Source organism: Pongo pygmaeus, chromosome 9 (genome assembly GCF_028885625.2).
Source record: "Pongo pygmaeus isolate AG05252 chromosome 9, NHGRI_mPonPyg2-v2.0_pri, whole genome shotgun sequence".
Taxonomy (NCBI): Eukaryota; Metazoa; Chordata; class Mammalia; order Primates; family Hominidae; genus Pongo; species Pongo pygmaeus.
In genome coordinates, this window is record NC_072382.2 from 20,805,746 (window position 1) to 20,943,332 (window position 137,587).

General features: G+C 54.6%; 5 protein-coding genes across 34 annotated transcripts in view; 2 read left to right on the top strand and 3 right to left on the bottom strand.

Moving 5' to 3' along the window:
* The window catches only part of AMBRA1 (autophagy and beclin 1 regulator 1), a 198,378-nt gene extending 196,107 nt beyond the window's left edge, over window positions 1-2,271 (top strand). For all 15 annotated transcript variants that reach the window (XM_054439737.2, XM_054439746.2, XM_054439747.2 and 12 more), the window contains one exon: window positions 715-2,271. In XM_054439737.2, the coding sequence (XP_054295712.2) occupies window positions 715-1,208 (494 nt within the window). In that variant the 3' untranslated portion in view covers window positions 1,209-2,271. The remainder of the gene's footprint in view (window positions 1-714) is intronic.
* A 4,683-nt stretch (window positions 2,272-6,954) lies between these two features.
* On the top strand, window positions 6,955-15,072 carry CHRM4 (cholinergic receptor muscarinic 4). Of its 2 annotated transcripts, none has more exons than XM_054439763.2 (2): window positions 6,955-7,200; window positions 12,155-15,072. In XM_054439763.2, the coding sequence occupies exon 2, from the start codon at window positions 12,184-12,186 to the stop codon at window positions 13,621-13,623; it is 1,440 nt and encodes a 479-aa protein (XP_054295738.1). In that variant the 5' UTR covers window positions 6,955-7,200; window positions 12,155-12,183; the 3' UTR covers window positions 13,624-15,072. The 2 variants fall into 2 exon arrangements, with proteins under 2 accessions (XP_054295738.1, XP_054295740.1); XM_054439765.2 differs by having other exon boundaries at window positions 6,955-7,112.
* Window positions 14,940-18,164, bottom strand: MDK (midkine). Of its 5 annotated transcripts, none has more exons than XM_054439766.2 (5): window positions 17,550-18,164; window positions 16,601-16,677; window positions 16,273-16,440; window positions 15,991-16,152; window positions 14,940-15,280 (listed from the first exon to the last, which is right to left on the bottom strand). In XM_054439766.2, exons 1-5 carry the CDS (start codon window positions 17,819-17,821, stop codon window positions 15,255-15,257), a joined length of 705 nt encoding a protein of 234 aa, XP_054295741.1. In that variant the 5' UTR covers window positions 17,822-18,164; the 3' UTR covers window positions 14,940-15,254. The 5 variants fall into 5 exon arrangements, with proteins under 5 accessions (XP_054295741.1, XP_063527988.1, XP_054295743.1 ...); XM_063671918.1 differs by having other exon boundaries at window positions 17,405-17,876; XM_054439768.2 differs by having other exon boundaries at window positions 17,445-17,566.
* A 13-nt stretch (window positions 18,165-18,177) lies between these two features.
* Window positions 18,178-65,514, bottom strand: DGKZ (diacylglycerol kinase zeta). 11 transcript variants are annotated; one of them, XM_063671917.1, is made up of 32 exons: window positions 50,760-51,122; window positions 31,660-32,403; window positions 31,247-31,355; window positions 30,899-30,994; window positions 30,567-30,668; window positions 29,124-29,180; window positions 28,663-28,731; window positions 27,288-27,359; window positions 27,069-27,185; window positions 26,897-26,968; window positions 26,502-26,597; window positions 26,162-26,244; window positions 25,995-26,055; window positions 25,788-25,901; window positions 25,571-25,711; window positions 24,486-24,564; window positions 24,267-24,322; window positions 24,055-24,117; window positions 23,882-23,955; window positions 23,675-23,786; window positions 23,089-23,288; window positions 22,771-22,871; window positions 22,577-22,656; window positions 22,325-22,394; window positions 22,158-22,198; window positions 21,510-21,649; window positions 20,498-20,529; window positions 20,227-20,270; window positions 19,617-19,737; window positions 19,492-19,525; window positions 19,160-19,259; window positions 18,178-18,899 (listed from the first exon to the last, which is right to left on the bottom strand). In XM_063671917.1, the coding sequence occupies exons 1-32, from the start codon at window positions 50,918-50,920 to the stop codon at window positions 18,783-18,785; spliced, it is 3,558 nt and encodes a 1,185-aa protein (XP_063527987.1). In that variant the 5' UTR covers window positions 50,921-51,122; the 3' UTR covers window positions 18,178-18,782. The 11 variants fall into 11 exon arrangements, with proteins under 11 accessions (XP_063527987.1, XP_054295727.1, XP_054295728.1 ...); XM_054439752.2 differs by lacking the exon at window positions 50,760-51,122 and adding an exon at window positions 36,839-37,034 and having other exon boundaries at window positions 30,567-30,644; XM_054439753.2 differs by lacking the exon at window positions 50,760-51,122 and adding an exon at window positions 36,839-36,985 and having other exon boundaries at window positions 30,567-30,641.
* Window positions 65,515-77,118: 11,604 nt separating this feature from the next.
* Window positions 77,119-121,644, bottom strand: CREB3L1 (cAMP responsive element binding protein 3 like 1). The gene is made up of 12 exons (XM_054439769.2): window positions 121,026-121,644; window positions 98,916-99,144; window positions 90,572-90,756; window positions 88,496-88,574; window positions 87,386-87,543; window positions 86,067-86,216; window positions 85,871-85,929; window positions 85,622-85,690; window positions 82,161-82,260; window positions 81,059-81,185; window positions 78,015-78,279; window positions 77,119-77,832 (listed from the first exon to the last, which is right to left on the bottom strand). The coding sequence occupies exons 1-12, from the start codon at window positions 121,125-121,127 to the stop codon at window positions 77,796-77,798; spliced, it is 1,560 nt and encodes a 519-aa protein (XP_054295744.2). The 5' UTR covers window positions 121,128-121,644; the 3' UTR covers window positions 77,119-77,795.
* Window positions 121,645-137,587: the final 15,943 nt, after the last annotated feature.

A 137,587-nucleotide genomic window follows, 5' to 3' on the forward strand; every position in this document is an offset into this window, starting at 1 on the left:
TAAAAATTAGCTGGGTGTGGTGGCAGGCACTTGTAGTTACTCAGGAGGCTGAGGCAGGAGAATGGTGTGAACCCAGGAGGCAGAGCTTGCAGTGAGCCAAGATCGCACCACTGCACTCCAGCCTGGGTGAAAGAGTGAGACTCCATCAATCAATCTATATATATATATATAAATAAAAACTCTCAGCTTCCTCAGGGGCTTTGAGGAGGTAACACAAAACTACGTTGAAGGAAGACAGCGTTGTAATGAAGCAGAGCAGACTGTTTCCCTTTGGACCACACCCATAGAGTACCTACTCTCTTTGCAGAGAAAGGGTGGCATACCCCAGCTCAGCCCTAGGTCTGCTGAGTTTCCACAACAGGGAGCAAGCAGACAAAACCAGCTGTCTGAACCTGCCTCCTTGCATGCTAAGCTGCCACTGGTGCTGAGAGAACTCATTGAGGCCAACCTGCTGCCTTCTGGGCCAGTGCTGCCTCTTAACTGGCCATCCTAGGCCTCAGTTTCCCCACCAGTAAAACAGAAGTATGGATTGTGATCATTCTGGGGGTTTTGTCTAGCTTTCAAGACTCCGATTGGTTTTCACAGTGATGGAGCGAGTCTTCTCTATCCTGCGTTTAGTCAAGAATCCCCCAGCTGCTACCAGTGGCTGCCCACCTGCCTCAGAGGCCCAGGCCAGCAGCCAATTCGCTCTTTCTTCTGCTTTGTATCTGCCAGGTGAGGGTTCAGAGTATGGTGCCAGTGGAGAAGATGCGCTCAGCAGGATCCAGAGGCTGATGGCGGAGGGCGGCATGACGGCCGTGGTGCAGCGGGAGCAGAGCACCACCATGGCCTCCATGGGCGGCTTCGGCAACAACATCATCGTCAGCCACCGCATTCACCGCAGCTCTCAGACGGGCACTGAACCTGGTGCCGCCCACACCTCCTTACCCCAGCCCTCCACCTCTCGGGGACTGCTCCCAGAGGCCGGGCAACTGGCAGAGCGAGGCCTAAGCCCCCGGACAGCTTCCTGGGACCAGCCTGGTACCCCTGGGCGGGAGCCAACCCAGCCAACCCTGCCCTCTTCCTCCCCTGTCCCCATTCCTGTTTCCCTTCCCAGCGCTGAGGGACCAACCCTCCACTGCGACTTGACCAATAACAACCACCTTCTGGATGGTGGCAGCAGCAGGGGGGACACTGCAGGCCCTAGGGGAGAGCCACGGAACAGGTAGAGACAAACGTTGCACTGGTGCCTCCCCTCGAACCGCCAAGCAGAAACCGGACCTCACAGCTGACTGGGAACTGGACACGTGGAAGAGCTGCTGGCTGCATCAGGGAACAGGAGAAGGAGGGTCGGGGTGGAGAGGAAGATCAGTCAATGGGCACGAGACAGTCGAATGGGCAAGGCATGCCTCGGGGAACTAGAACCTTCCAGGATCTGGAGCCCGGGAGAGCCACACTGTGGGCTTAATGTGAATAGAGGAGCAAGTGGGTATCTCTGCCAGGCACCCCACTTTCTCCTAGTAACATGGGCTCAGGGGACTCATCCCTGGACAGAGCCTTCAGAGAGTGAACAGTCTTCCAGATCTGGGCCAATCATCCTGGACAGAGGCCCGCGAGGCAGCTTTGCCCTGTCCACCTGTTGGGTGGGCAGAGCCACCAGGAACCCAGAAACAGGAGGAGTGGCCTGGCCCCCAGAAACCACCTCCAACTCTGAGCCTTCCAGAGCTTCAGCCTCTCTTCGTCGTCTTACCCCACTGAAACCAACAGGGGGTCGGGCCAGGCTCCCAGATTCTTGAGGACAGGGACTTTGGCATTTACTAATGGGGGACTACTGTGGGGTAAGGGGGCAGCCTGCTTGCCTGATACAGGATGGGGTCAAGGGACAGTGGGCAGGTCCTCACTCAGGAGTGGGGGGTGTAGGCTGGCCGGCCCCCAGGGCTTGTCCACCCATCTTCTCCTCCCCCCAAGGCCCTCGGAGCAGCGCCTGTGGGTGTCAGTATTACCTGAGCCTAGGCCAAAGCTAGCCCAAGGCTGGGGAAGGGGAGGAGACTCCAGGTCAGAATGTGAGGTCTCAGTCTGTGATTTAAGGTGTTGCATGTGGACTCTTAACTGTACGTGTAGTTTCTAGTGGAGAAATCAAGGCTCTGATCATTTTGTTTTTAGTATGAAAATGTGATTTCCTTTCTGTTTGTAACTCATCATAGAAACATTGTGGTGGGAGGAGAGGGGATAATCTACAGCTAATGAGGGAAACACCAAAGATCACATCATTAAAATGATGACATGCCCCTCGCCAGGCTCCTCTCTCTTATTTCCACGGAGGATGGGGGAGGGGTGGGGATTGGGAAGTGAGGGACATTGAACTGGGCCAGGCCCAGGTTCTCCCGGCACTGTTTCTGGTGCTCTCCTAGTGGGGTGCAGTGGACCCATCTGACCCCTTCGCCAGAGCTGGTCAGGTGAGGGCTGCCACCTCTGCTTCATACCACTTCTCTGTACGCCACCACTTCCTGCTTCCCCAGGGCCTGCTATAGACTGCAGCCACCTTCCAGTGCCGGGGTGAGTATGTAGGAAGGAATGATGGAAGGCTGTTCATCCTAATAGCTTCCCACCCAGGACTACAGGCCTGAAGTGATGTAACTGGCCAGAAAGCTGGATCCCCTCCAGTCCTGGGAAAGCGCGCACAGCAGGTGTCCAGCCTGCTAGGCAGGTGGAGGGGCTTGGTCCTATTTGCAGGCAAGGTGCCAGTTGCTAGCTGCTCAGGTTTCCCTTGACTGTGTCTTCCCTACAGTGGCCGAAAGGCCTGCTCTATTCGTGGGCTTTGGCTGCTTGAAAGCTTCCAGCTGGCCGGGCATGGTGGCTCACGCCTGTAATCCCAGCACTTTGGGAGACTGAGACAGGCGGATCACTTGAGGTCAGGAATTTGAGACCAGCCTAGCCAACATGGTGAAACCCCGTCTCTACTAAAAATACAAAAAAAAATTAGCCAGGTGTGGCTCGCACCTGTAATCCTAGCTACTGGGGAGGCTGAGGCACAAGAATCACTTAAACCCTGGAGGCAGAGGTTGCGGTGAGCCAAGATCACGCCACTGCACTCTGGCCTGGGCAACAGAGTGAGACTCCGTCTCAAGTGGGAAAAGTATATTTGCCCCAACTCTTCAAGAGCTCTAATGGAAAATCCAAGCAATACCAGGGCTTTTTGCCAGCAGCACGTACTTTTGAGTGTGTGTGTGTGTGTATGTGTGTGTGTGTGTGTGTGTGTGTGTGCGCGCGCACCCAAATCTGTCCCTGATGCCATGGGGCACTCAGAATTCCAGGTTCTGCTCCAACAGAGACAAAACCAAAAGATAAGTTGGCAAGCAAGAAATACAAAACCATAGCAAGAGTTAGGAAGACTCTTATTTTCTAGAAAATTATGTATTAGTAAACTCTGGACTGAAAGACACATCACTTAGCTGTGTAACTTTGGGCAAGCCATTTGCCTTTTCTGGGCTTCACTTTCCCTTGTTAGGATGCAGGGCTTGTACTACACAACCTCAAAGTTACTTCTAGTTCTGTATTTTGGAATCATTGAAGCCCAGAGAGCACACAAGTGGTTAGGGCAGGCTTCCTTTCAGAGGTGGGATTTAGACACCTGTCGTCCCTAAGTACCTGGGAGGCTGAGGCAGGAGGATCACTTGAGCCTAGGAGTCCAAGTCCAGCCTGGGCAACAAAGTGAGACCGTATCTCTATTTTTTTTTTTTGAGACGGATTTTCCCTTTTGTTGCCCAGGCGAGTGCAATGGTGCCATCTCAGTTCACTGCAACCTCTATCTCCCAGGTTCAAGCGATTCTCCTGCCTCAGCCTCCCTAGTAGCTGGGATTACAGGCATGAGCCACCACGCCTGGCTAATTTTGTATTTTTAGTAGAGACGGGGTTTCTCCATGTTGGTCAGGCTGGTTTCGAACTCCTGACCTCAGGTGATCTGCCCTCCTTGGCCTCCCAAAGTGCTGGGATTACAGGCATGAGCCACCGTGCCCGGCTGACCCTATCTCTTTTAAAAAAAAAAAAAGTGGATTTGAGCTAAGCATTGAAGGATGGAAGGAGAAGGGAGCCCACTGCCCCACATCCTCTCCCCACCACCCATTGAAGGAAGAATTCCTTGGTCTGATAGTGGGTCCTGTTAATTTGTTTAATGTAAACCACGTGCCAGGAGTCAATGTGCGTTCTCTCTGTCAATCCTCACAAAAACTCTCTGAGGTCATTACTGCTGTTACCCCCAGAGCACACAATTAACTGGCAGAGCCAGAGTTTGAACCAAGTAGTGTATGATTCCAGAGTGCACACCTCCGCCAGTCATTTCTACAGAAGGAAGACAAGGTGTAGGAGAAACAATGGAACCCTGACTTGTTCTGTTGCTTTGGGGAAAAGGGTATGGGGAGGCCCCTAGAGATGAAGTGGTCCAAATTTGTTTTTTGGGTTTTTTGTGTGTTTGTTTTTTGTTGTTTTTGTTTTGTTTTGTTTTGTTTTTGAGATGGAGTCTCACTCTGTCACCCAGGCTGGAATGCAATGGCACAATCTCAGCTCACTGCAACCTCCACCTCCCAGGTTCAAGCGATTCTCCTGCCTCAGCCTCCTGAGCAGCTGGGATTACAGGTGTGCATCACCACACCCAGCTAATTTTGTTTGTATTTTTAGTAGAGATGGGGTGTCACCATGTTGACCAGGCTGGTCTCAAACTCCTGACCTCAAGTGATCTGCCTGTCTCGGCCTCCCAAAGTGCTGGGATTGTGGGCGTGAGCCACCACCCGGCCAAGGTGGTCCAAATTTGGACCTGCCAGGCCTTGTCTCTGCTGTCTCTGGATGGTGCCAGCCACCCTCCCCAACCTCCCCGCCCCCCATTGGAGGCTCTTGTCAACACCTCCCTGTCCCCACACCAGCTCCTTTCCTTAGAAAGCCCTTGCCCAATGACAGAGCCTCTCTGATGGTAAAACCTTTGCTGGCCCCTTACACATCACAAGGTTGTGGCGTCACCAGGGCAAAGATATAGGGGCAGTCCCTTTTGGAGATGAGGAAATAGGTTCAGAGAAATTCTGTTACTTGTCTGCTGACCTAGTGGCATCAAAAGCAGAGCAGAGAAACCACCAGGTCCCCTTGTTCCCAATTCAGCTCTCCAGGGTTCCACCGTGGGTTCTTGGGGTTGGGAGATTGAGAGAGGTCAAAAGCCCTTCATAACAGGGATTGTGGAGAAATTAAAGTGATTTTGCCTGCCAGCTTCTGGAAGAGCTGGGGTCAGTAGCTGGAGGCGTGTCTGGTATCTGCAGCCTCCCGCCCTTGGCCTTGCTTGTTTTCTCATCTGACTGTTTTAAGGATCTGCCTTCCTCCTCCACAACCCCCACCTCCTCCTAGGAGTACCACACTCTTCTGGGCCCTGGGAAGGATATGGCAAAGTGGAAGAAGTGCAGGAGTGCCGTCTTAGGGTCTTATGAACCAACTTTCCTTATTTGTGAAGTGGGGCAAAAACAGTAGTGCTTCTTTCACCCCCAGTTATGAGGTCTTGGGAGACCGATCATTCATTTAACAACAGAAGATGGCTTCCTACTCTAGCCAACCAACCCCAGCCCTGAAGTTCCCAATTCCGACCAACCCGAGCCATCGCGCTCGCGAGCTCTGGGGACCCGACCTCCACTTCCGGGTTCCGCGCGGAGAACCCCACACCAAGAGCCCCACAGCGCTGGCTTCTACTCGAGTTCCCTCCCCTTCTCTGCCAAGAGGCTCCTGCCTCTCCTCCACCGCCGCCCCGCAATCGCCCTCACCGCCTCCGGCCCTCGGGGGAGGGTCTTGAGTTGTTTCCCCGAGAGAAGAAACCAGACGTCTTAAGCTTAATCAAATGTTTGCGATCAGAATTTGGGGTTACAGGCCTCGGTCCTGGGCGCAGTGGGGAGCGTCCGACCCCGGCGGTCCCCCGGAAGGGCGCTCTCGGAGGGAGACAAGCGCTGGAGCGGGATCAGGCAGGCGAGGCTGCTGGACCAGGGCGCGGGGAGCTCTCCGAGGTGCTGAAGCTGCCCCAATGTCCGCCCAGCCTGGGCGAGGCCCCGAGTCCTGAGGCTACGGCCCGTGCGGTTCCCAGCGACCTCTGAGATTGGCTGCCCGCTCTCCCGGATCTTGTCCCGGGCTCCGGCCCCGGCGACCTTGGGCAACCGACTGTCCCTCACAGGCGGCGGTGAACTCGCGGTCCAGGCTGCGGCTGGACTGGCGGCGCGTCCCATCCTGGGGCTGGGAGAGCAGGGGCGCGCCCCTTCCCCGGCCCGGAACGCCGAGCAGGGAGCCAAGCGGGTGCGGGCGAGTGGTCAGCGGTGGGCTCTTTTCTCCCCGGCCGAACCTCTCCAGTCCACCCGCTCCTGCGCTTCCCCAGGCCCCGACGGCGCCCCTCCTAGCGAGCGGCCCGGCCGGCACGCAGCGGCGCGGCTGGAGCTCCCGGCCCTCGACCCCGACGGATCCCTGGCGGCGCAGCCCGCCCCACCCACCCGCAGCCTCCCGCTGGGGTCAGACTCCCGCGCCTCGCGGCCAAACCGCGAGCGGGGCAACGCAGGGCGCTGAGGTCCCGGAGAGGCGCGAAAATAGCTCAGGGTCCCGGGAGTATGGTCAGGGCGGAGGCGGGAGCGCGGCCGGACCCGGCTGCCAGCTCCTTCCCCAGCCCGCGAGGGGGCGCCGCGTCCCCATGACAACGCGGACACCCCCACCCCCCGGAGGGCAGCGCCCCCTGCTCCCCTGCGTCGCTGGCCGTGGGCGGCGCCCTCTGTGCCCAGGCGGGGAGCTGCCGGCCCGCCCCCGAGAGGGGCGCGGGCCGCCGGGGTCTCCGACGCCTCGGGTGTTGACCCCCGCGCGTCGCCGCCGGGTGACCGGCCCGGGGCGGGCGGTGCGGCCCCGCCACGATTGGCTGCTTCCTCGTGACATCACGCGGCTCGGGGAAAAGTGCGAGCGTGAGCGCGAGTCGGAGCCACAGCGCCGGGAGCTGCGGGCGGAGCAGGGGCCGCCCCTCAACACCCCGTCCCCGCCCCCGGGCCTCGGCCCGGCCGCCCGCCCCGCCGGCCCGCGGGGCCGCGCGTCCGTCCCGCCGTCTGTCTGGCGCGAGGGGAGCTGGGCAGAGGCGGCGGGTAAGTGGCTCCGCGGCGGCGTGGGGGCGGGGGGCTCGCCGGGAAGAGCAGGAAGCAGGTCCCCGGGACGCTCTGAGGCTCCCCAGAGGTGGGTTCGACTGGGACAGGGCGCCAGACCCCCTCCGGGGCGAGCGCGGTGCCGGGAGCGGCAGTGGGCCGGGGCTGGGGGACCCCGCTGGAAGCAAGGCCGGGGGCTCTCGGAGGCTTCTCCAGGTGCGCCCGGGTGCGCCCGTGGGAAGGGGTGGGCATCCAGGATGTCGGGGGCGGGGGACTGCCCGCCCACAGACCCCACGGAGCCAGGGGCAGCCGTCGGGGGTGGGACCCGGTACTCCAGCCCTCCCACTGGCGGCTCTGCAGGGCGCCGGGCGCTGAAGCCCCAAAGAGCCCTTTTCCCGCCGTCTCCCCGCCCTCCCTCTCCCTCCACCCCTTTGCCCCCACGCTGCCAGCCCACTCCGTCCCCTGGAGTCCTCCATCTACGACCTTGAGCCCCGACGGAAAACACCCCTACCCTCCCCGACATCCCTCCCCCGCTCCGGTACTACCCCCCGTTGCTGCCCAGCCTACGAGCCGGGGTCCTCCAGCTCCAGGCCCCCTCCTCCGGCCCCGCAACGGAAGTGTTGGGCACAATGTCGGTGCCAAATCTTCGCCTCTCCCTCCCTTGGACTCTGGAGTCTCCTCTCCCGCCCCAGGGACAGATCCAGGGGCCACAGCCTTCCCAGAGCCATGGAGTGAATGCCCAAGAACCGAAGACCTACACCCCAAACCACCCCACGGGCGTGCGGAGCACCCCCTCCGGTGTCGCCCGGGGAAGAAGGGTGTCGAGGACTCGGGAAAGCACAGTGCCCACGCCCAGAGGCTGCAGGAACTGCGTGCTAGGGGCTTGGAGGGAGGGCGGGGCACCCGAGAGCCAGGGCTCCTTCGACCACGGCGGAGACATGGAGGAGCCTCCAGATGGCCTAGGAAAACCCGGCCCTCGAGGCCCGCCCGACCCTAGCGTGAGAAACTGGGTCCCCACTTTGGTCACAGGGGCTAGACAGTGCCTCTGGGGTAGGGTGCAGGGTGAGGAGAGAAGGAGGACAAGAGTCTTGCACTCGCCTGACCCGAGCTCCGTCCGGGCCTCCGCCTTGTGGGTGCACTGCCGGTGCCCTCTCGCCGCGAGAATGGGCAGCTTTTGGCAATAACGCCTCTTAGGGGAGTTATTAGAGCTGAGCGTGCCTGGTGTCTCTCAAGGCCGGGTTGGGCGACTCTCGCAGAGGCCCCTCGACAGATGTCAGTCAGAGGCTGGGACTCTGCCACATCTTTAAGGACTTGGACACCTCTGGGCACCGGGCTAAGACGGCGTCCCAAAGTTAGGTGGCCCGTCGCACGCATCCCCTAGTAGTCTGGCCTCCTCGCCCACACAACCCTTCACCCACAGGCCAGGTGCAATCGCGATGCAGGCTCCTGGCCCGACCCCTCTCCGCGCTCAGGCGGACAGCTAAGGTCTGGCTGAATCTCCGGCAGGGGTGTTTGGAATGTGACCGGTCACCCACTCTCGGCCCTGCATTTGCTTGTGCATGCAAGTCCACAGGTGTAGAGGCACCCGAACCGTGTGCATCCTCCCGGCCACAGCACCCTAGGCACGCACACGCATGCACATGCACGTGTCCACACGGCGCGGCATGCTCACGCGCTCTCACGGGCGCACTGGTATCCAGGCGTGGCCGTGCGCACACACACGCACATGCAGACAGCTACTAGCGTCTACTCGCGCTCCCCCGTAGGCACACACAAACAGAACTCGCACTCGCGCTCCCGCCCACACGTTCCTCGCAGGGTGCCGGGTGGAATCCGGGCTCCCTCAACTTTCCCACCCGAGAACCCCGCGCGGAGCCGAGGGCAGCTCTGGGGCGGCGTCCCACGGGGCCTGGCGGAGGGGACCCCACGTCTCTTCCCCGGGAGGCTCTGCCTGAGGGCTCCTCTGGGTTCGCAGTCGCATTGGAGTTGGGGGCGGTGGCCAACGGCGGCCGCACGGTCTAGGTCCGGAGCGGGCACCAGGGACCTACATTGCCATCTAGCGGTGCGCACAGCCCCGGCGGCGGCGGCTCGCTCCCCAGATGCCAGGCGTATCTGGATTCCAGGGAAAGGCGCCAGAGGGGGTCGGAATGTCTGCGGGTGACCCCGAGGTGTCCAAAACGACGACAGCTGGGGCGGGGCGGAGTCGGGGAGACCCTGAGCCTCGCCCTGTCAGCACCTGGCAGCTCCCTCACGCGGGCCAAGAGCAGGACTTAATCACCGGCCATCCAGTGGTCCCGGCTCAGCCCAGCCGCCAGGATCTGGGAGAAGACAAGACATCGCTTGTCTTCTGGGAAAGCTAAGTCGAGAAGCCAGCAGGAATGTGAGGGGACCCTACCCAAGCCTCACCTGGACAGTCCCTCAGTTGTGTGGTTTTCGGGTCGAGGGGAGCGGAGGCAGGAGGTCAACTCTGAGCAGTAGCACCTTGGACTTAAGAAGGAGCTTCCCGGGTTCTCCTGCCCCCACCCCTACTTCCTAACCTGGTGACTTTGGGCCAGTTGATTAACATTATCCTCGTCTATAAGAGGATATTTACATCTGTAAGATGAGGACACTAATAATATCTGCCTTTTCAGGCTGTTGTAAGGATTAAACCAGATAATCTATATTAAAAGCTCAGAGGGGTTCCTGACGCACAGTTAACACTCAATAAACAAGAGCTATTATGTTTTCACATTCTGCACTTCTAGCCCCGTTTGTTATCATCCTGCTGGCCTGTATCCTGCCCTGGGAGGCTGAAGTGAGTTTCCTTGGGGCTGGCTGACTGATTACTCCTGCCTGCCCTGTCCCCTCCTGCACGTGAGTGACTGGGGGAGGGCAGCCTCCCGGTGCTGGAGGGGACAGCTCAGAGAGTGACACCTGAGCTTCTATTTCAGAGGCTCTCAGAGCCAAATGGGGTTGTCAGGGACCCCAAAAGAGGGCAGTATCTGGTCTTTGCCCTTGACTCGTTGTGTGACCTTGGGGGTGACAACACTTGCTCTCAGCCTCTCCTCCTACGAACCAAGGATTTAGAACAGGAGAACTTGAACCATCAGGCTAGGAGGCTGGGTCTGTATCTGCGATGGCGGAATAGAAGGGGTGGGGTCAGACTTGGGGCAGTTACCCTGGCCCTTGGCCCCAGCCTGCAGTGCATTTTTGTGTTTATGTATAGAGATCAAGTTTAGGTGCTAATCCCTATAGCTGCTGGGGAGGATCTCCCAGGACAGGATCCTCTCTATTCTGCAAATGAGAAAGAGGCGCAGGAAGGGGCAGTGGATTGTCTCAGGCCACAGAGCCGGAGCCCAGGCTGCGGGTTAGTGCTCCTTCCTCCACAGCCGGCTGCGCGCCCTCTCTTCCTCTCACACACAGACGCACAGAACTGCGTATCCGACCATGCCTGCTGGGCTGGCGTGGCTGTGATGGGCCCGCGTGCGTCTGTGGAGCGGTGTGTGTGTTGGCGGGTGTGAAGGAGGCTGGGCTGAGCGGCTGCCCTGGCACTCAGAGCTGGCGTGGGCCTCCCTCACATGGAGGGAAGAGGAAGAGGGGGAGGAGAGCTAAGAGGAGCCTGGTGGGAGGGAGGCCAGGCTCAGGGAAGGGCCTGTGGTGGGGACTCCAGCTAGGGCGCCGCCCGGTGTGGGGAGTGGACTGCGGAGGGAAGAGGCGGCCCTGGCAGCCCTTCTCTTCCCTCTGGGACAATCCTTTCACCTCATGGGTCCCCAGTTGCGCCTCAGGGTTCTCTGATAACCTAGTGACCCCTGCACTGCCTCCCTCCCAGCAGCATGCCCTGTGGCTGGAGCTGAGGACTCCTTGAAGGGGATGTGACAGTGGCAAGTACCTCCCGAAGCCCCTTCTGCAGGGACTCTCCTCCTCTCTGGGGTGCCCAGCTCCATGCGCTGCCTCTGGTCCCCTGCAAAGCTTTCTGGCTCCTGAAGCTCTTTGGCCTCCCTCAGCCAGAGCTCTTAGTTACGGGACTGCCTTCCTCTCACCACCTCACCCCGCACTTATCCCCACCAGCAACGTAATGCAAGAAGCTGTGAAACCTTGGTCAGGCTTTTAACATCTCCGTGCCTCAGTTTCCCCATCTGTAAGTAGTAGAGAAAAAATGGTATCTACCTCATAGGTTTGTTATGAGGATGAAATGAGTTAACACTATAAAAAGTGTTGCCAGGCATGGTGGCGCCTGGAGTCCCAGCTACTCAGGAGGTGAGAGGATGGCTTGAGCTCAAGAGTTCTAGACCAGCCTGCACAACATACCAAGACCCTGTCTCTACAAATAAATAGATAAATAAATAAACACTTTTTTTAAGTGTCAAAAGTGCTTGGCACTTAGTAGACCATCAGTGTTAGGTGCTCATACATACCCCTATTATTGCCTTTGTCCCAGTGCCTTCTACAGGGGTTGGAGAGCAGGTGTTAAGAAATGACCGAGTGGGTAAATGGATGAACAGAACACCTCCCTCCAGAGCCCACATGCTGGTGGGCCTCTGGGACCACTCTCCTCCTCCTCTTGCTTCCCTGAGCTCCCCCAGCACCGGCCTCTGTCCAGGCCTTGCGCTGCCTCCAGGCCTTTGCTGCGCCTACTGCCCCTGGCAGGGCCACTCTCCACAGCTCCTCCTGTGGCTGGCTCCTCATCACCCAGATGACCTGGTGGGTGAGGCCTTCCCTGATCACCTAGCAAGGAGTCATGCCTGTCCTGCCTTCTGACTCACTCTCTCGTCACCCTGCCTTTTTTTTCTTTTGTGGCTCACGTGTTTGCATGTCTCCCCCCATGAGGCAGGGGGCCATGTGTGTCTTATTCACTTCTGTAGCCACAGCACTGAGCAATGCTTGGCACATAGTAGGTGCTCAATTAATGTTGAATGAATGGGCAAATGCGGCATGGCAGGACAGAGTTCTCTCAAGACATTCTGCCAGAGAATGTCCCTCTGTCACCTTGACGCCAGTGTACCTCCAGATGACTCCCCCATTCCCTCCTGTAGTTCATGCTTTTCTCTCCCCTTCCTCCCCAGACACGGCCTACCCACCCCTGGCAACCAACATGGCCAACTTCACACCTGTCAATGGCAGCTCGGGCAATCAGTCCGTGCGCCTGGTCACGTCATCATCCCACAATCGCTATGAGACGGTGGAAATGGTCTTCATTGCCACAGTGACAGGCTCCCTGAGCCTGGTGACTGTCGTGGGCAACATCCTGGTGATGCTGTCCATCAAGGTTAACAGGCAGCTGCAGACAGTCAACAACTACTTCCTCTTCAGCCTGGCGTGTGCTGATCTCATCATAGGCGCCTTCTCCATGAACCTCTACACCGTGTACATCATCAAGGGCTACTGGCCCCTAGGTGCCGTGGTCTGCGACCTGTGGCTGGCCCTGGACTACGTGGTGAGCAATGCCTCCGTCATGAACCTTCTCATCATCAGCTTTGACCGCTACTTCTGCGTCACCAAGCCCCTCACCTACCCTGCCCGGCGCACCACCAAGATGGCAGGCCTCATGATTGCCGCTGCCTGGGTACTGTCCTTCGTGCTCTGGGCGCCTGCCATCTTGTTCTGGCAGTTTGTGGTGGGCAAGCGGACGGTGCCCGACAACCAGTGCTTCATCCAGTTCCTGTCCAACCCAGCAGTGACCTTTGGCACAGCCATTGCTGCCTTCTACCTGCCTGTGGTCATCATGACGGTGCTGTACATCCACATCTCCCTGGCCAGTCGCAGCCGAGTCCACAAGCACCGGCCCGAGGGCCCAAAGGAGAAGAAAGCCAAGACGCTGGCCTTCCTCAAGAGCCCACTAATGAAGCAGAGCATCAAGAAGCCCCCGCCCGGGGAGGCCGCCCGGGAGGAGCTGCGCAATGGCAAGCTGGAGGAGGCCCCCCCTCCGGCGCTGCCACCACCACCGCGCCCCGTGGCTGATAAGGACACTTCCAATGAGTCCAGCTCAGGCAGTGCCACCCAGAACACCAAGGAACGCCCAGCCACAGAGCTGTCCACCACAGAGGCCACCACGCCCGCCATGCCCGCCCCTCCCCTGCAGCCGCGGGCCCTCAACCCAGCCTCCAAATGGTCCAAGATCCAGATTGTGACGAAGCAGACAGGCAACGAGTGTGTAACAGCCATTGAGATTGTGCCTGCCACGCCGGCTGGCATGCGCCCTGCGGCCAACGTGGCCCGCAAGTTCGCCAGCATCGCTCGCAACCAGGTGCGCAAGAAGCGGCAGATGGCGGCCCGGGAGCGCAAAGTGACACGAACGATCTTTGCCATTCTGCTAGCTTTCATCCTCACCTGGACGCCCTACAATGTCATGGTCCTGGTGAACACCTTCTGCCAGAGCTGCATCCCTGACACGGTGTGGTCCATTGGCTACTGGCTCTGCTACGTCAACAGCACCATCAACCCTGCCTGCTATGCTCTGTGCAACGCCACCTTTAAAAAGACCTTCCGGCACCTGCTGCTGTGCCAGTATCGGAACATCGGCACTGCCAGGTAGGCAGGCAGGAGTGCCCTAGGAGGTGCTGGTGTTGCGTGCGTGTGCTGGGGGACCACACGGCTCACCTGCTGTGGGGAAGAGTTGCAGGCACCATTCCGTGTTCACGTTTGCTGAGGAGGAAGCTCAGAAGAGGCTCTGTGGCTGCATTCAGAGACCGGATCTCTGCTCAGGCTGAGGAGGCTCACCCCAGGGAGTGTCTGAACTGGGGCCGCCTGGCCCACCTCTGTGGCCCTGCTTCGGCGAGCTGCGGGGCACTGGCCTGGGTAGACACCTGCCCCACTGTGACCAACCATCAGCAGTGCTGGAAGAATGGACATCTGGATGGGGGCTGAAGCCCAGGGCCCCCTCAGGAAGAACAAAGGGGCCAGTGCTTGGAAAAGGAGGCTTGGGAAGGGAGTAGAAGGGTGGGGTCCCCCATTCTGCTGTAATCGGTGCTTTCTGCCCCCCTGCACCCCGCATGTAGGCTCAGCCCCCTCTCCCCAAATCCCACTCCAGGGGCAGAAATCTCTGGCTGCAGCTACTTAGCCAGGTTCTGGGTGGGTATGATGGAGGCCAGGTCCCCCCAACCCCAGCAGCACTGCCCTTGTCACATTAAGATGGGGCAGCTGGGAGGTCAGGGGTTCTGTCTCAGGAACTGAGGTCTGGCCTCTTGCAATCCCAGGCTGAGCCGTGAATGGTCCACTTATTCAGAAGACAGCCCCCTGCGGCCCCAGCCTTAGAAGGCTATCCCAGGTCACACATCGAGTCAGGGTGAGGCGGTGGTGGGTGGCATTCCCATCTGCCCTCTTCAAACCACTCACCCCCTGGCTTCTGCAGGGTGGAGGCCTGGGTCACGCAGGCAAGAGGAAAGGGGTCAACCTGGTGGCTCACTTGGGCTTCCGTGACAGTGGGAAGGGGGGAGGCGGGCAGTGAGGTAGGCACACAGCCCCCGCATCTGCTCTCCCCCATGGGTAGAACTTTCCTGATTGGCTATGGGTTGTATCAAAAGACCTTTGACTGGGTGAGGCTGAGATGGGAGTGGTGGTTCCAGTGAGTCAGTCAGGTTCCCTTCCCCAGCCCTGGTCCCTGGGGGAGATGAGGACCGAAAAGGCTTAGGCGACTTGATGGGGGGCACCCTTTCAGGGGCCCTGGAAGAAATGTTTGTAATTGTTCTGCTTTTTCCATGAGCTCTGGAGAGCACCCACCACCAAGCCCCCAAGTCTCCTGAAACCCACCAGTCCCTACAGCCTGGTCTTTCTCCCCACCTTCCCACTCCCAAACACATTTCCACAGCAAACTCCTTGGGAAGGGGCTTTTATATATTAAAAAAGAAAAGCTTTTATTGGGGGGGAAAAAAAGTCAGTTTATTTGATGTGTTTCTTAGTAATGGAATTGTGGGGAAGAACAAAAGCGGGCTCTGGGACTCACATTGCTTTGGGGGAGGCTCAAGCTTCCCAGAATCCCTTGTCCCTCCCCACTTTGGGCACTTAGGGGTGGGGCTGGGGAGTGAGAGGGACAAGGCAGGGCATGATTGATTAAAGCTAACGAGCAGACAGAAGGCACTGGTGGGTCATATCTTGGGCCTGGGAGAGGGAGGGCGTGGGCCAGGCCCCATGTGACACCAGGGGCTCCTTGGCATCCAGGCTTGGCGTTTAGTCCTTTCCCTTCCCTTTCTTGGCTGTAAAACAAGAAAGAAATATTAATACCATATCAGCAGTTAGGCTGACCCATTGCAGACTGCCGGCTCCACAAACACCCGGGTATCAGGGAAGAAGATTCTGCCCCCTAGTGGTTTCCAATCGGCTGACCCGGAAGCAGGGGGATGGGGCAGCCATTGTGATGTGGACATCGGACACCCCCAGCTTCCTATTTCCACTTGGGATCAGAAAACCTTCAAGTTTCCAGTCCCGGTCCTGGTCACGACAGCCCTGGGCAGCCTCAGTCTCCTCACCCGAGAAGCCGGCAGATTCACCCCTGCCCTGTTGGCCTCGCTGGGCTGAGTCAGGAGTGAGCTGAGAGGCCCAGGGTGGGCCTTGACCTCCTCCCAACACTAGAAAGGGCAGAGCTGACCAAATGCTGCCCGTGGCTGGAGAGCTGACAAAGGCAAGCCGTTCCAGGACACTCTCCCTGGGTCCTAAGCCAGATGCTCCAATGAAGTAGTTTGAGTTGGTCCCTATTTGGGCCAGGGAGGATTTATGTCCCCAGCATCACCTGCGGCCTCTCTTGTAGTGCCCATCTTCAGACTTTTCCAGGCAGGGAAGCCAAGTGAGGCGATGTCAGGAAGCCACTGGCCAGGACTCAAAACTTAAGGTTTAACTTGGAATGGTCCCCTCACAGGTGAGGGGGCAGCCCCCCGCGACAGCCCCACCCCCTTCTCCTTTCGCTGACCTTTGGCCTTTGCTTTGGTCTTGGGGGTGCAGGGCTTGGTGACGCGGATGGTCTCCTGGCACTGAGCATTGTAGCGCGCCTTCTTCAGGGTGCCTTGGCGGACTTTGGTGCCTGTGCCCCCATCACACGCACCCCAGTTCTCAAACTTATACTTGCAGTCGGCTGGCGAGAGAGCGGCCCAGGTCAGCGCTGCGCGGCCCGCGGCCCCCCCTCCAAGGGTCTGCCCAGGCTTTGGCGAGGCTCTGCCCCCCTCTCCCACCCTCTGACTGCGCCCCGCCTCACCTCCAAACTCCTTCTTCCAGTTGCAAGGTACCCTGCACCGGATGCGCTGAGTCTGGGCCCCGCAGGTGCCCTCGCGGAAACCCACGCCGCAATCCTTGCTGCTGGGGGTGCAGGGCCCCCAGGCCCACTCAGCGCACTCGCTCCCCGGGCCGCCCTTTTTCACCTTATCTACAACGCGCGAGGAACAGAGTTCAGGACTGGGGCACGGGGAGACTCTCTCGGGGGCCGCCTTCCTGGGGTTCCAGGCTAGGAACCCAGGCGGCCCAGCCCAGAAGTGGCGGGGCCTCGCCTGCCCGTCCCCAGCCCTCCTTCGATCATCCCCCATCACCTTTCTTTTTGGCCACCGCGGAGGTGAGCGCCAGCAGGGCGAGGAAGGTGAGGAGGAGGAAGCCTCGGTGCTGCATCCTGGGGGGAGAGCGCGAGTCTGAGTCCCTGGCCCGTCCCCTTCCCCACCGGGGGCCGCGTGCAGGGCCCTCCCACCCCCGCGTGCTCCACTTTCCAGGCCCCAAGTCGGGCTGCTAGGGTGGCGGCGGTGGGAAGACTTGGGGAGGCCCCTCGCCGCGAGCCCGGACGCACCGCCAAGAGGCGACTCCCCGGGGGACGCCTCGAGCCCAGAACGCAGCTCAGACCCCCACCCCCGCCTCCAGCCCCCAGCCCCCAGATCGGCCGCGGCCGGGCGGACCAGCGGCCGCCGCGCGCTCACTCGCTCGCTGCCCGCGCTGCTTCGCTCCCTCCCGCGCCGGGCCCGTCCCGCTCCGGCCGCCGCGGCCCCTTTTGTCTCCAGAACCGGTCTGAGCCGGTCACATGGGCCCCCGCCCCCTCTCCCCACCCCCCCGGGAAGGACCCGCCCCGCCCCCTCCCCTCAAACCCGCACCGCCCCCGACCCCGGCGTCCCCGCCCCCGCTCCAGCCCGCGCCCCCCGCGCTTCTACTCCGGCGTCCGTGTCCCCGGTCCCGCGCCCTCGCCTCTCCCCGCCGGTGCCCTCTGCGCTGCGACGGCGGCCTCTCCCGGCCCCATCTTCCGAGCGGTGGTCGCCCGACCCCGGGCCCCGTCCCGCCCGCGCACACCGGCCCCCGGCCCACTCCTTGCGCCGCCGCCCGCTGCCCCCATCCCGGGTGGTCCCCTGCCGTACGCCAGGGCCCGGGCCGTTCTCAGGCCCCAGCTTCTCTTGCCTGCCGCGGAGCCCCGGCGCCTGTATAACCCGCCGGGCCCGCTCCCCTCCACGGCCAGCTCAGCCCTGGCGCCCTGCTGGCTGCTGGGGAGGGGGCGCGGCCCACCTGGGGCCGTTTCCGCGGGTGGGCAGGAAGGCGCTCTGCTGTGCTGGGGGGAGTCTGGGACCCAGTCCCCCAGAGAAAGCCACGGGTGCGGTCGCCCAGTGCCTTTCCGGGAGCACAGGCTTGAGGGACTGCGAGTGGGGGTCCTGGGGGAGGAGCCCGCAGGCCTGGATTTGGTGAAACTTGGCGCTGACAGGAGCCGTCTGAGAAGTTCCAGACCTGGCCACAGCGGCGGCTGCAAGTGCCCACCCCCTCTGACCCTGGGCCTGTGGCATTGCCTCGCCCGGTTCCCCCAAACCGGGAGAGCCCCCGAGGCCTGGGGGAGGGGCTTGCTCAAGGCCACAGGGCAAATGGGCTACAGAACCCGGGCTCGCCCCCGCCCCACCCCTCTTTCACTTTCATTGTTGTTCTCCGCGGGAAGCGGGAAGCCGGAGGGATCGGCCCCGCCCCCGGCCCCGACGAGCGCGGCCGCCAGGCAGAGGTCAGGAACCGGGTAGGCCCTGGGACCAACCACCAAACGGGAGCCGGGGCCCCAGGAAGGTGCTGTCGACAGCGTCCAGTCTCCCACCCCGAGGACAACCCCGCAGCCCCCGCGTTTGTTAGACCTCCCCCGCAAAAGAAGAAAAGCAGAAAAGAAAAAAGATCCACTTTACTGAGTCACACCCAGCTGTAAACATGTCACCGTGAGAGTCCCGCCCCCCACCCCCAGGCCGCACAGTCCGCGATGAAATGACGGGGGAGCGGGGAGGGTCGCCGGAGCGGGTGCCAAGCAAGGCAGGGCGGGCAAGTGCAGCAGGCGCTGAGTTTCCGGGAGGAAGCCCGGGGGAGGTGGGGTGGGGCAGGAGCGGGGGCTGGGGACCCGGCCGAAGACCAGGGGGCCCAGGAAGCCTCTTCCCGAAGGCCTCCTCCTCTCCAGCCCCTCCACTCCTGGGAGGGCATCTGCTGCGGCCAGGGAGCGCCCTGCCCCAGAACCCCCCGCGAAGGCATATCCAACCCAGCCGTGTCCTGTTCCCTGTGAGCCTCCGGGTCGGGCGGGGGCCTCAGGGGGACAGGTGAGGCCCCCAGCTCCTGAGTCCAGCCCTAGGTCTGGGCGGCTCCTTAGGGGGCGGCACGGGGCTCTTTCCCTGGGGCCTAGGTCCCCCCGTGGCCGTCCCACTGGAATGTGGCAGTGAGGTGGGCAAGGAAGGCGCTCGTCCCCTGGCCACATTGTCCCTCCTGCTGCCCGTGGGCGGCCCGCTACACAGCCGTCTCCTGGTCCTCCCGCTGGATCATCTGGTAGTGCTGCCGGTTCTCCAGGTAGGCGGCCAGCTCGGTGTCCTGAGCCTTCTCAGCCCGCTGCCGGGGAGTGTCGCCCTGGAGGAGGGCGGGGCTGCGATCAGCAGGGGCCAGGGGCAGGCCTAACCCCTAGCAGGCTGAGAGGCAGGGGCTCTACCTCCCTGTGGCCTGGTCAGGGAGGGAGGCCTCTGCCCACCAGCTCCTCCCCCTATGGCTCAGGTTTCCCAGGGTCTGGACTGTGTCTTCCCAGGGACAGCCCCCAGCCCCAGCTCCCCTCTAGGACCTTGGGAAAGGTTTGGTTGGTGCCCTCGTGGGCTCCCTGCCTGCCGTCTGCTCACCTGCTGGTCTGTCTTCATGAGCGAGGCCCCGGCCTCCACGATGTAGTGGCAGATGGTGCGCTGGCCCAGGGCTGCTGCCTGGTGCAAACAGGTCTCCCCGCTGGGGGAGCAGGGGCTGGCTGTGTACCCCATCCCATCCCCTGATCCACCCATCTGTCTCCAAAGGGCCATCAGAAAGGGCAGGAAGTTTGGGGCTCTGGGGCAATAGGGGTGGCCCAGGGGATGACAGATGTGGCCAGGAAGTTTATGGGCTCTGACCTGACAAAATGGGAGGGGTGGGGAAAAGGGTGGTTTCCGGGGTGACCAGGGTTCTGCACTGCCCAGATACTTACTTTTCCTCCACCGCATCAAGGATCTCTGGAGGGGCTGGAGAAGGGGAGAGGGTGGTCAGAGAGGCCTGGCAGCCCCTCCGTCTCCCACCTCGGCCCCAGGCCCTGGGCTCCATCGCCCGGCTCACCGTGGTCCAGCAGGTAGCGGACCACATCCTTGCTGCCAGTGCTGACTGCGTGGTGCAGGAGCGTGCGGCTCTGCTCGTCTCGGTGCATGAGGTCGCCCCCAGCTCGGTGCAGCTCCTGGAGCTGAGAGCAGGAGGCATGGCAGGGCTGGACCTCCTGGAGCCACCCCTCCTTCCCCGAGCTCACACGCTGGCCCACAGCTGGGTACACCAGCACAGGCCTGAAACGAGTGCGCTCACACATCTTACTCCCGAGTTGCCTCTGTGGGTCTCTCTGGAGCACCAGAGGAGGGGCCTCTCACCCCACAGCCTGTGGGGCTCTCTGGCAGCACTGGTGACCAAGCCCTGGAGCAGTGCTTCCTCTGACCTGCTCCTTTCTAAGCACCAGGGACAGGTGGACTGAGCTAGGAAGCCCCTACTAGGAGCCATCTATTGTGGCCTAGACAGAGATACGGCAAAGTGGAATGGGACGATCACTGGAGATCCCACAGAGGGCCAGACGATGACAGATGACAGCACCTGAGCAGGTCAGCTCTTGGCCCAACCCAGAGGCCTCGCTCCCCAGGGCCCGAGGGAACTGCTGGGGGAAGGAACTGGAGCCTGGAGCTAGTACCTTACAGAAGTCGTTCCTCTTAGCAGCCTCAATCAGCTCTTCACCTGCACGGAATACCTGCCCGTTACTCTGCAGTCGGAGGCCTGGGCTTGGGTTGGTGCCTCAGTGGACAGGACTGTGCTGGCCGGGCATGTGTGCCCAGGGCTCGGTTGGTGCGTGAAGCTCAAAGGCTGTGTTTGTGTAAGGCTGTGTCTGGGCCCTATCCCCACCCCACTGAGCCTCCTGCCCCCAACCAGGCAGAAAGGAGGGGCCCCAGAGGGAGAGGCCTCACCTTGAGGGGGTGCAGCATCCCCTTGCAGTGACCTGCAACAGAGCATGATGTGCTGTGACCGGCTACGGCACAGGCCAGCTGGTCGCCCTCCCCAGCCCCAACTGGGGACGTCTTCATCCTTTCCACAGTTTATTGAGTGCCTGCTACACACCAAGCACTATTCCAGGTACTGGGGATACAGCAGGGAAATGAGACAGAGGAAGGCCTTGCCCTCACAGAGCTTACATTCTAGTTCAGGGATGCAAACAAGTCAAATAAATAAGGAGTTCGAGAGCAGAAGTGCTCTGAAGAATTCAGAACAGGTGGTGTGGCACCCCTGCAGAGGGGGTCCTGGGAGTGATCTCTCCAAGGAGGAAACAGCCAAGCTGAGATTCGAAGGGGATGGGGATGGGGGAGCTCCAGAAAGATGGGGGAAGAGTTGGAGGCAGCGACGACAGAAGTCTAGTGGTGGCAAACACCTGACGCCTCAAAGAACCAAGAGAAGAGAGTGGGCCAGGACCGTGGAGGTGAACTCAGGGAGGGGGCTGGGAGCCCAGTGCAATGACGGGGGGCCTGGGGAGAATCCACGTCCAAAGGGCTGCTAAGAAGCTTCTAGGTTGGGGAGTGGCCTGGTATGCTCTGCATTTTTAGTTGACCGTGGTATGGAGATGGGGGTGCGAGGGCACGAATGGCCACAGGGATACAAGAGCTGGGGGCCAGGGCGTGGCAGCTGGGAAGGGCTGGTGGCAGTAGGGGTGGGGAGGAGTGCTCAGGTGGTGGGGCAGGGGGCTGCCAGGACTGGCTGAAGGATAAGGTTCAGAGGAGGAAGAAGTCAGGAAGGGAACCCGGGTGGACATGAGGCTGCTTCCCCAGGGAACCGCAGGGCTGAAGGCCGTTAGGTGGGCTTTGGCCAGGTTCAGGTTGATACCATTTAGTTAACTGGTGGAGGGGCTGGAAGCAGGGATTCAGAAGTCATCGGCTTACAGGTGGGGCTGAAAGCCAGGGGCTGGAGGGACGGGACACCAGGACTCACCGGGGCGTGGGTGAGCAGGGTGAGGTGGGGAGAGGGGAAGTGGGGGTTGGGAGGTCAGGCCGGGCCGATGCCCCCAGCAGCTCAGGGTCCAGGATATAAATCTCATCCTGTGCGATCTCAGTCACATAGTTGAGGTGCTCCTGTGGGGGGAGGTCAGGGCGGGAGGTCAGGGCACCTGACGGTGGGGGCCGAGGGGCAGCAAGGCTGGTAGACCTGGAGAAGCCTCTGCCACGAGCACAAACACCGAAAGGAGGTGGCCAGGCAAGGGGCCCTGCCTGTCCCTCTCCCACTCCTTCCCATTCCTGACGCCTCCTCCGACTGCCCAGACTTTACCAGGTGAGCTGGTACCTGGCCAGAGTGCCTTTGCTTCTATGTCTCCCTGGATGGCTCTGGGCTTCCAGGCCCTCCTACCCACCCAGCAAGCCTTTGGTAAGTACCCAGCTGCCTTTCCGGCGGGCACCACCCTATACTCTCCAGTGTGGAGGGCAGGGCCGCACCCTGTCCGTGCACACAGACAAGTGTAAAAGCCCTCAGAGGCATGAGGACAGAGGTGAGCCCATCGGGGGAGCTAACAGGGAAGGCGTCCCAGGAAAGGCGACCCTGGGGCCCAGAAGCAGCTGTGGCTGGAGCAGGCCTGCAATTGCTCACCTGGGCTCGGTCGATCCTGTAGAAGCGGCTGGCAGTGGTGGCTGTGGGAGACAGGGCAGCTGAGGATCAGGGAGTGCCATGTCCAGGCCCAGGTCCTCTGCTGCCCCCACCTGGGATCCCCTAGGGAGGGGACAGGAAACAGCCTGGCACCCTGGGAGTAGACTCACCGTCCAGGAAGCACCACTTGGGGGACAGTTTCTGGCATGTCGGGGACTTGGCTCCAGCACCATCGGGCTCCTGTTGAGAGAAGCAAAGGCCAGGCTGGGATAGAGTGGGGGCCAGGGAGGGAAGGGAACTTGGAGTAGGGGGAACCAGCACCGAGGAGGCTCCGCAGGGCGAGCTGGCTGCGGGAGGAAGAGGCCTGGCCTCACTTCCCGCCACCCTCTGAGTGGGCACCTGGGGAAGCCCCCACCCCTTACCTGCTGGAGTCTCTCGATGTGGGCGCGGCAGAGCTCTAGGTCACTGTCTCCTGGGACCACCACAGTGCCCAGCGGCACGGCTGGAGAACAGAGCACCTGTCAGCAGCTGGCTGCACCCCACAGCCCTGCCCAAGGGGGCCCCAGCTGCCTCAGCCCCTCCTGGCCACCCTGCCAGGCCGCCCCACCGCACTCACAGGCCTCCTTGAGCTGCTCCTTGTCGTAGTGCAGGGCCTCATAGTCGTGCATGCTGACGCGACTCACTTGGATGCGCAGCTGCTCTGGCACCGGCTGCTGGCTGTCGGGCAGGGCCGGCAAGCGGGCTCAGGAAGGGCCCTGCCTCGGTGCCACCCTCGGCTTGGCACCAAACCACGTGCCGAGAGAAGGTCCCGCCCCACTCCCAACACCCCTGGGGCAGAAGGACAGTCAGCCCCTTTTATGGATGGGGAAATCAAGGCCCAGAGAGGGCAGGGTCTGGCCTTGGCACCCAGGGCACGTGGCAGGGTGGGACGTACTCGCTGTGCAGGGGGGCGGCGCTCCGCCGCTTGGCCTTCTGCACCATGGTGGCCTGGTTGCGCAGGGCGATGCGGATGCGTGAGGCTGCAAGCTTGCAGGGCTCGCCATCCACCTGCACCGGGATGGCCTTGGATGTGGTGAGCACCACCTCGCGACACTGCGTCAGCCGCTCGCCGTGTCCGCCCACCTGCAGCGCGGCCTGTGGGCACAGGAAGCTCGCGTCAGATGGCACCAGGGCTGGGGGCAGGGGGGTCCCAGACTCTGCTCCTTCCGAAGCAGAAACTCTGGCCAGAGAACAAAGGTGAGAGTGACCCCTGGCCAGAGGGCAGAGGGAAGGCCGAGATCCCAGGTAGGAAAGGGAGGGGACAGAGGCAATGAGGGTGACTCTCCAGTTAGAGTGGGGAGTGAAGGTATCCCGAGGCATAGCAAGGAGACGGGGTAGGCGCTGCTGTCAAGCCAGAGGAATGAGACAAAGAAGGGAGGTGAGGGTGAACTAGGCCGCCATGGCCCATGGAGGCGAGTATGGGTGACCCCTTCCACCTTTGGGCTGTGCTCCCAGGCACCATGGGCCCAGCGCCTACTCACCAAGGACGTCATGGTGAAGCCAATGACCTCGAGGTAGCCGTCGTCGTGCCGCTGGGGCTCAAAGTCGTGGTGCTCCCCAGGGTGGCCCCAGGGCATGGTGCCTGCACAGTACCTGCATGGATGGGCGATGACATGGGCCTTAAAACATAGTCTCTGCAGGACAAGGACAGCAGGGGCCCCCCCGAGCCCCGGGAGCCCCTTCCTCACCTGGGGATGTTCAGGAAAACAACACACTGGGGTTTCAGGTCCTGGATCTTGGGAGTCAAGTCCGTTCCATCACACTGGAGGCGGGCGGGGAGGGTGTTGAGGTGCATGTACCAGGTGGCCTCCGCCTCCCTCCCTTCCGGCCTGCCCACCCACGGCAGCCTGGCCCCACTCACCACCACTCGGATGTGCTTGGCCAGGTCCTTGGAGCTGCCCATCAGGAAGTCGGAGAAAGCTGTCTGTGGGAGACAGAGGGCGTCACCATCTGCTGACAGAGATCTTTCCTCACCAGCACCCGGCAGGGCTCCTGGGGCCTGGTGGACACAGGTGGGCAGGGGCACGGGTGGCAGAAGAAGTGGGCACAGGCGGGGGTGCAGACCCCACTCACCCCGGCGTAGAACATCTTATTCCGAAAGCGGCTGTTGAATTTCTCTGGGTTGGCCTCTGGGTGGAGACAAGCAGTGGGGGCCAGTGAGTCACCCCAGCCTGCCCAGGTGGGGTTGGGGGAGGGCTGGGATGGATGCCTTCACTGGCGGGAGCAGGGTCTGACCCTCCTGGGGACGCTCCTGTGCCCACCCTGCCCTGGCCTCAGTGGGAGGCTGCCAACCTCGAGACTCGTGGAACTCCAGGGTGACGTGGGCGTCAAAGCCCAGGCTGAAGTAGTTGTTGAAGACATCCAGGGGCAACTGGAAAAAGGTCAAGGGACCAAAATGAGGGCTGGGCCTCACAGATGTCCCCGCTCCAGGGGCCTTGTGTGGCCGAGCCAGCTCAGCCCATCTGTTCACAGGCTTTCCCTGGTCAGCAGCGTCTGCTAGGGCTCAGCCCAGCTCACCCGCCGTCAGGCGCAGCCCTGCTCTGCCTGGTGGCTCCTGGGGGATTTCCCTGCGTGCCCGCGGCATCTCTTCCCTGTCAGCTCCCCTAACACTTCTTCCTGACGTGCCATATGGAGCACGACAGCGGGGCTTGGTTTTGCTCACTGCTTAGAGAAGTGCCTGGCAGGTAGCAGGCGCTCAGCGCATGTCTGTGGAATAAAGCAGCATCTTCTGACCAGGCGTGGTGGCTCACGCCTGTAATCCCAGCGCTTTGGGAGGCCAAGGCAGATGGATCACCTGAGGTCAGGAGTTCAAAACCAGCCTGACCAACATGGTGAGACCCCATCTCTACTAAAAATACAAAAATTAGCTGGGTGTGGTGGCGGGTGCCTGTAGTCCCAGCTACTCAGGAGGCTGATGCACGAGAATAGCTTGAGCCTGGGAGGCAGAGGTTGCAGTGAGCCAAGACTGTGCCATTGTACTCTAGCCTGGGTGACAGTGAGACTCTGTCTCAAAAAAAAAAAAAAAAAGGCAAACAAAAACAAAAATTAGCCAGGTGGTGGCACCTGCCTATAATCCCAGCTACTCAGGAGGCTGAGGCAGGAGAATCGGTTGAACCTGGGAGGCGGAGGTTGCAGTGAGCTGAGATTGCGCCACTGCACTCCAGCCTGGGTGACAGAGCGAGACTCAGTCTCAAAAAAAAAAACAAAAACAAAAAACAGCATCTTGTGAGGCAAGTACTATCATTCCCATCGTACAAGGAAGAAGTGGAAGTTGGAGAAATGAAGAGACACGCCCAAGGTCCCAGAACCAGCAAGTGGAAAAGTGGGATCCAGTCCCCAGTCGCCCGCCCTGCACCACCCCACCCTGTCCAACTTACCCGGTCGGTGGCGCCTTCGTCTCGGTCCTCAGGCCCTGCCTCGGGGTTGGGCTCGGCATGGAGGTCCCAGCGGTCCAGCTGTACCACGTTCCCCTCCTCCACGTGGGAGAGGATCTTGGACACAGGCTCATCGGTGTAGCCCTGGGGGAGCAGGCAGGGACTGAGCCCTCTGTGGCTGGAGAGGCCCCAGCTGCACCCCCCTCCTATGGGTGCTTACCCCACCCCAGTTGAGGGTTCGGGCCAAGTCGTTGCCAGTACCCAGGGGCAGGATGGCAACAGGGGGTGGCGGCTTCAGGCGTAGCTGGTCCAGGGTGGAGAGGATCCAGCCCACCTGGGGGAGGGAGAACAGAGGCAAGTCAGGCCCACAGGGACGCCAGCTTCAGGCCCAGCCCTGGTGCTCGGCTGGCCCATGCGGGGAGCTCACCGTGCCGTCGCCCCCGCACGCCAGGATCCGCAGGTTGTGCACTTTGCGGTACATCTCCAGCCTGGGCTCATGGGAAGATGGCAGTGGGGTCAGGGGATGTGTGCTGTACCCCAGGAGTGAGGCAAGTTCCCCCCCATGTCCCCCACAAAACCTTGGCAAGTACTTACGCCTCCTTGGGCCCTCCCTGGCTCAGGTCGAAGACTTGTCGGGGATTGAGATACCAGAGAAAAGACTGGATGATCTTTGCACCCTGGATGGGATGGGGAGCCGAGAGACAGTCACGCAGTGGTGGGACGAAGTGGGAGAAGCACAGGGAGAGGGGTGTGACTGTGGGAACCAGGGCCAATAAGGGGTGACGGGTGGAGAAAGGACAGGATTTTCTCAGGATCCCTGGGAAAGAGGGATTGGGGTAGAAGCCAGAAACGGGCTCTGGGAACAGCTGCTGGCAGACAGGCTGGACCCCAACCCCCGCCTAAGCTCTCAGCTGAGAGGCAAGGCCACGTTTACCTGGTTGCCCCCACTCTTGGGGTTCACAAACACCAGCAGGGGCTTCATGAGGGGGGAGGGGGTGGGCCTGATGATGAAGGGTCTCCAGCGGCCCTCCTGGGAGACAAGGTGAGAGGCTGTAAGCTCCTTCCTGTCCAGGACGCCCTACCATCATCCTTAGCAGGCCCCCTGGGTGACTTTGTCCCCCCTTTGTACCATCATGTACCATCTCTGGGCCAGATCTTACCAGGCCACAGAGCAGAAACTGGCATCTAATGCTGCCTTCCTCAGAGGCCCCAGAACCCACACAGACCCCCACCAGCTAGCAGCATTAGCTGGGGGTGGAAGTTCTGTAGCCTGAGCAACAGACCCCTCTCTCCTGCTCCCCTGCAGCCTCTGCCCAGCCTGGGGCTGACCTCAGGCCCTTTCTTGCTGGACTTCCTCTTGAAAGATGCCCTCTTCTTCTTCTTGCTTGCTTTCAGAGTATTCTGCAAGGGAAGCAGGGGCATTGGTGACGAGGTGGGCAGGCTGGGGTAGCTGGCAGACCCCAAGTGCGTAGGGGGCATCAAGGGTGCAGGCAGTACTCACCTGGGGCCTCCGGGCGCGGAGGATCCAGGTGGGCGGGATGACCACGGCTGCATGGACCCCCAGCGAGCACGGCTCCTCGATCTGCTGCAGCATGAAGCAGGACACCTTGCTGTGGTACTGAGGAGAGCGAGGGGCCGGGCTCAGTGGGACCGTGTTCGGACTCGGGGACCCAAACCCAGCAGTGCAGGGCCTGGCCCTGGGGGCGGGGGCACCACTCACCGCCTGCTTGCACCACGAGCAGCTGATGGCCACAATCTCCTTGCTGTGGAAGGTGAACTTCTGCTGGAATCCCTGAGGGTAGACAGGATGGATGGGCACCAGGGCAGGCCTGGAGCAGCAGACCCAGCCCCTCTCCTGGTGCCAGCCTCTCTCCACCCAAAGACAGGGCCTCGCTATGTTGCCTAGGCTGGTCTCAAACTCCTGGGCTTAAGCAATCTGCCTCAGCCTCCCAAGTAACTGGGAACAACAGGCATGTGCCACCATGCCCAGCTTTAAACACATTTTTTGTTTTTGTTGGGAGATGGAGTCTCGCTCTTGTTGCCCAGGCTGGAGTGCAGTGGCGCGATCTTGGCTCACTGCAACCTCCACCTTCCAGGTTCAAGCGATTCTCTTGTCTCAGCCTCCTGAGTGGCCGGGATTACAGGCGCCCACCACTATGCCCAGCTAATTTTTTGTATTTTTAGTAGAGACAGGGTTTCATCATGTTAGCCAGGCTGGTCTCGAACTCCTGACCTCAGGTGATCCACCCGCCTCAGCCTCCCAAAGTGGTGGGATTACAGGCGTGAGCCACCACACCCAGTCTGAACACATTTTTTAAAATAAAAAATATATATATATAAGATAAACCTGAAGAGCAGGGTGGCTTAGCCAGGGCCCCCTGACTCCCTGAAGTTACCTGCACGGCACCGCATGCATACCCGTTCTGCCACACTGCAGGCTAACTCCTGCCTCACTCGGATTTTCCCTCCTTCCTACCCCCGAGGCCTGACCAGACCCCCACGTGCTGTTAAAGAAATTTACTCCCGCTTCCGAGTACCTGTCACATTCATTCCCTGTTCATCACACAGGCTGTTACGAAAGGCCTGCAGCGGGCCAGGCACTGAGAATCAGTGAAGCAAGCCTCTCCATCTTTGAGAGCCTGCACTTACTGAGGGAGGCGGGCAAGAAGCAAACAAGAAAGTGAACCAAACAACTGTGGACTGGGTCAGGCGGTCGCCTGGAAAGCCCGGCTTCAAGCCACACTGTCCTCAGGAGGGTGGGAAACCGCTGCCCAGCTTGGTGCTCGGCACACAAGTATCCACGGAGTCACCGAATGAGTAAGTCTATATGATTCTCCAAAGGGCCACTTGCAGCTTCAAAGCAGGCCACGTGTGCCACATGGGAAGAAAACTTTCCTCCCTGCTCTCCTACTAAGCCCAGAGACCAAGAGCAGGCCAGGGTGTTTGAGGACTGAAGGCACTGCAGCCAGGCTGAGAGTCAGCCCCGGACTCTGCACACCAGGGCGTGGTCAGTAATTGGCAGGCCACACTGGCCACACAGCCTGGGCTCAGGTCCGCAGGTGCAGGTGGCGATGTCCTCGGGCAGGGCCTCTCACCTTCCCACAGTGCCGACACTTGCCGTCCTGGCGTCGTCTGTGTACCCAGTGGTGCCGTACAAAGGTTGGCTGAGGGAGAAGGGGAAAAATGTCACTGGGTGAGGGGTGGGCAGGGGCACAGTCCTGAGGACTGCCCACATGGCTCAATACAGGGGGCTGCAGGAAGCGCTCTGCAGTCCTGCGCATGAGTGGAGGAGGGGCTAAATACTCTCTTCATGGCCTGGGGGAGGCTCAGACTCAGAGGGATAAAGAAGGCTGGGAAGCACCAAGAGGCACAAGCTGTCCCATCCCCTCCGCAGGCAGCGCTAGTTAGGCCTCCGCATGGCAGACCTCAGACCTCAGACCTCAGCGAGCAGTAGCCTAGAGGGAGCCGAGCCCCCTGGTGGCACTCCAGGGCACTGCGCAGAGGCCCATGCAGGAATCTTAGGGTGGCCCCATCCCTGACCACCCTGGGCACTTACCTCGCGGACATTCCTGGAGCCTGATTCACGGAAGGACGGCTTACAGCGGAAATTTATCTGTGAAACATGGCAGTGACCACCAAAATGTCAGAACCTCCCTTCGGGGTCAGGTATGTGGTCACTCCCTCCAGGACAACCCAGAGTCATCCTCACAAGGCGGGGATACCCCCAAATCATCACGAGAGTCCTTGAAACACGAGATACCTCCCGTGAGAAGCCCTCCTGCCTCTCTGCCTCCTCCTCACTAGCCAGAGGGATCTTTGCTGCTTCCACCCACTACCCAGGAAGAGGGGGAGGTTGGGAGCTTCGGGTCCATCTCCCCCACTAACATGGGACCATGGTTTGCTCTTTTTTTTTTTTTTTTTTTTTGAGACAGAGTCTCGCTCTGTTGCCCAGGCTGGAGTGCAGTGGTGCGATCTCGGCTCACTGCAACCTCCACCTCCCGAGTAGCTGGGATTACAGGTGTGCACCACCACACCTGGCTAATTTTTATGATTTTTAGTACAGATGGGGTTTCACCATGTTGGCCAGGCTGGTCTCAAACTCCTGACCTCAGGGTGATCCACCTACCTCGGCCTCCCAAAGTGCTGGGATCACAGGCGCGAGCCACCACACGCGGCCGCATCCTTTTCTTCCTCGCCCTCTGGCACTCCCGACCTGGACACATGCAGCCAGCCTGGCCCCTGGAGACCTTTAGCTAATTTGTGGAACCCTAGCTCGATTTCCACCTTAGATGATGAGTGTACAGTGCTTGGGGATGCATTTCTATTTCCCTTCGCATAACTGTCCCTACTTCAGCCTTATTGGAGGTATAAGGAAGCCTCACTTTACAATTCAGAGGCTGGGGAAAGCAGCCTGTGTGAGCCTGCCTGAGCCACTCCTAGTCTTACAGTCTCTCTCGTATGCTGGCCTGGGTTTCTGCAGGCTGGGAAGCACTGCCCCTCCATGCGAACCCTTCTGCCCCTGGCCTTGACCCGCCTGCCCAGTGCTGCCTCCACCTCTAGAAGCACTAGTGCCCAGACATGCCCCCAGCTGCAAATGCACAGTGGACAATGGCCCTTGGGGGGAAAGGTCTCCACAGAGGCAGGGTGTAGCCACAGCTGAGTTATGAAGCTTCAGCAAATCAATGGTCTCTTCTAAGCACTAGTTTGGACATGGTGAAATGGTACAAGGGCCACCATTTGTCAATTCATTCCATTGAATGATATTCAACGAACCCACTAGGCGCCAGGTTTGTTCCAGGCAGTGGGGATACAGCAGCTAATCAGTGAGGAGCCAGGATTCGAACGCAGGCATTTGGCTCCAGGGTCCTTGACTCTTCACCCCCCAGTGCTGGGTCACTCCTGGCAGGCCATGTTTGTATAAAGTGTGGGCGTGTGTGCACGTTGAAAGAGCCTCAGCACCCAAAGGGCAGGGGCGGGCAAAGCTAAGCTACCCACCCACCTTCTCCAGCTGCTCGATGCAGGGCGTGTGCACCACAATCTTGCAGGCTGCGCACTTTCTTCGAGACACGGACTTCTGCTGCAGGACAGGAAGAGAGAGCCCCTGAGGCACCAGGTAAGTCTATCTCAGAGGCTGCCTGCCCCAGCACAGCTGCCCTCTGTGTGCACTGGGAAGCCCCAGTCCTGGCATCTGGACAAAGCCCCTGCACCCCTCACCATCCTGGGGTGGCCCACAGCAGGGGTGCCAGGGAGCGGGCTAGATCCCACCTTCCCGGAAGGGCTACGGCTGCTGGCTCCACCAGCAGGGGGCAGCGTGCCCCTACGAGCACTCACCAGCATCCTGGCTACACAGTACTGCTCCCCAACGTAGCAGAAGTCCCCGGACACGTTGGTCTCGAACCAGATGTGCTCCCCATATGTCGCTGACTCCTAGCCACGGGATGGGCTTGCTCAGCACACGCTGGCCGCCCAGCCCTCCCTCCCATCAGCCCCCGCCCACCCGCCCTCTCCCAAGACAAACCCGCTCCAGTGCCCCGATCGACCCTGCTCTGTTTCGTCTGCCCCACTGTCCCAACCCTTCCAGGCTTGGCTCTCCCAGCTGCCTGTAGTGCCTCCACCCCCCAACTGCGCCTTGGCCAAGAGTCCAGAGGGGCTGGGACCCAGGGGTGTTCAGGCACTCACGCTCCAGTCCACTGTGCTCCGGATCTGCCGCTCTGACTCGCTGCACGGGGCCCCAGGGGTGGGCGGAGGGGGGGCCAGGTGCTGGAGGCCCGACTTGGTGATGGCTTTCCTACAGAGGAGAAGACAGCTGAGGAGGGGGCTGAGCACTTGCTGACCCTACTTCCTCCCACCTCCTCGGGCCTCTGCCCTCTCCATGACCTCGGCAACAGGGAGGGCGGAGGAGCCTCCTAGCAGCCCCAGACACTAAGAGGCTCCCTGCAGGAGACATGGCCTTTTGGGGTACGCTAGCTTCAGGGCACTGCCCAGTGTTCCCACATGGGGAACCCTCAGCCAGGCAGAGCTTCAAGGCCCATGCCCAGGCCAGACCCACAGGAGGTCACACCACTCGCCCTCCTGGCCACAGCTATACCTACGCGAGCAGGGCGCTCCAGGCCTGGGGTCCGGCCGCCTTGCGCCGTAGGGCTACCTGGCGCCTGCGGGACAGTGGGCGCACACGGGTGGGCAGCATGGTGCCGGCGGTGGTGCCTGAGGCTCTTCGGCCCCCAGGGCCAGGGTGCTGGCCTGAGGGCCGCCGCTGGCTGAGGCGCCGATAGTAGCCGTGCAGGCCCCAGAGAGCGTGGTCATATACGGCATCCGCGGGGAGCAGGTGGGAGGAGGCTCGGCGCAGGTAGCGGGGTAGGGGCAACAGCGGCTGGGCGCCCCGAGGTGGGGGTGGCCCTGGTGTCTTGGTGCCTGGCTGGATGGCGCTCGATGCCCCGGCTACCACGTCCTCCTGAACACCCTTCTCCTCCTCATTCATGCTCACAAGCCCGGTCAACAGCAGGGGTGCGCCCAGAAGCTGGGCCCCCGCAGTGGTAGGCTGTGGGGTGGGCACCTTATCCACGATGAAGCGGGGGTTGCAGGAAGGGGGAACAGTGCTGGAGCGCCGGCGGCTGGAACCCCGGGCCCTCACCCCGCAGCTCAGGAGGCAACCCTGGAGCTGGGCGCTGGAGCGGCGCCGCTGTGCCAGTGAGGAGGAGGCCTGCCCAGCGGGGGAGCGACGTCGGGCCTTGCCTGTGGGCAGCCCCACGCTGCTGGGCCGCCGCTGCCCCTCTCCGGGGCCTGGCACCTTCCACCGGAAATGTCTCCTAAAGAAAGTCTCCATGGCAGGCGGTTGGCTGTTGGGCACAGAGACCAGGGGCATCAGGAGCTGGACCAGGCCACGGTCTGTCCTGTGTCCGGGAGCCCATTCACAGCCTCTGTCCCATGAGAAGGGAAGCAACTCCTGAGGGAGGGAGGGGTCACTGCAGCCTCTGACCTCCATGTGAGGATCCCAGGGGTGCTCAGGGGAGCCCACGTTTACAGCTGTTGGGGGCACTGATGCTCTGCCCTGTTGCACCCTAGGGAGCCCTGGAGTCCCAGGGAGGTGGGTGCTTCAGGCTACCCCTTCTCCCCCCATCCAGGCACCAGAATCCACAGAGCTCTGGGCCTAAAGGCCTCCACCTGCCCTGCCGGAAGCTGATGGAAAAGAAAACAAAAAGAAAATGGGGAGTCAGTCTGCCTGGATGGAAGGCGGGGCCCAGGGCAGGGCTTCCCACTTGCTGGGCCTTTGTTTTGCCACCAACACGGTGGGGGCAGGTTAGGTGTCCCCTCATGGGACATGGTGCAAACCAAGCTATAACAAAATGAGGCTCTCCGCAAAGGAACTTAATCCTGACAGGACCCCCAGAGTCTCTCAGCCCATAGCCTTGGGGTCAGGCTGAAGGTGACTCCTGGAAATGGAGAGGGTCTAATATGTAGCTCAGGGGAGACCAGGTCTCAGGGAACTGGAGAGTCGCTGTCTGGCTCACCCGGGAGAGGGGCTGCTCAGTCTCCCTTCACACCCAGGGGGCTGCGACAATAGGCTTGGGCCAAAAGCAAAGCCTTCTGGATTCTGGGTGTGTGCGTGCCTGTATGTCTGAGGCGCTGATGGTAAGAACTTTCTGGTGCTCGACTGCTCTGTCTCACCTTTCTGAAGGGACAAAGTACGGATACCCCAGGGCGAAGCTGGGTGATACTGGGAAACCCTTCTGACTCTGCGGCTGATGGAGCCTGTGACTGCACATTCTTCTGCGGCCCTGACGCTGGAAGCCCCGATACTCACAATTCCAAACGCTGCACAGCCCAGAGCTCCCTCCTGCAGGGAGGCAGGAGCTGTGGGCATCATCCTAGCTCCCACCTGGACCTGGCCTCCCTGGACCCGGCCTCCCTGGACCCATCCTGAACTCATGCTCTTCTCCCTCTGCCAGCTCACCTCAGCCCTGCCTACTCTTCTTCACAGCCAGCATTGAGCTCCTGTGCCCTCACCTCTCCTAACAGTGGGGGAAGGGCAGCCTGCCTGGCATGGATCAGGATGGCGATGCCTCCAGGTACCTGAGGCCACCTGTGCCCCACAGCAGGTGATCTCCTGGGCCCTGGTCCTGGGGAGAGACTGGTGGGGGATGCATCCTGACCCCTGGCAGCCACAGAGGTCAAGGTCACAGCCCTGGGACAGTGCTGCCCGGGGCTGACAGGAGAAAGGATGAAGGCAAAGATGAAGGGCTGGAGGAGTCAGGCCCAGGCCGCACGTCTAGCACCTTCTCCTTCCATACACTGCACTCTGATTTGCTACTGCCCTGCGGGTCTTGAGTAGCTTCAGGCGAGGTGCAGGGGTGTTGGGGGAGAGATGGACAGGGTGGAGGTGCCTAGGGAAGCAGAGTTCTGCACAGCTCAGCTCTTGGTCTCTGCCTATTGGAGTTTCCAGCTGCCTCAGATGACAGGGAGGTCAGGGCAGTGCTCTTATGACCCCAAATAGTGCCCCACTCAAAGCAGACCACCTGGGCCAGAGGGAGCTGCAGGGGCAGGACAGCAGGCATGGGTGGAGAGCGCTGGGTCTCCCCCAAAATCACCAGTGTCACGGCTGACATTTATTGAGCCCCTATGTGTCAGGCACTGTGCTAAGCCCCTGGCAAACATTTACATCATTTCAAAAACTGCAACCCTAAGGAATAGGTACTGCATCACACCGCGTTCCTGATGAGGAAGTTGACGCAGAGGTGACCTGCCTAGAGTCCACGGCAAGTCAGTCTGGAGCCAGTGCTGGAGCCCAAGTCTACCTAACGGCAAAGCCTGCGTCCCAGAAATGGGGTGGGTTGCAGGGTCCTTCCTCCTGGAACATGAGGCTGGGATGGGGTAGGAAACGGAACCAGGTAGGGAATAATAACGAACACCTGCTACGTGACAGGCCCTGGGCTAAGTATTTTATCATCTCGTGTAATCCTCACCACAGCCCTGTGAGGTAGGCAGGACCCGCAGCTCCATTCTAGAGATGGGGAAACTGAGGCTTCAAGAGGGCCAATAACATGCCACGGTCCCACGGCCAGTCAGCGGCATTAGGGACCTGAACCCAGGTCTTCCCGACCTGGGGCCTGCTTTGTGTCGGGGAAGAGGAGCCTGAAGGCCCAACTGCCCCCTGCCGTCAGGGCACCGGCCTGCCAGCCCTCCCCAGGGTGTCAGCTTTCCCCGCCTGCCTGGTCAGGCCGCCCTGTGACAGCTGCCCAGCCTGGAGGAGATTAGTCACCCGGACACACCGCCTGATGCTAGTGTCACCCAGAAAACAAAAGGCCACAGTCAGTGGGGGGAGGTGCCGCTGCACCCGTGGGTGGCCGTGAGGGCTGAGCCCAGCTTGCGGCCCCAGACCTGCACTGACAACCGGGGCCAGGACCCCCTTGAGAGACAAGGGCGGCTTACAGGTGCTCCTGTGGTGCCCGGCTCCACACATTGCCAGGCAGCCCAGGTCCACATCTGTCCAGGAGTCTCCTCAGCGGCCGATGGTGCCACCCCTCCCAGCAGAGTGGGGTGGGCAGGGCCAGCAGTGCTGTGTGACTGTGTGCAAGTTGGCCCCTCACGGGCCTCAGTTGCCCTGTGTGTCTGGGGAGGCTGTCAGAGTGGCTTAGCTGACATTTTGTCACAGGCTCTCCTGCTGGGCACCCATGCCTCCGTGCTCCCATGCCCCTCCCCGCAGGCCTGAGCTTCCTGTTCCTCTGGTCTCCATAGAAACCTCTGTCCCTGGTCAGCAAGAGCCTGACTCCTCACTTCCTATCTCTGCTGGGGCTTCTCCTGGGCCTTGCTGGAGCCCGCCCTGGGCCTGAGCCTCTCCCATAGCACAGCTCTGCGTGACAGTGTCTTCTCACCTCATGCTCTCGGTCACCTCCACCTCGCCACACAGTACGTGTAAAGGTCACCCCGAGGGCTTCAACACCAAGAGCACAGCAAAATGGCTGTCCCTCGGTCTCCGGGTCGAGAGCCTGTTACACCAACGGGGACAGGATGGGAAAGGACTCAGGGGACCCCAGCAACCCTCGGCCGGCTCTGGGGCCTGACAAGGACAGGGCCTGGGAAAGGACAGAGGAAGTCAGGAGACAAGACCATTGGTGTCTGGCCGTGCACCCTTGCTGGACAGTGGCTGTGGCTGCGGGTGGCCGAGCTGCAGTGGCTGCTATGGGGGCGGGCAGGCCAGAGAGCTTCATCGGCTACAGCTGGAGCGGACAGGACACCCACCCTCCAGAGCCCAGGCCATCTCATGCCCTGTGCTAGTTTCAAGGGCGTTGGCATCCTGAATCTGCCATTGCCACCCTAGGCTGATCCACTAACCTTTCTGAGCCTCAATTTTCTCATCTGCAAAATGGAGCTCACACCACCTGGTTCAGAAGACTGGCATAAAGGAGGTCTGGATGCGATGACAGAGGGAGAGTGCCTGGTGATACCTGGCAGACAGCAGGGGCCTGGCAGGGCCTACCCCCACCACAGACACCAGAGCATGTGATTGTGCTACCTCCTGTGCTCTGTCTGCCCACACTGAGGCCGGGAACCCAGAAAGGGAAGCAGGAGTGCCCAGGGTGGCCACCACTCACCGCATGAGGAACAGAGCCGGCCACAGGTGCCACCTGGGTATCTGCTCGTGCCATGAGGAATGCCCTCTGCACCCGGTACCAGGCCTAGCCCCCTGAGTTGCTCTCACAGGATACCCCATGAGACTGACCCAGAGCGCCCACTCCACACCCTGGGCAGGGCCTCGTCTGCCTTCTGCTCCGTGAAGGCTGGGCATGGTGCATGGCGACCCCACCTCCAGCAGCCCCAGAGCAAGGGCCTGCAGCTGCCTCCCCAGAACCCCCTCGGCTCTGCTCCCACAGACCTGGGTTGGAGGGAAGGAGGTGGGGAGGCTGGAAGGGAGGCCAGTCCCTCCCCAGTCAGCCTAGGGGCTGGGGAGGCAGAGTTCTCCCTTCCCAGGCTGAGACTCACCACAGGGATCCTGTCAAAAACAACAAACAAAATGTACCTCGGGGAGCAGGTAGGCCAGGCTGGATGGTAAGAAGGCGACCAGGCCAGTGAGTGTTTACTCGGCAGGGTCTGCCCTGGCTCAGCAAGAGCTTGGAGGGACCCTTTTCCATCAGCTTCAGGAACCTGGCAGGGCAGGCCCCTTGCCTAGGGATGGTGGGGCCTGGGTCCACCCGGATCCAACCCTCCCCACACCCACCCAGCCAGATACAGAGGGAGGAAGCAGAAAGCAAGGAGGGGCTGGGGGCCCCTTTTGACCTGATCTGGAAGGCAGGGCGCAGGCGGGAGCTGGGGTCCCCAAGGCCGGGCTCTGGCTCTAGCTCCGGGCTGGTGGCCTCTGCTGAGCAAGTCCTAGTTTGGAGAGCTAGCAGCCGTGGCTGCTCCTCTGCCCCCTCCCGCTTGTCACCCTCCTCCCCGCAGCCTGAGACAGCCGTTATGAAAATAACCCGATTGGTAACCGAACGCACTTCCTCTCCCAGCGGCGGCTCCAGGCCCTGCAGCAGGCGACGGGTGGGCGGACGGGCACACAGCGCACGAGCGTGCCTCCCAGCTCCTTTTCCCAAGGTTCCCAGAGCCAGGCTGGGTGACAACCCAGTGGCCTCCCTTCCACCTGGCGCCCAGTACAGCCCAGCCCATGCCTCAGCTTGGGAATGAGGTCTAAGGAGGGAGAAGTGGGAGGGAGAAGTGGGAGCCAGGCCCTTTTGGGGGGGGGCCCCCACTAATGCCCCCTATTTAGCCACCTAATGCCTTCTCACGCCCACTGGACAGGTTTTCTGAGGTCTGGGGAAGCTAATCACACCGGCTCCAGACAAAACAACCACAAAAATAAGTATCTGTGGAGTGTTTCACAACTTACAAAGTATTTTTTCACCAGCATTACAAATGGGAGGCTGGTATTTCCCCTGTGCAGACGGCACTACTGTCCCACTGAATAGAAGGGGCACTTGAGGCTTGTGGAAGCCTGTGACTGCCCATAACTCCGATTTGGTTGAGCTGGGACTCCAGCTTCTGGGTCTTCTGGCTCTGCCAAGCTAAAGAACACCCAGAAGACACCAGTCTGTGTTACATGTATCCTGACCGGAATGCCACCCCCACAACTCCCAGTCCTGACATGGTGCCCTAGGGTCTGGAGTGGCAGCTGTCCAACTGCCTGATCCCAAGACCTCTTTAAACTCTTTTTTTTTTTTTTCTTTGAGATGGAGTCTTGCCCTGTCACCCAGGCTGGAGTGCAATGGCATGATCCCAGCTCACTGCAACCTCCACCTCCCGGGTTCAGATGATTCTCCTGCCCCAGCTTCCCGAGTAGCTGGGATTACAGGCACCTGCCACCATGCCCAACTAATTTTTGTATTTTTAGTAGAGACGGGGTTTCACCATGTTGGCCAGGCTGGTCTTGAACTCCTGACCTCGTGATCCGCCCGCCTCGGCCTCCCAAAGTGCTGGGATTACAGGCGTGGGCCACCGCACCGGCCTTTTTTTTTTTTTTTTTTTGATGAGGAAAGGGGCGAGGAGCTTCCACGCCCTCCCTGGGCACACCATCCTCCAGGAACCTCCATGTGTTCAGCAACTTGAAAGCTCCCAGACCCCTTTACACTCTCAAAATTGGTGAAGATCCCAAAAGAGTTTTGTTTTGGGGGGTGACAGCTATTAATATGTATCATATCAGATATTAAAACTGAGAAATGTTTAAGATACTTATTAGCTTAAAACAATAAGCCCATTACATGTTAATATAAACAACACTTTTATAAATAATTTTCTAAAAAAAGTTAGCAAAAAGAGTGGCATCATTTTACATTTTTTGCAAATCTCTTTAACGTCTGGCCTAATAGAAAGCAGCTGGATTCTCCTGTCTATCCCTGCATTCAATCTGTTGTGACATGTTGTTTTGGTTGAAGTTTATGAAGAAAATTCTGCCTCACACAGACATGTAGTTACAAAAAGAAGGAATATCTTTAACAGCCTTTCCAGGTAATTATAGATTTTCTTTGCTACTACACCAAAATATGACAAATGATAGTTTCTCAAAGGTTAGTTGCAATGTGGAATCTAAAACCGTATCAGGCCAGGCACAGTGGTTCACGCCTGTAATCCCAGCATTTTGGGAGGCCGAGGCGGGCGGATCAACTGAGGTCAGGAGTTCGAGACCAGTCTGGCCAACATGGCAAAACTCCGTCTCTACTAAAAATGCAAAAAAAAAAAAAAAAAAAAAAATTAGCCGGGCATGATGGCAGGTGCCTGTAATCCCAGCTACTCGGGAGGCTGAGGCAGGAGAATCGCTTGAACCTGGGAAGCGGAGGCTGCAGTGAGCCAAGATCATGCCACTGCACTCCAGCCTGGGCCACAGAGTGAGACTCCGTCTCAAAATAAATAAATAAATATAAATAAATATAAATATAAAACCATGTCAATGAACTTTCCACTGGACTACCTTGCATTTTGACTTTTGTTAACATCAAGCACCAGTCATTGGAAAATACTGGTTTACCGAGTTATGCAGATCTTCCAAATGGTGACACATTTTATTTATTTATTTATTTTTTATTTTTGAGATGGAGTCTGGCTCTTGTCGCCCAGGCTGGAGTGCAATGGCACAATCTCAGCTCACTGCAACCCCAGCCTCCCAGGCTCAAGTGATTCTCCTGTCGCGGCCTCCTGAGTAGCTGGGATTACAGGCATGGGCCACCACGCCCAGCTAATTTTTTTTTGTATTTTTAGTAGAGACGGGGTTTCGCCATGTTGGCCAGGCTGACCTCGAACTCCTGACCTCGTGATCCGCCCGCCTCGGCCTCCCAAAGTGCTGGGATTACAGGCATGATCCACAGCACCTGGCCTTATTTTATTATTTTTTTTGAGATAGAGTCTTGCTCTGTCTCCCAGGCTGGAGTGCAGTGTTTCGATCTCAGTTCACTGCAACCTCCTCCCAGGTTCAAGCGATTCTCCTGCCTCAACCTCCCGAGTTGCTGGGATTACAGGTGTGCACCACCACATCCAGCTAATTTTTGTATTTTTAGTAGAGACGGGGTTTCATCATGTTGGCCAGGCTGCTCTCAAACTCCTGACCTCAGGTGATCTGCCTGCCTCAGCCTCCCAAAGTGCTGGGATTACAGGTGTGAGCCTCCACACCTGGCCCACATGTTATTATACAATACCAAAAATCACACTAACTTCACTACTGATCTCATCAGAAAAATTTTAAGTCCAAGGAAGCCGTCAGGCTCTAGGAAGTGAATAAAAAGTTTCCAAAATTCTCATTTTTGCTCAAAAGCTCAAATTTTATCATTGGCAACAAATATTTTATTATTTATTTTTAAAAAATAAATGTAGAGATGAGGTCTCACTATGTTGCCCAAGCTGGTCTTTAACCCCTGGGCTCAAGTGATCCTCCTGCCTTGGCCTCCCAAAGTGATAGGATTACAGATATGAGCCATGGTGGCCTGTGCCTGGCAACAAATAATGACACTGTTTTGGAAGTGACAAGCTCATGTCATGCACTTTTGAGAAAATGTCTGCCAAATACCTACATCTGACTAGTTTGTCTATCAGGTGTCCAAGTACAAATAGTGTTCTTAAAAAAAAAAGCATCTAGTACAGCTTACAACTCCATCGAGTAAGAGCTTTTCCTCATCACAGTTTGGTTTGCAGCAAACGTGCCTTATATATATTTCATATTCCTTCATGTAAAATATCAGAAGGTATAGGTATGCAAGGGTCTAGACTTTATAAAATTAATGATCTTCACTACTTTTAAAGAAATGTACGTATGGAGTAAGGACTCTGACGCTGGGGCCCCTGCCTAGATTCGCGTTGAGGGGCCAGCAGTTTTACCCACCACTGCTTTTGTGCCATCAGCACAGCAAAAAAAAAAAAAAAAAAGGCAGGAACCAGGGTAGCTCTGAAAATAGTTTTGACTTTATCAAATCCCTGAAATGGGTCAGGGCACCCCCAGGACCATACTTTTTGAGAGCACTGATTCAGAGTGAATCTGCCTTCTCCACCCTGGCAGACGTGGCTCCTGCGGTGTGGCACTAAGCCTCCTGTGCTGTGACACAAAGCCTTGGTTCTAACCAGGCCAGCCTATTCTCTGTGCCCCAATCTGGCTGTGCCTGGCTTACTGCTGTGCCGCCACACCTGGCACGCCTTCTGCCCTGAATACTGGCCTCCCTCTCTACCTGATAAGCAGCTGCCTGCTCACAGCCAACGGCACACCCCTCCTACTCACACAGCTCCGCACTGCCCATTCGGCTCCCCTGCCACTAGAGCCCTGGGAGGCCTGCTTCTTTCAGCCCACATTCCTGCTCCTCCACCAGACCGTGAGCTCCTGGGGGGCCACGCCCAGCATGGTGCCTGGCAGTGAGTCCAGCGTTTACTGCTGATCAGTGCAGGAGGAAAGAACAGGGAATTCCACAGGGGAGGGGCCAGCGCCTTAAGGGAAGAGAAAGGCTTCTTCCACCTTGGGTAACCACATGCAACAGCTGACCACAGGCTCCAGCTGGCTCAGGCCACTTCTCTTTGTTGGGTACAAGAGGATGGCAACAGCCTTGGTTTGGGTGGCCACCTTCCTCTCCTCTCTAGAGGACCCCAAGAGTGACACCTGGAGGCCCCTTTCTGGGCTGGGTGCTATCGCCCGCTCCATGTCCTCCATGGCTTTCTCATGAAAACTAAGTAGTCGGTTTGGTGACACGAAGTCGGAAGGGGAGGGTGGTGGGCAAGGAAAGGGGAGGAGGGGCTGTCTCAGAGGCTTGGGGGCTAGGTAGGGATCCTAAGCTGGCCTGAGCTCCTTGGTGAAATACCCCCAGTCTCTTCTTTCACATCCTGAGTCCCTGACTCAGCCCCTGCTGGGCCTCAAAGAGATGTTTGTGCAACAAATGACCAACCCATTCCTTTAGAGCCTCCCTCCAAGCCAGACTCCCGCAGCCACCAGAATTCATCCTAAAGCACCCAATCACCTTTTACTGACTCTCCTGTCAGCTGAGCAAAATGCAAAGACCTGGGGCTGGCAGGCAACAGGCCTCCCAGCCTCCTCTCTGCTCTTTCATATTTTTAATGCTGTATTTGACACTTACATAACTCACTCCACCAGACACTACTCTAAGTGTTTTACAAATACTAAGCTACGAATCCTCCTAAGAATAGTTGGTATTCTTATCCCCATGACCCGTATCCTCATATTGCAGATGAGGAAACCGAGAGACAAAGCGGTTAAGTCATTTGCCTGAGGTCGTGCAGCTAACAACATGCTGCAGTGCTGGGGTTTGAACTCAGTAGTGTGTTCCATGGCACATACCCTCCACCCCTCAGGCTCCACCCTGGATGCTTCTGGCAAACAAAACACCGCGGGTCCCTTTTCCACGTGGCACCACGTGGCATCCGGTGGTCTCCCTACCTGGAATACCACTCCCCTCTCTACTCAGTGAATTCTCCCTCATGGTTTTCCTCTCAGACCCTGGGCGATCAGCACTAATGTGCAAGTCTGCATCCCCGGCCAGGCTGTGAGCCCCAGGGCCTCACACTGCTTCTAATGGCATCCCCAGAGTGTAGAAGTGCCGGGTGTGGTTTGAAGAGTGAATGGAGGGAACAGCGCATGGTCTGGACTCAGCCTCATGGATCCCGCTGACAGCACAGGCTTCAGGTGGGCACAGAGCCCCAGGAGTGGGCCAGCTCCCGAGAACTTCCTGCTGCGCTGGGTGGACAAGTCTGGGCTGAGCTCTGGTGTCTCAGAGGCAACACTGAAACCGATCCCTGATGGGAATGCCGATATGTCTCCCTTAGCCTCCCAAAGGGGCCCCTTTGTTATAAACCCCTCGCGGGCCCCCACTCTTCTCTGGTGACCGTCCCATCCTTGTCTTCTCCTGTGTCTGCAGAGGGCTCCCATTCCCCATCTGCTGGGAGAAGCATTTCCCCCTCACCCCTCATTCAATATTAACACCCCAGCCGGGCGCGGTGGCTCATGCCTGTAATCCCAGCACTTTGGGAGGCTGAGGCGGGCAGATCACCTGAGGTCAGGAGCTCGAGACCAGCTTGACCAACATGGAGAAACTCCATCTCTACTAAAAATACAAAATTAGCCAGGTGGGGTGGCGCATGCCTGTAATCCCAGCTACTTGGGAGGCTGAGGCAGGAGAATCGCTTGAACCTCAGAGGCAGCAGTTGCAGTGAGCCGAGATCGCGCCATTGCGCTCCAACCTGGGCAACAAGAGCGAAACTCCATCTCAAAAAAAGGAAAACAAAAAAATTAACACCTCCCCCCTCAACTTTCTGACCATGTTGCTCTCTCTCATCAGCCCCCAGGGCCCCACCCCACTCTCCAGGCTTCCATACTACTCACACAGGGGACAAAGGCCTTCACAGTAGGTTTAGCTTCAAAGGCCCAGAGGATCTGCCTCTGACCAGCTACATGACCTCAAGCTAAGCCTTTTAACCTGCCTGAGCCTCAGTTTCCTGATCTGATGAATAGGGCTAACGCCCACTCTCATCTCTCTCAGGTGACTGTTGCAGGCTTGAAGGAGAAAGTGTTTGTTCCTGGGAAACAATTCCCCAGTTTACTGAAAGTTTAAAGAAAGAAAATAGCCCGGCGCGGTGGCTCATGCCTGTAATCCCAGCACTTTGGGAGGCGGAGGCAGGCGGATCACGAGGTCGGGAGATCGAGACCATCCTGGCTAACATGGTGAAACCCCGTCTCTACTAAAAATACAAAAAATTAGCCGGGCGTGGTGGCGGGTGCCTGTAGTCCCAGCTACTCGGGAGGTTGAGGCAAGAGAATGGCCTGAACCCGGGAGGCGGAGCTGGCAATGAGCCAAGATCACACCACTGCATTCTAGCCTGGGCGACAGACTCTGTCTCAAAAAAATAAAATTAAATTAAAAAATAAACCCAGAGGCCTAAAAATTAGGACAACTACTTCGGAGCACAATTTGGCAACATCTGTCTAAGCTGAAAATACGCACACCCTGTGAGCAAGCACTGGTGGAGAGAACACAGAGGGATCGCTTGCAACAGCGAAAAACTGCAAACCACCCAAGTGTCCGTCAACAGAGCCTGGGCAAATAAGCTGCTGTTACACAACGGAATCGGACATGGAGGTTAAAATGGATCCGTGAGAATTCATGTTTAGGATGGTTAAATCTCCAAAACAATATTGAGGGAAAAACCTAAATGCAGAATATGCCTGGTATACCATTTAAACCAGAGTAAAATCACACGAAACAGCACTGTATGTTGCTAGGCATGAATACCTGTGTAGGACAATTTTAAAAACAGGCACAAGAACATCACACACACCAAAATCAGAATTGTGGTTTCCTCCAGGCAGGACGACACAGGGGCCTCCATCTCTACCTAAAGCAAATATGGCCTAATGCTCAGCTCCAACCAAGCTAGGCAGTAGGTGTCACCTTATTCCGCACACTTTTCTAACGGCAAGATATTTAATGTGTTTAGAAAGATTTCAAAATCATTTCTTAAAAAGACTCCAGAGGCTGGGCACAGTTGCTCAGGCCTGTAATCTCAGCAACTCAGGAGGCCAAGGTGGGAGGATCACTTAAGGCCAGGAGTTCGAGACCAACCTGGGCAACATAGCAGGACCTCGTCTCTACAAAAGAAAGAAAGAAAGAAAAAATGAGCCCAGTATGGTGGCCCCCACCTATAGTCCCAGCTACTCGGGAGGCTGAGGTGGAAGGAATGCTTGAGCCTAGGGGTTTGAAATTACAGTGAGCTATGATTGTGCCACTGCACTCCAGCCTGGGTGACAGAGGGAGATCCTGTGTCCTACAAAAGACCCCTTGAGGGAGACCAGCCCCCTAGAGCTCCCTGGGTCTACCAGAGATGGTTTTGGCAGCCTGTCTCTCACCCTTTCAGGGTCCTCAGGATGGAAGGAAGGTCTCCCCCAAGGGGATGCCTTCCAGAGGTGGGTGGGTGGTGGCAGGCTGTGTCAGTGGGGTGTCCGTGTGGGTTGGGGAGCAAGAACCAGCTTGCCCCCTTTCACAACCGCCCCTGCCTCTCTCTGTAAAATGTCAGCAAGCTGGGGAAGGGGGCGGAGAGACAGGCAAGCTGTTAACCCGAGAGATGCTGGGGCGTGGGCGGTGCGGGCCCAGGCTCCCAGACAGCTATTTTGGCATGTGCTGAGATGGGCTCATCCCCGGCAGGGGAGAGGCCTCTGTGTGGGAGCTCTGAACTGGTGCTCTGCCAGGAGCAAGGGGAGGAGGTCTCAGTGTAGATGAGGAGGATGCTGGGGCCCTCCCTCTCCTCTCAGACCTCTCACCATGAGGCACTGGGTACGAGTGAAGCGATCTTCCCTGCCCCAGGCCAGCCACTGACCCCTGGGTGGTATGGGGGCTCCTCTGAGCATGTCCATTGGGCTTTAGATTCCCTGCGCCCTTGAAGCAAGGAAAAAGATCAGACTTGTCCTCCACGCCAGACCCAGCCCGGACGCCACATGACGACGGGCTCACAGCCCCAGTCTCTTTACCAACGGTCTCTCCCAGTCCAGCCTGCTCCCCCTGACTTGAGGGATCTTGGTGGCCATTCTCCTTTGGGGTCCAGGTCAGATTATCTCATGGATCTCACACCATTAGCACAGGAGGCAAAGACCTTTCACTAAACCCCATGGAGCACTCAAACCTCTTCTTAGGTCTTCCCAGTTTAGGGGTGGCAAATAATAGAAGAAAAGAGTACTCCTAAGTAGAGCGGCTCAGCGTCATGAGAAGATCCTTGGGCTGGGCTCTAGTGTGAGCTGGGGGATCCTGGCCAGGCCCCTGACCTTTCTGAGCCTTGGTTTTCTTATCTGCAAAATGGGAATCAAACCAACTACAAAGATGTTATGAAGATCACACGAAACTGATGAATTTACAAGCTTCTGGCAGCTGTTAATCACCAAAGACAGAGGAGCTGGAACGCCACTCCTGTCTCTTCAGCCTCTCCCTCCCCTCCGCGGCCACAGAGCCCTTGGTCTCACTCGAACCTGCTTTCCCGAGCTAACCACGTCTCTGGTGTTTCAGCGAGGAAGGGGGTGAAGAGGAAAGATGGCAGAATGATAGCTCTTCCAGGGCATTTGGTTACTGTTTTGGCCTACCCTCCACACCTGTGACCCAAGTGCCAGCCAAGTCCTGTGCTGAGACCCACACTGCAGGCCGGATGTGGAGCTGACCCCGACACAGAACAGAGGAGAGCCAAGGAGAGCAAGGAATGAGTGCCTGGTACCGCTCAGGGGTGGCCCAGGAACTCGGGGAGCGTAAGACCCCGGCCGCAGGTGCGGCAGATCCCACTTCCTGCACACACTGCCCCCGCAGCTGACTTAGAGGGCTGTTCAAGGAGGCAGAGGGGGCAGGGAGGAGAGGTGGTCAGGCTGTCCCCGGTCCTGTGATGAGGCCTTAATGAACACGGCCCTGGAAGCCCAGCGCGGGAGTCCCAGATGACCCCGGCTAGCTGCGAGACCTTGGCTGAGTCAAGGCCACCTGGCTGGGCCTGGGCCTCAGGGGACGGCAGGGGTGGGGCCAGGAGGCTAGAGGCACCCGCCCAGCCTGCCCTGGGCCGCGCTGATTGGCTCCGCCCGGCAGCTAGATCTGCAGGTAACTTCCAGGGAGTGCATGCGGGTCCCCGTGGGCCTGTGGACTGGCGGAAGGAGAAGCTCCTCGCCCACCGGCCTCCCACAACGGCAGCTGTCGCCCCCTTGTGTCGCTCCAGCGGCACTGCAGGGCAGCCTCCAGGGGCTGCTTCCGCACCTCCCAACTCTCTCCTGCCTTAATGTGGGTGGAAGGGCTCCGGATCCCTGCTTCTCCGAGGGGCCCGCGCGGCCTAAGACTCAGGGCTAACCTACAACTCCACTTCCACCTCTGCCCAGGGGGGCCACTGGCGAATTCTGGAAAGGCCTCCAGGGAGCCGAGGAGGGCAGGCCCGTTTCTCACACTCTCCCCCAGCCCAGCTGCCTGGAGCCTCAGCTTTCTCTCACCAGGGGTCACTAAGTCCTTCCTCTGTCCTTGCCTGAGGGGACACCAACTCTCGAGCTCCTATGCCAACCAAGAATCCTGGGCAGCTCCACATCCCCGGATCTGACCTTTTTGGAGTATGGCATGGAGACAAAATGACAAGAATTGTCATTCCCTCCCCTGACAGCGTTTGGCACAGAGGGAGACTGTGAGAATTCTACACTGGGTCCCCAGCCGGGGCCAGCTGTATACTCTGGCACCTGACCTTGTGTGGGGAGCAAACACGGTGAGATGAACACAGCTCGGCCACTGAGGCCCATTTTTCTTTCCCAAACTTGCTGGAACCCAAGGATTCTAGGTTGTCCCTGCCTCTCACAGCAACCTGGGCTGCTCCCAGCATTAGCCCAGGTGAGACAAACCACTCAAAGAGGTTTCCTTTCGCTCCCAGACACCCTGGCGCCATAGACAGGATTCTCACCTCTGTGCAAGAGGCGTCCCTCAACACGTCCCTCCCTATTCATTGCAGAACCAACTCAAACAGGGGCTGCTTCTGCCCAGGCACCCGCTGGGCACCCTCTGCAGCCCTGACTTCAGGGCCATGCTCGACGGGGCCGTGCGGCAGTGCCTCTAAATGGGACCCATTGTCTCACACTGGTTCTGCAGGTGTGCCTCCTGCCCTCTGGGAGCTTGTGACTTTGAGCACCGTGAAGGGCAGGGGATGGCGGCACAGACGCTCAGGCTCCCAGGGGCTCTGAGGCCAAGGCTCCTTATGTCTACATGTATGAGGTGCCAGGTAATTTCTGATGCCCCTGGGGTGTAAAACCCGCTAATCCACAAGCCCTGTGACCTGCCAGGATCAGGCTGCTGAGACCAGGCCAGAGGATAAACGGGTCCTCCTTCCCGGTGGGTCCTGGAGGAGGAGACAGAGTTCACTTCTCTCCCACTCCTGGCTGCCCAATCCTTAGGGTCAACAGAAGCTTAAATGGAAAGGTCCTGCCTGCCCTCTGCTCAGGGTAGAGGAAAACTAAATACCCTGGGATCAGAGTAGGGCCTGTACCTCCTCTCCTCCTCCTCCTCCTCCTCCTCAGGGAGGAGACTGATAGTTCCGGCAAGAAGTAAGGTGGGATGGAGTTGGGGTGGGAGGAATCCACAAGCTGGGGAGAATCATGGCTCACTGAGCTAAAAAAAAAAAAAAAAAAAAGAGATGGCAAGCTGCCCCCCCACCCCCCGATTCTGAGAGGATGACGCCAGTTGTGTGGGGCAGAGATGGACTTTAAGGAAAAGCCTCTTTCAGCCCCGTAGGGGCTGCCATTCAGAGACTGTCCTACCCAGAGGGGCCAGGATGGCAAACATGTGGCCCACGTGCCATCAAGACCCCCTGCCAAGCCCACAGCAGACACTGCTAATTGTTCCTGGAACTCTCCCCATGAGCCAGGGTCCGCATGCAGAATTCTCCACCTGGCTTCAGCAGCCACTGCCAACCTAGTTGTTACCCTTGATCTTCCCGTCGGGCCCCTCAGCCCCAAGGCTGGATGTGTGTATGTGGGTGGGGTGGGGAGGGGGCGGGATGGCGGAGATGCAGAGGGTGGACGACTGGGGAGAAGCAAGAGCTAGGTTTAAGAGCCAGCATGGAGCTGGGATAAGATGAAGGGCTGGTTTCAGCTGGGGCTTCGAGGACTTTTACCTGAGGCTGCAACAAACAAAGGTAGCAGGACTAGCCAAGCAGCATTGGAGGGGGCAGAACCCAGAGCAGGTGTACTATTCCACCCTTCCACATGTCTGCCCCCAGCCCCCAACCCTTGTCCCCATCAAGTCAAAGGGAAGGAGGCCAGCCCCAGTGAGCTCCCAGGCCTGCCAGGAGAAAGCGTTTTCCCTTGCTGCTCTCTGCCTGACACTACTGGGTTCTCTGAATGTATTCATTTCTGAAGGCCCTACTATCCCCAGCACAGTGTTCCCAAACAAGGGACACTTCTTACATGCTTCCAGAGGTGCTGCTGAATTTTCTTTCCTCTCATCAGGCATCCTATAAGAGCACTTACACTCCCCAGGGTGACGGACTACTGTGCTTCTCAAACTTGATGGGACATCAGAATCACCTGGGAAGCTTTAAACAATGCCCAGGCCCCACCTCCAGACCTGATGGGTCAGACATGCCAAGGGTAAGATCTAGGAATCTGTATTTCTTAAAGCTCCCTTGGCCATTGTGATATTCCGTTTGGGATCCTGGTATAGAGAAAGGGATGTGGATTTTGGAATCACACCAACTTGACTTCAAACCCTATCTCTATCTCTTCCTTGCTATGTGACTCTGAGCAAATCCCCTCTGACTGTGTTTCTTTCATCTATAAAAATGGAGAAACAGGCCAGGTGTGGTGGCTCACACCTGTAATCCCAGCACTTTGGGAGTCCGAGGTGGGAGGACTGCTTGAGGTCAGGAATTCAAGACCAGGCTGGGCAATGCTGTGTGAGATCTCATCTCTACAAAAAATTGTTTTTTTTTTTGTTTGTTTGTTTTTTTACAAAAGGAAGAATACCACCTACCCTGCTTACTTTAGAGAATTACATAAAGGTATCTGTTGGTTCTCTGGTTTCTTGTTCTTCCTCCCGAATGTGCTCATCCCTATACCCACAAACCTGTGCCCTTCAGAAGGGGCACAGCCACAGGTCAGAAGAACCCAACACTTAATACCCTGTGGGCAGCAACAGGAAGCCTCTGGTGGCGCCCCTCCCTCCCCCTGCGGAGCCTGTGAATACTGGAGGCTACATCCTGCAGAGCTGGGTGTAAACTGCTCCATCTTGCAGGGCTGTGGGTGACAAAACAGAGCTACTGGAAGTTTCACTCCCTGCCCTGTTTTATATGACATTGAAGCCTGCGTGGTAACACAGGAGCCCACGGAGCTCCATCTGCCAGTGTAAGAATCCAGATCTGTGCATGTGCTCAGAGACAGAGTGCAGGTGCAAAGAGTGGGCCCTGGCCCGGGTGAGGCAGGTAGAGGGCACAAGTCAGCATCACGGGTATGCTAGCCCACACGACAGGAGAAAACCGCCCATGTTATTGGTGGGTAAAGTCTACCCAGGGAAGGGGCAGGGCAAAGCTAGGGGCGGGGTGGGGGTGAATGCCACCAAGTCTGGGCAGCTGCAGAAAAGTGAGAGGGAGGCCTTGGGCAGACTCCAGGTGGTCAGAGTTCAGTCTGAGGTGACTCTGGGGTCCTTGGCTGATTGGCTACCAGCTCCTTGGCCACCAGGGAAGGGCAGGGATTGGTCAAGAAGCAGCGCAGGGAGCCAGGTCAGGTACTCCTGGGGCCTCACATCCCTTACCTTACACCACGGCTGCCAGGGGAGGCAGCGGCTCACGACCAAGAGCAGCACACTTGCCATGAACTGCCTGCACTCAGTCTTTCCACACCCTCCCCCCCAGTTCCCCGCTAGAGTCCTGGTCGAAGCTCTGTCACAGGCACAAGATGGTGACATTTGGAATGCTGGGGGAGGGGGCAAGATGAAGCTTGAACAGCCAGCACAGATTCCAGACTCCAGCCCACCCCATCCCTTTCCCAGCATGGGCTGGAAGAGGGTAGAGAGAGACATGCTGCCTGCCTAGCAGAGGGACGGGCTGGGGTCTCTCTGCTAATTAAGAGCAAGGTAGGGCAGATGATCAGGCACCCCCAACCCCAAGGAGAAGCTTAACATGTTGAACAATTAAACCAGTGACCAGAGCTTGGGGACAAGCCATGTATGGTGACGGTATCAACGGGGCTACGTTCTGCAGATGCCACGCAGTGGTGGTAGGCAACCTGGTCCCACGAAACTCCAAAGGGTGGTGTGATCCCCACCTCAGTGGTGCCAGGAGGCTCAGAGAGGCCCTGTTCTATCAGTGCCAAGAAGGCGTGGGTGACCAGTCCTGGGGGCCCAACCTGCTTGTGCCGGGGGGCTGGGGTGATTCCATCTTCCTGCTGGAGGGTTGGGAGCCGACCCTGCCACCGTACTACACATGAGGCGCATTAGACTGCCGGTGCCAGGGAATGACCCCTACCCAGTGACAGAGCCAAGCCGATTGATCCTGCCCGTGTCCCGGCCCTGGGGGATGACCCCCAGTGGGTGCCCACGCCGAGACGGCTCGTGCCGCCGGTGCCAGCGTCTCCCCGACTCAGTGTCAGTACCGAAGTGGCCCGGACCCCCAGTGGCCGATGAATGTCCCCCGGTGCAGGCGCGGTAATCTGCCGGAGCCTCGGTGCCTGCCCCGCCACCGCCCCGCTCACCTGTGCCCGAAGAGCCGCAGCCCCGGGAAGCGCCGCTTGTTGAGTCGCCGCGGCGCCTTGTCCGGCTCGGGACCGGCGTCGCGCTCGGAGCCGCTGGACGAGGCGGAAGCCGACTCGGAGTCGCTGCTCCGGGCCTCGGGGCTACCGTCCCGCGGCTCCATCCGGCCCTAGCCCCGGCCGGCGGCGGGCCCGCGGGAGACGCCCATGCCGGGCCGGCGGCCGGGGCTCAACACGCCCGCTCCGCGCCGCCCGCCACTTCCATGGCGCGCGCTCGCTCCGCCCGCCCCGCGCCGCGCGCCCCCGCTCCCCACGCCCAGGTGCCCGGGAAGCGGCTGCCGCCGCCGCTCCAGGAAGTGCCGCCAGCCGCGGCCGCAGGACCCCGCATAGCTGGCCGGGACGCTGCCTGCCCGCCGCCGAGCACGCCCCCTCGGCCGCGCGGTGGCACCGGGCCCGCAGCGCCCTCTGCCGGACGCCCGCTGCGCTGCAGCCCGCTGGGGCGGCCCGAGGGGCGGGGCGATGAATGGGCGGGGCAGCCGAAAGCCCTGCCCCCAGCCCGGCTCGGCCCGCCTGGATGGGACTGAATCTCCCGGCCTGGCACACTCGCGCTGCGCGCACCCAGACGCGCAGTCTTTCCTCCCCCGATCCCTCCGCTACCAAACAACTGCACGCTCACAAGTGTACACTCGCGAGGGCTGCTGTCACCACCTCCCCTTCGCTCTCGCACACCCTGTGCCTACTCATAGCCACTCACAATCTCCACCCATACCCCCTTGGCTCCCCCAAATCGCACCCAGGGGAACAAAAGTCACACAGTGCTCCCCATGCACGCAGAACAAACACATCCCTTACACAATTATGCCCACTCATTACTTAAACCAACACTTCCCACCCCAGCCTTTCGCACTCGGTGACCAAAGTCACTTAATGACTCGCACACACACCAACAAAGAACTCACAAGTTTCTCCTACAAAGTCATCCTTCCACAGCTATTCACAATGGTTTCCAACCTTCTCACCCATGCCCAACACATCGCATTTTCCTGACATAATATTCAACAGAACCTATAGATCTCATATGCTACGGGAATCACCTGCACAGCCCTTACACACTCACAAATACACAGAAGGACAACAGGTACCACACTCTCATTCACAAGCACACATGCCCACACAGAACACACACCTTTCTCCTACATACAAATACCCCCAGGACAATGGTTACCGGTTGCCACATCCCTCACACATATGTATGTGTGTGCATACGCACACACTCCCATCCAGAAATACACCTCACATGCACACACAAAGACACCCCCCCAATGCAGCCGAGGTCGTCTCCCTCCAGAAATGAGAGCAATTGGAACCCAAGCAGTCACCTGTAGGAGCACAGCCATCACACACACCGGGGCTGTTTCTGATGGCCCCCGCAGGGCTGACGAAGGGAGGCCAGGAGCTGGGAAGCATGGTCTTCCACCTCCCCAAACCCTACCACCCTGCTGCCCGCACCAGCTGCCCACTATTTCTGTATGCATGCCTCTCTGCCAAGCCACATCCTGTGTCACCTTCGCTTTCATCCTCCCCTCTTGGGTTCTGGCAGCCCGTTTTCCAGGCTTAGTCAGCCGCAAATAGCCAATGCTTAGGGCTGTGTCCTGCGGGCAAGCCTGTGATTTTGAGGAAGAACCAGCACTCTGAGGCCCAGAACCCTCTCCCAGTTTCCTGCAAGTTGGGAGAAGGTCTGATCAGGGAGGTGGGGCTCCAGCCCTCCAGCCAGCAACTGGTGCCAGGGTGGCCAGGAGGAGGGCAGATCAATCCCCAAGTATGCCTGACAACTGGCCTCTGGGGTGCATGGGTCCCTTTGGGGAAATTTCCTAATGGCTCTTACTCCAAGCTCTGAGAGAAGAGATCAGAGGCAACTGAAGACCCCACGGAGTCTCCACAAGGCCTTGCAGCTGGGTCAGAAATCTCCAGCATCCAGTGCCACACTCCTGGGGGGGCTCCTCTTCCCAGATCCCCCCACTGCTAGCTTGCTCAACTCCTGGCCTCTCTCGAGCTCAATTCCCCCACACAGTCCAAACATCAGAGCTCCCTGCACCCTGCCAATAACTCCTTTGCCCTACTCTGTGCCTCTGCAGAGTGCTGGATGACAGATGGGTGACCCTACTTCTGTCACCCCCCATCTCAGATAAAAGGCTCATAGAGGGACAGAGGTCCCATGCCCACTCCCAGGCCACCCCTTGTACCTACTGTGTCTGGGGTGCCTCTGGTGGGATCTGTGGCACGTCCCAGGAGCGGTAGCGCCACATCTGCCTCAGTGCCCCCGGCCGCTCCCCTTCTTCCGTCCCCAGCGCCTCCACTGGGCCCAGAGCTGAGGCCTCATTGCAACTTCCCCCGGCACTGTGGCCAGCCCCCAGTGCGCTCATCCTGCCCGGCGACTCTCTTCCTCTTTCGGCACTTCCTGACGGGGGTGGGGTCGGCGGGGGGTGGCCTGCTAGAGGCCGCTGGCCGCCCAAGCTGAGGACCACAGGCTCAGGGCTCATAGGCGCCTTCCGCTGGCTGGGGCCAGCTGCCGTGAAGAGCTGCACAGGAAAGCAAGGGGCAGGTGGGGACAAGCCCAGACCAGCAGCCAGGAGGCAGCCATGGGGCTTGCTTGGGCTGGAATCTGCACCTGGGCTCCTGTCTGGTTTTCCTCTCCATTTAACCTGTCTGATTTTCAACTCTTGGTCCTGCTGAGGTCTCCCACTTTATGACAACCACCAGGTACAATGGCTGGGTGTGCCCAGCCCTCAAAGAGCGCTCTCTTCCTAGCACTTCTGTGTGCGGCATACCATCTTACACAGGGCTGGGCATACAGGAAGGTGGTGTAGAGAAATGAGCAATGAGGATGGAGCCTGGAGACATGAGCATGTGTTCTGTTCTGCCTCTTACCAGCTCTGTGTGGCCTGGATCAGGTCATAAACCTCTCAGAGTCCTCTAAATAACTTTTGGGACAAGGTAGGCTATAAACAAATAAACTAATGAATACATGTGCCAGGGAGATTTTCTGAGCCTCAGTTTTCTCATCTGTAAAGTGGAGTAATAGGCCAGGCATGGTGGCTCACACCTGTAATCCCAACACTTTGGGAGGCCGAGGTGGGCAGATCACCTGAGGTCAGGAGTTTGAGACCAGTCTGGCCAACATGGTGAAACCCCATTTCTACTAAAAATACAAAAATTAGCCCGGCGTGGTAGCAGGCGCCTGTAATCACAGCTATTTGGGAGGCTGAGGCAGGAGAATCGCTTGAACCTGGGAGGTGGAGATTGCGATGAGCCGAGATCGCACCACTGCACTCTAGCCTGGGCGACAAGAGTGAGACACCGTCTCAAAAAAAAAAAAAAAAATTGAGCTCATGGTGTTATCTGAGGAATAAAGAAGAGATAGGAAGGTTGACAAATTAATTCATTCAATAAATACTTATTGAATGCCTTCTGTGCCTCAGGCACCGTATCGGAGAGCATAGCTCTAAAAACAAGGAAGCAGGGCTCTGTCCCCACAGAGCTTAGATTCTAGTGGGCAAGACATTCAGGAAACAATCTACTTACAGTATGTCAGCAAACAAGATGTGCCACAAAGATTGGGAGGCTGAGGCGAGTGGGTTACTCGAGGTCAGGAGTTTGAGACTAGCCTGGCCAACATGGTGAAACCCCCTGTCTACTAAAAGTACAAAAATTAGCTGGGTGTGGTGGTGGACACCTGTAATCCCAGCTACTCTGGAGGTTGAGGCAGGAGAATCGTTTGAATTCGGGAGGTGGAGTTTGCAGTAAGCTGAAATCACACCACTGCACTCTAGCCTGGGCAACAGAATGAGACTCTGTCTCAAAAAAAAAAAAAAAAAAAAAAAAAGATGTGCTGTAAAGAAAAATGAAGCCAAAGGAACAGAGAAGAGTGATGAGAGTGACTTAGGCAGGGGGAGGGGATCCGGGAGGGCCTCTCTGGGGAGGTGATATTTGAGAGCAGACCTGAATGAATGGGGAGCGTGAGCTATGTGACTTATCTGGGAGAATAGCATTCTAGGTGGAAGTAGAGTCAGAGCAAAGGCATGGAACAAGGAATGTACTTGTGTCTGGAGAACTACAAAAAGGCCAGCGCGGCCAGAGAACAGGGAGCCAGGGGGAATGCGTTAGGAGCTGGAAAGATCTCCAGAGGCCAAACTGTGCTGGAGTTCAAGGCCATTGTGAGGATTTGGTAAACAAATAGTAGGGCATATATTCACTCTTTATTCTTAGGACTGGTTCTAGGAAGGAAACTGTACCTTCCTCAAGCATTCTTTAATCACCCTGCTCTATAACTAGTTCTTTAGTTGTATATGTGTTTGTTACTGTGAATTTCTCGAGGACAGAAACAGCATCAGTTCTGTTCAATAAACATTTATGCTACAGAACCCTCCAAGATGCTATCCCGACCCTTAAAAACCTCCATCTGGTGCTGTAATCACCTTTGTGTCCCTCATGACGGGAACATAATATTTTTCAGTAAATATTTGTTTAATAAATGCATGCTATGCAATTAATAATTAATACTCAGTAATCATAAAACAATGGCTAATAGTTCCTGAACATTTCTGTGCCAAAAATCTTACTGAATATGTAACATAGCTCTTTGAATCCTCGTAATGACTCTAGGAGGTAGATCTTGTTATTTTCCTCCTTTTTTTGCTATTTTTTTGGCTTTTTTTGAGACTGAGCCTCACTCTGTCACCCAGGCTGGAGTGTAGTGGCGTGATCTCGGCTTACTACATCCTCTGCCTCCCAGGTTCAAGCGATTCTTGTGCCTTAGCCTCCCAAGTAGCTTGGATCACAGGCGTGCGCTACCATGCCCAGCTAATTTTTGTATTTTTAGTAGAGACGGGGTTTCACCATGTTGACCAGGCTGGTCTTGAATTCCCGACCTCAAGTGATCTGCCCGCCTTGGCCTCCCAAAGTCCTGGGATTACAGGCGTGAGCCACCACACCTGGCCTTATTTTCCTCCTTTTACAGATGGGGAAATCAAGGCACAGAGCTGCTAAGCTTACCTGTCTAAGGTCACCCAGCTGGTAAGTGGTAGAAGTGAGAATCTAGCCCCAGAATCTGTGCTCTTAAATAAAACATCCTATTGCTGCTCTAAGGTAGGGGATACAGCCATGTAATGCTCCCAAGGCTCAGTCCCCACTTTTCCACAGTTTCCCTCCAACGCATTATCTCTGAATGCCTCAAGATGGGTCCTATATGCTGTGGCCTCATCGGAGACTCTGTCCACCAGGCCAAGGTCTATTCTGGAAGGAGGCTGTGCAGGGCCCTGCCTTCCCCTTGCAGGCATTTTGCAAGTAGCTCGAGCAGTTAAACAGAGGAAATGGGGCTGGGCTTGTTTTCCATCCGAGGCGTCTGGCAGCCCTGGAGCTGCAGAGAGCAGGAAATGGGGCTCCTGGAGGGGAAGCAGGCAGGCTGGAGGCTTCAAGAAGCAGGGCAGTCCTGACTGTGAGACTAGGGCCACCTTGAGCTTGCACTCCTTGGCGCTGTCAATGTCATCTCTGCTTTCCAGGTGGGGTAGGGAGGACAAGGCTGGAAGGCACAGGTGCACGGGACTATGGAGGATGCCCTTGGCAGTTCCTAGGACAACATGTGCCAGCTCTGGGAAGCTGGGGACCCCTCAGAATCCACCCAGGTACACACAGGAAGAAGAATCTGGGTAAGAAAATTATTCTGGGCTTTGTTGAGGCCCCAGAGGTTGGTGTTCTACTTTCTGTGGCCTGGATGAGCAAGTGGGAGCTGGGGAAAAGAAATGTACCAGGGCACCAAACACTCAACCCGCGACCTGGACATCCTCTGCTGTCAAAACCCGCCCAGCCAGCCTCCTTGGCCTGACCTTCGCGGCTCCTTATGCTCTCTGGCTGTTCTTGCTTTTCCGCCTCTTTGTCCAGGCTTTCCCTGCAGAGATTTTCTCTCAGCTCATGCCATGCTGGTGCCTGCCTCATAGTAGGTGCTAAATGAACCTTCCCTCCTCCCCCTTTTCACATTCCCTTCACATGTGGCCCTGACCCCTGCCATTCCCTTTGCCTATGTTGCACTCCTAGCTTGTCTTCCCTGGGTATTTGGCCAATCACATTCTCCATCCTTCAGACCCAGCCCAAGCAGCAAAAGTGGGAAGGTAGAAAGAGCCGCAGACACGGAGTCCATTGGTCCACACTCCAGCCCTTGCTGTGTGACTGTGGGCCAGTCATTACCCTCTGTGGGTTGGACCAGATGATTTCTAAGATCTGCTCTAGATCTGACAGTTCCATTTGAATCTTCTTTCCTGATTTCCAAGTTTTTGCTCATTCATTCTTTCATTCATTTGTATGACAAATATTTCATAAATATCTACCAAGTGTCAAACACTTCTCCTGAACTGGCATTCCACCCCACCCGCTGATCCCTTACCTATGATGCTCACTTTTGTTCCCAGTGATATTCCTGTATCATCTGACTTTTTGTGCACTTAGTCTTGCTTCCTTACAAAATTCTTGAACCTTATGTTGCTCCTAGCTCAGTGCTGGGTACATGAGTTTGTGCTCAGTGACTTCCTATGGAAGTTGCCATGGGTTGAATACAGGTGTTCAGAAGGCTGGGCAGAGGGAGGGAGGGAGACTGGCTTCTTGTTTGCGTAAGTGGCCATGGTGAGACATGGAGGGTTTGGAGACAGAGCCTTGCTCTGTTGCCCTGGCTGGAGTGCAGTGGCATGATCTCAGCTCACTGCAACCTCTGCCTCTCAGGTTCAAGCAATTCTCCTGCCTCAGCCTCCTAAGTAGCTGGGATTACAAGTATGTCCCACCACACCTGGCTAATTTTTGTATTTGTAGTAGAGACAGGGTTTCGCCATGTTGCCCAGGCTGGTCTCGTACTCCTGGCCTCAAGTGATCGGCCCGCCCTGGCCTTCCAATATTCTGGGATTACAGGCATGAGCCACCATGCCTGTCCTACAAGGATTTTGAAGATTAAGTGCATGCCTCCCCAGTAGCTATGCCTGTGATCTGGGCACCTGCTGAAGCCTTTGAGAGCAACCCAGAGCCTGGGATCACCTGCTGATCACTGGCCCCTGCTGAAGTGCTGGGCCTCTGCCCCCACAGAGACAGATGTGTCTGAGCTGGGTTGCAGGTGCTGCTGGCTAGTGACAGATGGACATTTGATTAGGTTCCTTCTGGGTAGCTTCATGAAAGTCATGAGCAGTAAGAAACCTCGAGGAGGGGCTGGAGACCCTCTTCCACTGAGGCAAGAGAGCTGCAGGCACAGCACTGGCGGCCCAGCAGCTAAAGGTGGTCCTTCAAACCACCATCTCTCTTGAAAGCTGTCCTTTGGCACCTCCCAATTTCCTGGATTGGAGGTGAGAGAGGAGCCTGCACAGCTCTCCCCTTACTCTGGGTCAGCTGCATCTGCTCAAAAGAGTTTCCATCTGTCCCCACCCTGAACTACAACCAGCCCCCACGACACGGTCAGTGTGTCTCCTGCCTTCCAAGCCTCCCACTCCCATCTGTAGGGTCATAAGCCCTGACTGCATAGCTACCTTTCAGCCCCCTTACTGCCTATCCTATTACCGCACCCAGGGATATGTACACTTTGTACAGAGCCAAAAGCAAGATCCTTAAGGATGAAAGTCTAGGCCTTTGCAAGCCTGACAAAGTAAAAAGGGCTTTGGAGAGAAACAGATCTCAGTCTGGATCCTGGCTCCACCAGTTACTGGCTCTGTGATCTCAACACATTGCTTAACTTCTGCCAACCTTAGCTCCTCATTTGTAAGCTGCGGCCCACTGGCCCCCAAAGCACTGCCTACTCTGCAGTCTCTGATTAGCCTTCTTTTCTAGGCATCTATAGGCCTAGAGCCCTTGTCAGTCACACTGGAGCCCTTCAGAAGCCTAGAGTCCAGTCCCAGTTCCTTCCCCACCCTATTTGTATGTCATTGAAGAGAGGTTTTCCCCAGTTGGTACTAACCCTTGTCCCTGGCACTCTGGACCTTGGAGGGGCCTTTCTGAAAACTCTGAAAGGCACCAACTGAGGCAAAAATGAGACTCCACTCCAGGCTTCCCGATGCTTGGCCCACAGGCCACCATCTCAGCGGGCCACCAAATAAGTTCTTCAAATGCCACTGATCAAACTGGCCTTCCCAGGTTCCCTCCAAAATGCCGAAGTGGCTGTGCCCCTTGGTGTGGGGACTGGGGGACATGGGCTGCTGGGGGCACGTCCCAAGCTCCTTGTGCCAAAATGAGGTCAGATAAGACCCTCTCCTGGGATCCCAATCCCTGCATGTTGGCCTTTGGGACAGTGTGGCACTGCCCTCTCTGGCCTTTGACTCACTGATCAGCAAGAACTGCAGGTCCCGGAGGGGAGGGAAGGAGTTCCGGGCTGGGCCTGGGCCCCGCCCTTTTCAAAGGAAAGAAAATTGATGGACCCCAGGCTTCCTCTGCCGTGGTCCCCTCCCCCTGCTCAGCTCAGCTCTCTGCCGCTGGTTTTGCATTGTTAATTCAGGACAGAATGTGATCTCTGGCAGCTCCTTGCTTTATCCTGTTGCTATTTAAATTACAAATCGGCCCCATCTCCCTGTCACTCTTGGGTTATTTTTAGCTTCTGGTAAATAGCCACAGGGAGAGTTGGATCAGGTGCCCCTCCCTTGAGGAGTCGTGGACCCGCAGCAGCGTGCCCACGGCAGGGGGCATCCTCCTCTGCCAGTTGGTGCCCAGTCCCTGCCCCCAGCCCCTCTGCGGGGGTGGAGAAGGGGGAGGACCGTAGGCTGGGACATGCGCGCATGCTCAGCCTTGCTTTTAGTCTCTGTTAAACTTTAGCACCCCCGGGTCCCACCACCATCTGTGGCTCAGGGCCAGCCTCCGTCTCCACACCTTACAGGGCCTCTGGAACCCACGGAGAGGTCCAGCTACACAGGACAAAAGCTCTAACTTGTTTTACCCGTGCTCTGAGTCAGGAAGTTGACATCTGGTATCTTCTTGAATCTTCCCAGCCACATTCTTGATAAGGTATCATTGCTCGCATTTTCCGTGTGAGGAAACAGGGTCAGAAGTGAAAGCCTCTTACCCAACTAGGAAGGGGCAGGGCTGCAATTGGAGCCCAGGTCTCTCTGACCCGGAAGCGTATATGCACGGGCATTGCATGACTTCTCTAGGTGGGATGCATGTGCCACGGAGCCGCCCGCCGCCATGCTCAGGTTCATTCCGATGCCTCAGTTCTGGTTTCCCATGAGCTTGTCCTGTCCCATCTACTGGATTGGGGCCACATCCAGCCTGCTGCTTGTTTTTGTAGGGCCCAGGAGCTAAGAGTGCTTTTTTTTTTTTTTTTTTGATATGGAGTCTCGCTCTGTTGCCCAGGCGGGAGTGCAGTGGTGTGATCTTGGCTTGCTGCAACCTCCGCCTACCGGGTTCAAGCGATTCTCCTGCCTCAGCCTCCCGAGTATCTTGGATAACAGGCACCTACCATCATGCCTGGCTAATTTTTGTATTTTTAGTAGAGGCGGGATTTAACCATGTTGGCCAGGCTGGTCTCGAACTCCTGAGCTAGGTGATCCACCTGCCTCAGCCTCCCAAAGTGCGGAGATTACAGGCGTGAGCCACCACGCCCGGCAAGAATGCTTTTTAAGTTTTTAAATGAGTGGGAAAAAGCAAAAGAATGGTATTGCGTTGCTGAAATTCTACGAAATGTTAAGTTCAGTGTCTGTGAATAAAGTTTTAGCAGAACCCTGGCCGCTTATTCACTTACACGTCGTCTATGACTGCTTTTGCACCACAATGGCAGAGTCAAGTGCCCTGCAAAGCCTAAAGTATTTACTGTCTCGCCCTGTATGGAGCTCATACTTTTGTTAAGGGAAGGGACTGTTTCCCATATTTCCATTTCAGGCAATGCTTGGCCCACACCCAGGACATCAGGTACAGGCACTGGTTCTTCCTAGAGGCCCTTCTGGGGCCAAAACAGAACTCAGCACAGGGAAGCCCTCCGCCAGCCACATCCCAATGAGTCATCTCACATTGGACACCCTCTCCCTCCATTTTTTTGTTTTGTTTGTTTGTTTCCTGCCCTGCCCCTTTCTCTTTTTCCTTCGGCTTCTTCACAGGCAAAACCAGTGGTTTCCAAACCTGCTCCACTGTCAAAATTACCTGGGAGAGGTTTTTAGCGTGGAGGCATCCAGGCCCAACCCTATACACCTGTAGCAAGACCTCTAGGGAGAGGGCTTTAGAATCCATTTTAAGGCTGGGCGCGGTGGCTTATGCCTGTAATCCCAGCACTTTGGGAGGCCGAGGTGGACGGATCACCTGAGGTCAGGAGTTTGAGAACAGCCTGGCCAACATGGCGAAGCCCCGTCTCTACTAAAAATACAAAAATTAGCCCGGCGTGGTGGTGGGCGCCTGTAGTCCCAGCTACTTGGCAGGCTGAGGCAGGAGAATTGCTTGAACCCGGGAGGCGGCGGTTGCAGTGAACCAAGATCACGCCATTGCACTTCAGCCTGGGCGACAGAGGAAGACTGTCTCAAAAAAAAAGAACCCATTTTAAAAGAGACCCCCAGGTGATCCAGTTTGGAAACCACTGAGTTTAACTCTGGAATTGCAAATCCTGCATCTTTGAACTGATCTTTTTAGACCAAGCCCTGCATCCCTTGCCCCACTCTGGCTTTACCTAGCTGGAGCCTGCTCTCCCATGGTTTCTTGAGCCCAACCCTGATCATTTAGGATGAGAGTTACTTTTCCTTCCCTCCAGATGGAGATGCAAGATCTCAGGCGCCACTGCCTTGCCCACCACTTTTTTTAGAGACAGGATCTCACTCTATCTCTCAGCCTCGAGCGCAGTGGCGCAATCATGGCTCACTGCAGCCTGGAATTCTTGTGCTTAAGCAATCCTCCCACCTCAACATTCTGAGTAGCTGGGACTACAGATGCATGCAACCACGCCCAGCTAATTTTAACAAAATCTGTAGAGGCCAGGAGCAGTGGGTCACGCTTGTGACCGCTGCACTTTGGGAGGCCAAGATAGGCGATCGCTTGAGCCCAGGAGTTCGAGACCAGCCTGGCAACATGGCTAAACCCTATCCCTACAAAAAATACCAAAAATTATCCAGGCATGATAGTGTGTGCTGAGGAGGCTGAGGTGGGAGGATCACCTGAGTCAAGGCTGCAGTGAGCCATGATCATGATAGTGCACTCCAGCCTGGGTGACAGACAGTGAGACCCCATCTCAAAAAAAAAAAAATTTTTTTTTTTTCTGTAGAGACAGGGTCTCACTGTGTCACTCAGGCTGGTCCCAAATCCCTGGGCTCAAGTGATCCTCCTGCCTTGGCCTCCAGAATTGCTGGGATTACAGGCATTAGTCACCATGCCTGGACCTGCCCTGCCTTTTTATGACTTATTGGAAACCAGGACCCATTTAAACCAAACAAGGGCCTACCCCATTGAAGTTCTTCCCTTGCCTTCTTTCCTGCCTTCTTGCCCTTCCCCCCTCCCCTGCCTTTCCAGGTGTCTGAGTTTCTGCTGGCACACACCCGCCATCTCTCCATCCACTTAAAGAAGCTGCCAGGGTTGCTTCCAGCCCATGCTGGCACTGGGAGGCGAAGGAAACCTATTTCTGAGAAAACCCCACACCCCTCTAAGCTTCTAGTGTCCTGCCAAAGCCCCCGTCCTCACTTACGTCAGAAGCAGCCAGGCCTTCAGCCCACTTCCGCTTCCACTCCTTGCCCTCAGATTTTTTTGCCCCCACATTTCTGTCTAAAAGCCTTTTGGCTCTGGGAAGGGCTTTCAACTGCTTTTCTTAGCAACTCCGCACAGCAGGGTAGGAGGTTTAGCTGCCAGCCAGAGCTGCACGGAACTGTGGCACGTGGAGGATGTGAAAAGGGCCACCGTGGGCCTGAGCTCCTGCCAGCCCCCGGTCCCCCAGTCCCCCCGCCAGGCGGCCACAGGCCACCCAGGACAGCAGCCACAAGAGAGGGCTTAGCCAGGGAGCACAGTTTGTTCCCCTGGGGACCCCTGGGCCTGAAAGAGCTGCTGGATCTTTCCCAGGGCTTGTCTGTCTGTCCTCTACCAGGGGCTCTGCTTGCCTTGATGCCTTGTCCAGCTCTGAGACTGAGACTGGGTTCGTAGACTAACCCCAGGGAGTAAGGAGATGCCCTATCCTTCTCATCTGTCCAAGGGTGACAGTGGAGTCCACCCTGGTGTTGTTTTCTGCCGCCCTCACACAGGTAACCTGGAGGCAGGGGTTGGGGGGACCTCAGTGGGATTACCTGGCATCCTTGGTGATTACAGGCCCCAAGTTGTTTGGGCTGTGGAGGGGCCTCCATTCTGGGGCCACCTGGGGAATCCCAGCCCTTGCCGCTGTGTGCGTGTGTGTGTGTGTGTGTGTGCGTGCACGTGTGCAACATTTTCTATCTCAGCCCTTTAATTATTCAATTATTCTTTGCTCCCTGCCCTCTAAGTCTCTACTCCACTCTGGCCTCCATTTGTGATTTTTTTTTTTTTTTTGACAGAGTCACCCTCTGTCGCCAGGCTAGAGTGCAATGGCGCCATCTCGGCTCACTGCAACCTCTGCCTCCCAGGTTCAAGTGATTCTCCTGCCTCAGGCTCCCAAGTAGCTGGGATTACAGGTGCCTGCCACCACGCCTGGTTAATTTTTGTATATTTAGTAGAGACGGAGTTTCACCATGTTGGCCAGGCTGGTCTTGAACTCATGACCTCAAGTGATCCTCCTGCCTCGGCCTCCCAAAGTGCTGGGATTACAGGTGTGAGTCACTGCGCCCAGCCTCCATTTGTGATTTGTCTCTGACCCACAGCTAAGGCAAACCTCGGGGTCATCCCCTTATGTTAAAAGTAAAGAACTGACGCCCAGAGAGAGATATTGTCCAGCTCAAGGACACACAAGTCTCTGGCAGAATTGAGAGTAGAAACCAGGTCTTCTGACTCCCAGGCTGACATTTATCCCAGGAGTCTCCATTCTTTGCTGCATCCCCTGTGAGTCCCTCTGCACTTCCTCCTGCCCCAGGGGGACATTCATACCTACAGCCAGAGGCATGGGATGGATGATGCACTCCCCTGGGCGTGGTGTTCTGGAAGAACTTGGTAATGGAGCCCCGTGTACCCACGATTTCTAGTACACCCTGGAAGGTGGAGGTAGGGCCCATGGGAACCTGGCCTGCTTCCCATTTGCTCTGAGCATCTCTCTTCTTGGAAAATCCCCTCCCCTTCTGTCCCTTCCTCCCCCAAGTGATGGAGCCCTGATGGCCCCAGAGCCATTAAGAATACTGAGGCCTTTCAAGCTCCCAGGGCTGGGCGAGTTTTATGAAACGTCTTCCCAGAAGCCACTGGGAGAACCAGGGCAGCCTCAGACACATCCCAAACGCCCCATGGTTGTAAGCGGACAGGGAACTTGTCCTCTCCAACCAGGCCGATGGCTCTAAGGACCACAGCTGCCCTAGTGGCCCTGCTAGACTCTCCAGGGGAGGTCACTCTGGGCCAAGGGCTTGAGAGGGGCAGCGAGTCCAAGTTGAGGTCATTTTGATGACCTCTGGGGCCCACTCCAGCTGGCTCCTCCAGGACCCTCTGGGCAGAGGTGGCAGGCCAAGAGACTCTGACACTGACAGAAGACAGTTGAATTAAGAAGATGTTGGGTGGGGGTGGGAAGATTCCCTCTGCCCCTGGAGGTTGCCAGCCAGGGCCTGCTAGGGCACGGGGGTTCAGGAGAGAATTCTGTTCCCCATCTCTGGGCAGCAGGGTCTCCACCGTGGTGGCAGGGAGCCTCTCAGTCACTTCCACAAGCCTGTGCCTAGCACAGACTCAGCCCACGGGAAAGCTCAGGGTAGACCTGTTGAATGAAGAGGGGGTTCCTTTTTCCACCAGAAGGGCCAGGGGGCATCTCCTGGCTCTCCCCAGCAGATAGAGGTTTGTAAGAACAATGTCATGGCTCTTTCCTCTCCTTAGCGCCTGGTACACAGTTCCCTCAGCCACTGCATATTGGATGAATAGGGCTTTCACGGTTCAGGCAGAGAAGGAGTCTCAGAAGCTGCCTCCTTCCCGCTGTACACGAAATACAGAGATCCCTCGGCAGTCATCTCTAAACTCCCAGCGCCAGGCAGGCGGCGGGCGCACAATAAACGCTTGTGCAATGACGCCTGCGAGAGGGGTGGTCCCAAGCGCCGCGCTCCCCTCTGCCCGCGTCCTCCTTACCTGTAAGACACCTGCTTTCGTAGGTGCAGTTGGCGGAAACGCTCCTCCACCGGGGGCCCAGCGGCCGTGCCCCGGGAACCCTCGGGCCAGGGCTGCGCGACCTGGGCCTCCTCCCCGCGCCGGCATCGCCGCCGCACCACCTCCTCCTCGGCTGCCCGGCCGCCGCCAGCCCAGTCCCAGCGCTGCCCTCCGCCGCCCTGCCCCTCGGCCATCGTGCGGCCGCCTTCCGCCAGCGGCTCCCGCGGCCTTTCGGGCACCCTGCTCAAGTTCGAGTCTCCAGTCCGCCCGGGCCGGGGGCGCGAGGCAGGGAGGGAGGGGAGCGCCGGGTTCCGCAGGTCCCTAGCGACGCCGACGCTTAGACGACAGGAGCAGCGAGATGCTGGGCGCTGCGCCTGGGAGAGGCCGGCCGGGGTCCTCCTGCGCCCCGGGGGGCGGGGGCTCCCGGCTGGAGTCGGGGTGCTGCGCTCTGCGCGCCGCGGCACCCCCGGACGGCTGGAGCGGAGCCGGAGCCCGGGCCGAGAGCGAGCTCCTGCAACCGCCGCTGCTGCCGCGCACCCGAGTGTCACCTTAGAGACACTCGCCAGCCGGTGGGGTCCGGAGGGGAGGGCGCCGCTCCGCCCAGCCCGCCCGCTCAGGGCACGGAGGGAGCGAGCCCGGCCCAGCCCACCACGGGCACGAACCTAGCTCAGGGCGCAAGGCCCGGGGTGTGGGGCGCCTCCTGCGACCACCTCTGCGCCCCTGCCCGGGTCCCAGTCCAGGCAGCTCGGCAGCTGCCAATCATCACCCCGCTGCCTGTCACTCAGCTGCTGCGATGTGTCCCCTCCACCCCCACGGCTGCCTGGTCCCTCGCTTTCGGGCTTCGGCATTCGCCGCTGCAGCTGGCAGGTTTGGAGCGGGGGTGTGCAGAGGCGGTGACATGAGCCAACATTAACCCCGTCGGCGCCACTGGAATTTAGAGACCCAGTTAGGTTTGGGGAAGGGGCACAGGAGAGGGAACATAACCCAGGGATACCTTGAATTTGGGGATGGACCCGATGGCGGGTAACACTACCTTCAGGCCTAGAGCTCTTCTGGACCGTGCCTAGAGAGGGCCCCAGATGCGGGTGGTGTCTCCTCAAGGCAGGGAGGCCTCCTAGGACCTGAATTACGGAGGCTTCAGGGCCAGGGTCTCCCAGATTTAATCAGCCTGCTGGGTCAGGAGAGGCTGATGAGATAGGGAAGAAGCCAACTCCAAAAGGAAAGACTGGAGTTCTCCCTGGGGTCCATCTTGGACTCCCCCATCTTCTTTCCCTCCAAATCCCATGGTTCCTCCTTGGGTCACCTCCTCTTGTCCTTGCAGTGTTCCTCAGGTGAACCCTCCATCTGGATTACAGTGGGGCCCTGGTGAACTTCTCTGATGTTCTCTGTGTTCACCTCCTCTTCATGGCCCCAGACTCATCTTTCTGGCCATAGCATCTACTCTTCTCCCGTGGTATTTCCTAGCTTCCTCATGCCTATACTTTAGCCTGGCACTCAAGGCCTGCCTTGATCTTCCCCCATCCTGCAGCCCAGGCTCTTCCGTTTTCTCCCACTCACTTATGCTCCTTATTCTGGGAACTTGCATCAGGCCTGTACAGTATCATTTAGGTTGTCCCCTCCATCTGATATCTCCTATTGATGTACTTCAAATTCTGAGGCTCTGCTTAAAAGCCTCCTCTTCCAGGAAGTCTCCTTGGATGGCTCCAGCTGAACGACACTCTCTTTCCTCCCAGATCCCATGGCCCTCTGCCTCAGATGTCTAATCTAGTCTGTGTCTTTCTTTTCACTGAAGCTGTGACTGTGAGTGTGGGAAGGTGGGAGGGACCAGACTCACAGAGGTAGAGAATGGGCTACAAAGGGAGACAGCTCTGTCATAGCTGCCCTGCCCTGTGCCTTTGCTCAGACTGTTCCCATTGCCTGGAGTATGTCACCTTCCCTGTCCTGCCTATGGAAGAGGTGTTCAGTGCCCTTCAAGGCCCATGTCAAGTGCCACCTCCCCCATGAACCCCTCCCCAATACTCCAGTACAGATACAGTCTCCCTGCTTCAGCCCCATAACGATTTCCTGGGCCTCCCCTTTACCCTTGAACAATAACTAACATCTCATTTGATCCTCGCCACAACTCTGGGTGGCAGATATTATCACTTCCTCCGTCTTACGGAGGAGGACACGGAGATATCATTCAAGTGATTTATTTGCTCAAGATGGCTCAGGCAGTGAGTGGTGGGGCCAGGATTTAAATTCAGGGCTTCTGGCCTCAGAACTCACACCCTTTTCCACTTCATCATGCCGCCAGCTACACAGTAGCAGCCTCCCGCAGTTTGCCCTCTTCGCTCTAATCTGGAAGCTTCCCAAAGGGCAGGGAATAGCTTGCTTCAGTTCCACCTCCCATCTCTGTCTCTGTCTAGTACTTCCCTGTCAGATGAGTGGAATTGCATTCAACTTCTTGGTCACAGGGGAGCTTCCTCCCGAGAGCCAAGTTCTAAAGAAGTCTTGCTGCTGGAGTGGGTAGGGTGGGGCACTTGTCTCTGACCCCCTACAAGGGGGTCAGCTGCCCTTGGGTTTGCTCTTCCAGGAGTCTTGGCTCCTATTTCCAAGCGGCCTGGGCCAGGGGAACCTCCTACACGATGAATTATGGTAGTTCTGGCAGGGTTTGACATTCCCTTGCCAGCTGCCTAGCTGCTGGTTTTCCAGGTTGGTTTTTTGTTGAGCTCTTTCCTGCCGCGTTCTCCCCACTCAATCCTTTTTAAAGTGAGGCTTCTTTCCTCTGTCCTCACAGCTCCCCTCCCCCTTAGGACCAGCTGCTGACTGCATTATCGTTTAGCTGTGGTCTGTGCTCTTCACACAGAGGAAGGAGAAAATGAGACTCCCTCCCCAGACCAGCCCGACCACCTTCTGCAGCCTCTCCCAGCTGCACCTCACTCCTCTGAACATCTCCGTCTCCAGCCCATTCATTCTCTGTGCTCAGAAAATAATTGCTAATGTCTTTTGAGAATTTACTGCATAACTGACCAGTGTGCTAAGAGCTTTATGTGCAAGCTTTCATTTACCCCTCCTAGCATCTTTAAGAGAGTGAGCACCATATAACAGATAAGGATACTGTGGCTTCGAGAGATTAAGTGATTTGCCAAGATCATACTTAGTGTAGCACAGGTATCAGAGCCCACAAAGCATCTCATGCTGCTTTGGAGCTGAGTTCCCAGCCTGCCTACGTCACTCCCTGGAAAGACCCCAGGGGTACCTGTTACTGACATCAGATATGTGCCCAGTTTGGCCAAATGGCTCTTGAGGTCATCCAACCCCTCCGAGATCAGAACTTTGCCTGGGATTGGGACCTTGCCTCTGCCCATACCAGCTCCAGGCATTGCCCACAGCTACTCTCCCTTTTTCCAGAGCTTTGGGTTAGGTATAACAAAGGGTTTGTTGTGGCAATTTGAGCAGGATGACTGCCACCACAAAAGCCATCATATGTGTGTGGCAAAGCAGGTTGCCAAGGGCTGACAATAGAGTGTGGGGACTGCAGCTCCATTGCTGGGGACACACTGGGGATGGGCCCCCTTGGGACGATGACACATGGCACTGAGGAGGTGGCATGTTAACAGGTGGCTTATGCATGGGGACTAACCTTGCCTTGCTTCTCAACACAGGCCGGGAAGACGGCTTTGGATGAATGGGCAGAGGGTAGTGACCACAGATGACCACACTTTGACCAGCTCACCAACCCTGAGCTCTTTGGCTTAGTTACTTCAGGAAGCTCCAATGTTCTTAGATCTTGTGCAGTAATATGAAGCTGGCGGAGGCAGGGAGGCCTAGAGGACATGGGAAGTGGGACTGGGGAGAGGGGTTGAGGGGCAGCATGAACTCTGAAGCCAAACAAACCTATGTTCAGATGCCAGCCTTGACATTTTCCAGCTGCATGACCTTCGCCAAGTCAGTCACCTCTCTGAACCTCCCTTTCTTCATCTGTAAAAATACCCACCCCTGAAGATCACTTAAATTCCTAATTGGGATATTCAGATCCTCAGTCCAATGCCTGGCACAGGGTAACTAGTCAAAAATGGGAGATGCAGTCCTGGTGCGGTGGCTCACGCCTGTCATCCCAGCACTTTGGGAGGCCGAGGTAGGCAGATCACTTGAGGTCGGGAGTTTCAAACCAGCCTGGCCAACATGGTAAAACCCCGTCTCAACTAAAACACACACACACACACACACACACAAAATTAGCTGGGCATGGTGGCAGGCACCTGTAATCCCAGCTACTTGGGAGGCTGAGGCAGGAGAATCGTTTGAACCCGGAAGACCAAGATCGTGGCGAGCCAAGATTGCGCCACTGCACTCCAGCCTGGGTGACAGAGCAAGACTCCGTCTCAAAAAAAAAAAAAAAGGGGGAGATGAGAGATTTTCAGTTTTTTTTTCTTTTCTTTCTTTCTTTTTTTCTTTTTTTTTTTTTGAGTTGGAGTTTCACTCTTGTTGCCCAGGCTGGAGTGTAGTGGTGCGATCTTGGCTCACTGCAACCTCTGCCTCCCAGGTTCAAGCAGTTCTCCTGCCTCAGCCTCCCAAGTAGCTGGGATTATAGGCGCCCGCCACCACGCCCAGCTAATTTTTATATTTTTAGTAGAGATGGGGTTTCACCATGTTTGTCAGGCTGATCTCAAACTCCAGACCTCAGACCTCAGGTGATCCACCCGCCTCAGCCTCCCAAAGCCCTGAGATTACAGGCATGAGCTACTGCACCTGGCTGTCAGTTCTTTTCTTTCTTTTTTTTTTTTTCCTTTTTTTCTTTTCTTTTTTTCTTTCTTTCTTTCTTTTCTTTTTTTTTTTTTTTTTGAGACAAAGTCTCCCTATGTCTCCCAGGTTGGAGTGCAGTGGTGCGATCTTGGCTCACTGCAACCTCTATCTCCCAGGTTCAAGCGATTCTCCTGCCTCAGCCTCCCAAGTAGCTGGCATTACAGTCACGTGCCACCACTCCCGGCTAATTTTTGTATTTTGTTTTTGAGACAGAGTCTCGCTCTGTTACCAGGCTGGAGTACAGTGGCGCGATCTTGGCTCTCTGCAACCTCTGCCTCCCGGGTTCAAGCGATCCTCCTGCCTCAGCCTCCTAAGTAACTGGGACTACAGGTGCGTGCCACCACACCCAGCTAATTTTTGTATTTTTAGTAGAAACAGGGTTTCACCATGTTGGCCAAGATGGTCTCAATCTCTTGACCTCGTGAGCCGCCTGCCTTGGCCTCCCAAAGTGCTGGGATTACAGGCGTGAGTCACCATGCCCAGCCAATTTTTGCATTTTTAGTAGAGATAGGGTTTCACCATGTTGGCCAGCTGGTCTCAAACTCCTGACCTCAGGTGATCTGCCTGCCTTGGCCTCCCGAAGTGCTGGGATTACAGGCATGAACCACCGTGCCCGGCCTAGATTTCCAGCCCTTTCCTTTAGGAGCTGTGTTTTGTTTGAGCTCCATTCTTGGCATGGTGCCCTGCCCACAAGGGACACCCATGAATACTTGCTAAATGAATAAATGAATGATGAGAGGTCATACTAAATGTCAGCTTTGTCTTTCCTTCTTCTGAGTGACTATTTCAAACTGTCCCTTTTCTCCCCCTTCCACGCCCATGCCAACCCTCCACATTGCCCCTCTCCCACACCTCAGTTACTGGAGTACTCCTTCATTGCCCCTCTCCCACACCTCAGTTACTGGAGTACTCCTTCATTGCCCCTCTCCCACACCTCAGTTACTGGAGTACTCCTTCATTGCCCCTCTCCCACACCTCAGTTATTGGAGTACTCCTTCGGTTTCCTGTCTCCTCAAATTCTGCACCCACAGAATGCTCTCCCTTCTTGTCTAGTCCTCTCTGTCCAAAGGTGGATCTCTCCACCTTCTCCTGGATCCCATTCCCACCTCCCACATCTACCATCCTTTCTGTGGCCCTCTGGGTTTTCCCTCTGTTGGCTCTGTGTTCTAGAAATAACCATGGTCAATGATCTCCCATCTGAAAAACTGCTCCAAACCACATTTTTTATTTTATTTTATTTTTTGAGACAGAGTCTCGCTCTGTTGCCCAGGCTGGAGTGCAGTGGCGTGATCTTGGCTCATTTCAACCTCCACCTTCCGGGTTCAAGCGATTCTCCTGCCTCAGCTTCCTGAGTAGTTGGGATTACAGGCGTGCGCCACCAAGCCCGGCTCATTTTTTTTTTTTTTTTTTGTATAGTAGAGACAGGGTTTCACTATGTCGGTCAGGCTGGTCTCGAACTCCTGACTCCGTGATCTGCCCACCTCAGCCTCCCAAAGTGCTGGGATTACTGGCGTGCGCCACCATGCCTGGCCCAAACCACATTTTTAAAAAAGTTCTTTTTTAGAGACTGGGTCTTGCTCTATTGCCCAGCCTGGAGTGCAGTGGTGCAATCGCAGCTTGCCGCAGCCTCAGCCTCCTGGGCTCACATGAGCTTCCTGCTTCAGCCTCCACTCCAGTAGCGAGGACACCCGTGGCCATCCCTCCAGGAAGCGCTCTCCTGGTCAGTTTCTGGGCACTCATCTCTCCTGGTTTTCTTTCCTCTCCGACCATCCCTTCTCTGCCCTCTGGTTCACTCCTTTTCCCTCCAGTCTTAATGTCTTCTTCCCTGGAGTCCTGCCCTTGTCTCACATCCCTTTATGCAGACCCAAGGCTTTCACCTACCACCTGAGTGCTGACAATTTCCTCATCTCTGGCTGGGATCTTTTTCTCCCAAGCCCTATACTTACAATGTGAATGTTCTACAGGCAACTCAAATGCCAGGTGTGCTAAAATGAGTTCTAATCTTTCTCTCCAAACCTGCTCTTCCTTCTGAATCCCTGTCATGGTCAACAGCCTCATCACCCACTCAGGACCTCCAAGTGGGTCATTTCAGGCCCCACCCTTGCTCCTGGACCTCACAGCCAATTTGATGTCAGAGCTTGTTGATGATTCTTTCTAATTCTGTCTGGAATAATCTCATCTTCTCCATTCTGCAGAGCCTCAGGGCAGGGACATCTGATTCTTTCACTCTCTGGCTTGAAAGGATGCAGTGGCTCCCACCCCTTCAGGATAAGGTGTTCTTTCTTTAGATCTCTGGAAGGGCCATGGTTTTCCTCAGGGCCAGGACGAGGGTAAACAAGCTGGCACCTAAGGTGTGACGTTTAAGGAGCTTGCCTGCCTGCCTGCCTTCCTTCATTCCTTCCTTCCTTCCTTCTTTCCTTCCTTCCTTCCTTCCTTTCTTTCTCTTTCTTTCCCTTTCTCTTCTTTTCTTTCTTGACGGAGTCTCTCTCTGTCACCAGGCTGGAGTGCAGTGGTCCGATCTCGGCTCACTGCAACCTCTACCTCCTGGGTTCAAGTGATTCTCGTGCCTCAGCCTCCTGAGTAGCTGAGATTACAGGTGTGTGCCACCACGCCTGGCTAATTTTTTGTATTTTTAGTAGACACGGAGATTCACCATGTTGGCCAGGCTGGTCTCGAACTCCTGACCTCAAGTGATCCGCCCGCCTTGGCCTCCCAAAGTGGTGGGATTACAGGTGTGAGCCACTATGCTCGGCCAGGAGGTACCCTTTCTCAGGTCTGTCCAGGTGCCTCCTTGTATTCTGCTCCCTGGTTTCCAGATATAACAAAGGGTTTGCTGTGGCAATCCGAGCAGGATGACTGGCGCGGCAGAAGCCATCACATGTGTGTATCAAAGCCCACTTGCACCACCCTAGTCTTGCTTTTCATGGCTCCATGCCTTTGCATTTGCCATTCTCTCCACTCCAAATGCTCTTACCCCTTCTCTGTCTTACCAACTCCTCCCATCCTTGAAGCCTCGGTTCAAGGGTCACCCTCCTTCCGGCTGCCTTCCCTCACCTCCCCCTCCATCTGAATTACATGATACTCTGTGTCCCTTAATATCCTGTACACCCCTCTATCATGACATCCCCATGGCTGGTTTACTCCCCAACTTCCACCGCCGGCCTGGGGCCTTTGAGGTAATGATGGTACATGCCTGCAGTCCCAGCTACTCAGGAAGCTAAGGTGGGAGGATGGCTTGAGACTGGGAAGTGGAGGTTGGAATGAGCCGTAATCATGCCACAGCATTCCAGCCTGGCCGACAGAGTGAGATCCTGTCTCAAAAAAAAAAAAAGTTATCATTAATAATAATAACAGTGAGGCCAGGTGCAGTAGTTTGCACCTGTAATCCCAGCACTTTGGGAGGCTGAGGCGGGTGGATCATTTGAGGCCAGGAGTTTGAGACCACCCTGGCCAACATAGTGAAACCCCATCTCTAATAAAAATACAAAAATTAGCCAGATGTGGTGGTACACACCTGTAATCCCAGCTACTCTGGAGGCTGAGGCAGGAGAATCGCTTGAATCTGGGAGGTGGAGGCTGCAATGAGCCATGATTGCACCACTGCACTCCAACCTGGGCACCAGAGTGAGACTCTGTCTCAAAATAATAATAATAACAGCATGGGATCTGGAGCCCAGCCTTTAATGGCCTTGTTATAAAGGCCTACGCTTTCCAGCAGTTAAAACTGATGCCCAGCAGCAGGCAGTGAGGTCTCTGTCACTGTCACTGGAGGTGGTCAAGCTGAAGCTTTGAGGGGAAGGGGCGTGGAGGCCAGTTCTGAGTTTTCATGATTCTGCCTGGCCTCGTCCCACTTTTCTCCTGGTGGGTGGCTGGAGGTGGTGTCCGCACCATCCCACCACTGTGCCCTTGCTTCTGTGTATGAAAGTATCGTGCCTGCGTGATAAAGTCCAAATGCCTTAGCAAGGCATTCGTGACCCCTCTGGATCCGGCCCTGGCTCATCAGTCAGGCTTAATTCTTAGCGTCTCTGGCCTATACCTTCTGGCTATTGTAAATTATTTGACTTTTCTTTTCTTTTCTTTCAATAGGGTCTTGCTATGTTGCCCAGGCTGGTCTCCAACTCCCGGGCTCAAGTGATGCTCCCACCTCAGCCTCCCAAAGTGCTGGGATTACAGGTACAAGCCACCTCGCCTGGCCTGTTTGACTTTTCTGAAATGTTTCCTGTTCTGTCTCACCTTGAAGTCTTTTGCCCAGGCTGCTGCTTTTTCCTGGCATGCCCCTTTTCCTCTTTTCTGCCTTTTATTAGTATTTTTAGAGTGGGGGGTTTTCCTCTGTCACCCAGGCTGAAGTGCAGTAGCATGATCATAGCTCACTGCAGCCTCGAACTCCTGGGTTCAAGCGATCCTCCTGCCCCAGCCTCCTGAGTAGCTAGGACAACAGGCATGTGCCATTATTATCATGATTTAAAAAAAAAATTGTGGCCGGGCATGGTGGCTCACGCCTGTAATCCCAGCACTTTGGGAGGCGGAAGTGGGTGGCTCACAAGGTCAAGGGTTCGAGATCATCCTGGCCAACACGGTGAAACCCCGTTTCTACTAAAAATACAAAAATTAGCTGGGCGTGGTGGCGTGTGCCTGTAGTCCCAGCTACTTGGGAGGCTGAGGCAGGAGAATCGCTTGAACCTGGAAGGCAGCAGGGGGTTGCAGTGAGCTGAGATCGTGCCACTGCCCTCCAGCCTGGGCGATAGAACAAGACTCCATCTCAAAAAAAAAAAAAAAAAAAAAAAAAATTTGCCTAGGGACCAGGGTTTCACTATGTTGCCCAGGCTGGCCTTGAACTCCTGGGCTCAAGCAATCCTCTCACCTTGGCCTCCCAAATCGCTGGGATTACAGGCATGAGCCACCATGTCTGGCCATTTCCTGCAAATGTCCCCTCCTCCAGAAAGCCTTGCTGCTCAGGTCTGGGTGAGGTATTCTCCTCTGTGCCTTCCTAGCCCCCCTGTGAGTTCCTCTGTAGCACATGGTATCAATATTGCCTTTTTTCTTTTCTTTCTTTCCTTTTTTTTTTTTTTTTTAGACAGAGTCTTCTGTGTCACCCGGGCTGGAGTGCAGTGGTGCAATCTTGGCTTACTGCAACCTCAACCTCCCGGGTTCAAGCAATTTTCCCTGTATCATGAGTAGCTGGGATTACAGGCATCTGACACCATGCCCGGCTAATTTCTGTATTTTAGTGGAGACAGGGTTTTGCCATGTTGGCCAGGCTGGAACTCATGACCTCAGGTGTTCCACCCACCTTGGCCTCCCAGGGTGCTTGGGATTACAGGCGTGAGCCACTGCACCCGGCCCTGACATTGCCTCTTAACGCACAGCTGGTGCTTCTTGGAGCTCACTAGTTCTGGGCCCTGTTCTGAGCACTTTAGATGACTTACCTCCTTGAGTCCCCAGTACAGCCTTGTTTTACAAATGGAGAAATGGGGGTTCAGAGAGATTCCGGTTACAGAGTGTCTTACTTATGTCCTGTGTTGCCTAGAAAATCACTACCACCTGGCAGCTTCAGACAACACACACTCCCTATCTCCGGGTCCATGGCTCACAGTCTGGGTATGGCTTAACACGGTCCTTCCCTCTGGGTGTCACCAGGCTGCAGCCAGGTATTGTCTAGGCTGTGTTTGCATCTGGAGCTTGGGGTCATCTTCCGAGCGTGTTCAGGTTGTTGGCAGAATTTGGGTCCTTGCTGCTATGGCACTGGGACCCTTGGCTCCTAGAAACCGCCCCTCCCCTCACAGCATGGCTTTCTGCCCCATGGCCAGCAGAAGGTGCTCTCTCTATTTAGGAAGGCCCAGTCCCTTCCTTTGTGGCTTTCACCTGATTAAGCCAGGCCCACCCAGGATCGTCTACCTTTTTATTATTTATTTATTTTTTTGAGACAGAGTTTTGCTCTGTCACCCAGGTTGGAGTGCAGTGGCATGATCTCGGCTCACTGCAACCTCCACCTCCCAGGTTCAAGCAATTCTCCTACCTCAGCCTCCCGAGTAGCTGGGATTATAGGTGTGTACTACAATGCCCACCTAATTTTTGTGTTTCTACAAAGAGATGGGGTTTCACCATATTGGCCAGGCTGGTCTGGAACTCCTGACCTCAAGTGATCTGCCCACTTCGGCCTCCCAAAATTCTGGGATTACAGGCATGAGCCACTGCGTGCCCGGCCTCATCTCCCTTTTTAATGAACTCAAAATCATCTGATTTGGGATCTTAATTACATCTGCAAAATCTCTTAACTGTTTCCAGAAAAGATCATCTAATTACGAGCGTGATGGCCTCTCATCTTTGCAGGTCCCCTCCATGTTCTAGGGGAAGGATTCAACAGGGCGTGTACACCAGTGGATGGGAATCTTAGAGGCTATATTAGAATTCTACCTGCCACACACAGCTAGCAAGTGGCAGCTCCAATACTCAAATGCAGCTCTTCTGACTTAGAAGTCTGTGCCTTCAATCCAGCTGAGGCAAAGGATACAAGAACTAAGAAACTGGCAGGTCTTAGGAGGACCAAACTGGGTATAGTATGTGAAGTGTCTAGCACAGTGCCTGGCCCACAGTGGAGGCTCCATTCTTGCAGTGGCCATCCCCAAAGGCCAAGACGGTGGCTTCGATACTCTGTCTTGATCCTTGGAGCAGCCCTGAGGTGAGTGAATTGCTGCAGATTCTTTGGCTGTTTGGTTTGAATTCTGCACCTGGCTAGAAGAGAAAGCCCAATAGAAATGCCTTCTTGGCCAGGTACAGTGGCTGACGCCTGTAATCCTAGCACTTTGGGAGGCTGAGGGGGAAGATTGCTTAAGCCCAGGATTTTGAAACCACAGTGAGTCATGATTGCACCACTGGACTCCAACTTGGGCCATAGAGTGAGATCTTGTCATTCATTCATGTACACATACATACATACATGGGGTTCTCCTTAAATAGGCAGATAAAAAACATTTATCTGAACTATCTTCCTAATCCTCAATTAAAAGCATACACATATAAAAGCTATAAATAAAGCCCAAAGACAGAAGAGGAAATAACAAATCAGTCAACAAAATATTGGAAAATAAAAAGTGAACAGGCTGGGCATAGTGGCTCACGCCTGTAATCCCAGCACTTTGGGAGGCCATGGTGGGCAGACTGAGCCCAGGAGTCTGAGACCAGCCTGGGCAACATAGCAAGACCCTACCTCTACTACAAAAAAAAAAAAAAAAATGCCTTCTCATACTCCTATACCCCCACATCCCCTGCCAGAATATAAAATCAACTTGCCCTTGTTGTTTCCCTGCCCTTTGGTTCTACTTTCCCTCCCCTCCAATGAAGAAAGGCACAAAGTCAGGAGTTGATGCTGCATCTTTTTTTTTTTTTTTTCAGTTTTGCTTTCTTAAAGCATGTGCTGAGCTGATGAAGAGAGCAGTTTGGCAATTAAAAAGGCCCAGCGGCTTGGGCAGCAGCAGAGGGGTGCCAGGTGAGGGTCGGGGAGTCCCTCTTTCCTGGGCCAGGGAGCAGCAAAGCCCGCACTAACTTCATAAAATATAAAACAAGGGAGGGGCGAAGGGAAGAGGGAGATTTGTAAAATACAATATCTTAGGGGATTGGCAATAATAAAAAATAAGGTTCATTATTTACAAACAATTTCTGTTCTTGGTCTCTGTACAGTGGGGGTGGGGTGAGGGGGTGTCTGTGAGTGGGGTGAGTTGATGTGTCTGTTTGGGTGCAGGTGTGGGGGCAGGGAGGCAGTGGTCGTGGTGGGCATATGAGAGAGGAGGTGGGGTACCCAGTGAGTGGTTTGTCTGAGAAGGACGGATGGATACTGGTGGGAAGGAGAATGAGAACAGAGTGGTCGGCCCAAGGGAAGAGTCCAAATGTCAGGGGCAAGGAAGGGCTGGGAAGTGGAGCCTTTTCTCCTGGAATGGGAAGCTCCAGGAGGCAGGGGCATGAAGCGGATCCGGGTTAGTGAGCAAGAACTCCTCTTCTGGGTGCCAGGGGTACGTCCTATGTCCTGGGTCTTGGCATGGCCTAGGAGAGTTTGATGGTGGTGTTGGGGCCCAGATCCCTGGAGAGAGAAGAGAGGCCAGGGATGACTCTGTCCAGCAGGAACCCTCTTACCCTCTGCAAGCTGGATCTAGACCCAGTAGGGATGGGGCCTTGGGAGGGTGTGGCCAATGTGGGGACCAAGAGTGGGCAGGAGGCAGGTGGAGCCTGAGACCTCAGGAGGGAAAGGGGCCACCCACCCACCTGTCGTGGAACCACTCCTTGGAGTGGGAGAAGTCGGGGCTGGTGCCGTTTCCACCGTCTTTAGGCCAGGCCTCACTCAGGTACTTGGTGGTCTCGTGGGTGCTGTCCAGGTGATCATGCTGCAGGTGGTCCTGGGGCCGCTGCTCTGCTGGCCCCCCGGGGTTGATTTCCCAGCCATCTGGGGGCTCCATGGGCAGCAGGGCGCTGCGGCCATCTTCCCATGAGCCTGCCCCGTCATCGTAGAATAGGAGGCTCCGGGAGGGCACTGGAGAGGGAGTGTAGGATGAGCGGCATGCCCAAGATTCCCTCAACATCCTGGCCACATTCATGGCCTAGTGGTTAAGGACGCAGGCCCTGGATCTGAGTCCCAGCTCTGACACTTCCCGGATGTGTGACCTCAGGTAAGCCACACACTTTGCTTTAACCTTTCTGAGCCTCAGTGTAGTCATTTGTCAAATGGGGATACTAGGACCAACCTCATGTAAATGAGAGGTTTAAATGAGGTAATACAGGGGAAGTGATTGAAACTGTGTTCAGGAAATACTCAGAAAAGTCACCTCTTCCTAGCAGAGGGTACTGAGTTTGGGCATCTGGGAGCTGTGTTCTAACCTCCACCACTTACTTGCTCTATCTCTCTTTTTTTTTTTTTTTGAGACAGAGTCTTGCTCTGTCTCCCAGGCTGGAGCGCAATGGCACGATTTTGACTCCCTGCAATCTCCGCCTCCCGAGCTCAAGCGACTCTCCTGCCTCAGCCTCCCGAGTAGCTGGGACTACAGGTGTATGCCACCATACTGGGCTACTTTTTGTATTTTTAGTAGAGACGGGGTTTCATCAAGTTGGCCAGGCTGATCTTGAACTCCTGGGCCTCAAGTGATCCTCCCACCTTGGCCTCCCAAAGTGCTGAGATTACCGGAGTGAGTTACCGCACCCGGCCAGTCCACCACTTACTTTCTGTGAGACCTGGAATAAGTCTCTTCCCCATTCTAGATCCTAATTTGCCCTTCAGAGAAGGAAAACACAAATATGTGTTGGACACCCATCAGTTGTTAGGCATTATCCAAGGCCCATAGACCTAAGTAGGGTGGTTAAAATCTTAGAGAAACTCTAGGGAATGAGGTTTCTTTAGCCCCGCTTCCCAGAGGAGGCAACTGAAGCTCCAGGCACTCAGGGAAATTGTTCTGCCTGAAGGGAGGATGCGAATCCAGGTCTGCCTGGCCCTGGGATCTGCTGCCCCTCCGGCTCTGCAGCCATGACCTTGTAGTCTGTGTGAACAGAGGTCCCTGGAACTGTGCAATGTGCCAGCTCTGCAAACCAGCCTGCTCCAAAGCCATCTGCCTGCTGGGTTGTGTCTTCCTCTCCACCCAGCCTAGATCCTGGGCCTAAAACCCACTGCCTTCCCTCCAAGGGGCTCATTCATTCCCTCCTCTCACTGTGGCTTTATCCATCAACTCCAGCTCTCTTTCCACTCCTTTCTCTCCAGTGGCTTCTGTGGCCTTGGAAAAGCAGACACATGGCTCTCCAGACCTTGCATCGCTGCTGCCCACCCGCCTTTAGTAACCACCCTGTTCTCTCCTCCTCAGCCTGCACGTGTCCGGGGAGGAGCTTTCACTCTCCCTGTCTCTACTTCCTCTTTCCCTAACCCTCCCCACACCAGCTTCCTCCCCTCAAGGCCCTCAATGTCTAGCTCATCCTCCCTGCTATATCCCTCCTTCTTGAAACTCATTCCTTAATCTTCCCTCCTCTGACCTCCCATCTGTTTCCTCTTCCTCCTCCTGTCCTGCCAGACACGTGGTTCTTGGTAAGTGACTGACTGGTAAGTGATGAGGGATAGCCAGGAAGTTCCTCTGTGGGTCCACCTGAAGGATTCTCTGCCTCTGAAATCCACACTCTTCTTTGCTGGGCCCTACCCTGGTTCTCCCTTTGCCAGCTACTGTGATGTAGCTATTCTCTCCTCTGTGAGCTCTAAGAGACTGAGCGTGCTCATTTCATAAGCACAGACACTGTGCTGTTTCATGCACTGTCTCACAGCCATGGCTCAGTAAGTACAAAATTGCCACTCCCATTTTCTAGATGAAGAAATGAAAGCTTAAGACACATGCCCCTGGTCACACAGCAAGTGGCAGTGCCGGTTACGATGGACATGACATCCCCATGCTCCTAACCACTGTACGTTTACTATCCCCCTTGGAAACAGCAGATATCTGAACCCACACCACCGCTACTCTTCCTCTGTCCATGGTAGACATTATCAGTGGATCATGACACTCCTTCCTGTCAATTCTGAATGGTGCCTCAGAGTCCTTCTTTTTTTTTGAGATGGAGTCTCACTCTGTCACCCAGGCTGGACTGCAGTGGCGTGATCTTGGTTCACTGCAACTTCTGCCTCCCAGGTTCAAGTGATTCTCCTGTCTCACCCCTCTCAAGTAGCCGGGACTACAGGTACATGCCACCATGCTCAGATAAGTTTTGTATTTTTAGTAGAGGTGAGGTTTCACCATGCTGGCCAGGCTGGTGTCGAACTCCTGACCTCAGGTGATCCACCGCCTTAGCCTCCCAAAGTGCTGGGATTACAGGCATGAGCCACCGCGTCCGGCCCAGGGTCCTTCTTAACTCAGTGTTTCAGGCAGCTACCACCACCTTATTGGAAATGGCTTTTGAGCTGAAACTCACTTGTTGTCCCTATCATGAGATACTGATGGTGCCTAGCAGATGCCCCATAAGCACTGGCACCATAATGCATGGGGCCCGGGGCTGGAACATTCCTGTTATCCCCTAAACCCACCTCCTGCAAGCCACTCCTGAAGCTCTCTGGGAGCTAGGCTGGGCATCGGGAGCTCTGTATTTTAGTCCCAATTCTACCACAAACACTGAGCAAAACATAGACTCTCTTTGGGCCTCAGTTTCCCCATCTGGAAAATGAGGCAAAATGAGATAATGCTGACCCCACACTTGACTTCTCTCTTATGTCTGGCTTCTGCCCGGACACTGGGGCTGGGGCAGGGCAGCCCCAGCCCAGGGAGCTGGCATGACAGGCGGGCACTCACTCTGGCTGGCCGTGTAGACGCTGTCTGCGGCCATGGGGTCTTCCTTCACAGTCTGGGAGCCAGAGGAGAACTCAGGAAGGCAGGGCACGAGGGAGCCCAGCACCAGAACAAAGCACAAGGCTGCCACCTGGTAGCAAAGAGACAGTGGCATCAGATCTGGGACAAAGAGGGGCCACGGCCCTGACCACCCCACTCCTCCTCCCCCAAACCAACAGGCACAAAAGTCTTAGCGTTTTCCCAAGGAAGCAGCTCCTCCAGTCGACCACTCCCTCCTACGTGTGGGGTCTCCTATCCTCTCTGGGGAAGGCAGGGGCCGCCCAGGCCATCCCAGCCCATTGTAGGGGGGTCGCCACAGGCAGTGCTAGAAGTAAGAGGGAAGTGGCCAATGTGAAGTCCCCTTATGGGGTAGAGGAATCAGGAAAGGAAGGAATAGGTGCAGGTGGGGCTTGGGGCTGGGACGAGGGAGGGGGACACACCGCCACATCACTTTCTCAGCAGGATTCTGGGGAGCCTGGCTAGCGGGAGGTGCTGAGAGCCAGGGAGCCCACACTACCCTGCCCATAGCCTGGCTCTGCCGCCTGACAGCTTGAGGGTCTCGGAGGGCCGGGGTATGCTGAGCCAGGTGGCAAGAGACTGGCCATTTCCAGAAGAAGATGGAAGAGGGACCGGAAGAGGTCTGAAGCACACCCTGGGAGCCTTCCGGGTTTCCAGGGGTTTCCTCAGCCTTTTCACTGCCTTCTGTTCCAGAAAGAACCATGTCAGTTCTTCCCTGAGTCTCCCCAAGCCCTTCCCTGCACAAGGCCTGTGGAAGCCACCTCCTCAAGGAACCTGCCCAGCTGTCCCCTAGCTGGGGCCACTGGAGTCACCTACACATCTACACTGTGTTAACCAGTCAGGGATGGGTGTGAGGCAGAAGGCACCATGGGCTTGGAGAAGGAGGCTGGGGTTGGCTAGAACCAGCCCACCAGGCGCCAGGATGGTGTACCCTGGTGACGCTGCCCACGATGTTACTGATCCTCAAAGCTCTGCACAACCCTGGAAAAAGCCAGCCTTGGGAAGAACTCTCCTCCTGTGGGCCTGTGGTGGAGGGAGCCACACCTACCATGAGGCAGGTCCCAGTCTGGGTGGCGGCCATCTTGTAAGGTCTGGAGATCTTGTTGGTGACCAGAGTCTGGAGTTTCTGCAGCTGCTGGAGCAGGGTCCTGAGGAGGGCACAGCAGTCAGCTGGCAGGCTTCGACCCCGCAGGCATCTCTGCCTCCTGGAGCTCTCCTAGGGGGCTGGCTCCAGACTTGGCCTCCACACCAGGAGCCCGTTTCAGTCAAGATAGGAAAGGTCACCTCCTGCGTGGCTCCTCTGCAGAGTGGCCTGGCACCTGGGGCCTGCCTCATGGTGACTGGCTGGGTCACCCTGTGGAAGCTCAGGCCTGCCCTGTGATGCTCCTGGCCAAGGGGGTTGGAGGAGGGAAGGCCTGTCCCCAGCTGCACAGAGGCCAGCCTTCTTTTGCTTAACCGACACCCGCCACGGTTTCATCGACCTTCCCTCCCTGGCACCCCCAGCACCCTGAGCTGATAAGAAGGAGCTGTTTGGCACAGTGCCTGGTATGTAGTGAGTGTCTAGTAAATGGTAGCTATTGTTTTTGTTAGGTTTTTTGTTTTGTTTTGTTTTGAGACAGAGTCTCGCTCTGTCACCCAGGCTGGAGTGCACTGGTGCGTTTGCGACTCACTGCAACCTCCGCCTCCCAGGTTCAAGTGATTCTCCTGCCTTAGCCTCCTGACTAGTTGGGACTACAGGCGTGTGCCACGACGCCGGCTAATTTTTGTATTTTTAGTAGAGACGGGGTTTTGCCAGGCTGGTCTGGAACTCCTGACCTCAGGTGATCCACCCGCTCCGGCCTCCCTAAGTGTTGGGATTACAGGCATGGGCCACCGTGCCCAGCCATTTTTGTTTTATTGCTGTGTTTGCTTTTATCACGGCACTTCGTTTATTTATAGATTTCCACATCAGTCTCCTTTACTAACTGTGGCCTCCCTGAGGGTGAGGCCTGGGTCCCACTCAGCGTGGAATCCTCTGGGTGCACACAGAATGCGTTCAGCACAGGCTTGGTGGGCAAATGTTTAATCTCTCTCCACCCAACCGGGCACGTAGGGGTTGCAGTTCCCATAATGTACAGCAGGTGGCGAAATAACTCCAAGGGCCTGGACCTACTTTGGGCCAGAAAGGAACCCCAGCTAGAGACAGAGGGGTGGGGTGGGGGGTCAGGTGGGATTCTCCAGGCCAGTCAGGGAACAGAGGAGTGGCTGGATCCCGCTGGAGAAGCTGGGGGAGAAGGAAGGAAAGAAGGAAAAAGTCTTGTGTTGAGCACCTGCTGCATACCAAGGCTGTTGTCTAGGTTATTGTAATTAATCCCAGCAAATAATTATTAAAGACCTACCACAGGCTCATGGCTGGGCACTATCAGGAATTTGGAATGAAAATAATGGCGGGGTGTGGTGGCTCACGCCTGTAATTTCAGCACTTGTGGGAGGCTGAGGCAGGAGGATTACATGAGGTCAAGAGTTCAAGACCAGCCTGGCCAACATAGCGAAACCCTGTCTCTACTAAAAATACAAAAATTAGCCGGGTGTGGTGGTACACGTCTATAATCCCAGCTATTTGGGAGGCTGAGGCATGAGAATTGCTTGAACCCAAGAGGCGGAGGTTGCAGTGAGCCGAGATTGTGCCACTGCACTCCAGCCTGGGCGACAGAGCAAGACTCTGTCTCAAAAAAAAAAAGTAAATAAAAATAAAAAAGTAAAAATAATGAAAGAAGGCCAGGTGCAGTGGATCACGCCTATAATCCCAGCACTTTGGGAGCCAAAGCAGGAGGTATGCTTGAGCCCAGGAGCTGGAGACCAGCCTGGGCAACACAGCAAGACCACGTCTCTACAAAATACTTAAAATTAGCCAGGGGTGGTGGTGTGCGCCTATGGTCCTAGCTACTTAGGAGGTTGAGGGGGGAGAATCAGGAGTTTGAGGCTGCAGTGAGCTATGATCACCCTACTACGGTCCAGCATGGGCAACAGAGTGAGACCCTATCTCAAGAAAATAAATAAATAAAAATAATGAAAGAAGAATAAAAGCTAACATGAATTGCACATTCCTAAATGCCAGGCATCAGGCTGGATCCTTTATTCGCAGGATCTCATAAATACCCTCACATTCAATCCTATGAGATAATGTTTCTTTTCTTTTTTTTTTTTTATTTGAGACAGAGTCTCACTCTGCCACCCAGGCTGGAGTACGGTGGTGCCATCTCAGCTCACTGTAACCTCTGCCTCCTGGATTCCAGTGATTCTCTTCCCTCAACCTCCTGAGTAGCTGGGATTACAGGCACGCACCACCACATCCGGCTAATTTTTGTATTTTTAGTAGAGATGGGGGTTTCACCATGTTGGCCAGGCTGGTCTTGAACTCCTGGCCTCAAGTGATCTGCCCGCCTCCGCCTCCCAAAATGCTGGGATTACAGGCGTAAGCCACTGTGCCTGGCCCTATGAGATAATGTTTCTATCATCCCCATTTAGACGAAGAAACAGGGGCCCAGAGATATTTAACAATTTCTCCAGAGTCACAAAAATGGCAGAGCAGCGTAACAACCAGAGCTGTGACTTGACGTGGCTGCTACCTGCCAAGCACTGTGCTGCTGTCTCTATACTCCTGTTTCTCAAACTTCATAGTACATGTGAATCACCTAAGGACCTTGTGAATGTGCAGTTTTTAGCTCAGTAAGTCTGGAGAGAGTTCTGAAATTCTGCATTTTTTTTTTTTTGAGACGGAGTCTGGCCCAGGCTGGAGTGCAGTGGCACAGTGTCAGCTCACTGCAACTGCTGCCTCTTGGATTCAAGTGATTCTTCTCCCTCAGCCTCCTGAGTAGCTGGGATTACAGGCGCCCACCACCATGCCCAGCTAATTTTCTATTTTTAGTAGAGATGAGGTTTCACTATGTTGGTCAGTCTGGTCTCGAACTCCTAACCTCAAATGATCCACCCGCCTCATCCTCCCAAAGTGCTGAGATTACAGGCGTGAGCCACTGTGCCCAGCCTGCATTTCTAACAAGCTCCTAGGTGATGCTGATGTTGCCTGTCTGGGGCAGCTGGCTTTGAGTAACAAGGATTTACACCAGTGGTTCTCAAACTTGAGGGTGCAACCTAATTACCTGGAGGGCTTATTAAAACACAGGGCACTGGGCCCTACCCCTGGAGCTTCTGATTCAGTAGACCTGGCATGGGGCCTGAGAATAAGCATTTCTAATAATTCCCAGGGATTGTTGCTGGTCTGAGGACCACACTTTGAAAATAACTGCTCACTTAAGCAACTCCCCAGCCCTGCCAGGTGTAGGTAGGGAAAATGGGAACACAGGGAGGTGCAGGATGTAAGTGGCCCAAGGCTACAGGGTGTGTTTCTGGGGTCCCTGTCATCCTAAACTTAGTTCTCTCTCCTCTCCCCTGTCTCCCAGAGCTATGCAGAGCCAGGCACGGGTTGCAGAGGGGCAGGGGGCCAGGTTGGATGCAGGAGGCACCACTCACCTGTTGGCATTCTCCAGGGTCTCCACCTTCTTCCACAGTTCATTGTTCTCAGATGTAAATGTCTCCACCCTGTAGGGGCCAAGCAGGCACAGGCTCAGGAGCAGCCCCCAGACTCACGACAGCCCCTCGGCCCAGCCCACCACCATCACACTCCCTGTGCCCCCTGCCTCTGCTGCCCCATGAAGGAGGGTCTAGGGGAGGGCAAGTCAGGCAAGGGAGTGGATTGCCCACCCCTCCCAAGCCGCTTACTTCTTTTCTAGACACTCCACATACTCCTTCTTCTTACGACGGCTTTCCTGGGCCGAGATCTAGAGGAGGAGGCCCAAAAACAAGGTTTAGCACTGCCACATATTCACTTCCTGGGACCCCTGATTTCAGAGCTGGTATGCCAGGGGAGCCCACCCACAAAGGAAGCCCTCTGAAGCCCCAGGGTGGCAGGCTTTACCTTATTCTTGATTTTCCTCCGGACTCTCTTCAAGGCCTTCTCCTCGGCTTTGGTGAGGGGGAGTTTTGTGGGGATGGGGTAGCCCTCAGCAATCAGGGTCCGCTTCTCCTCCTCTGTCAGGAGCAGTGGCCCTGATGTCCCCTGTAATTTCTGCAGGAAGTACGATGTGGTAGTTAGGAGCCCTGGGTTCAAATTCAAGCCCAGGCAGCCCTGGGTTCAAATTCAAGCTCTGCCATGTGCTATCTATATGACCTGGGCAAGGCACACAACTCTCTATGCCTCAGTTTCCTCATCTGAAAAGAGAGTGGATCTGGGTGAAATTCAGTAACATGTGTCAGGTGCCAGGATGGTGCCGAGAGCTCAGGTGTTAGGCTCTTAGTGCATTGTTCGGGAGGGCTTCCTGGATCCCATCCCTGAGACCGCACCCTCAAAGCTTACTTGTCCAGGGTGCCCCAAACAGCATCTCCCTCAGACCCCTCCCTCCAATCTTGGCTTGGGAGACTCCACACCCATCCCAGGGCTCAGGGCCTAGCTCCATGTTTCGTGGGGATTCTGGACCATCTGGGCACTGTCCCTCACACAGCGCTCCTGGGAGGCAGCCTGGGTCATCCCTTGGAGGTCAGGAATGTCAAGTTCTAGTCCTGGCTCTGCAACAGTCTCCTGTTCACCATGAGGCAGGGCGAAAGGATTTGAATTCCCGACCAGGCGCGGTGGCTCACGCCTGTAATCCCAGCACTTTGGGAGGCGAGGTGGGCAGATCACGAGGTCAAGAGATTGAAACCAGGTTGGCCAACATGGTGAGACCCCGTCTCTACTAAAAGTACAAAAATTAGCTGGGCATGGTGGTGTGCACTTGTAATACCAGCTACTCGGGAGGCTGAGGCAGGAGAATCACTTGAACCCGGGAGGCGGAGGTTGCAGTGAGCTGAGATCGTGCCACTGCACTCCAGCCTGGCGACAGAATGAGACTCCATCTCAAAAAAAAAAAAAAAAAAAAAAAAAAAAAGCCAGACACAGTGGCAAGTGCCTGTAATCCCAGCTACTTGGGAGGCTGAGACAGGAGAATTGCTTGAACCTGGGAGGCAGATGTTTCAGTGAGCTGAGATTGAGCCACTGCACTCCAGCCTGGGCAACAGAGCGAGACTCAAAAAAAAAAAAAAAGAATTCGAACTCCCATCTGCCAGGTAAGCATCCCTCTGAATTCTGATGAGGGTGGTGATCAGTCTCGGGGCTCCCCAAACCCTCCCGACTGGCCAGTGCACTCAGGTGGATGTATTCAATTCCTCACTTCTGGGATCAGCCCACCCCCAGCTCCTTACGTGAGGGGCAGTGAGGAGTGGGGAGGTGGAGATGGCCGTGGAGGAGCGCGCCATGGGCCTGACAGGGCTGGAGGGGGGCAGAGAGCGGGGACTCTGGGAGCCGTCGCTGTCGCTGCCATGGCTGCTGGGGGGCGTTGGAGGCATCTGCACAAGGTCCTCTGGGGAGAGCAGGGGAAACCGGGTTAGCAACGTTGCATACCAGCTCCACTTGGACATCATGAGTTCAGCTGACCATGGGCTTGCACAAGCCCTGACATTGTGGGACACGGACTGCCAGGCCCTTGGTCTCAGCTATGACATCAGAAGCCCCTCTGCAGGGTCAGAAAGACAGTTGACATCTGGGTAGCCAATTCCTGGGTGCTGCCTCATCTGACACCACAGAGGCCCAGCTCCTTTACGGCTCGCCCTTGGTATAGACATCATAGGAGCTGAATTCTTGGGAGGTCCTCCCCGACCTCTGACTTCACAGGGTTCAGGGCCTTAAGCTCAGTGACTCCAGAAGATCACTAAGCTCCAGCTCAGCAACCCCAGAAGGTGACTGGGGCCTCTCTCTCATAGGGTCAGGCTGGGCAAGCAGGAGTGATGGCAGCAGTAGACTGGGCAAGAAGAGGACTGGAGGAAGGCTGGGTGCAGTGGCTCACGCCTGTAATCACAGCACTTTGGGAGGCTGAGGCAGGTGGATCCCCTGAGTCAGGAGTTCAAGACCAGCCTGACCAATATGGCGAAACCCCGTCTCTACTAAAAAATACAAAAATTAGCCAGGCGTGGTGGTGGGCACCTGTAATCCCAGGTACTCAGGTGGCTGAGACAGGAGAATTGCTTGAATCTGGGATGGGGAGGTCGCAGTGAGCTGAGATCGTGCCATTGTACTCCAGCCTGGGCGACAGAGTGAGACTCCATCTCAAACAAACAAACAAACAAAAAAAAAAAAAGAAGAGGACTGGACAAACAGTGGGCATGGATGGAGGGAGAGTGGGTAGGGCAGGGTGGAGAGGATATTCTGGGGCGGGGAAGGTTGTCGAGAGACAGGGATTGGCTGAACCAAGGAAGTGGGGATGCTATCTGCCTAAGACTGGAGGAAAAAAGAGCCCTTCCCCTGGACACACCTACCCGGTGTCACTTTGAGGAACTGGTTCACCTCCGGAGGCTCTGCTTTGATCACTGGCAGCTGAGTCATCTCTCCCGGTGCCTGAGGAGCAGACAAGCCCAGCTCCATTAGCTGCCCCTGGGTCTGTCCCCACCCTGCCATCTACCCACCTCCTCCCTAAGGCTGGTGGCCTGCCCTGCACAGTTGGGGAAGTGGCTAGGCTCGGAGTTCTGGGCACAGCTGCAAGGGAACAGAGGCAAGTTCTTGAACTTAGAGAAGCCAAGTCACACCTAAGAGAAAGGATTGGTGGCCAAGCAGTGTAGCTCAGACCTTAAGTTCAGAGAAGGTGAGCCTCTGAGGTGGGGGGCCACCTTCTACACCAACTGTGAAGTCCACACAGGCTTTGGTATGTGGATTGCCATGAGGATAATGGCAAGAGGTAATGTCTGGAACAGTGTAGCTGTTCAATGGCTGGTAGCAATAGTACAGAAGGAGGCATTAATTGGCTGGGGGCTCTGAGGATGCTCCCTGAGAAGTCAAAGTCTGAAATGAGTCCCAGGGTATAAATAGAAGTAGAATCCAGACAAAGAAGTTGGAGGCAATGAGAGCTCCTAATGGGTTTGAAGCAAAGGCCTGATAGAATCAGATGGACATTTTTAACAAACATGCATTTCTCTTTATTTCTATTCTGACTTGTTGTTCCAGAAAGGACTTCAAGAACATGCATGGCTTTGTACACGTGACTACCGACATGCAAGTAAGTGGTGCTCTCTCTGAGGAAGGCACGGTGTTGGGGGCTGGATTGCAGGCGCTGGGCTGCAGCCCCAGAGAGAAGATCGTGATATTGTGGGTGGGACGCAGAATCCAGAATGTAGGCTGATGAGTAAGAATCCCAGAAGGTTCAAGTTGGCAGGGACCTTGGAGATTCCTTGGTCTGCATCCCAGCTCAGCCCTCGAGTGACAGAGAGGGGACTGCGGTGCAGAGAGCTCACTGTTGACAGTGCCAGCTCCTGTGCCTTCCACTAGGGGTTATGACCTCACTCGCGTGGGCTTCAGGGTCTGGCAGGCCGAATTTGGAAGGCAGGTCAGTTGCTTCTAACTGTATGATTTTGGGCAAATTACTTAACCCCTTGAACCTCAGTTTCCCTTTCTGAAGCCTCCTCTCCCCTGGCTGCTGCTGCTGTCACTCCGTCCCTTTCTGCTTTGGCAAGGCCTGAGGAGTCTCAGAACTAGTCTTGGAGATGGTCTCAAAAGATCCTGCATATTTGCCGCCGACCCTTGATCCCACGGGTCTGTGGTGGAGCAGGGAGGGGCTGACCTTTCTTGCCTTCGGCCACGTACAGTTAGAGCAAGTGAGCCGTGTGGCCAGCAGGGGGCAGGGCCAGCCACGCTCCCATCCAGGGATTTCAAGATGCTGCTCATCCTGTGGAATCCTAGGGCTAGAAGCACCTTAGGGGGTTCATGAGCCCATTTTACAGAGAAGGAGGACGTGCAACGTGCCCAGAACACAAAGGAGGCACCGAGTTGGGACTCAGGCAGGGCCTCGGCTAGGAGCCAGGGGTCTGGGGTTCACATTCCCAGAGGGGTCTTGGGTTTATAGCTGAATGCTGTCATCTACACATTCGTGGAGGAGGGAATTCAGCCTGAGAGTGTGGGTTAAAAATATTAATCTCATAAATGTAAACAATTGGAATATAGCACACTTTTTTTTGTAATTTCCATTTTGGTCTTTTTTTCTTTTTTAAAAATCCTGAAGCTTTGAGAAAAGTCAGTGGCCTGGGCTGTCTCCACCTCTGAGACCCTGGACTGGGCTCCTGATGCCAGCCCTGCCTGGAGCCCTGCAAGCTGTCTTTTTCTGCACAGGCGAGAGCCTCAGTTACTCCAAGGGGGCTGTGGCTTGTGCCCGTTGTAGGATGGTGAAGGAGCAGCCAGGGGAGTAGGCGGAGGCCTGGGCTGGGCGGGGGCTTCCCACCCTCAGCCCTGAGGCTCATGTCTTCCTGTTCACAGAGCCCCAGGGCACAGGGCTTTGGGCACCTCTTCCCACAGACCCACCAGCCCTCCTCCCTCCCTCAGCCCCTACAAACCGTCCCCAGGCTCACCTGGTGGGGGATGGGCAGCCTGGACAAAGTGCTGAGGCCCAGCAGCGGGGTGGTGGCCATGGCGGCCACAGCAGCCATGGCCGAGGGGGCAGCCAGAGGGTCCACGGGCAGCTCCGGGCTCTGCTCCTGCTTCACCATGATGGAGCACAGTTTGTGTCCCAGCGCCCACGCTCCATGCTCTGCGTCTAGGGGAAGGGGAAAGGCTCAGGGGACTCTAGGGCAGAGGTCTCAGCCCCCTGCCTGCCGGCTGGGAGCTGCTCTAGGCTGAACTGAAGAGAGCTGTTAGGGTAGACCAGGGGGCAGGCAGGAGAGAGGGTGGTTGTGAGGTGAGGGGGAGTTGTCTGGGGCCAGAAGAGGTGAGGACATCCTCTTCATTCAGCAGCTTACAGAATGAGCTTGGGCACCAGATTCACACTCGTCTTGATTGGCTGTGTGTGTGACCTTAGGCTAGTTGCTTAACCTCTCTGAGCCTGAGCTGCTTCATCTGTAAAATGGGGAAAGGAACAGGACGTACCTAATAGAGAAGTTCTGAGGCTTAAGTAGTATAATGTACATAAGACACTTAACACTGTGAGTGTTAATACTTAACACTGGTGAGAAGTAAATGTTCAGGCTGGGCGCCGTGGCTCACTCCTGTGATCCCAGCACTTTGGGAAGTCAAGACAGGCAGATCGCTTGAGCCCAGGAGTTCGTGACCAGCCTGGGAAACATGGCGAAATCCCGTCTCTACAAAAAATACACACACACAAAATTAGCTAGGTGTGGTGGTGTGTGTCTATAATCCCAGCTACTCAGGAGGCTGAGGTGGGAGAATCACTTGAGCGGCCAGGTGCAGTGGCTCACGCCTGTACTCCAGTTCTTTGAGAGGCCAAGGCAGGTGGATCGCTTGAGTCCAGGAGATCGAGACCAGCCTGGACAACATGGTGAAAGCCTATCTCTACTAAAAATACAAAAATTAGGCAGTTGTGGTGGCACGTGCCTGTAGTCTCAGCTACTCAGGAGGCTGAGGCAGGCAGGAGAATCGCTTGAACCCGGGAGGCAGAGGTTGCAGTGTGCTGAGATCGCGCCACTGCACTCCAGCCTGGGCAAGAGTGAGACTCTGTCTGAAAAAAAAAAAAAAAAAAAGAGAGAGAGAATTGCCTGGGAGGAGGAGTTTGCAGTGAGCCAAGATTGCGCTACTGCACTCCAGCCTAGACAGACAGAGACCCTGTCTCGGAAAAAAAAAAAAAGAGTAAGTGTTCAATAACTACAAGCCAGTGTTAATACAACTATTGTTATTTAGTAAACATTTGCTGTGCACTGTGCTAGATGCTGGGAATATAGCAAGAGTCACAAGCAGTTTAGCGTAGTTGGAATGCAAAGGGGAGTGGAAGATGGGGTCAGAAAGGCCAGTGGGGGTGGCTTGGCCTCGGAGGCTGGGGTAGTTCAGAGATGTGACTTTATCCTAAAGCAAATGGGGAACTGCTGAAGAGTTTTTTATGTGCTCAATTTTTTTTTTTTTTTTTTAGTTTTTTTTTTTTTTTAAATTGAGACAGGATCTCACTCATTCGCCCAGGCTGGAGTGCAGTGGTGCCATCATGAGTCACTGCAGTCTTGACCTTCCTGGCTCAATTGGTTCTCCCACCACAGCCTCCTAAGTAGCTGGGACTACAGGCGCATGCCACCATGCCCAGCTAATTTTTGTATTTTTTTGTAGAGATGTTGCCCAGGCTGGTCTCGAACTCCTGAACTCAAGTGATCCACCCACCTCGGCCTCCTGAAGTGCTGGGATTACAGGCATGAGCACCTGGCCCAAATTTGCAATTTTAAGAAAGATTATGGCTGGGTGCGGTAGCTCACGCCTGTAATCCCAGCTTTGCGAGGCTGAGGCAGGAGGATCGTTTGAGCCCAAGAGTTCAAGGCTGCAGTGAATTATGATCAGACCACTGCACTCCAGCTGGGTGACAGAGTGAGACCCTATCTCTAAAATTAAATCAATTAAAAAAATATGGCCTGGCGAGGTGGCTCATGCCTGTAATCCCAACACTTTGGGAGGCTAAGATGGGCGGATCACCAGGTCAGGAGATTGAGACTATCCTGGCTAACACAGTGAAACCCCGTCTCTACTAAAAATACAAAAAATTAGCTGGGCGTGGTGGTGGGCGCCTGTAGTCCTAGCTACTCGGGACGCTGAGGCAGGAGAATGGTGTGAACCCGGGAGGCGGAGCTTGCAGTGAGCCGAGATTGCGCCACTGCACTCCAGCCTGGGCGACAGAGCGAGACTCTGTCTTAAAAAATATATATATATATATATGTACATATATATACACATATATACACACATGTATGTGTATATACACACATATATACACACGTATGTGTATATACACACATATACACACGTATGTGTATATACACACATATACACACGTATGTGTATATACACACATACACACGTATGTGTATATACACACATATACACACGTATGTGTATATACACACATACACACGTATGTGTATATACACACATATACACACGTATGTGTATATACACACATATACACACGTATGTGTATATACACACATATACACACGTATGTGTATATACACACATATACACACGTATGTGTATATACACACATATACACACGTATGTGTATATGTACACATATACACACGTATGTGTATATACACACATATACACACGTATGTGTATATACACACATATACACACGTATGTGTATATGTACACATATACACACGTATGTGTATATGTACACATATACACACGTATGTGTATATGTACACATATACACACATATATACATTCACATATATACACACATATATACACACATATATACACATATATACACACATATATACACACATATATACACATATGTACATATATACACACATATATACATATATACACATATATATACACATATATATATATATAAAAGATCACTCTGCCCTCGTGTGGGGACTAGACTGGCTGCAGGCAAGATGGAGGCAGGGAGAACTGCAGGAGGTATTGAAATCGGCCAGGAGAGAGAGAAGGGGAGGCCTGAGCAAAGGCAGTGGCAGTTGTGATGGAGAGGAGGGAACAGATTTAGAAGGAAGCATCCACAGGACCTGGTGACTGGGGGTATGCGGCGGGTGGAGGAGGCGGCAGTGGGGAGCAGTGAGAGGTGAGGCTTAGATTTCCTGAGGGAAGAACCCACCTCCTGCCCACCTAGTGGGCCTCCTGGTTTCACCTGGGCAATAGGGCTGGCAGGCATCACCCCTTTTCCTGATGGGTGCCCACAGTCTTCCACTCTAAGTCAGCCCTGTTCATGGTGGCCCCACTGCCTGGCAGCCATTGAAGCAGCGGGTAGGACGGGGAGAGGGGAGGGGAGCCAACATTCAAGGCAGGGCTGGAGGGGACTCTGGACTTTGGGGCCTGCTGTGGTGGGGGAGAGGGAGTAGTGGCTGATTGACCACCTTGGAGGCCAGGCCACACCCTGTTGGGAGCCTGAGTGCCCCAGCTCTGGGCCACAGGCTGCCCATGGGCTCCAGGAATACCCACAATCTTCCCAAATTACAGGGCCTGGCCACCGGCCTCCGGGAAGCTGCCCCCTGCAAAGGGCCCACAGACAAATTGCTTTAAAAATAGACGTGGGAGCCGGGTGTGGTGGCTCACGCCTGTAATCTCAGCAATTTGGGAGGCTGAGGCGGGAGGATCGCTTGAGGCCAGGAGGTTGAGGCTTTGGTGAGCCAAGATCGCAACACCATACTCTAGCCTGGGTGACAGAGTAAGGCCCTGTCACTCTGCCCCCCCCCCCAAAAAAAAATTAATAACTAAAAAAAGACTTAGGGTGGCTGAGGAGTTGCCAGGCTGACCTAAGAGGGGTGGACGTCCCTGCCCTCATGGGGTTTGGGGGGAGGTACAAAGGTTTGTCTTTGCCCCTAGAGAATCTCAAAGACTATCAGACGCAGCTCACACTTCTTGCGCTGAGCACAGCTCTAAGCCCTTGACACACATGAGCTTCTATTTTTTTTTTCTTTGAGATGGAGTTTCGCTTTTGTTGCCCAGGCTAGAGTGCAATGGCGTGATCTCAGCTCACCGCAACCTCTGCCTCCCGGGTTCACCGATTCTACTGCCTCAGCTTCCGGAGTAGCTGGGATAACAGGCATGTGCCACCACTCCCGGCTAATTCTGTATTTTTAGTAGAGACGGGGTTTCTCCATGTTGGTTAGGCTGGCCTTGAACTCCTGACCTCAGGTGATCCGCCCTCCTCGGCCTACCAAAGTGCTGGGATTACAGGAGTGAGTCATGCGCCCGGGGAAATGAGCTTCTTTACTCCTCCCAACAACTCTCTGGGGGCAGGCACCATTGTTCTCCCCATTTAACAGGTGAGAAAATTAAGAAATTCACTCAAGACTGGGCCCTTTAGAGGGAAAGAGGAATAAGATAAGAACACTGTTCATTGTTACAAGCACCCATAGTGTTTCTGTTTTATTTTTTTTCTTTTTGAGACAGGGTCTTGCTCTGTCGCCTAGGTTGGAGTGCCGTGGTGCCATCATAGCTCACTGCAGCCTCGACCTCTGGGGCTTAAGATATCCTCCTGCCTCAGGCTCTTAGGTAGCTGGGACTACAGTCATGTGCCACCATGCCTGGCTAATTTTTTAATTTTTAATTTTGTGGAGAAGGTGTTTTGCTATGTTGCCCAGGCTGGTCTCAAACTCCTGAGCTCAAGCAATCCTCCTGCCTCGGCCTCCCAAAGTGCTGGGATTATAGGTGTGACTCAGCATGCCTGGCCCGCCCATAGTATTCATAGGACTTTTATGTGCACAATGAAAATAGTCACTAATTATTATTATTTATATTAATTTTTGAGACAGAGTCTCACTCTGTCATCCAGGCTGGAGTACAGTAGCATGATTTCGGCTCACTGCAACCTCCGCTTCCTGGGTTCAAGTGATTCTCCTGCCTCTGCCTCCTGAGTAACTGGGATTACAGGCACACACCTCCACTCCCAACTAATTTTTGTATTTTTAGTAGAGACAGGATTTCACCTGTTGGCCAGGCTGGTCTGGAACTCCTGGGCTCAGGCAATCCTCCTGCCTCGGCTTCCCAAAGTGCTGGGATTACAGGCATGAGCCACTGCACTTGGCTGCTGCTAATTATTGATATATATATATTATGTGCTGGGCACTTAGCAGGGTATTTTGTATACATATATATTTAAGCCTGACCAGAACTCTCAGGGTGTATATTATTTTCATTTTATCATTGAGGAAACAGAGGCCCAGAGAGGTTAAGTAACTTGCCCAAGATCACCCAGCGGCTGGTGGAGACACCGGGATGCACACCAATGCCTTTGTGGGTCCCAACCCAATAGCCCTGGCTGCCCTTCTTGACTGGCAAATGTGGTGGTGGCAAGGGTTTGCGGTTGAGAATCAGGGTGTGCTATTATGTCTCTGTTCTGCATTTTACTGTGGGTGTGACCTAGACAACTGAGCTTTTGTGAAGTCTCAGTTTTCTTTTTCTTTTTTTTTTTTTTTGAGACGGAATCTCGCTTTGTCATCCCCGCTGGAGTGCAGTGATGCAATCTCAGCTCCCTGCAACCTCCGCCTACCGGGTTCAAGCAGTTCTCCTGCCTCAGCCTCCTGAGTAACTGGAATTACAGGCGCACGCCACCATGCCTGGCGAAATTTTGTATTTTTAGTAGAGATGGGGTTTCACCATGTTGGTCAGGCAGGTTTCGAAATCCTGACCTTGTGATCTGCCCGCCTTGGCCTCCCAAAGTGCTGGGATTACAGGTGTGAGCCACTGCACCCGGCCAAGTCTCAGTTTTCTTATCGGTCACGTGGGGATTATGATAAAAGTGATTCTAACCTCACCTGTCAGTCATGAGAAATAAATGTGATAATTAACATGAAGGCAATCTAGACTGGAGAGTACTATAGAAATGTTTATTGTTATTTGCATTTGTAGATATAGATACTAAGGATTACAGAGGTTAAGCAACATGTCTGTGATCACACAGCCAAAAGCGACACAGCCAGGACCACCTGTATTTGAGGAAATGCCCAAAGGGACCATTTCTAAGTGGGGCACAATGTGGGTCTTGAATGCTGATTACCTGAGTGGAAGAACTCAGGGTGCTCTTTGCTTTAAAGGATGGAGTTACGGGGAGAGGAGAGCTTTAGAGAATGCTACCTTCAGGAATAAAAGAGGGTACAGGAATCTCTCTCAAGTAGCGTCTCAGAGGACAACACAGTATGAGGAGGCAGTGAGGTTCTAGAGTCTTGGTAACTTGTCTATAGCTTATTATTATTATTATTATTATTTGAGACAGAGTCTCGCTCTGTTGCTCAGGCTGGAATGCAGTGACGCACTCTCAGCTCACTGCAAGCTCCGCCTCCCAGGTTCACGCCATTCTCCTGCCTCAGCCTCCTGAGTAGCTGGGACTACAGGCACCTGCCACCATGCCCGGCTAATTTATTTTTTATTTTTAGTAGAGATGGGGTTTCACTCTGTTAGCAAGGATGGTATTATTATTATTTTTGAGACAGAGTCTCGCTCTGTCACCCAGGCTGGAGTGCAGTGGCTTGATCTCTACTCACTGCAACCTCCGCCTCCTGTGTTCAAGTGATTCTCCTGTCTCATCCTCCAAAGTAGCTGGGATTACAGGCGCCCACCACCATGCCCGGCTAATGTTTCTATTTTTAGTAGAGACAGGGTTTCACCATGTTGACCAGGCTGGTCTCGAACTCCTGACCTCAAGTGATCTGCCCACCTCAGCCTCCTAAAGTGCTGGGATTACAGGCGTGAGCCACAGCACCCGGTCTATTTTTTTTTTGAGATGGAGTCTCGCTCTGTTGCCTAGGCTGGAATGCAATGGCGCAATCTCGGCTCACTGCAAGACTCCGCCTCCCAGGTTCAAGTGATTCTCCTGCCTCAGCCTTCCAAGTACCTGGGATTACAGGCAGCATGTAATGGAGGCACCATGTGATGGAGGGCATCATGCTGGGCTAATTTTTGTATTTTTGTAGAGACGGGGTTTTATCACGTTCGCCAGGCTGGTCTTCGTCTCCTCACCTCAGGTGATCCACCTGCCTCGGTCTCCCAGAGTGCTGGGATTACAGGCATGAGCAACTGCACCCAGCCAGTTATTATTATTAATATTATTATTATTATTATTATTATTTTTGAGATGGAGTCCCACTCTGTTGCCCAGGTTGGAATGCAGTGGTGCGATCTCAGCTCACTACACTTTCTCCACCCGGGTTCAAGCAGTTCTCGTGTCTCAGTCTCCTAAGTAGCTGGGATTACAGGAACGCACCACCACGCCCGGCTAATTTTTGTATTTTTTTTTTTTTCTTGTCACCCAGGCTGGAGCGCAATGGCTCACGGCAACCTCCGCCTCCCGGGTTCAAGCGATTCTCTTGCCTTAGCCTGCCGAGTAGCTGGGATTACAGGCACCCACCACCGCGCCCAGCTAGTTTTTGTACTTTTTTTTTTTTTTTGAGACGGAGTCTCGCTCTGTCGCCCAGGCTGGAGTGCAGTGGCAGAATCTTGGCTCACTGCAAGCTCCGCCTCCCGGGTTCACGCCATTCTCCTGCCTCAGCTTCCCAAGTAGCTGGGACTACAGGTGCCCACCACCACGCCCAGCTAATTTTTTATATTTTTAGTAGAGACGGGGTTTCACTGTGTTAGCCAGGATGGTCTCGATCTCCTGACCTAGTGATCCGCCCGCCTCGGCCTCCCAGAGTGCTGGGATTACAGGTGCGAGCCACCGCGCCCGGCCCTGTATTTTTTTTTTTTTAGTAGAGACGGGTTTTCACCATGTGTTGGCCAGGCTGGTCTCGAACTCCTGACCTCAGGTGATCCACCTGCCTCGGCCTCCCAATGTGCAGGGATTACAAGCCTGAGCCACCACACCCAGCCCCACAGTTATTACTGAATTACCCCCACTGTATCCTCTAAGTCAGCGGTTTGCAAACCTGAGTGTGCATCAGAATCACCTGGAAGGCTGGGCCCTACCCACAGGGTTGTGATTCAGCAGGTTTGGGGTGGAACCCGAGAATCTGCATGTCTAACAGATTCTCAGGTGATGCTGCTGGTCTGGGAACCACACTTTGTAAACCACTGACTTAAGTCAGCAAAAAACCCTTTTGAGAAGTGCTCCTCTGGCTTTGAACTGAGGGAGAACAGAAAGGCAGGGAGCAGCACCTCCTAAGGGGTTTGTGGTGGCTCCTCTTGGAGCCTCTGGGAGTCTCAGGCTGCAGGCACACTCTCTTGTCACCCCAGAGCTTCCTCCCTCCTGGGCCTCCTGGGCCTGTGCTGTCCCCAGTTTCTTCCACCTCTTACCTTGGGTGGTGTCCTCCATCTTGATGGGCACAAGGGGGCTCTGGGGAGCTGAGTCGCCACTCAGGGAGTAGCTGTGCTCTGCTTGGATGCCTGGCGTAGGGGAGTCCAGTTCCATGTCCAATAGAGGGCTCTTCTCATCCAGCACAGGGTCATCAAAGAAGCTGCTGAACAGGTCATTGGAGAAGTCCTCCATGTTCTCCGTGAAGTGGTCCAGGTGCTCAGGAAAGTGCTAGGGAAGGAGGAGGCGAGGGGAAGAGGGAATTCAGCTTTGTTGGGAAGGGGGTGCAGGTGCTACTGTGGTGGTGCAGCACCCCACCACGGCCACCACTGTCCCTGCAACCTCCCATTACTGTGCCCATTCCCATTAATATCAGCAACATCACCAATCTCCCCACTACCAACATTGCAACACCAACTCTCATCATTTCCATCATGACCGTTACCACTGTCATCCCGTTCTCTCTACCACCAGCTCCACCCTCACCATTGTTATCTGCAAGGGTGAGCTGAGGACAGGATAAAAAACTCCCTGGACCAGGCAACAGGACACTGGGCTCTGTGACCTTTGTCAAATCACTTAAACTGCGTGAGTCAGTTTCTCAGTCCTTCTTACTTCCTTCATAGGCTGATGTGAAGACAAAGTAAAAGAACAACCGTGTGTCTACGCCAACAAATTTGTTTTGCAAAGGCAATATTAGTGAATTTTGTATGATCTTTTGCTGGAATGTGGGAAGGGAGTGATGCAGGGCAGTGGAATTCTCGAGGCCTCCAGTCCCCTCAGCAGCACAGTGTCCATCTGTCTTCAAGACTTCGGGGTCTTTCTCCTTTCCCAAGCCATCCTTTATACGGAGAGGTTAGGCTCGGGAGCCCTACTATTTAGGTTCAAATGATGGCCTCCATCCTTCTAGCTATGACTCAGTGCTGTTTAAACTGTGGGTGGTGACTCATTAATGGGTTGTGAAATCAATTTAGTGGGTCACGACCAGAATTTTAAGTAAAAATAAAACAGAAAAAAAAAAAAAGAGTAGAAAATATCAGAGCACACAGCACACAGTGGAGTTAAATACCTGGCAATGAAAAAAAATCACAGTTATGTGTGTGTGTGCGCGCACATGTGTGTACTTGGTAATGATGTAACATGTATTTCTTAGAAACAAAAAAGTCTGAAAAATCTTGGTCTCCATGATCTTGGGAAGGTCAATTAACCTCTCTGTTTCATTTTGTCCTCCGTACAGCTGGTAATATTAATAGTTCCTACCTGCTGAGATTGTCATGAGGATTAAACAAGTTAATCCACGTACAGGCCTTATAACAGTCCCTGGCACATAGTAATTACTCAATAAACATTGCCTCTTATTGTTAGTAAAGCACCCCAGTGGCTGACATATAGTAGGTTCTTGTACGTTATTTTTCTCTCTCTAAAGAATTATAAATGTGTAAAGAAATGTTTCTTTCTCTCTCTTTCTGTCTTGCTTGCGAGAGTCTCACTCTGCCACCCAGGCTGGAGTGCAGTGGCATGATTTTGGCTCACTGCAACCTCCATCTCCCGGGTTCAAGCGATTTGCATGCCTCAGCCTCCCAAGCAGCTGGGGCTACAGGCGTGCACCACCACGCCCAGCTAATTTTTTTGTATTTTCAGTAAAGATGGGGTTTCACCATGTTGGCTAGGCTGGTCTCAAACTCCTGGCCTCAAGTGATCTGTCCGCCTTGGCCTTCCGAAGTGCTGGGATTACAGGCGTAAGCCACCGTGCCTGTCCAACAAATGTTTCTATTGTTTGTTCCTTATTTATTGAACGAATGAATTTGCTGGTGGGTCAGAAGAGATGGGGGATGGGGGGCTGCCTTAGGTCCTGAAGCCCCACCTGCTGAGTGGTTAAAGGCTTGTGCCAGGGGGATTCCTTCAAGGTCTGGAGTTGTTGGCCCTTTCTGGCCTGGAATATTGGGAGCCTGTCCCAATCTGGAAGGTAATGAGCAGAGAAGCCTTCTGTATGAGCATAAGGTTCAGGGCCACATGAGTCTGTCTGCATGGAGTAGGAGATGAACACGAGCTCTGGAGTCACATAGATGTGCTTTTGACTCCTAGCTCCACCACTTGCTAAGTTGCTTAGTTTCCCCGTGCCTCAGTTTCCTTATCCATAAGGGGAAAATAATAGTTCCTACCTCATAGTGTTGCCATGAGGATCTAAAATTTTGTTAGATTAGTACTTACCTCATAGGAGTATGAGGGTAAAATGAGTAAATACTGTACATATAAAACACAGAACAGTGCCTGCTACAGAGTGAGGGCTCGATCATCGTTAGTTATCTTCATCATGAAAACTGCAGCCCCTAAACTCTGTCCCTGAGCTGAGCTTGGAACCAGTGGTGGGAGTTGTGGGGGGAATGTTTGGCCTTTCCCTCCAAACAAAGCCTAGTGAGATAATCCAGGACAAAATGAGCTCAGAAGCCCCATTGGCAGGGGTACTCTCCCACTTCCCAGTTTGCCAGCAATCAGTCATCATCCTACATTTCTGTTGTGCTTTTAACCCAAAGTGCTCTCCTATGCATCATTTCATTTAATCTTCACAATTATCCAATGAGACAAGACAAATGCATATTGGCATTTGACAGAGAGAGAAACTGAGGCCCAGGGAGCTAATACAGCAGGGAGGTGCCCACCATCCCTCACTGTCCCGTCCTTCTACAACTGCAGCAGACCCTCCCCGGTCCGGTAATTGCCCTGAGGCAGGGTTTGCACCCTGTTCACCCGCTGGCTTCCAGCACCTGGCTCATGATACTGATGGAGGGACAGGGCCTTATAACCCAGATGGCAATGCCATCAGCATACCAATTGTCCATCAATACCTGGAGTGAGGCAGTACCAGGAGGTCAGAGCTGAATGAGTTTCTAAGAATCACTGTGATCCCAGACAGAGGCCATTTACAGGGTATAACCACCTCCCAACCACCCAGCCAGCCACAGCCAGGGCTGCGCTAGCTACACCCTCCGCAGAGCCCGGGCCTGCCGGCTGGGGGCGCTTCCGCCAGCTCTCTCCCTTAGGGTCTCTCAAAGGCCTGGTGTTGGGCCCAGTGGGAGGGGGCTGTGAGCAGAGGGAGCCGGTGAGTCAGCCGCTAAGGTATTTCTCCAGCAGCTGCTTCTCAGGCGATAAGGGTTTGCCAAGCCCCTTCCTGGGGCCTGGGAGAGGAGAGATGCTTCCTGGGATCTGGCCTGGATTCCCTGAAGGCCTTGGCTCAGGCAGATGACCCAGGTTCTTCCCAGAGACCCTTTTAGGGTGCCCACAGGAAACTGCTTAGAGAGCTCAGCTGGCCCCATTGTGTGAGCAGCCCCCACCCCACCTGCTAGAAACAGCAGCCAGAACCCAGCAGGATGGAGCTTCCAGAGCCGCGGGAGCCAAGTGGAAGGGGATGGCAGCCAAGGGGCAGGCGGGGTGGGAGTGGAGGACACTCCAACGCCCAGGTCCTCTTTGCGCCGGGCTTCTTCAGGTGCTGGGTGGACGGTGGGGGCGTCCCATCCTCCCTAGGCCCACCTCGCCCTCCTGGGAGCACTGCCATCAGGGACTCCCCTAGAGAGCTCTGCGGCCCTAGTTCCGTCTGATGCCTGGCCTCTCATGGCGGCTAAGGTAGGGTTGGTTTCTATCACCAAGTTAGAGGCAGAAGGGACGGGAGAAAGCTCCCCGACGGTCCCCTGCCCCCCGCTCCCCCCCTCGCTCCCCCACTCCTATTTCTTAGTAGAGAAAACTCCAGTCCAGAGAGGGAAACGCAGCTACCCAGGACGCACAGTGAGCGAGCTGGTGAAGTCCGGGGCTGCAAAGTGAGCTGGTGAAGTCCAGGGCTGCCCTGGCGTGTGCGGGACCTTCTGGTCCTCTCACTCCTTCCACCGCATCCACTTGGCCCCATCCCTGAAAAGCCCATTTTGAAGACCTCAGACCTCCTCTGCTCCAGCACGCCCCCTTGTCCCCTCTACCCCCAACCACACCCAGCCCTCCCTCCACTTCACACACAAAAGTTCAGGTTTAGATTGTCCGATGGAAATTGGGGAGCAAGAGGAAGGGGTCGGTGGCCAGGAGTCCACGAACGTCAGGGGAGCCATGTGTCAACGCTCTGAGGGCGACAGGGTTCTGCAGGGGGTGAGCGTCCTACAGGGGTGCCTTTCCAGGCAACGGGGGTGGGAAGCCGGAGAAGGAAATATTATGATTTGTTTCCCTCCTCGTTAAAGACTTTTTCCTATAGTCGTGCCAATATAAGCTCCTTCTCGGCTGTCACGCGCAGCCGGCGCCGGCTTCCCTCCCTTGGAGGAGAGGTTCCCGAGCTCTCCGGCTTGCAGACCTGCGTACCCCTCCTCTCGGCTGCACCCCCTCTTGGAGCCCGGCCTCAGCCGTCCGCCCTTTAAATTTTAGAGAAGGATCCGGGTGCCGCCATCCTGGAGCGGCCCACAAAGGGTTAACCCGGGAACACCCGGGGCCGCCCCTCGCCGGAATCCGGCCTGCTCATTGGTGGGAGCCGCAGAGCTCCTGGCCAATGGCGGGAGGCTGCGAGCAGCCGCCCGTGGCGGCGTGGAGGGCACCGGAGGAGTGCAGGGCTCGCGCGGAGGAGGGTCCCGGCCTGCGTCTACGGCCCGCGGCTGTGGGAGCGCAGGGTGCACTGGCTTGGGCCTGCATGGGACCCCTTCTGCGTCTGGGGCCGACGCAGAAATGGCCTGGCCGTCTCACGGTGTCCTAAACCCCTCATCAGTAGCGTGGCCCCGCCCCCACCCCCGCAGGGAGAAGTGGAGACCCAGGGTCTCCCCGACGACCCCGACTCAAAGGGCGAGCCGGGCCTTAAATCCCCTTGCAGCTCCATCTCGAATCGTCCTACCGTGGGGCGCTTTGGTGGCTGTCTCTGGTGGCGGCAGAGGGGACTCTCCCGGGGCAGTAATGGTACCAGCTCTAGCCTTGTTTTCCCCCTCCCTAAATTCCTTCCCCAAGGTCAGTGCAGAGACAGGGTAAAGCTCTGGGGGCGCAGCTGCCTGCTGGGGTCGGTGTAGGAGAATGGTTTCCCTGACCAGAAGCAGCCTCAGCGCGCCCCCTTCCCTCAGGCCCCTGGCTCCTTGGCGCCTGCACCCCCATTCCTAACTTCTGCCCCTCCCCCGGCCCAGGCTGGTTAAGTCTGTGCTTGGGGAAAGGAGGGAGGAGACCGGAGCGGGTCCAGGCTGAGCTGTGGGATAAGGGGTGGGGGGGAATCCTGAGCCCGGACATTCCTTCCGAGAGAGTGAGAGCTAGGGAGAGATGGGAGGAGAGGCCTCTCACATTTCCCCCTTTCTTTCCCCCCGCAGGCTGGGGCCCACAGACCCCCCCACACCCCAACACACACTGACCCATGCATTCCCGGACGGTTACTTGCCTCGTGGTCACTAGAAAATTGTCCCCATTTCAAGCTGAAGGGCCTTCAGTCTGAGTCACTGCTGTGCCTGGGGGGCGGGGAGTGGTGAGAGCAGGGAGAGGAGGTGGGCCCCTTGAGTCTCCAGTTGTCAGCAGACCCACCCTGTCCTTAAGCATTGCCATCCAGTATTTGGGGTTCCTAAGAGACCCAGGCCTTGCCTTCCCAGAGCCAAAGCCACCCTGTGAAGGAGAAAATGCACTGAACTGAAACTCAGGAGGCTCTAATTCAAGACTCAGGTCTGCTCTGAGACCTGGGCAGTGGCAGGTGTCTCCTCTCCTGGCCTCGGTTTCCTCATCCGTTACAGTCTGTGTCTCTATGGAAGCGCGGTTGACAGGGGCCTAGAAAAGTGAATTAGTCTTCAGAACGTAGGCCTTTTTCCTCTGCTCTGGCCTTTTGGGGACTGGATGGTGTGAAACCAGTTCTCCTGGTCCCTGGAGCCAGTCCCTCCCTGAGTCTTCCTGGCAGAGTATGGGGGTTAAGGGAGCACATTGTTCCAACCCCCAACCTCACTCTCAGCCCCCAGTCCCCATAGGCCTAGGGAAAGCGGCTGCTGAAGTTTCATATTTTCCCCTACCGAACTGGTCACCACAGAGCCCAAGTCCAAATAAGCAGAAATACTTCTGTGTGTGTGTGCACGCACGCATGTGCACATGCTACACAGATGTGGGCTGAGGGGGTTCCTTCGTACACAGGGAAACACCACCTCTCTGACACCACATAGTGAAAAGTACACCCATCGACACATTCAGACTGTTCCATGTGCAGCCTTGTACAGGTGCTATCACACATACTGCTACCCTCACAGAGTCACATAGGCTGACGCTGTCAGGTATGAACGCAAACTCAACAAGACACACTCATGAGATGTGATCAGACAAACAGTGGTTCACACCCCTACGCTCACACACATGCGAAGTCACCCCAGACACAGGATCACACAGATATGGTCACGCATACACGCACACACACCATCTCACATGACCACAGAACTAAATGTTGGCGTTGCCAAGCCAGCATCTCAGTGCCTGAGATGACTGAGTCATGTGAACACCAGTGAGGGAGATTTGGGAGCCCCGGGCTTGCATGGGGCTGGGACACTGAGGGCTGGGACTGAAGAAAGCGCCAACATGGGGACTGAGCTTTTCTTTGCCAGTGTGTGCTGGAGAAAGGAAGGAGAGAGGAATCAGCAGGCTGGCGCCAGCCGCAGGCTACTTCAAAGCAGAGCAGAGTCCTGGGGAGGGTGTGTATTTTCTGCAGCCCCCTAGCCCTGTTAGTCTGGCCCTTCCATTGCCCCTCCTGACACTGGTAACCTTGTCCTGGTCAGGCCATAGCTTCCTCAGTTTCCCAGCCAGCCCCTGGCATCTTCTCACCAGGCGGCCCATGCGCTGTGGCCCAACCCTGGGTTGGGCACCAGGCACTGTCTGGGCAGGAGGAAGCGATGGCAGTGAGTGCCGCCGCCCAGGGCTGGGATTAGCTGTGTCTGGCACCTCCGACGGCACAGCAGCCCACGATCTGGCTGCTGGAGACATTGGTCTATAGGCAGCGGCCAGGGGATCCCTGCAGGACAGCTTAGGACACTGGAAACCGAGTGCCGGGGTTGGCGCCAGGGGCCTCTGGAGAATAAGGGCATCTAGTCACATTCATTTATTCATCATTCATGCATTTGTTCAGTATTTACTCAGCACCTACTGGGTGCCCAGCTTTGTGGATACAGAGATGAACAAGATCCAATTCCTGCTCTCAAAAGGCTTTCTGACCAATGGTGTGACAATGACGGGTAAGTTCAAGTCTCGAACTCTGATCCCTCTCCAGAGCATCCTCCACCTTACATCAAGAGAGATCTTCTAGGCCAGTCAAGGGGGCTCACACTTGTAGTCCTAGCACTTTGGAAGGCCCAGGTGGGAAGATTGCTTGAGGCCAGGAGTTTGAGACCAGCCTGGGCAACATAGCGAGATCCCATCTCTAAAAAAAAAAAAAATTTAAAAATATTAGCCAGGTGTGGTGGGTAATCCCAGTCACGCAGGAGGCTGAGGTAGGAGGATTACTTGAGCCCAGGAGTTTGAGGCTGCAATGAGCTAGGATTACACCACTACACTCCAGCCAGGGCAACAGAGCAAGACCCTGTCTCTAAAAAACGGGATCGTGTAAAACTTAGAAGTCACTATGTCATTTCTCGGCTCCATAGATGAGGAACTTGTACTCATCATCAGTGAATCATGGCTCCCTACTACCCTTAGGATAGAGTACAGGTTCCTTGGTGTAGCTTCAAATGATCCAGCCGTATTGCCTATATGTCTTGCTGTGTCCAATTCTTGTCCGAATCTGCAAAGCCTAGCATTGGTCCAGGCACCCTGTGGATGCTCAGGCGTTCGCTGAGTGACTGACTGACTGGATGAGTGTGTGAATGAAGGAGTATGTCAGAGAGCTTATGGACTCAGGCCCTTTTTTCTGCAGCAGAGAGCCTCCAGGAATGACCGTCCCAAATTTTGCTCTGATGCCAGCTTGCTGCTGCTCCAGGCAGAGTCCGTGTGTTTGGACTCCTTCCCTCGGCTCCTCCCTAGTGGGGCCGCTGTACCCATTCTCCGGGTTGTTCTTCCTTCCCCAAGCCTTTCTGTTCTTAAGCCCCAGCCAGACCAGGTACGTGGGAAGCACAGACTCCACTCAGTGCTGGAATTGCTGTCCCCCCAGACCCTGTCAGGCCTAAGGGTATAAACAGAACACAGTGGCCAACCCTCCAGGGCTGCTCTCCCGGCCCCTGGCCAGCTGGAAGGCCCTCCTCGCCTAGAGCCTACCGCCTCGCTCTGGCTGGAATTCCCTTCGCCTCTCCCCTCTCCTCAGTGTACTCAGCATTCAGCCTCTGACATCCTCAGCAGTCCTGGCCCGTCTGAGTCGTCCTCAGGTTTTATTTTTGGAAGGAGTGTTATCCTCTCTCCTTATTTACTCCCTTCTTTCAGGGAAGGTGTGGGACCCCTGGGCTCAGCTGGGGATTAGGCTATTGACTCCAGTCCCTGGGGTCTGGAGCTCTCTGGGCCTCCATGGGAGGGGACCTCCAAAGACTCTTGACCCACCCGATGCTTCAAAGCCAGCTGTCTCTGCCTTCCTTCCCCCACCCAGTAGGTGACTAATGCCTGCCCTTGCCCTTCTTGAAGAGCTCCGCAACGGCCAAAAGAAATCATTACAATTTTCGAACTGAAAGGAATTTTGGCATCATTAGGTCCACCCCCTCTTATGTGAAGAGGCAAAGCGTTCAATGGTTATGAGCAAGGGAGTCAGACGGACCTGGTTCTAATCCTGGTTCTGCTACACACTGTGCAGGCTTTGGACAAGTTACTTAACCTCTCTAAGCCTCAGTCCTGAGTATAAAATGGGAACATTCATATCCACCCCACCAGGTTGCTGTGAGGATTAAATGAGACAACAATTGTAAAGTGCTTTATATAATGCAGGACATATAGGAGGAAGGCTCTCATTGAATGTAGCTGTTATTATTACAGATGAAGAAAACCGAGAGCTGGGGATGGGAGTGCAATGCCCAGGGTCACACAGCCCAAGGTAAGCAGCCATTTCCAGAGTCATTCATTTGTCTCTATCTCCCTTCCAAGGAGAAGAGAAGGACTGGCACCAGCCCAAAGGCACATTTTCCTTGAGTCAGTCGGATGGGCAAACCACTGGGTCTTCAGTGCCTCCCTCCTGCCACCATGCCCTGGCCCACCTCTGTGGCAGGCATTTCCTCCATTGCCCCAGGGGCCTCTTTCTTGCTCACTGAGGGTCAGGGGTCTGGGGAAGAGACCCCAGTACTCAGCCCCAAGTGGCTCCCAGGCCAGTGGGACTCTGAGGGGAGGGGTGAGTGCTGGGTCCTGACATCACAGAGCAGAGAAGCTACAGCCATAGTCATGCAGGCCAGCTGGGGCCCTTCCAGTGCATCCAGATGTCTCAGGAATGTGCTGAGCTGGGAACTACCACCTTCCTTCCCTCCCCATCCCCAACCCCTCATCCCCTTGCTTGCTCAAGCTCTGCCTCCGCCCACCCCCTCGGCTCCTCCTCTTTCATCTCTCCCTGGGAGGCCTCCTGTCCACTGTCCCTCTGGCACCGTGCCACAGTCAGGCTCCCTCTCAGTCCTCTGAAGGGATTGTCAGAGGCAGGAGCCCTTCCCCTCCTGCAGACCCCAGGGGCTGAACTTGTGGGGTGGAAGGAGATGGGAGCTAACTGGGAGGAGAGAGTTCCAAGCGGATAGTGCATGCCAGATCCCAAATGTGGAACTGATTTGCAGCCCTGGAGAGAAAGGGGTGAAGGCCTTGGGGCGGCAGAGGGCAGGGCTGGAAGGATGGTGAGTGGGGCTCTGAGCATCTTGTCCCAGCCAATGGGTAGCAGGGTCAAGGAGCTGGTGTGCCAGGCTGGGCTGGGCTCAGGAGGAGGGTTCAGACCCTTCTAGGCCCCTGGGGTTCATAGGGACGTGCTTTGTCTGATAGTGGAGGGTCCTGAAGTATTGGAGGAGATGGGGGAACCTTGTTAGGGTCTTGGTGTTGGGCCAGGAGCCAGGACATGGTTCAGGCTGGAGCTCCCAGCCCCAAAGAGGAACAGCCTGTCCCTTTGCAAGGGCGGAGTTGCCTTGGGCCTCCCCAGGCCAGCCTGGCTCTCAGTGCTGGGGGTGAAGGAGCCAGAAGGGAACTGGTACTCCTGGCCCAGTGCAAGAGTCACATCAGGGCACGGGGTAGAAATCAGAGGAGAGAAGGGACCTGGAGTCAGCTGTTGTCCTGGGCTCAGGGAGGTCCCACAACTCTGTTCCCCCTGGGGGAGAGTCCCTGATCACCCAGACAGGCTGACAGCTGAGATCCGCCTGATAGACTGCAGGCCTCCTAGCACTGAGACCCTTCAGAGGAGCTGGTGACCATCACCTGGTGCAACCCAGAGCTATCATTGGCTCCCTCCTGCCTGCTGAAAAACTCCTAGCTCCTCAGCATGATACTCAAGGACTGTCAGAAACTGATCCCAACTTACCACTAGAGCTGAAGCCCCCTCATTTTCTCTTCTCTCCAGGCTAGTTGGATGGACCATTCCCAGCTCCTTAAACCTGCTGTGGTCCCCATGGCTGTAGGACCTTTGCTTATACCTCTGCTGGTGCCTGCAGTGTTTTGTCCTTTATCTCCTCATTCTAACTCTTCCTATACTTTAAGGGGCCAACTCAAATGCTGCTTCCTCCAAGAAGCCTTCCCTGATCACCAAGCTTGAAGAGTCATCTCCCTCTCTGTTCTACCACAGCACTTACAGACTGTTAGGTCATTGGTTAATATCATGCCCTGAACTCTAATTACACACAATGGGATCCAGCTGTCCTTCTAAACATTACCCTTCTTTAGGGTAGATCAAAGACAGGTTTCATCTTTTTTGTTTTGGAGACGGGGTCTCACTCTGTTGCCCAGGCTGGAGTGCAGTGGTACCATCTTGGCTCACTGCAACCTCTGCCTCCTTGGTTCAAGTGATTCTCCTGCCTCAGCCTCTCAAGTAGCTGGGACTACAGGAATGGACCACCATATCCGGCTAATTTTTGTATTTTTTGGTAGAGACGGGGTTTCACTGTGTTGTCCAGGTTGGTCTCGAACTCCTGACCTCAAGTGATCCGCCTGCCTCAGCCTTCCAAAGTGCTGGGATTACAGGCGTGAGCCACCGCGCCCAGCCAAATTTCATCCTCGAACCCTCTGCAGAGCCTCAAACAGGGCCCAGCATATACTCTGCCTAATGGTAATGATCATAATATAATAACAGTGAATATTTATGTACCAGGCACTGCTCTAACTCCCTGCATGTAGTATCTCATTTAAGCTTCAAAGGATAAAGTGGGTCCTCTTAGTACCCTCACTTTATGGATGAGACGCTGAGGCTCAGAGTAGTTAAGCAGCTTGCCTAGATTCATTCAGTTAGCAAGTGGTCAAACAGGGATCTGAACCCAAGCTCTGATTGCAGAACCCATGCTCTTAAGCACCCACAACAACACTGGTTGCTGAAGGAATGATCCTGCTGCCCCATTGCAGCACCTAGTCCAGGGCCAGATACAAAATATGGGCCCCCACTCCACACACTGGGTTCATCCTGGGGATCCGGTTTTGCTCCTTTCCTGGTCATCCCTCTCCTGCTGCCCAGAAAGAGCCCTGAGAAGGGGCCTGGGGCTTTTTGGCTTTACCCAAAGGAAAGAGCCCTCCATCTCCAGAGAGTTGAGACAGAAAAATAAAATCCCTGTGATCAGGGCTCTGCAGGGCTGGACAAGGTGGGATATTCCTACAAGGGCTGTCAAATGCCATGGGCCTTCCTTTTAGGCAATCACAGCAACAATCAAAATAAAAACAGCAAGTGGGACCATAGTCAATCATAATTTAATTTTAAAATAACTAAGAGGGCCATGTGCGGTGGCTCACGCCTATAATCCCAGCACTTTGGGAGACTGAGGCGGGCGGATCACTTGAGGCCAGGAGTTTGAGACCAGCCTGGCCAACATAACAAAACCCCGTCTCTGCTAAAAATACAAAAATCAGCCGGGTGTCATGGCGCATGCCTGTAATCCCAGCTACTCGGGAGACTGAGGCAGAGAATCGCTTGAACCTGGGAGGCGGAGGCTGCAGTGAGTGGAGGTCGCGCCATTGCATTCCAGCCTGGGCAACAGAGCAAGACTCCATCTCAAAAATAAATGAATAAATAAATAAAAAAATTAAAAAAACAAAGAGTATAATTGGATTGTTTGTAACACAAAGGATAACTGCCTGAGGGGATGGATACCCCATTCTCCATGACCTGATTTTTTTTTTTTTTTTTTGAGACAGAGTCTCAGTCTGTTGCCCAGGCTGGAGTTCAGTGGTGTGATCTTGGCTTACTGCAACCTCCGCCTCCTGGGTTCAAGCAATTCTCCTGTCTCAGCCTCCTGGGTAGCTGGGATTACAGGTGCACACCAGCATGCCCGGCTAATTTTTGTATTTTTAGTAGAGATGTGGTTTCACCATGTTGGTCAGGCTGTTCTCAAACTCCTGACCTTGTGATCTGCCCGCCTCGGCCTCCCAAAGTGCTGGGATTATAGGCGTGAGCCACCGCACCTGTCCTATGATGTGATTATTATGTATTACATGCCTGTACCAAAATATCTCATGTACCCCATAAATATCTAACCTACTATGTACCCACAAAAATTAAAAATTGTCCAGGTGTGGTGACTCATGCCTGTAATCTTAGCACTTTGGGAGTCAAGGAAGGAGGATCGCTTGAGCTCAGGAGTTCAAGACCAGCCTGGGCAACATGGCAAAAAAAATCTTTACAAAAAATACAAAAAATTAGCCAGACATGGTGGTATGTACCTGTAGTCCTAGCTACTTGGGGGGTTGAAGTGAGAGGATCACTTGAGTCCGGGAGGTTGAGGCTGCAGTGAGCTGTGTTTGTGCCACTACACTCCAGCCTGGGCAACAGAGTGAGACCCTGTCTCAAAAAAAAATTTAAAAACCAAAACAATAAAAACAGCAGTGGCAACTATTGTTTATAGAGGGTTTATGGTGTACCAGGCCCTTTACAAGAATTTCTAATAGAATTCTCTTAAGAACCCTATGTTTTACCATGAACCCTACTTTTGGATGAGGAAAATAAGCTTGGAGAGGTTAAAGCACCTGCCCAAGCTCACACAGGTGACAAGTGGGAGCCCCCAGGTCTAAGCAGCGCTGAAGACGTCCCACCTCAAGCAAGGATCACCTCCCCAGCACTTGCCCCATCATCTGCCATCTGACCTGCGGACCTGCTGTCTGCACACGTTGAGCTTGAGAGTACGCACCTGGTCTCGGGACTTTCCTGTTTAAAATCTCCCCAGAGTGGGGTGGCTTCAGGATCTACAGCTCACCTGTGTCCCAAACTCGTGCAGCTTTGAGAGACCAAGATATTCAGAACTGAGTCTGTTTTCTTTTCTTTTTCTTCTTTCTTTCTTTCCCTTCCTTCCTTCCTTCTTTCTCTTTTTCTTTCTTTCTTTCTTTCTGTCTGTCTGTCTGTCTGTTTGTTTTTTGAGACAGAGTCTTGTTCTGTCACCCAGGCTGGAGTGCAGTGGTTCAATCTCAGCTCGCTGCAAACTCCGCCTCCTGGGTTCAAGCAGTTCTCCTGCCTCAGCCTCCTGAGTAGCTGGGATTACAGGCTCCCGCCACCACACCTGGCTAATTTTTGTATTTTTAGTAGAGACGGGGTTTTGCCATATTGGCCAGGCTGGTCTCAAACTGCTGACCCGCCTCAGCCTCCCAAAGTGCTGGGATTACAGGCATGAGCCACCATGCCCAGCCCTGAGTCTGATTCTTAAGCTGGGTAAGTTTCCATGTATTCATTTTATTATACTTTATAACTGATAGATATACATTCTATATATTCTTCCAGTGCACAATATGTCATAATAGAAAAGGCCATGATGATAAACTGAAAGGGAGAGATGGCATTTATGCTAAGATTCACGATTTGAGTAATCAAATGAATGAATGAATCAATCAATCTACTTTAAAAAAGAGGATCATCAAAGCTGGAAATGTAGAAGTGTCCTTTCTTTTACTATCTATCCACCCACCTATTCATTCCTCTATCGTCCCCACCCTACTCCATCCTGCCTTCCTTCCATCCATCCAATAAATAAACATTTCCTGAGCACTCAGTCATTATAACTGTACCTAGGGAATAGCCACAAATAATTGACTGACACACTCTGCTCTCAAGGAGCCCTCAGTTTAGTTCAGAAATGAGGAGGCCAAGGCCCAGAAAGGGAAAGTGATTTGCCTAGGGTCACACAGCAAGTGAAGGAAATGAGGTGAAGAAGGGTGAGCGTATTCCAGGTGGAGGGGAACCCATGGGCAAAGGCTCAGATCTGTCTGCCTCCAAAGCGAGCCCCCGTCAATCACTGCCTGAAACCCACCTCCTGGCTCTCCGTGAAGGCCTGAAGAGCCTGCCTCACTCCATCGCTACTTTCATTTCTGTTATTCTTTTGGAAGGGGAGGAGGAGCCAGTGGCTGCTGCTGTCCAGCTGTTATGTCGGACCACACATCCCAGCCCAGATGTGTCAAACTCTCTGTGATGGGTGAAGTGGCTTCTGGGCCACGAGCCACGAGCCAACGGCCAAGGAAGCGGCAGTGAAGGCTCTGTCCCAGGGGAATTAGGGGAGGAGGCACACCGAACCTGGCGGCAGGGAAGCCCATGGTTGCTCCAGCTATCAAACTGGCCTTGTAGACAATATGGTGTGTCTAGGCGGTGGGGATCAAGATCTTTGACATTCCAAAGAAATCAATACCTTTGACATATTTCCTCTGAGGGTCAGAGTCCTGGGGTATTTCCTGCCTCTCCCAGCTTCTCCTGAACCAGATAATCCCACCCCCACACATTCCCCAATCCTGGTCCAGGGTCCTGCCATTCAGTCTGGCTTCCCCAGGGCTGCTCAAGAGGGTTACACAGAGTTCCAGCTCACGGTCTTGACTTAACTCCACCCAAATATTCCTCCTCCATCCTGCCCCCAGGAGTGCTGAGACTTCCAGAGGAACAGCCTGTTCTCCAGCATCTGCAGCTGGTTTCTTGAGGGAGGTTCAAGGGCAAGCCAGGTCCCAGAGAGAGATGCTCCAGGAGGACCTCGGTACCAGGACTCGCATGAGGCACATGATATAGGAAGAAGACACAAAACAGGGATGTCCTTTATGCTCCCCTCTCCTGGTGCAGTAGCCAGGCCAGGCCAGGGCAGACAGAAACAGAGCCTCCTGAGGAGTCCTGGGAGCTGCAGAGAGCAAAGATCCAAGTCCCCAGAAGGGCTGGGGAACAGCATCCTGGGGGTGAATCTGAGGATAGGGTGTGAAATGGGATGTGGGAGCTTATCCAGGGGATCTGGTTTTGCCCATAAAGCTCTAGGCATCCAAGGTGCCCTAAGGATGGGAGTGGATGAGGATGAAGACAGGGACCCTGTGATATCAAAGATCCTGAATTTTCCTTGCTCTAGAGGGGAAATCTCAAACTAGAACAACGAGAGAACTTGCTTGTAGCTTCTTCTTGCTCCCCTCTTTGACCATCCATAGGACTCCTGCCCTTGAGCGGAGTGCACAATGGATAATAATGCCTATACGTGTTCAGTAAAAGGAACACGGCCCCAGTCCCTGTGGAAATGCCTTTTTTTTTTGAGACCAAGTTTTGCCCTTGTTGCCCAGGCTGGAGTGCAATGGTGCAATCTTGGCTCACTGCAATCTCCACCTCCTGGGTTCAAGGGATTCTCCTGGCTCAGCCTCCCAAGTAGCTGGGATTACAGGCACATGCCACCATGCCCGGCTAATTTTTTTGGTATTTTTAGTAGAGATGGGGTTTCACCATGTTGGTCAGGCTGGTCTCAAACTCCTGAACTCAGGTGATCCACCTGCCTCAGCCTCCCAAAGTGTTGGTATTATGGGCGTGAGCTACCATGCCTGGCCAGAAATGCCTTCTAATAACTCCTTTGCCACTAAGGAAGAGGGAAATTGGGGCAGCATGTGCAGAGATCACCTTCTGAGAAAGCTTTCATGACCTGTAGCCTGGCTCAGCCTCCTGTCATGCTCTGCTCCATCATGGCGCCCACCATGGTGTTGATACTGCCTATTTCCCTCTCTGTCTTTCTCATTCGTCCGTGATTGACTGGAGGGTCGAGTGTGTTTTCTTCATCTGGGTTACCCTGGCACCAGCATAGATGTTCCTTCAGTGCCCAGTTGCTGAAGGAATGGACATGTGTATTAATGAATGAGCAAGTGAATTCCCGGCTGGTCCAGGGAAGCCGGAGGGACCTCACAACATATCGGAGTGCAGACAGCACTTCTGTGGGACCCAGCATCCCCACCACCCTAAGGGCTAGCCAGTCCAGGATCCTGAAAACCCCAGGATCCCTTCAGGAATCATAAGTGCACCTCTTGAACACTTAGATCTGATTTTTTGGGTCTTGCTCTGTTGCCCAGGCTGGAGTGCAGTGGCATGATAATAGCTCACTGCAGCCTTGAACTCCTGGGCTTAAGTGATCATCCCACGTCAGTCTCCCAAGCAGGCAGGACTTCAGGTATGTGCCACCATGCTAGGATAATTTATTTTTTGTAGAGATGGAGTCTTTCTGTGTTGCCCAGGCTGGTCTCAAACTCTTGGCCTCAAGTGATCCCCCTGCCTCCGCCTCCCAAAGTACTGGAATTACAAGTGTGAGCCACCACATCCAGCCTGGGATTTTTAAAAAATAATTTCTCCCTTCCCTTACAAGGATTGCCCCAGTCTAAAGTAATTTTCTCTACAAATATAGTAAGTCCTTGAAATACAGCAAAGTTCACTACAATGTGACCCAAATTTGACTTCTGTTCTATGCTCAGGCCCCTTCTCAAATAAAAGTGAGCAAAACTCCATTCTCTATGGGGCTGGTTAAAAAAAAGTGACTGCCTCATGCTCCTGTGGTACTCTTTCTGTTTGGTCTGCTTTGTGCAGTAAGGTGTCACAATTTTTACTTTCCTGCTTTTTGTGATAGTACAGACCATCTGAAAAATACTGTTTTTCGTTAATTCTACAAAAATATAACTCCACATTTTATGTAATTGGAAAATTTATTTTTAAATTTGTATTATTATTATTACTTTTAGAGACAGGGTCTGGCTCTGTTGCCCAGGCTGGAGTGCAGTGATGCCATCATGGCTCACTGCAGTCCCAACCTCCCCAGCCCAAGTGATTCTCCCTCCTCAGCCTCCTGAGTGGCTGGGACCACAGGCATATGCCACCATGCCCGGCTCATTTTTTTTTTAAATTTTTGTAGAGACGAGGTCTCCCTATGTTGCCCAGACTGGTCTTGAACTCCTGGGCTCAAGCAATCCTCCTACCTTGGTCTCCCAAAGCATTGAGATTACAAGCATGAGCCACTGCAAATGAACATAATTGGAAATTTTTGACTGGGCATATTTATTGCATTATTGTAGAGTTTTACTACATTGAGCATCTATTTTGTCCCATGTGACTGTGCTAGGTTTATGTCAATGCACAAAACTGATATGGACTCTCCTCTTATGGAACTTACTTTCTCATGGAGGAAATAGACAATAGGCCATTAAAATAATTGCAAACTAGGTTAAGGGCTAGAAGAAATCAAAAGACTAAAACAGAAAAGAACAGGGGGTCCCACTTTAGGTAGTCAGGGAGCATTCCCTAAGGAGGCAACATTTGAGCTGGGATCAGAAGGCTGAGATGGAGAGACTAGGGGAAAAGCAGTCCAGATGACAGGAACAGCATGTGCAAGGGCTCTGGGGCAGGGCTGGAAAAGGCTTAGTCTTAAATTGGGTGAGTATGGATCCAGGAGTCCTAGAGCAATCTGAAGAAGAAACTGGGGAAGACGGAAGCCCTAGAGACAGTGCTCAAGAGTGAGACCTGAGCCACAAGTTCAAATCCCCTGTGGGTCAGCCAGCTGTAGACTATTCTAGACCAGGTGCTGCAGAGGCCTGTGCAGTTGGGGGATGGCTCAAGTTAATGAGAACTCATTGAAAACCACGGAGAGCCCTTCCTGGATCCCAGAGACAGTGCAGGCTCTGCAGGACCTCAATGGCTGCAAATAGATGGGCTTAAGGACACTTTTCCATCTTCTCTAAGAATGTGGGGTCTGGCTTGGGCCCCTTTTTCTTCATCCATCCATCCATTCATTCATCCATCCATTGATTTATTCATTCATTAACGATTGTTAGGCACTGGGATACAGCAGTGAACAAGACAGACCAAGCCCCTGACTCAAGGAACTGTTCCCTCAACACTGGGGGAAGCAAAACCCAAACCAAACCTCTGCTCAAAACAAACTTAATGTTTTGAAAGAGGAGTAGGTATCAGAGGTCTCCTTTCTGAATAGGCACCCTGAGATTTGGGCTCCTCCAGTAGGTTTTTCATTAGATCTTTTCTAGCAGATTCCACTCTGAGACCAGAGTGCCTTAGCACTTCTGTCCTTTTTCCTGTTGGTGAGAACTTAAACAGAAACACAACAAAAACACACACAAATCTCCCCTTTTAAGGACTGTTAAAGGCCCACCCGCAGACATAGGAACACCCAAACACACATACTTCTCTAATCTCCCTAAATCTCCCGAAGGCTGGGGGTGGGAGTGCCTCTCTGCTTCCCAGTTAGCTCAGGAGAAGCCAGGCTAGGGGTGTGGGGAGTAGTGATCAGCCTTAGCCCCCACCGCCTCCCCGCAATGCTGGGCTGGTCCCTGGGTCTCTGTCACTCCCACACCTGGCCTCCCCAGCTGCAGGGAGTAAACGGGTGTGCTGGGCAAACATCCTTGCAGCTTCCTGCTGCTCCCCTCTGAGAAAACAGACCTCTTCTTCCTCCTCCTTCTCCTCCCCACACCCTCCCAGCTGGGGCTTCTCTGGGATCCCAAGCCAGTTCCCTCTAGAGAAGCCAGACATCCCTTCCCCTTAGCCAGAGGAAGGAGGGGACAGCACACAGACCTAGTGTTTCCATCTGGAGAAACGACCTGCTCTCCCTCTGGTCCTTTATCCCAGTTCTTGGAGCCCAGACCCTCTCTCTCGTATGGGCCGAGGGGCTGAAGGACCGCAGAGTACAGTGGCTCAAGGGTGGCCACATCAGAAACCGTGGGAGGGGCAGGGAGGAGATGCCCCCACATGGGACAGGAAGGGCAGCCCCCTTCTGAGGATCTCTGAGAATCACATAAACAGAATTGCAGCAACATGAAGGTATCCTCATAGAAAGAAAAATAAAGCAGCCCAGCCACCTCCAAACACACTTGTCTTGACTTTGTGTACTCACTCTTTAGTCTGTCCAAGTGCATGTGTATTTCTTGCATAGTTGTTTTCAGGGTGAGCATACATTTTGCATTTTGCACAGAGCAACAGAGCACACACGATTTCCACATGATTTATGGCTCGTATCTGGATTTTTAAGGAGGATAGCAAATATTCTGCTCTCCATTTTCCAGACCGAGAGGCACACAGACGCCATCCCTACCCATCCTTAACCCTGGAAACATTTTCCTATCCTCATGCAGAATGAAAAAGTTGGGGGAAGGGTTGGAATGGGATCTCAGCTGGAAGGGACCTCGGATATGGAGATGGAGGCCCCAGAGAAGGAAAGTAACTTGCTATGTTCACACAGCAACTCCTAGCTGAGCAATTCTCACTATCACCCCCATCCAGTCTCTATGGATCAAGCCAAAGATGAACGTTACATGCCAGGCATTGTGCTACATAACCTTCACTTTAATTTTCTCTCGAAATGCTCACAGTAATGCTCTAGTTCTAATATTCCCATTTTTCAGATGAGGAAGCCAAAGCCCAGAAGAAGAAAAGTCACTTTTGGCCAGGCGCAGTGGCTCACGCCTGTAATCCCAGAACTTTGGGAGGCCAAGGCGGGTGGATCACGAGGTCAGGAGATCGAGACCATCCTGGCTAACACAGTGAAACCCCGTCTCTACTAAAAATATAAAAAAAATTAGCCGGGCGTGGTGGCGGGTGCCTGTAGTCCCAGCTACTCAGGACGCTGAGGCAGGAGGATGGCGTGAACCCGGAAGGCGGAGCTTGCAGTGAGCCGAGATCACACCACTGCACTCCAGCCTGGGCGACAGAGCAAGACTCTGTCTCAAAAAAAAAAAAAAAAAAAAAAAAAAAAAACAAGAAAAGAAAAGTCACTTTTCTGAATTGTCCTGCTGGCTGGTGGCAGAAACAGAGACAGAATTAAATCTCCTGATTCCCAGCCCAAGAGTCCTTTCTCTCTTTCCTTAGACACCCCATCTTCTCCCACTGCCTCTCCTGGCCCTGCCCAGGTGCGAGATGAGGAGCCTCCCCAGCAGGGCTTTTCCTCCCCAGTGTCCTAGTGCTGGATCCCACTGTCTGGTCGTGCCTCCTTTCCTGTGCTGGACCAAGGCCCAGATGAGCAGCTGGGGATGCAGGGCTGAATGGAGCAGCAGGAAGAGCCTGCGGGCGGCCGAGTTCATTCAGAAGAAATCCCAACTCAGAGCTGCCAAGGCCGAGGGAAGCTTACTGCAGGGCTCTACTGCCCCGCTTGACTTCAAGGGTCCGAGCTCTGACAAACCTCTTTCCCTCTGACTAGTGTCTTTTACCAGCTTCAAGAGGAGGTGTGGATCCCCCATCCCTGCTGCTTTATTCCTGGGATCTGTGCCAGAACCATCTATAGGAAGACCTGATCCAACCTCTCCCCCATTTTACAGACAAAGAAACTGAGGCTCAGGGAGGAGAGCCAGTGGTAGGGACCAAGCTTACAGGGGAAGCAGAGCCAGGACTAGAAACCAAGTCTCTCTGCAGTCAATGCAAGCCCTCTCCCCTTATACCCTTGTCCTGTCTGCTGAATTATGCTCTCTCTGCCTGGGACAGGGGCCTTCCTCAGAGCGCAGGGTGACCAGGATGTGCTGCTTAATGGAGAACAGGGAGACCTCAGCCCCCATGCCTCCTTGACTCCGGCTCCTGTCCCTTGGCCTGGTTCCTCACCGTCAATCTAGTGGCCTGGGACAGTTTAGGTGGAAGTCCCAGATGCTCAAGTCCTCTAAGGACTTGGCTCTTGCCTGGCCAAGTTTATCTTGGTCCTGGGAGGTAGAGGTCAGCAAGTAAAGAGTCTCAAGTGCTTGATCACAGGGTGTGTGTGTGTGTGTGTGTGGTGTGTGAACAGGCATTCACATGCAACTGGTAGTTCACTGAAGAGGGGGCTCCCACTAGATTCCCCAATCCACATTTTATCTGGCCAGGCCCTTCTGAACCCAAATATTTTCTCCCATTCTAAGTCCATGCCCCTCCCCCATCAAGGCCTTAGGGCTGAGCCTGAGAGAGGGAGGGAGGGAAGAAGAGAGAGAAGCCACGTTTCCTTAGGGAGGGAGGGGAAGAGTGAGAAAGAGGAGAAAGACAAGCTCACAGTTGGACCTAGTCAAGAAGACATAGGGAGAGGGAGACACAAAGTCAGCCAGACTCCAGGAACAGAGGGACAGAGCAGAGATCTAGAGGCAGATGGAGAGAAATGGCTCCCTCCTCCTGAGCCATCACCCTGTGTTGCCCTGACGGCCTCCTCCCAGCCCCCAGCCTCAGGTCCCTCCCTGGAGTTGGGGGGGGGGTCTCTGGGCCTGATTCCCTGGGGCTGCCAGGGAAGCACCCTGAAATTTCTGGGCCTGGCTGAGAACCCAGGTCTGGCTCTGATCCCCGAGGGGTCGGGTCTCAGGCCCTCTGAACGCTCCCCGGTGCGCCCCCCAGCGGAGATCCAGCCTATGAGCCACCGAAGCCCCAAGAGAGGCGCAGGAAAGGGCGCTGCCACTTTGCGCCCAGTCTTGTCCTGGAACCTGGGGTGGGTTGGGGACGGCTAGAAGACGTGGGTGGAGGGCGGGATTGGTGTCTCTTGAGCTCAGATCCGAGGATCGGACGGAGCCGATACCTCGATGGCCCCTTCCCCCTAGAAGGTGAAGGCCAATGTATTCAAAGATTGAGCCCACAGGAGGGGCGCGCACTGGCACCAGCTCTGAGGCTTAGGTCAGACGGGGTTCCAAGGGAGGTGTCCAGGGACCTACTCGTCAAATCTCGGAGCTCCAAACACATGTCGCTCCTGGAGACCCTGCGCTGAACCCTCTCCCCGGCTCCTGCCCAGTGATGTGTAGTCGGGTCCTTCTAGGGGCCCAGGCGCGCCGCGAGGACGGGTGCCGAGGGGTGGAACGGGAACGGAGACCCTTCATCTTACCGCATTGTTGAGGAAGTCCGACTCGTTCAGATCCCCCAAGTCCAGGAAGCTGGATCCGGGGAACAGCCTGTCGGCCGGGAAGGGTTCCAAGACGGCGTCCATCGCGGCCGGCTCCCGGGACCCCCTTCGACTGGGCTTCCCTCACTCCAGGGCGGCGGCGCGCCCAGTCCAGAGCTCCTGCCTGAGCGCTGGCAAACGGGCGGGGGGCAGGTCCGGGGCGAAACCCCGGGGGAGGGGCGGACGGAGGCGGCGCGGCCCGGGGTGGGGGGCGCGGGGGGCGCGGGGGCCTTAGGACAGCGGCTAGGAGCGGGATGGGCTCAGGGGCCCCGGGCGCACCGTGGGCATTCAGCCGACTCCACCTCCTCCTGCTCCTCCTGGGGCGCAGCTGGCTTCCATGGGGAGCCCGGGGGTGGGGCTGAGGGCTTCAGGAGCCCCCCGGACAGGGTGGGAGCCCGGGCGGGGGAGCTAAGCGCTCCCCCGAGACTGGGTGGCTGCCGGCCTCTCCTCTGTCTCTGCGTCTCCCTCCGCACGGCTTCTGTCACTTTCCTCTCTGTGAAACCGGGAACCCCTGGCTGGCTAGCCCAGCTGGCCAAGGCGCCACGCCCCCACATCAATATTCACGATAATTTAATATTAATGAGAAGAGGGCGTGGCTCGAGGACTCCGCTCTCCTTTTTTAAAGAGACATCTGCAACTTCGTCTTTCTTAGTAATCTCTCTTCTCTGAACCCTCAAGGTGGGGGCTTAAAGCAACAATAGTCCTGGAACCGATAACAGTGTTCCTGGAACATTGGCATTTTAAGGCTTCACCAACCACTGTCCCATAAATTGATGAGGGAGCTATTTCCATCCTTCCAGCCTTATGCTAAAGCCTGCACCAAACCCAGTCAGGGAATTCCATTTCACAGTCCCCTCAACAGATCTCCCCTCAACGGGGGAGATTTTCAGCTTTTTAAAAATTTTATTTATTATTATTATTTTTTTTTGACACGGAGTTTCGCTCTTTTTGCCCAGGCTGGAGTGCAATGGTGTGATCTCGGCTCACTGCAACCTCCGCCTCCCAGTTTCAAACGATTCTCCTGCCTCAGCCTCCTGAGTACCTGGAAGTACAGGCGCGCCCCACCATGCCCAGCTAATTTTTGTATTTTTAGTAGGGATGGGGTTTCACCATGTTGCCTAGGCTGGTCTGGAACTCCTGACCTCAGGTGATCCGGCCTCCTTGGCCTCCCAAAGTGCTGGAATTACAGGTGTGAGCCACCATGCCCAGCCGATTTTCAGCTTGTAACTCTCATTTCTCATCTCACCTGTTTCTTCCTCCAGGAAGCCTTCCCTGAATCCCCAGGCTGGAGCAGTTACCAACGGTATACACCCACAGGGCATCATGTGCTCACCTCCACTGATTCCAGTCTAATGTGGTATTGTCCTTATTTGCTCACATTGTTTGTGTCTGTCACCCCACTGAGCTGTGAGACTCCTCAGGGCAAGGACAGTCCCAGCTTCCCTCTGTGTGAAAGGGCTGGGTGAACAGCCAGAGATAGGAGAGTCCCCCTCTTCTCCTCAATAGTCAAGTCCCTCCCTACCCCCCAATGGTTCTGAAGAGCAGGAAGTTGGAAAACAGTGGTTCTGGAATCTGAATGAGCCAAGGTGCTGTCTGGCTGCACACTCCACAGTCACCAGACACTCCCAGGGCCCCGGGATCCATTACCTAAGTGGCTTGCTCCTGCGTACAAACTTAATCTCTTGAAAGGGCTGATAACAATTGCCAAGCACCTGAACAAATGGAGGTGGTTCAGAAAGGCGCTCCCTCAGAGGGCTGGGCACACTGTTTCCTGATCAGAAGTTATTAATAAGATTAAGTGTGTCCTCCCTGTCTGGGATGTTTAATTAGCTAGGAACCAAAAGGCCTTTAAGAAGTAGAGATGTCATTGCAGCTAAGCCATGGATGTCACCAAAATTGCTCTCAGCACCAGGTGGGAGAAGGGCTCATACCAAGGCTGAGACAGCAGTTGTTTGCTTGCCTGGCAGGCGGGCAGGCACGTGGCTTTTCCCCATCTTATGATCTGGTTGACATAGTTCTGGAGAGTGAAGTTCTGACCTTCCAGGCTGTCACATGACTGTTAGCTCCCAGGCCTCCTGGAGAATTTGCTCCTGAGAAAGTAGGATTATAATCCATGCTCTGGGGACCAGTTCACCAGCCATGCAACTCCGAGAAGTAAGCCTGGGCCAAAAAGAAATCAACTCACTTTCACAACAGTGGCGAGTAGAATTAGGGTGCTGGGACCATGGGTGTCTTCCCCAAATGCGTCACATCTGGCCAAATGGGGACCTTTCAAACACTGGGATGTGGCTGATACTTCTCAGGGGGAGGGGAGGGGTCTCTGGCTGGGTGAACAGGCCAGGCTATCGTGAGTGAGCTCCAGCAGCAGGTGTCTGGAGTCCTGGCTACTGAGCTGTAGTCCCTACAGGCCCCCAGGAGGAGCAAAAGTGGCCCCCTGCCTGAGGTTGGCTGGAAATTGTGCCTGTGTTCCTCCCAGCCTGCTCTGTAATTAGAGACACAGGTACCATTTAAGTGATTGGGGAAGATTATATAGTTTTAGATAAGTAGGATTAAAGTGTCCTCTCTTTCCTTATTCTTACCCAGGTGAACACCCCAGGAAACCATTGAAAATAATCCTGGGGAGACATTCTGGTTCTGGCAGCTTCTGCAGAGTCTGAGAGGCAGAATCTCCCAAGAGAAATCCTGGGGAAAGGGGTGGCAGTGGGAGGAGGGAGACCAGGCAGTATAGAGCCGGGCACACAGAGGAGTGTGATCATTTTCTTTCTGGAATGAAGAGGATGGCAAAATCCAGCAGAGATGAGGATGATTGCAGATTTATTCACACATTCGACAAGCATTATTGAGTACCTACTGTGAATGGTTCCCAGACCAGGCACTGGAGACACAGCAGTGATTAAGAACCTAGATTCCAGAGTAAACGTGGTTGTACAGAGGTGGGTGTGTAAAAAAATGTTAAGAAGATGATTTCAGAGAGTGGTAAGGACTATGAAAAAATAAAATAGTGTGATGTGACCCTTTGGGTAAGGAAGGCCTCTCTGAACAGGCCACATGTGAACTGAGAACTGAATCAAGAACTGGGGTCATTTATGGGGCAAAATGCAGGGAAAAGCATTCTAGGCAGAGGGAACAGCAAGTAGAAGAGAAAGAGGAGGAAGGCCAGACTGGGAAGAACAGGCAGTGGCGCAGGAGTGAGATGATAAGGGCAAAACCCCAATGCCCTACACAAACCCAGTACTCATGGCCACACTGAAGCCCAAGCTCTATTCTGTGCCAGGACTGGAAAGAACTGTGCCCACCTGAAGCCTTCTGTAGGGTGTGGTCAGTCGCACATCCCTTCTCTCTTGTCTATTAAAGATTTTCCAGGAGACGAAATGAGATGTCTCCCTGGGTCTTAAGTCTGCCTTCTAACCCAGCAGGGAGGGTTTGCTCCCTCCCTCCCAGTTCTTGGGCCTGGTCCCACAACCCAACTCCCGACCCAGGCCCCTCCTCTACATCTGAAGGAGTTAGGGGATGGAGGCCAATGTTGGCTCTGCAAACACTCCCTCCACAGGCCCAAATACTGCAGGTCACAAGAAGCACTGATGGCAGCCCCTTCTGTGACGGGCTCAGGAACACCTGGTTGCTGCTCTCCATGAGCTGTTCCAACTGTGAAGCAAAAGCTTCATGCATAAAGGCATCCCAACACAGTCAATGACGCACAGGAGAAAGAGGACAGAGATAAGCTTCTTGCCTGTTCCAGACACTGAGGATCAGGCAGAGAGAGAGGCTCCTGCCAGGCTGAGCTGTGAGTAGAATGGTGTGTGTGTGCGTGTGTGTAGAGTCACTGCCCTTCGCTGGGTCTCCGTTTCCATAGCTATGAAATGGGCGAGGTGTTGATGCCCTCTAGGGTTTCATCCTGTCCAAGGATCTTCCAATGCGCCCTTTCCAGGACAGGGCCTGAGGAGCAGGGGTAGGGGTCGGGGGAGTGTGAAGGGCCTCCCCGCTCAGGAGGCCTGGTACTTTGATTTTCCAGGCTTCTGCCCAGAGCCTCCAGGAGGGTGCAAAGCTGGTGTTTACACTCGGCAGGCAGGTCCTGGGTGGTGGTAATAAGGTCACCCAAAGTAAACCTGTCTTGTTTGCCTGGGTTGTAAAGGGAAAAATGCTTTGGCACACTCTAACAGGAACTTCTGAGAAATGAAAACATATTCATCCTGGAGATTAGACTGACTTCCGGGGTGCAGACGGGGCCCTTTGTTCTCTAGCAGCTCCCTAAATTGGGCTGCCTGGCTGCTTTCCCTGTGCCCCCCACTGGGGCTGGACATGGATCCTGAGGTGGCACTCTGCCAGGAGCGGGGTGGGTTTCAGAACCCCAGCTCTCACTTGGTTTAGGGCTCTCCTTTCCACCCCTTTGGCCTGTGATCCCTTCCCACCCAACCCTGAACCATAAAAATACCGGACATTTATTACTACTTGCTTTGTGCCAGGCACTAAATACTTTATATCATCTTGTTTAATTCTTGGAACAAGCTTGTGAGATAAGTATCGTCTTTCACTGATTCTGAGATGCACATTTCCTCGATGTTTTAACATCTCTGAAGTCAGAATGTGTCTTATGATCGATGGTATGTCATAGTTTAATGGAAGATGTTTTTTCCTTCCTGAAGTACATAAAATAATGGTGCATCATGTAATTGATGACACCTTAGAATCAACATGATATTATTATCATCCCTAATCTGCAGATGAGAAAACCAAGACTCAGAGAGTTTATATGACTTGCCCCTTCTCGTTTTATAGAAAACCAAGGCCTGGGGCCATCGGAGGCTTGCCTTAAGTCACCCAGGCTCATGAGGCAGAGATAGGACTGAAACCAGGGCCTCCCGGCTCCGCACCCAGAGCCCTTTCCACTCACCCCAGTTGAACTGAATTTGCTCACTGGGGAGAGGCAGCAGCTGAGGGGAGGGCCTTCCTCCAGGGCCTTCCACAGCAGCGGGTGAATCACCAACCACCCTGCCTTGGAGAAAGGCCTTAAGATAGATTTTTTTTTCCTCTTTAAATTCTCTGAAGACTGAAGTTCCTTAAGGACTAAGAAAACACTTGCCTCCCTTCCAGCTCCTTTTCCTGGTAATTATTTTTGCTTCTTTTTCCCTGAATTTCTGCTCTGCCGTCCCATCTTTGGACTGGAAGCAGGCCCGCCCCTTGGCCCTCTGTCTGCCTGCCATCTGGGAAACAGCTCCACCCGCTTCCTGCTTTGCTCTCCTCCTGTTCTCAAGTCACCCTTCTCCCCTCCAGCCTGAATCACCTGCTCCAACTCCGCTTCTAGACATCTCTAGAACGCAGCCACCTGGCTCCCTCCCCAGAAGACACGCACTCAGGCATACCACCGCCCTCCATCTCCTCGCTCTTGAAGTCTCCAGTAATAGGAGAGAAACCAACAAAGCCACTTGTTTCCTCCTGCCTTGAGTCCTGATATTGTTGGGGACACTCCTCTGCAAATCCTGCCCCACCTAGGGCTGGCAGAGCTGGAACTATGGGGCTAAGAGGAAGGGCAGGGGCACGGAAAGTTGGAGGCCTGACTCTGCCTACGACCTCCTGCTGTTGCCAAGCCGTTATCCCCCCAACCCACCGTGAGCCTCAGATTCCCCGACCTCCAAGGCTGGTGAGACTGAAGTAGCTTGTCCCCAGGAAGGAGGGAGGCAGCATCAGGCGTTTAAATCAAAGGCTTTGCTAAAATGTATCCAGTCACCATGTGGTTCACTGGGGACTCATAACAGTCAAGGTTAAGCCAGGGCCTCAGATTCTTCCCTGGAAAATGAGGGTCTTAGCTTGGTCTCTGAAATCCCATCCTCCCAGCTCTGAAATGCTATGATTCTGTTTCCCTCTGCCCAGAAAGCAAATATGGCCTTTGTGTGTGAGGAGTCTGAGTGTCCCCTGGGCAGTGATTGGCTGGGAGCTAGGTGTGCATACAGCCCCTCCCTCCCCGAGGGTGTCTGGAGGTGTGAATCTAAGTGTGGGGCTTCCACATTTGCACACGTGTATGCACCAGCTCACACCTAGGGGCGGGCTGCCTCTCTGTGTGCATCCATGCCAGCGCATGCGGCTGCAAATCTGGTTTCCATCTTCTCCCAGTAGACAGCAGGGCTCGGGGAGACTGAGTGGAATATTAATTGTGCTCTTGCACGTGGCCCAGCTCCATGAATGTGGTGGTCGAAGGGAGCAGCCTGGAGCTATTCGGGGAATGAGGGAGAAGCCACAGGAGCAGGGCTCCCTGGGGATTAAAGCCATGCTGGGGAGGAGGCAGGGGCTGAGACCCAGAAGGGTGGGTGGCAGTGGGAGGGGGAGAGCTTCTGAGGCCAAGGATTTGGGGACAGCAGGGAAGACACCAGCTAGGTTGAGGAGGATTCCCACCTTTGCCTAACCCAGGTGTTCGATAAATGTTTGCTGAATGATTGAAGAGCTGAATCCTCACATGCCTGTGAGATCAATGGATATCCTTCCCTGGGAGCAGACAGAGTAGGAGGAAAGATGGAAATGGGCACATATTAAGCACCTACTGTATGCCAGCCACTCTAGGTGGCACTGTCAAGCATTTCATTTTATTTCAGACTCACAAAGACCCTGGGAGATTGTATTACCCCCACGTGGGGAGGGGCCCACTATGCACATATCCTCCACCTCCACCTGCCACCTTGTCCCTTTAGGAAGGTCTGGGGAAGCATCTTTTCTTTTACTTCAGAGCCCATCAAAGCTGGCTGCTTCTGAGCAGCAGGCCTATTTTTAGCTTGAGGGACACTCTAGGTTCTGTAGTTCATTGCATTGCCTTCTTTACTTGACCTGTGAGGAAGCTCAGAGATCAATTTGCTGAGGTCCACCTCTTGCAACAGGAAGAGGAGGTTCATTTCACACACTAACTGCAGCCTGCCTTCATCTTGTGTTTGTTCTTCTTTCCTCCATATCCTTTTTCCTCCATTAACAACCATCGAATTCCATTGTCTGTAGGGTTTCTCAAATGCCTTTAGAAGGGAGACAGAAATACACACATATTTTTGCCTTTATAGGTGAAGTGAGTGAGGCTCAGAGAGGTTATGTTATTTGTCTAAGGATTACACAGCCATTAAGCAGGAGTATTGGAAAGTTGATGTGGCCTCCGACTTCATCTTTCTGCTGCGTCAGACTCTGGGATTGGATAAATTGCATAGTAACCGGGGTGTTTCCGGAGAGTTGGGAGGAGGCTGAGGCCTTTGCAGACTCAGCCTTTACCTCCTACTGGCCCTAACCCAGGCTCTTCTTTTTGAGAAGCAGGTCCAGGTGGGGGCTTCCATCCTTTGTCATGCACAGAAAGGGTGCCCTGTGGGCCATCCTCAGGGACCAGCTCCAGCCTCTGTGGCTGAGCAGAACAAACAGAAACCCAGCGGGCTGGGCCTTGGCGATCACTAGTTAATGCAAATATCGGTTCCAGGTGCTCTGAGGAACATTTCGGGAGCCTCCAGAACTGAAGGGGGGGCCAACTCTCTGGAGAAAAATGAATGGATGTAGGCCCAAAGGAGCCGAATGTTTTCCTCGGCTCTATGGCAAGCAAGCACCAAGTGTCCACAGATCAGGGTGAGGGGCCCCAAGGGTGTGTATTCTGCAACCCAGTCCCTCGATATGTCCCTTAGGACCAGCCCACCAGGATTCTCTCTCTTCTGGAATGAAGACTTAGGGCTTCCTGGGGAGGCTTTACTTGAACTTATTAGTGAATTTTTTTTGAGACGGAATCTTGCTCTGTCACCCACACTGGAGTGCAGTGTGAGATCTCAGCTCACTGCAACCTCCACCTCCTGGGTTCAAGTGATGCTCCTGCCTCAGCCTCCCAAGTAGCTGGGATTACAGGCATGCACCACCACATCTGGCTAATTTTTGTGTTTTTTTTTTTTTTGAAATGGAGTCTTGCTCTGTTGCCCAGGCTGGAGTGCAATGGTGCAATCTTGGCTCACTGCAAGCTCCGCCTCCCAGGTTCACACCATTCTTCTGTCTCAACCTCCCAAGTAGCTGGGACTACAGGTGCCTGCCACCACGCCTGGCTAATTTTCTGTATTTTTTAGTAGAGACGGGGTTTCACCGTGTTAGCCAGGATGGTCTCGATCTCCTGAACTCATGATCCACCTGCCTCGGCCTCCCAAAGTGCTGGGATTAGAGGCTTGAGCCACTGCGCCTGGCCTAATTTTCATGTTTTTAGTAGAGACAGCATTTCACTATGTTGGCCAGGCTGGTCTTGAACTCCTGGCTTCAAGTGATCTGCCTGCCTTGGCCTCCCAAAGTGCTGGGATTCCAGCACTTTCTTGTAGGAGCTGGTATTACACACGTACCCCACAAACCTGGGGACCTCCAGGGAAGACACAGAGAATGAGCCTCATCTAGAGTAAAAGGGAAGGTTGTTGTTCTGAGGGCTGCAGCTGGAAGCACCTGGGAGAATGACAATCTCTGACTACCCAGAGGAGACTGGTTAAGAGACACAGAGCCAGTGACAAAAGACTCTGCTCCTTGGTGGCTGTCCAGATGAGCCCCAAGGTCTTCAATGTGGGACCCCTTCAAACATCAGCATGCATGGCTTGGAGGAGAAATAATCAGAAATATATAGTGATTTTCACAAACTGCCATTTATTGGGTCTTGTTACTTTTCAATGCTCTGCCAGTTTGCAATGCATATCTCAATCTTCTGAATCAATAGAGCACCTATAAATCAATAAGACAAAGATCAACAATCCAATAAAAATATTGGCAAAGAATATGAACAGTAAATCTTATATATTTATACAATATAGCATTGATCAAGTCCCAGGATTTATGCTAAACGCATCCTATGAGTTTTCTCTTTTTTTTTTTTGAATTTTTATTGGTGCCAAGATGAGTTTCCTCATTTACATCTTACCATACCCCTTGGAGGCAGGTACTAGGATTACTCTGTTTTATTGAGGCCCAGAGAGATGAAGTAACTCGCCCAAGGTCACACATAGTCTATGATCTGGAGGCATGAGTTGAGATGGCAGGACTGTTTACTGGAATCCAGGGTCTCAGGAAAACCTGGTAGGAGCAAGGAAGGGAAAACGACAGAGGGACAGCCAGCTGAGGTAGAATCACATTTACCCAGCAACTTGTGAAAAATCCAAGAATCCCCAGTCCTAGGTAGAAGTTTGTGTGTGTGTGTCTTTTTCAATTTCTTGAATAGATAATGCATTCAGATGGTTTAAAAAATAAAAAAAGAATATAACAAAAAGCAATCCTCCCATCTCTGCATCCTATATCCTAACCACTAAGTTCCCACCCTTTAACATATAATCGATTTTATTACTTTCTTGGGCATCCTTCTATGGGGGGTGTGTGTGTATGTATAGATATTTCTCTCTCTCTCTTTTTTTTTTTTTTTTGAGGTGGAATCTCTCTCACACGCAGGCTGGAATGCAGTGGCGAGATCTCAGCTCACTGCAAGCTCCAACTCCCAGGTTCATGCCATTCTCCTGCCTCAGCCTCCCGAGTAGCTGGGACTACAGGCGCCCGCCACCACACCCAGCTAATGTTTTGTATTTTTAGTAGAGATGGTGTTTCACCGTGTTAGCCTGGATGGTCTCGATCTCCTGACCTCGTGATCCACCCTCCTTGGCCTCTGAAAGTGCTGGGATTACAGGCGTGAGCCACTCAGGGACTCAAGCAATCCTTCTGCCTCAGCCTCCTGAGTAGTTGAGCACTACAGGTGTGCCCAGCTAACTTTTTAATTTTTTGTAGAGACAGGGTCTCACTATGTTGCCCAGGCTGGTCTTGAACCCCTGGCCCCAACTGATTCTCCTGCCTTGCCTCCCAAAGTGCTGGGATTATCAGGCATGCGCCACAATACCAGGACTCTCTCTCTCTCTCTTTTTAAATTGAAAAATATTATACACACTGTTCTGCATCTTTTTTCCCCCACTTAATCTATTTTCAGGATCTTCCCGTATTAGCACACAGAGAACTTCCTCATCCTTTTTTTTAAATAGCTGCATAGCCACCCATTGTATGAATGTATTTACCTGTCCCCAATTAATGGACAATTGGATTGTTTCTAGTTTTTTTACTGTAACAAACAGTGCTGCAAAGATAGGCTTGTTCAAGCACTTCATGTAGGATAAATTCTCAGAAGTAGGATTCCTGGGTCAAAGAGAACATGCATTTGTAATGTTGGTAGGTATTCTCAAATATCTTGTACCAATTTACACTCCCATCAGCAATATACGACATTGTTGGTTGTTCTACAGTCTCTCAAAGAGAGGATATTATCAAACTTTTGGAAATTTCTTTTCTTTTCTTTTTTTTTTTTTTTGAGACGGAGTCTTGCTTTGTATCCCAGGCTGGAGTGCAGTGGCGCGGTCTCGGCTCACTGTAAGCTCTGCCTCCCGAGTTCACACCATTCTCCTGCCTCAGCCTCCAGAGTAGCTGGGACTACAATTAATTAGCCCGGCTAATTAATTGTATTTTTAGTAGAGACGGGGTTTCACCATGTTAGCCAGGTCTCAATCTCCTGACCTCGTGATCCACCCGCCTCGGCCTCCCAAAGTGCTGGGATTACAGGCATGAGCCACTGCGCCCAGCCTGGAATTTTCTAATCTGATAAATAAGAAATGGTTTCCAGTGTATTTTATTTATTTATTTTTTTGGAGACAAGGTATTGCTCTGTCGCCCAGGATGGAGTGCAGCAGTACAGTTATGGCTCACTGTAGCCTTGGCCTCCTGGGCTCAAGCAATCCTCCCACCTCAGCTATATGAGTAGCTGGGACTACAGGCATGCACCACCATGCCTAGATAATTTATTATTATTATTTGTAGAGATGGGGTCTCACTATGTTGCCCAGGCTGGTCTCAACTTCTGGCCTTAAGTGATCCTCCCACCTCAGCCTCCGAAAGTGCTGGGATTACACTCATTTACACCTTACCATGTTTAGCAGAGATGGGGTTTTTACCATATTGGTCAGGCTGGTCTGGAACTCCTAACCTCAGGTGATCCACCTGCCTCGGCCTCCCAAAGTGCTAGTATTACAGGCGTGAGCCACGGCGCCCAGCCATAGCCTCCAGTATATTTTAAATTTAAATTTGTCTTGAGTAGAATTGTGCATCTTTTTAGATGTGTTAGGACAATTTATGTTTCCTTTTCTGTAGACTCTATTCACATTCTTCAACCTTTAAAAATTGGTGGTTGGTCTTATTGATTTCTAGAAGCTAAACTTTACATGTTAGAGATACTGTGATGTGATTTGCAAGGGAAGTGGGGCCAGAATTTGCATCCTCCCTGGGAAAGTCTGTAGAGGTGGATTCTTCCTCACTTCTCTCACCATCTCATGCAAGCCCAACCATCTATTCAAAGAGCATTTACTTGCTGCGCACAGTGTCTCATGCCTGTAATCCCAGCACTTTGCGAGGCCAAGGCAGGTGGATCACCTGAGGTTAGGAGTTCCAGACAAGCATGACCAGTATGGTAAAACCCCATCTCTACTAGAAATACAAAAATTAGCCATGTATGGTGGCATGCACCTGTAATCCCAGCTACTCAGGAGGCTGAAACAGGAGATCACTTCAACCCCGGAGGTGGAGGTTGCAGTGAGCCAAGATCGCGTCACTGCACTTCAGCCTGGGCAACAGAGCAAGACTCTCTCCCCCACAAAAATAAAAAGTATTAAAAAAAAAAAAAACAACCAAAGAGCATTTATTGATTGAGTACTTCTTGTGTGCCAGGCTCAGCGCTGAGGCCCACGAGACCAGAGGTGAATAGACACAGCCCTCCGGCTGCTTGCAATCTAGTTGAGGAGACAGATCTGCAATCAGACAGGTTGTAGTACAGCGTGAGATAAACTGTAGTTCAGGGATTCAGAATGGGTGCTCCAGGAGCATGGGGGAGGAGGCAGTAGCCTCTGCCTGTCTCAATAGCTCTGACATCCGTCTCTACCTGGGGCTGGCTTTGCCCGCCTTCCTTGTCTCTGTGGGTTCAGCCCTCAGGCCCTGATTGCAGAAAAGCTCTGCTCCAGGAAGATATCTCCCTTGGAACATATTTACAGAGTGCTTACCACACGCCAATCCTTCCTGCACCTATCGTGTGTACTCTGCCTCCACCCAGCTTCCTTCCCTGCCCTGCACTGGTCCTCAGCAGGTGCCACTTTCCCTTCCATTGCCTGCCACCTGTTTCGAGTGTGCATTCCCCTGCTGCTTAGAGGGATTGTCAGCTCCTTGCTGACAGGAAGGGAGATTTTCCCTTGGGTCCCCTCCCCTGGGTGCTTGGCATCTGGTGGCATTCGTCAAAGGTTTGTTGGGTGATTGATTGGCCGGTGTTGAGGAAGTCTGAAACCATGGCTCACCTGAACTGGGGTGTATGTGGTGGAGGTGAGAATGGCGCACGTTAGGCACAGGAATGGTTGCTGTGCCAAGCGGAAACCCTGGCATCTGGGCCCAGCCAGGAAAGGGTTAAGTTTGCTGGAGTTTTGTATATGAAATGGCACCAGAAAAAAAAAAGTGCAGACTAGCAATTGAGCCCTGTCTCATCCTGGTTCAAATGACATTGTCTGCGCTTCCTCAGCCTCGCCTCCTGCACTAATTACAGACCTTCCCTGGGGAGGAAGACTGGGGCCAGGAGGTCCTCATTACAGGCTCCCTTGCTGGAAAGAGCAAACCCCAATGACCAAACCCAATGACCAAACCAAGTCTCTTGAAGAGAGGCCCAGGGTTTCCTATCTTGAGCTCCCTGCTGCCGCCTGGCTGGGAAAGGGTTAAGAAGCTGGCATGGAATGGACAGATGCATCGAGATTTAATCACAAGGAGCACCCCCTATGCTAAGGTGTCCTCCTGGCTCCCCTTGCCGAGGACTGGGCCCCCTTCTCTCCTCTTGCCCCCCAAGATGGCCACTGCCAGGGCTGTGTTGGGGCCTCCCCGCTGTGGTCGCCTGCTGGCTGCCTCTCCCTGTGGCCTTGTGGAGACGGAGCCTTCTTTAATCTTCCATTTATCCTGAGGACTCGCCCCTCCAAGATTGGCTTTGATGTGGGGCCTGCTCTCGGGGGAAATCACGGGTTTCTGAGGCCTGGGCTGGGCTCTGCCCACTGCCCCCAGCCCAGGAAGGCCCCAGAGAGAGATCTCCCACCATCAGGGCCAGAACCAGAGGGTGACCTTGGCAGTCCAGATAAAAGTTTCAGGCCCTGCTGTTCAGGCAGTTGGAGGGGCTGCTGCCCACACCCCAAAGTGGAGCAGAGGGCTCAGGATAAGAGCTTTATTATCACAAATTACTTATTTCCACACCTGTCTCCCCGCTTTGAGATGGCGAGCACCAAAACAACAACAGCATGAACAATGACAGTAAAACAGCAACCATTACTGCATGTCAACTAAGCTCCCCAGGCAAAGCATCTTCCACTATGACATCACTTAGTTATTTTTTTTAAATAATGTCTTTTGTTTGTTTGTTTGTTTTCTCATTTTTTTTTTTTTTTTGAGACGGAGTCTCGCTCTGTCACCCAGGCTGGAGTGCAGTGGCGTGATCTTGGCTCATTGCAACCTCCACCTCCTAGGTTCAAGCGATTCTCCTGCTTCAGCCTCCCAAGTAGCTGGGATTACAGGTGCCCACTGCCACATCCGGCTAATTTTTGTATTTTTAGTAGAGCAGGGTTTCGCCATGTTGGCCAGGCTGGTTTCGAACTCCTAACCTCAAGTGATCCGCCCGCCTCAGACTCCCAAAGTGCTGTGATTACGGGTGTGAGCCACTGCGCCCAGCCAACGTAATTTAATTCTTATAACTATGTGGCTGTATGTATCATTTTAAAGGGGAGGAAAGTGAGGGTCATCAATTTATTTGTGTAACAAAAATTTGCTGAGCTCCTACTATGTGCCAGGCACTGTTCTAGGCACAGAGGAGTAAACAAAATGGGTGTATCTGTACCCTTGTGTACTAGTGGGAGGGACAGGTCATTAACAAATGGTCGAATACAGGTAGTATCAGGTTGTGTAATATAGAGACAGTGTTCTGAAGAAGAGTACAGTCGATAGTGACAGGGCCACTGTTTTGGATGCCATGGTCAGGGATTGGCTTTTTTTTTCTTTCTTGAGACAGGGTCTCACTCTTGCCCAGGCTGGAGTGTAGTGACATGATCATAGCTCACTGCAGCCTCAACATCCTGTGCTCAAGCAATTCTCACACCTCAGCCTCCTGAATAGCTGGGACTATAGGCATGTGCCACCATGCCTGGCTAATTTTTTTTTTTTTTTTTTTTTTTTTTTGAGAGGGAGTCTCGCTCTGTCACCTAGGCTGCAGTGTAGTGGCGTGATCTCAGTTCACTGCAACCTCCGCCTTCTGGGTTTAAGCGATTCTCCTGCCTCAGCCTTCTGAGTAGCTAGGACTACAGGCACAGGCCACCATGCCCAGCTAATTTTTGTATTTTTAGTAGAGACAGGGTTTTGCCATGTTGGCCAGGCTGGTCTCAAACTCCTGACCTCAAGTGATCTGCCCACCTTGGCCTCCCAAAGTGCTGAGATTACAGGTGTGAGCCACCATCCCCGGCCCATGCCTGGCTAATTTTTGTATTTTTTGTAGAGACGGGGTTTCACCATATTGCCCAGGCTGGTCTCGAACTCCTGGGCTCAAGCCATCCGCCCACCTTGGTCTCCCAAAGTGCTGGGACTACAGGCATGAGCCACTGCATCTGGCCAGGGATGGCCTCTCTGAGAAGCTGGAGACCTGAGAGGCAGGAGGGAGTTAGCCATGTGTCCATCTGGAGAAAGTGCATCCAGGAGAGGGAAGAGAAGGGCACAGGTCAAAAGTTGGAGGTGCTTGTCTTGCTTTAGGCATAGCCAGGAGCCAGGGCATCTGAGGGTGGGAAGAGAGATGAACAGAAAGAGGAAATGAGCTGGATACGGGAGCAGCAACTGGGTCATATGTGGATTTTACTCTGAGCTGATGCCTTTGGAGGGTTTGAGCACGAGGCTGGTTTGATCTAGGTTATGTTTTGAATCTGAGACTCAAAATGTGAGATGTGGAGGTTAGGAACTAGTTCAGGCTCACAAGGCTAGTCAGTGGGGAAGTCAAGATTCAAACCAGGTTCTGTCTGACTTGAGAAACTGTGCTTTTGCCATTATGCAGTTGGCCACCTTGAGAGGCAGGGACTGTGTTCCATTTGCCTCAGTATCCCCTGTGCCCAGCAGAAAGCCTGGCAGAAGCTACATGCCCAATGCTTGGGAAGTGATGGATTCAGTTCTGGCACTTCTACAGTCCTGGGACGTCATTTAACTCTCTCTGAGTCTCAGTCTGTTCATCTGAAAGTGGGGGAGAAAACAACACCTGTCTTGTTTGTAGGGCCCTGCCTGGTGAGGATCAAATGAGCCCTAGTGTGTAGCAGGGCTTGTGTGGTGTGAGCAGAGAAATGCTCTGTTCTCTGATTTCATCTGTCCTTACTCCCATGCAGGGCTCTTAACCTGGCTGCTTAGAGGCTCAGACATGTTCTTTCTTTCTTTATTTTTTATTTTTTTGCAGACGGAGTTTCGCTCTTGTCGCCCAGGCTGGAGTGCAATGACACGATCTTGGCTCACTGCAACCTCCGCCTCCCGGGTTCAAGTGATTCTTCTGCCTCCGCCTCCCGAGTAGCTGGGATTATAGACATGCATCACTACGCCTGGCTAATTTTTGTATTATTAGTAGAGACGGGGTTTCACCATGTTGGTCAGGCTGGTCTCGAACTCCTGACCTCAGGTGATCCACCCGCCTCGGCCTCCCAAAGTGTTGGGATTACAGGCGTGAGCCACCGTGTCCGGCCTAGACATGTTCTTATGGCCCCCTGCTCTACCGTATGGGGCAAGACATGCTCATGCCACCTGTCTCCTGTATGTGTGTGCACATGCCTGTTCACTTGTGTCGGTAGCACCTAGACCACAGCTGTGTTAGAGACAGGGTTTTGCCATGGTACCAAAGCAGCTCAGAGGGGGCAATGATCCACTCTGCTTTTGAGGGGAGGACAGGAAAGTTTCACAGTATAGAGGGATCTTGATTTGGTCTTGAAGAATGAACAGGTGTTTTCTAGCTGGACAAAAAAAAAAAGGGCATCCTGGGTAAAGGGAAGAACATGGCAACAATCCTGGAGGTATGGCAGGATTTTTGGTAGCCTTTGGGAACTTGACCTCTAGGGATTGGGGAAAGGGAATGGAGACAGAGAAACATTTTTTTGGGGGCTGCTAGAACAAGCTGCCATGGACTGGGTGGTTGACAAACAACAGAAACTTATTTCTCATAGTTCTGGAAGCTGGAAACCCAAGGTCAAGGTGCCAGCAGATTTAGTGTCTGGTGAGGGTTTGCTCTCTGGTTTACAGATGGACCCAGTCTTTTCACTGTGTCCTCACATGGTGGGAGGGGGAAGGGGTCTCTCTCAGGCCTTTTTTATAAATGCATGAATCCCATTCTTGAGGGCTCCACCCCCATGACCTCATCACCTCCCAAAGGCCTCACCTCCTAATACTATCACCTTGGGAGTGAGAACCTCAACATATGAATTGGG

Excerpts from the sequence above, each read along its gene's own strand:
- CREB3L1 (XM_054439769.2), bottom strand. The coding sequence starts at position 121,127 with ATGGACGCCGTCTTGGAACCCTTCCCGGCCGACAGGCTGTTCCCCGGA. Across the intron at positions 99,145-121,025 it reads CGGACTTCCTCAACAATGCG|CACTTTCCTGAGCACCTGGA; the intron begins GTAAGATGAAGG and ends CTCCTTCCCTAG. Across the intron at positions 85,930-86,066 it reads GGAGGAAAATCAAGAATAAG|ATCTCGGCCCAGGAAAGCCG; the intron begins GTAAAGCCTGCC and ends CTCCTCCTCTAG.
- CHRM4 (XM_054439763.2), top strand. The coding sequence starts at position 12,184 with ATGGCCAACTTCACACCTGTCAATGGCAGCTCGGGCAATCAGTCCGTG.
- DGKZ (XM_063671917.1), bottom strand. The coding sequence starts at position 50,920 with ATGGAGCCGCGGGACGGTAGCCCCGAGGCCCGGAGCAGCGACTCCGAG. Across the intron at positions 24,565-25,570 it reads ACGAAGGCGCCACCGACCGG|TTGCCCCTGGATGTCTTCAA; the intron begins GTAAGTTGGACA and ends ACCTTTTTCCAG. Across the intron at positions 22,199-22,324 it reads CAAGTGGTGCTTCCTGGACG|CCACCACTGCCAGCCGCTTC; the intron begins GTGAGTCTACTC and ends TGTCTCCCACAG.
- MDK (XM_054439766.2), bottom strand. The coding sequence starts at position 17,821 with ATGCCACAGGCCCAGGGTCAGAGGGGGTGGGCACTTGCAGCCGCCGCT. Across the intron at positions 16,441-16,600 it reads CGCGGTGGCCAAAAAGAAAG|ATAAGGTGAAAAAGGGCGGC; the intron begins GTGATGGGGGAT and ends CGCGCGTTGTAG. Across the intron at positions 16,153-16,272 it reads CTGGAAGAAGGAGTTTGGAG|CCGACTGCAAGTATAAGTTT; the intron begins GTGAGGCGGGGC and ends CTCTCTCGCCAG.